This window comes from Mytilus galloprovincialis, chromosome 3 (genome assembly GCF_965363235.1).
Source record: "Mytilus galloprovincialis chromosome 3, xbMytGall1.hap1.1, whole genome shotgun sequence".
NCBI lineage: Eukaryota > Metazoa > Mollusca > Bivalvia > Mytilida > Mytilidae > Mytilus > Mytilus galloprovincialis.
Window position 1 is genome coordinate 81693949 of NC_134840.1, and position 113205 is coordinate 81807153.

The 113205-nt window shown below is 31.4% G+C and overlaps 1 protein-coding gene across 7 annotated transcripts; it reads left to right on the plus strand.

The window, feature by feature from the left end:
* The first annotated feature begins 57542 nt into the window (after positions 1 to 57542).
* Positions 57543 to 109180, plus strand: LOC143069116 (sodium/calcium exchanger 3-like). 7 transcript variants are annotated; one of them, XM_076243584.1, is made up of 11 exons: positions 57548 to 57649; positions 58207 to 58284; positions 62469 to 64274; positions 84251 to 84351; positions 86606 to 86647; positions 91582 to 91697; positions 96136 to 96235; positions 98424 to 98441; positions 101801 to 101911; positions 103298 to 103456; positions 104348 to 109180. In XM_076243584.1, the coding sequence occupies exons 3-11, from the start codon at positions 62515 to 62517 to the stop codon at positions 104713 to 104715; spliced, it is 2775 nt and encodes a 924-aa protein (XP_076099699.1). In that variant the 5' UTR covers positions 57548 to 57649; positions 58207 to 58284; positions 62469 to 62514; the 3' UTR covers positions 104716 to 109180. The 7 variants fall into 7 exon arrangements, with proteins under 7 accessions (XP_076099698.1, XP_076099704.1, XP_076099705.1 ...); XM_076243583.1 differs by lacking the exon at positions 58207 to 58284 and having other exon boundaries at positions 57543 to 57649; XM_076243586.1 differs by lacking the exons at positions 57548 to 57649; positions 58207 to 58284 and adding an exon at positions 57700 to 57897.
* Positions 109181 to 113205: the final 4025 nt, after the last annotated feature.

Below are 113205 nucleotides of genomic sequence, written 5' to 3' on the forward strand. Positions count from 1 at the left end.
AACAAACAAACAACAGCACACACGACACAACATAGAAAACCAAAGAATAAACAACACGAACCCCACCAAAAAACTAGGGGTGATCTCAGGTGCTCCGGAAGGGTAAGCAGATCCTGCTCCACATGTGGCACCCGTCGTGTTGCTTATGTGATAACAAATCCGGTAAATAGTCTAATTCGGTAGGTCACATTCATGAAAGGGAATGGGGATTGTAGTTACGACGTAAGGAACATGTCCGATATCATTTGTGAAACGGTTATTCCATAACGGTCAACCAACTCGTGATGGCGTCCGTAAAATTTACGAAGGGATGATTTCAACTTCACCATTTGGAACTCTTGGTTTAATAGCTTCCTTGTGAGCAACAACCCTCTATCAAGAAAATCATGATAGGAAATGCAAACACGGGAATATCGTATCAATTGGGAGATATATACCCCGTATGCAGGTGCTACTGGAATGTTGTTACTTAGAAATGGAAAGTTCACAATTGGAAAGCTGAAATCATCTGTAACTCACGTCACTAACTTTACTTTTTATTTCCGTAACGTAACGCCTTCTTACGTATTGTTGCCTTCTGCGCAACGACTTATTACTTGGATTCAATTTGTAAGAACACAAGTCTTATCATTTCAAGCAAAGTACTAGCCGCAAAATTAATACCTTTATAAGTAGTTGGTGCGACTAAAACAAGTCACGAAATGTGTTAAAATTCTTTACACAGCCATGTAAAATTGAAACCCCTACCATGGAAAACTGAAACCTCTACTATAGACCTTAGATTTTAAAATAGTCATAGCTATTTCAGCCATTTTATATTGTAATTATACACTAATAAAAAGTACTTGGTAGGAATAAAACATGTTAGGAAATATTTTTAATCACCCATATTGTATTGAAATTGTATGTTCGATGAAGTTCAAGAGTAAGGCTCAAAATTCAAAATTTCCTTTGATATACAAAAAAAGAAGAATGTGGGTTGGTTACCAATGAAACAAGGACAATGATGAAAATAACCAAAGAGTACGAGACAATCTGAACAAATTAGCAAATCCAGACAACAACTGTATGACAAGCTAATAAGGCCCAGGTATGGATCAGACTGGAACTATTAAAAAGAGAAGCCAATTTTTAAGGTTAAATTTTAATAAAACAATTCCTTATTGCATGGGAATATATGAAAGCGAAAACTCCTCTATTTCTATTATAAGAAGCTATGCAAATGCAATAATTCAAATGTAGTTTTACTTTAACGCACCACTGTATATATGATTGATGACTGTATTGGTTATGAAAAAATGAGGATTTTTGTCTGCATAGGTAAAATTCTTATTTAACACTGTGCCAAATGTTAAAAAAAAGAGTAAATGGGATGGACATGATCATATCCCATTATTGGTTTTATCAATTAATACTACAGGTTGAATGACTAGTAAATACTGGTCATTTCCATATGACATATTATAAGTTTGTTCAGATTGTCTAGTACCCTATATATGCAACTTAACTTTTAATGCACCACTGTAAATAGCATTGATGAAAATAATGATTCGGAGAAAAAGACGATTTTGTCTGCGTAGGTAAAATTCTTATTTAACAGCTGTGCCAAATGTTCAATAAAAAAAGTCACTGGACTGGACATGATCATATCCCATTATTGTTTTATCAATTAATACTACAGGTTGAATGACTAGTAAACACTGGTCATTTCAATATGACATATTATAAGTTTGTTCAGATTGTCTAATACCCTATAAATGCAACTTAACTTTTAATGCACCACTGTAAATAGCATTGATGAAAATAATGATTATGAGAAAAAGACGATTTTGTCTGCGTAGGTAAAATTCTTATTTAACAGATGTGCCAAATGTTAAAAAAAAGAGTAAATGGACTGGACATGATCATATCCCATTATTGTTTTTATCAATTAATACTATCGGTTGAATGACCAGTAAACACTGATTTAATGGTATGTTATGTGTCAATATAAGTTTGCAATTTCTATATTCCTAAACATTATTATTTTTTACTATGATAAAGTGACATTTCATCAATCTTCGTCATATCTAAACTACATCAGAAGTTAAAACACATGAGATTGATTCATTAGTTCTCTAGGTAATTTTCTGCAGAAAAATATAATTCCCTAGTTTGAAATCTCAGCTGACCACTATATAGAATACTATAAATTGGTCTAAAGGTGATCTCAGGTAACTTTATATGTATTTATTATGAAGCAATGAGCCTGATTTGTATATAACCTGAGTATAAATATAATTCTACCTCAATTTACCCGTGAATAACATTTTGCCCAAATTTCCATATCTGTTCAGTTGTACACCTAGATATAATAATGAATAAAGTAATGCTTCACAAGAAATACAACAGAATTATTATACACATGGTCTTTTATATGAAAAAAAAAAACATTTAAAGAAAGGCGGGAGTTACCAAAGGGATGATTAAACTCATGTTAAAGTTGAACTGATAATGCCATAGCAAAAACCGAATAAAGACCTAAAAAGCATCAAACCAGAAGACTGAGCACATGAAATCACACCAAAAGACGAGGGAGAAGCCGAATGATCCAGAAAGGAAGACAGATATTTCTCATCTGATTAAAAAGGTATGTAATTATAAACGTTCATTGTTTTGCAAAGAAAATAAAAGTGATACTTTTCTCATTAATGACGGTAATATACTTGATTACACCTTCAAATGTGTATGTGTTCGTGTTATTTTACATAACTTCTGTTATCTTGAGAAACAAGAATGTGTCCATAGTACACGAATGCCCCACTCGCACTATCATTTTCTATGTTCAGTGGACCGTGAGATTGGGGTCAAAACTTTAATTTGGAATTAAAATTAGAAAGATCATAGCATAGGGAACATGTGTACTAAGTTTCAAGTTGATGTAACTTTAACTTCATCAAAAACTACCTTGACCAAAAACTTTAACCTGAACTTCGCACTATCATTTTTTATGTTCAGTGGACCATGAAATTGGGGTCAAAACTATAATTTGGCATTAAAATTAGAAAGATCATATCATGGGGAACAAGTGTACTAGGTTTCAAGTTGATTGGACTTCAACTTCTTCAAAAACTACCTTGACCAAAAACTTTAACCTGAAGCGGACGGACGAACGGAGGCACAGACCAGAAAAACATAATGCCCCTCTACTATCGTAGGTGGGGCATAAAAATTGTAAGCCGATCACCTTTGAGTTTGATCTGACGGACATTGTACAGAATGAATATTTGACGATCAGACAAGATGATCATACTGACTGATGATATGTTTCGAATTAATACATTATATAGCCGTACGTAAAGTGTGTGCATCAATAATTGCATTATATATCAACTGCCATTATACCATAAAATGAGCAAATTTATTATTTCGATGTTGATTCATGAAGAAAAAGATTTTTGTAGAAAGTCATCAAATATACAAGTCTTATAATCCTGTACACCAAACTCACCGTAATAATTAAGGATTTTATATATTAATGTTGTCAATGTTCGCTTGATGAGCTTTTGTTTGTGTCGATATGAACATACAAGACTTTCTCAATCCAGTTTTGATGAATTTATTGTTTTTCCTTTGATACTAAATGGTTAATTTTGTCATCAATAAATATATTATTCTAGGAAAAAGTAATTTAATTACTTTTAAAATCAAAGACAAGTGTCTCATACTTTCCTGTTGTTGTCTTATTTCTCTGCTTATTCTTTGTAGCATATGATTTGATAAAATTAATTAAATTGACAAAAATTGATTTCAATTTTCTTCTTCTCGTGATCTAGTTACATGACAATTGTTTGGATATGTCCTGGCTGTCAGCGACAAATTTGATCATCCATGAGGAAGTCAAAGTGGTAGTCTCAATTCCTGTATTTTTATGACATATTTAAGTTACTTTTTGTCTCTTGGATAAGAATCCTTGAATTTGGAATTCGTGATGAATTAAAATTGTCAATTGTTAACTTCTCATTATTCAATAGTAATACACCATCTGCTCCATATATGGCTTTTCCATATATCAGCATATACGTTACGCTCGGGCATATGCACACCATGCTCACTAGTGACATGTCTGTAATTTACCGATTGTGTCCTATTCTCGATGTGACATTTTTACAGAATGTGAAATTGCATGGCAGTTGATGCATACATGGCAGAATATGCTTGACTTGTCGAAGCACATGAAATCGCTTCTTTGGAGTTCATACGATTTCTCATTTTCTATTTGTCAAAGTGAGAGGGTTAGCGCTATAAAATCTGGTTTAATCCACCATTTTCTACATTTGAAAATGCCTGTACCAAGTCAGGAATATGACAGTTCTTGTCCATTCGTTTTTGATGCGTTTTATTATTTGATTTTGCCATGTGATTATGGACTTTCCGAATTGATTTTTTTCTAAGTTCAGTATTTTTGTGATTTTACTTTTAACCTTGATTTGTTTCTTCCTAATCGATTTAATCGATTTAAGCATTAGTAAAGTATCGTCGCGTTAATCTTTATTTGACCTCCTTGATATTTCCAAAAAATAATAACTTTATAAATTGCATGTTTGTAATCAAACAGTTCATTATAAAATGTTTTAATCTTATAACATATAATCAAGAGGTCAACACTTTATAACTATCCGTTTTTATAATCAACTAAATTCAGGCTAGCTCAGGTAGATAAAATTAAGCTTTTTTATGACTCTGTTTAAAAATCAGTTGCAAAAAGTTGCGAATTTCGCGCCACTCTTAGCTGTAACTATGGGGACACCATAGGGATAGCTAAATTTTAGCAATTGCTATAGCTACATAGCATCGTCATATAAAAACAATAACAATTATGGCCCGTTGAAGAGGTGAATATCCAAAATTGTCAACACGAGAAGGTTATTTCATTGAGGGCGCAGCCCGAAGTGAAATAACTTTTAAGGGTTGACAATTTTAGATATTCATCGACTCTAAGGGGCCACAATTGTTTTATTATACCAAACTAACATTGGAAAGGCCTTTCGAACACTTCTTTGGACTTTACACAACAGTCAACACAAACACACAAGCTGAAAATACCTTTAACGGCTTTGTGTTCTAGAATTTCTCGAATGTACAACAAAGGTAGAATCTTTTTGTAAAATATTGATGGCCCTGAAAAGGACCGTTTATAAGAGACACGGCTGCTGGCACTCTTTTCATGACCACTGCCTTATTTCCATTTCTCTCGGTGGGCTTCCTGTGTAACGTGAACGCTGCCATTTTGTTTATTTACGTCTGTGACGTCATTTTCATGGGAGGTAACTCAAGTACAAATCAACAAACTGAAAAGGTTATTCACCGGTGAATAATAGGGTTATTCACCGCTGGTGCAAATTTTTAGGGTTATTCGTCCTTCCTTGCAATTGAATGAAAAACAACTGAATTATTCCATGTCACGTGATAAAGTTTCACCCAATAGAATTGCTTAAAATATATGTAAGGTATAATAATAGCGTTTGTCTTATTCGGGGGTTTTGGGATTCGACAGTCAAAGAGGAAAGGACATACGAAAAAAAAATACAGATATTCACAAAAAGAAAAGGTACAGAGAACATTTATTCTATTTAATATAAAAGCAAGATACATATATATTTTATAGCTTATTTAAGCTTTACAATTACTTTACTGAGGTGATTCTCACAATTTGTTGCAAATATTAAGGAGAAACAAGCTATTCAGGACGAAATATTTATAATTTCAACATTAAAGTGAGTTTTAGTCGGACATAATTCCGAAAAGAGAACAATTGCGTATATCCAAATACGGGGTTAATCCCGATATATTGATTTGGTATAAGGCTCGAATATTTGGTACAAGGCTCGAATATTTGGTACAAGGCAGAGTAACCCGTTTGAAAAGATTGGTTTATGATGTTAAAGTAGAGAAAAGACAACTAATGAACAAATTAACTTTATTGTAACTCTTGGAAATCCTGTCATAAAAAATAGCATTAGAAGTTCAATAAATCATTTATTGTATACATGTATTACATTATTCCTCGATTTGATTAACGTATATTTTTCCCATCCCATGAACAAAAACCTCATTTTTATTAGTAGAGTTAAATGTGTCACGTACACGCTACCCAAACCCGTGACAAATAAAGTGGTGGCCGGCGGTGCGATATAGCTCCGTTTATTAAACTTGCGAGTTATTTCGTGAGATCGAACTATACAGCCTGATGAATAAAATTTAGTGAAATATAATAAATTTTCAAGAAATTTTGAACGTTTTAGATTCTACACTTTTGGGAGTAAAATTGTTAGTTTACGTGTACGGGATTTTCTAAAGTTAATTTAAATATACGACCCGTTTTTTAAGAAGAGATCTAAAAGAAATTCTTTGTTAAACGTGCATGAATTATGAAACATGGGAAGACGAAAGCCAGCAAGGTCACAAGAAGACAAAGATAAAGATTACATTTCGGAAATAGAGATGTGTGAATCACAAGACGAGTATTACAATGATGAAGAAATCAATCAACCTACGGCAAATATCCTGGAAAGAAGGAATGAGGGTCACGAAGAAAATGCCGATAAAGAGAAAACCGGCAACTTAAAAATCTTCACAGCAAGTTCGGACAACGCTATTTTTAGACGTGAAATATCAACACCTATAAACGGAACTGTCATGACAGCACTAGAGGAATTAGGCAACAGTTCAAGAGCGGCAGAAGATCTCCAAACAATTACAGAAGAATTTGCATGTATGGACCAACATAGTACTGAGAGGCTCAAGACAAGAACACCTTTAGAAGAAGCAGAGGGTCAACAACTATTACATGAGAGATTTGTAAGTAGGTGTAATGAAGATATCCGGGCTAGGCCATTAATGAATGCACACAGTCGCATGGACGAAAAAGGAAACGACAGACAAAGAACAAGGCAACACAATGAACCCGGGAAAGACATTTTTAGAAGACCAGAAAGAAATATAGAAAACATGCATTACCAAAACACAAGATTTCAAGATTTTCAAGATTACTCAGGCCAAGGAGACCGTGTTCCCAACAGGGAAACAAACAGACAAATAAGCCCAGAATTAAGGACAGCAAACCAACACAGACAAGAGAACGTGAATGCTGCACCAAGGCAAGAAGTAAGACATAATGGAATTACAGGCTTTCAAGAATATTACATACCAAGACCTACTGAGTACAGACCATTATAACGGCAGCCATCTTTGGTGACAGATAGACAGACACACACAATAAGTGACAGGACAGTAAATAGTTCAAATCCGAAGTTACTTGCATTTAATGGAAAGGTCGAATGGAAAGTTTGATAAACAGATTTGAGGCAATAGCAAGAAGGAGGAGCTGGACAGATGAAGAGAAGCTTGATGAGATACTGCCTAGAATTCAAGGAGAAGCAGGAGACTTAGTATTCACACAACAACCGATAGGAGTGTTAGAGAGATACACTGATCTAGTAAGAGAACTAAACTACAGATATAGAGTAATTGAAAATACAAAATCATTTATAGTCAGATTTTCTAGCAGAAACCAGAAACCAAGAGAAAAGGCTGAGGAGTATGCCGTTGAATTGAAGAGATTGCATCACAAAGCTTATCCCAACAGAGACAGACAACAAAGAAAGGAAGATCTGCTTGAGAGGTTCATGAGGGGTATATTAGATGAAGAAGTTAGATTTTTTGTGAATTATATAAAGAAATCAGACGACATAGATGAAGCTGTATATTTAGTAGTTGAATGCTTGTGTGAGAGAAGATCCAATAAATTTAAGGAGCCAAATGAGAGGAGAATTCAGGAAAATATAAGGAGAGCAAGTTCACTTTATGAGTGTAGTGATAGTGAAAAAGAGATTGAAGAAGAGGAAGAAGAAACATGTGATACAGCATATAGGCTAAAGGGAGCACACAATCAGAAACAAAATGGTCTTAGTTCTTCAAGCAATAAAGAGATTGACCAAAAGTTTTAAATACATGTACTAGTAATAAAACAGAAGTTTATGTGTTTATATATTCCTGGATTATACCGTTAAACAGTTTATTTTTGGATTTAATGTGTTTGAACTAGTTGTGCATGTTATTATGTAATAATTATTGTGCTATTTATTGAAATTGTAAAAGTTTATACTTTTGCAAAAGTTATATGTTTGATTTATTGGAAGTTGAGGAAATAAAGGTTCAACATATGTTGTTTTGACTGACGTTAAAAATAATAGACATGGATTTTCAAGAAGACAGTAAAATAACTAGTCCCTTTTAATTGGTGACCTTAAAGATATGCTACCGTTAATAGTTTGAGTATAAATAGGAAAATTATTCAAGATAAATTGAATGCTGATTTCTGAATGACTAAAGTGAAATTTAGTTACCGGTAATTGATGAGTAAAAATAGTTCAGAGGGGCTCTTAATTTTTTTTGTTTTTGGTTGCTGTGAGGGACCTGGATGTTAATTCCCACTTGCCCAAACAAAACCATGCGTTGAAGATGTTTTATATCAGTTATAGATGGAGTTTTATAGAAGTTCAAGTTGTGAATTTGTGGTTACTGTGAGGGTACCTGGATGTTAATTCCTACTTGCCAAAACAAAAACCATGTGTTGAAGATGTGTTTTTATATGAGTTATAGACGGAGTTTTATAGAAATTCAATTTGTGAATTTGGTTACTGCAAAGGATTTGGATGTTAATTCCCACTTGCCCAAGCAAAAACCATGTGTTGAAGATGCGTTTTATGAGTTACAGATGGAGGATTATAGGATTTTGATTTGTGATTTTATTTTCGGTTACTGTGAGGGACCTGGACGTTAATTCCTACTTGCCCAAACAAAAACCATGTGTTGAAGATGTCTAGTGATATGTTTTTATACGTTTTAATGGTAAGAAGAGATTTTCTTACTGTGAATATTTTGAGAATTTGGTTACCGGTATTAATAATTTGAATATTGCAAAGGACTTGGATGTTAATTCCCATTTGCCTGAGCTTTAAGAGTACCCAAATGATAGGGGTGAATGAAAATGAGGAACTTTTGTCATTCAGAGATCAGACCCAAATTCAGAGATTAGACCCAATTTCAGAGATCCGACCCAAATTCAGAGATCAGACCCAATTTCAGTTCAGACCCAAATTTAGAGATCAGTCCTAGTTTCAGAAGTTTTGTCTTGTTCCCGGTTGTATGTAGCGGTATAAGGTATAAATCATATCAAGGTCTTATATGGCACTTTAGTATATATTTTAAAAGTTTTTAGTGTATTAGAGAAAGGGAATTTTACTTAATGTAAACTTCTTATGTTTTTTCAGATGGCTTCAAATATCCTAAATGCAAAAGCACCAGTTTCAAAGAGGGGGAACGCCTATGAGTGTGTTAGGTGCCAAACAACCAAACCAGTAATAAACTCCTAAAAATATGTGGTCAACCACATAAGGAAACAACATTTACTAGCCACACAGTGCCCATATTGGTGCACCCTGTGTGACTACAGGTGTGACACACAAGAGGAGTTGGCCAAGCATGTTGACACATATCTGTAAAGCAAAATTATATCCGGGTGAAATTTGATCCGGAGGAAAAAATGTCACAGTAGTTGTTGTTATTTTTTTATCCGGAGGATGATATTTCCCTGGGATATTTTTTCCTTTGCCGTGAAATTCTATCTGGGTAGTTAACTTATTGAATAGTTATTAGAAAAAATTTATCCTTTAAAAATACTATGAAATAATAATAGTGTATTTGAAATAAAGCGAAATTGTTAAAAAAAAATTTATTATAATGGGAAATAATTTCAAAAATTATCCTTGAAAAAATGTTCTGAAATATTCAAGTCAATATCATCCTTTTAAAAAGAAAATTATCATGAACATAGGGAAGAAAACCAGAAGTAATTTCAAAGATCGTAATTGTGAAAATAATATCATGATTAAATAAGGTTAGTGAAATACATGTAAAAGTGAGTTGTTCTCAGATCTCAGTACAAATATAAATTTAAAAGTAAGGTAGAAATATAGTTGCATTACTTCTGTTAACAGTAATAGAAGAATTTGATTATGATGATATTTTTAACTATATAAATAGTTTTGTCTGGGGACAGAGATGTAGTTGTTGATTATATGGAAATCAGATAAATCATAGCAGAACAATATATTGGAACAAAAGTATGTTTAACAGCTGGATAGTTTTTACCTGTTAAATGTTATCTGTCTTATTAAATCAAGTTGTAAGTCATCTTTTTATATAAATGAATATATAAAAAATAAGATTCAATGAAAAATTTCACTATAAAATAGATTCAGAAATATATTATATTAATATCTTTAAAATATAAATTGCTCATAATTACCTCCCTTTGATTAATTATGCAAATTTGGTCTACCTTTGTGAAACATTTTATAATTATTGTCAGGTATATATTGATTGTGAGTAATTTACATAGTAGTTAATGGGACTCTATTTCACACGGTTCTGTGAAATAAAGTACGGCAAATATATACCGGTACATACTATCCGCATAACACAGATAGATTTTCACTCCTCTGGAAAAAATCAACCTGTGAAATACCATGCCTGGAAAAAAATTACCGGGACAAATTATCCTCAGGATAAAATATCACAGAGGAAGAAATAAACCGTTACATATCCAGTGCATAAGAAAATAGTAGGTATACAGAAGACGTCAGGAATTACCATCAACCCTGATAGTTTCTTTGGACATTCTAAAATGCCATACTTCATTTCCAGTGATGATATTGTTGCATTCAACAAAGAGAAGAGCCAAGAACATTACAACAAGAAAAGAAGGGAAAACGGAAGGACAGCGGCACAGACTGTGAAAGAGTGTCTTCAAGTCCTAGAAGCGAGTACCCTAAGTCAACAAATACTAGCAGTTCTGCCTTCTTCTCAAGAAAGAGATGAGATGGGGGAATATGATGCCTTACTGTTGCGTCAGGTGATTTGGATAATACGGAGGTGGTGAATGTAACTACAGTGGTTGAAACACCAAGATTAGAATCAAAAACTTCTTCAACGACAACTACTTCAACATCATCATCCAAATCATCATCCAAAGAGGAAATTAACAAGCAAACTGCAAAACTTCACTTCACAGTTGAACAAAAACTTAAAAGAAGCATCCAAATTCATTAATAAGAGTTTTAAACTAGGGGAAGAAAATGTGAAACAACTAACCTCAATGGTCGGGGAGCAAACTAAGGCATTCAATAAGATGGCTAATGAACTAAAAGGGTTGAACCAGTGGTTAAGGAACAACTGTTGATAAAGACAATAGAGAAATTAGAGAAAATAAGGATAATAGGGACAATCATAGAGACAGCAGGGAATACCGAGATTATAGGGACAGAAGATATCATCCATATAAATAGATGCTCAAACAGTAGTCAGTGATTTGACTTCAATTGTGACAAGTTGTTTTATGACAGTGACATTTTTCGAATCATATATATATTTAACATAAATGAAATCAACAGTCTTAATGTTTTATGCCTTTATCTAAATTTGAAGTTCGGAGGACCTCACTTAAAACAGAGGGTATTGTAACGATCTACAAACTGACCCCCCTTTTATTACAAGAGGTTGTGCAAGTTATTAAATTTGCACATTACTTATATAAAAGTAACATATGTTACAGTTAATGGTATAGTTCATTTACATAAATATTTGGTATATGAGATTGGTAAATGTAAGCACATGTAGAGGAGTCAACATACAATTTTTGTGTACGAAGTGGGACGTCTGGTTTTAGAGGATTTCTTTCGTTTTAGCACAGCTGTTTCAGAGGTTATACGTAGGTTGGACTTCTTCTGGTCTTACCTTTTTAGCATGGCAACATTTCATTTTGTTTCAAATTGTTGTCTTATCGGTCAATGTTTACAAACTCCTGATGTACAAAATTCCATAGAGGATGTGTATTTAAAAGTTGACTTTGCGCATGTGCGTACTTGGATGAAAATAGAAGGAAACTTTCAGAGTCTCGATATGGGTAAATTTATCCTGATTCTATATTTGGTAATAGTTTTCAATGAAATAAAGTTTATTTGAGGTTTATTTAACGGAAGCTGAAATATATTGATAGTACAAAGAAGTAACATGTTGTTGGGATGAAAATACGAGATTCTAATCGTTACCTAAGAGATGGCGAATTTCGCGCCACTCTTAGCTGTAACTATGGGGACACCATAGAGATAGCTAAATTTCAGCAATTACTATAGCTACATAGCATCGTCATATAAAAACAAGAGCGTTTGTCTTATTCGGGGTTTCTGGGATTCGACAAAGAGGAAAGGACATACGGAAAAAAATTACAGATATTCACAAAAAGAAAAGGTACAGAGAACATTTATTTTATTTAATATAAAAGCAGGATACATATATATTTTATAGCTTATTTAAGCTTTACAATTACTTTACTGAGGTGATTTTCACTATTTGTTGCAAATATTAAGGAGAAACAAGCTATTCAGGACGAAATATTTATAATTTCAACATTAAAGTGAGTTTTAGTCGGACATAATTCCGAAAAGAGAACAATTGCGTATATCCAAATACGGGGTTAATCCCGATATATTGATTTGGTATTAGGCTCGAATATTTGGTACAAGGCTCGAATATTTGGTACAAGGCAGAGTAACCCGTTTGAAAAGATTGGTTTATGATGTTAAAGTAGAGAAAAGACAACTAAAGAACAAATTAACTTTATTGTAACTCTTGGGAATCCTGTCATAAAAAAGTAGCATTTGAAGTTCAATAAATCATTTATTGTATACATGTATTACATTATTCCTCGATTTGATTAACGTATATTTTCCCCATCCCATGAACAAAAACCTCATTTTTCTTAGTAAAGTTAAATGTGTCACGTACACGCTACCCAAACCCGTGACAGTATATTTATGAATTATTTCGTGTATGCTGGTAAGATGTTGATTAATATAAAACGACATAAACATAACATATTTGTAGTCATCAGCGATATAAGATTTATAATTTGATACACCGGAGGGTTCGTTTTGTTTACTTTTCAAAATCAGTTGTGCTAGAAGGTAGGTAACAACATCTTTAGATGATCAGGTGCAGAACTTTTTATTAATCTGTAATTTGAAGTATTGTTTTTGATTCTAATATCCTCACCACTGTTATTCCTAAGGATATGGTAATGTTGTAAACGTTCGCTTGCTGAGTTTCTGTTTTGTGTCGATCTGACATTTATCTTGAAATTTTCAATCAAGTTTTGATGAATTTATCTGGCATTTGTCTGCTCTTTTTCGAAATCTACAATGGTGTCTTTAACGTGCAAGAGATATTGCTCTCTCTTAACACGGGTCAGCCATTTATCGTCCCCTTCCGACGGACTATCATCGTTTCCTCGAGACCATACTCGCAAATGGTGTCAAGGGAGAGCCGAAAATTCAGTTCCTGAAATTTTCATCCCACACGGGAATCGAACTAGGAACCTTTGTGTTAGTAGTCCGATGCACTAACCACTATGCCACAGATCTCTTATTTGAGTTATGTGTCATGGAACTAGGCATTTTTTTACTTCACAAATATTTCAATGTTTTTTTTTCACTAAAATGTCAAGATTCTCTCAATTTCATCAGTCATAATTGTAATACTTTTTACCATTTATTTGATTTAATACCAGCGTAACACATCAGCGTATAGCTTCGACGTACTCTGGCGTGTTAAAAAATCATGTACGCTGCTAATACGCTAGTAATTTTGATGCAATCAACCTGTCAATCATATTTGTAACGTGTGCACAAGAAGCTTTAAGCGTGTATTTGGCGTACGAGAAGCGTACCGAAACGTTTATCGGACGTTCAAGTAGCGTATGTTGGCGTATGCCTGGCGTTTGTCTAACGTAGATGGAATACACATTACGAAGGAAAAAAGTTTCTTAAACGTATTTGAGATGCGTCCCGGTCGTGATTTGGGCGTTCTATTATGGGGTGTTTGTTACAAAAAAGTAAAATCACAAAAATATTGAACTTAGAGGAAAATCAATTCGGAAAGTCCATAATCACACGGCAAAATCAAATAACAATACGCATCAAAAACGAATGGACAAGAACTGTCATATTCCTGACTTGGTACAGGCATTTTCAAATGTAGAAAATGGTGGATTAAACCTGGTTTTATAGCGCTAACCCTCTCACTTTGATGACAGTCTCATCAAATATCGTTATATTTACATTGATGCGTTAACTAAACAGTCACAATAAATAAATAAAGGCAACAGTAGTATACCGCTGTTCAAAACTCATAAATCCATGGACAAAAAACAAAATCGGGGTAACAAACTAAAACCGAAGGAAACGCATTAAATATAAGAGGAGAACAACGACATAACACTAAAATGTAACACACAGACAAAATCCCACGAGAATAACAAATATAACATATATATATATAACATCAAAACCAAATACATGAATTTGGGATAGACAAGTACCGTGACACGTCTTATCGCAATGTGAATTTACACTCAAAAATAAGAGAAAACAAACGACACAACGTTATAATGTAATACACACAGAAACGAACTATATTATAACAATGGCCATATTCCTGACTTGGTACAGGGCATTTTTAAAGGAAAAAATGGTGGGTAAAATAGTCAAAATATGGATACATCAGTCATCATCGTATAACAATTTTAAAAGGAACAATTTAACAGAACACAAAAATATCTATCTACAAACACATTCATTGATTTGTGTGTCTGACGTCAGAAAATTTTATACGTCACATAGATTTGTCGTTCAATGTGCATACAAACAATTTTAAAATTTACATGGGCAATATTAGCATATACGGTTAAAAAATCAAAAGTATGTAAGAATAAATTTCAGAAATAGACCGAGATTGAAAATAGTCCAAAAGTTATATATAGAATTTATTAGAATCCACAAATAGTTAATTCCACTACGCGATTGAATGATTTTGACCTTTATGGTTCAACGTATTTTGTAATTCATAATAGAAATATATCATAATGACGTAATAATTGAATATTTATCATACTGACGGGATCGGAGTCACGTTATAAGAACCAAAGAAATACAAAAAGTCGCATATACAAAACACGCCACCAAAAAAATGAAAGACAATACAAACACATTGACGAGATGTATAAGTACCGAGCCACGTCAAACGGATATCACATAAAACCATTAAACAGTAAAAGTAATATTAATAATAGAACAAAGACAACCCGTGTATGTTTTAGTTAAAAACGAACGAGCTTGAGGCGTATACAACGTGCCTTTATCGTGTCTCAAACTTATCCGTAGCGCGTTAAACGTGTTTGTACCATATGTATAACGTGCGTGTAGCGTACAGGTATACGCTAGACATACGCTTGAGCTGGATGGAAATTTTTAATGCTGCATAAAAATTTCTTCGAGTTGAAGCGTTCACCAAGCGTATGCCTTTATATTTCGACGTACTTCAAACTTATGCAACGCGCGTTTCACGATTGCTTAGCGTTCCTCTGGCGTGCAACTAGCGTATACCGACTTTGTCAATTTTCTCTGTATATTTGGTGCACGCCGGTCTATACGCCAATGTGTGACGCCGGCATAATTCGCCGTGTTTTAAAGTACCATTGCTTCTGTTTGTTTATGTCGATCTTAATATCCATACAAAAATGTCCGTTGAAATATAGATGTATGTCCCATTTACGCATATCAAGCAATATTCAAACGGAACCTACACTAAAAAAAAGTCTTCCTCTTTCAGATATGTGGATGAGTTTCTGTTACTCAACAATCCATCTTGCAATGAGGGTCTACAGCTCATGTATTCATATGAATTTGAATTGAGTGATACTACCGAAAGTAGATGAGCTGCTATACAAATTATAATATTTTCCAATAATTTAATTTTGGATGTAACGCGTCTTCTGATTGGCTGACGTTATTTTGTGCACACTGTTAAATAACCCGCTACTACGTGCGTTATTCAGTGTGCACCAAATTTTTTATGTTATTTCTTCATAGACAGAAAAAATATTATAGTCTTTCCTTAATGATATTAATACTCATGGACGACATCAAACACAATCGTTATGATTTCAAATTTTCAATTGTTAACTTCTCATTTCTTAGCTGTAACATATCATCTGCTCTATCGTTGATGTGTAAGTATCTTAACTCACTAGCGACATGTTTTGTGGTCTTATATCTAGATACAAGTATAGTGGTCTGATCAGTATTTTGTCGATTTTGTGACAGTGTGACATATTTACTGCGGCGGGAAAATACATGACGGTTGATGCATACATAGCGGAAGACACTTGACTTGTCAAAGCACATGACATCGCTTCTTAGGAGGTCATGTGATCCACCCAGATTCAATTTGTTACCTTGATTTGTTTCTCCTGTATCGATGTAAGATATTTGAATATCAGTAAAGTCCTGTCGCCTTAATCTTTATTCGACCTTTATCTTTATTTCCAAGAAATGCTGTCTTTATTAAATGCGTGTTAGAAAACCAACAGTTCATTATGAAATATTGTACTCTCATAACATATAATCAAGATGTCAACACCTTATTAGTATATGGAAACATCCATTCTTTATAATCAAGAAATATGAACTAAATTCAGGCTAGCTCAGGTAGATATGATTCGTGTACTGTATGAAAACTAGTTTTTCGCGTTCCAAAGATAAAAAGAAGCTGTATTGTATAAGGCAACCAGATTTAATGCTTCCGCTTTCCATGCTAAAGAATGTGTTAGACAATAAAGATTACTTAAGATCGTTTCTTTTTACGCTTTCATGACGTTACATTGTGAATAGATGAATACAGTTTCATCGGTGTGATGTAAAAGTTGATAGGAAAACTTCCTCCTGTTGAAAGGAATTTCAAAACTGTTGCTCAAATCCTTTATCCCTCCTTGGTTTTTTTTTTATTATTTCAAAAGAAGATTGATTCGAAGGAACAATGCCCGACGTAGATCAAGGTATACCGTAAACTTTTAAATCACCATTCCATGTAAACTGTCAACATCAAAGTAGATGACTTATCATATAGGATCAAGACAGAGCAGACAAATACACATGTGCGATGTATGTGTACACTATCAAGGTATATACCACTCGTTTAAACATCAACCCAACAATGTTAGATCTGTAAATTTGCTTTCGCAAATTTTTTGTTCTTCCCTCGCCGGGATTCGAACCCATGCTACTGAGATATCGTGACACCAAATCGCCTGCACTGTAGCCGTCCCGCTAGACCACACGACCACCTGGGCTTCACAAATAATAAAGCTTTCGGTGGCCGTGTGTTACCTTTCCTCGTCATTTTTAATCTGGCGGCGTACTACAGTACATGATATATAAGACATGGAGATGTTTTGATGAATTTATTATTTTTCCTCTGAATTCTGAAAAGGAACATTTTGACATTTATATGATATTATTCTAAGAGAACTAATACAATTACGTTCAAAATCAATGGAACAACCTAAGACAAATAAATTCCATTTTCCGTTGTTGTCTTAATTGTTTTTTTTTTAATTTCAAATAACATATAATTTTAGATTTATTGATAGAGAGAAAACCAATGCATTAATGGAATATGCTAAAATTGAACAACAATTAAAGAGTTTTGTTTCAACTGAGATATTAGGAAAAAAACGAAGGATATTGACACTAAATAAGTTTCATGGTCGCGTCAAAAGTTGGTTGTCGGTTCCGATGTGATGGTATCTCAGTTCACTAACGACATGTTTGTGTGGTCTTTAGATACAAGAAAGGTGATTTGATCTTTAATTTTACCTATTGTGTCCTATTCTCGATGTGACAGTAATACTGAATGTGAAATTGCATGGCGGTTGATTCATTCATAGCAGGAGACGCTTAACCTTTCGACACAGACACTATCGTTTCTTTGGAGTTCAAACGATTGCCCCAGTTTATTTTTGTTACCACGATTTGTTTCTTATCTATCGATGCAAGAGATTTGAACGTCAGTATAGTACTGTGACCTGAATTTTTATTTGACCTCCATCGTTATTTCCAAGAAACATTGTCTTTATAAATGACGTGTTCGTAATCAAACAGTTCATTATGAAATATTATACACTCATAACATATAACCAAGAGGTCAACACTTCATAACTATCCATTTTTATACCCAAGAAATGTGAGCTAAATTCCGGCTAGCTTAGGTAGATGTAATGAACGTACTACCGGTATATGACTTTGTTTCTAAATCAATTGCAAAATGGATACTCTCTTGTTTTATATCAATGATCCAAATTAAATGTTGCCGTTTTTAATACATGTTTAAGAAAGTGTTTGGTATAGAATATTACGTAAGATAGGTAGATATTTAATGAACGTACTAAATGACTCTGAATCGAATTGTACTAGTTTTATCGCGTTCCAAAAATAAAAAGTAGTTCTTTTGTATTATATAAGGGAACCAGGTGTAATGCTTCCGCTTTCCGTTTTTAAGAATGTTCTAGATTATTTCAGATCGATTCTTTTTACACTTTCAAGGCGTTACAGTGTAAATAAATGAATACAGTTTAAGTATAATGTAAAAGTAGACGGGAAACCTTCCTGTTAAAAGGAAGTTTTAAACTGTTGCTCAAAACCTATATTCCTCCTTTGCTTTTTGTTTAAATTTCAAAAGAAGGTTAATATCAATCAATATTCTATAGAGCAATGCACAAGGTACATCAAGGTATACCATAAACTTTGAAATCACCACTCCATGTAAAAGAGGGACGAAAGATACTAGAGGGACAATCAAACTCATTAATTTGAAAATAAACAGACAACGCCATGGCTAAAAATGAAAAAAAGACAAACAGACCAAACAATAGTACACACGACACAACAAAGAAAAATAAAGAATAAGCAATACGAACCCTACCAAAAACTAGAGGTGCTCTCAGGTGTCTCCGGAAGGGTGAACAGATCCTTCTCCACATGTGGCATCCGTCATATTGCCCATATTATGTAAACTGTCAACATCAAATTAGCTGTCTTATCATATATGATCAAGACTATATTACTAATATACTAAGATTGATACCATGAAAGACTGAATGTAAATTTTTCAATGTATCAAACTCACGAAAGGTGTAAAAAAAGATCAGATGTGTATATAAAAAGCACATTCATATAAACACACACGTGCGATAAAAACTACACTATCAAGGTATATTAATGTGTGTAAGGCCAAGCTTTTCAATTTTTATTTCAAGTTAATGTCAGTGTTACAATTTCAAGAGGAAGTTTCAAATTAAAAATATTCCTTGTAAAAGACCCACTTAAGTTTTTAGTTTTAAAACTTACAGATATCAGAATGGTAATTTGGTACGATGGACGCACATTTAGTCTACAAAAGAAGTAAAGAGCATTGAAATTCAAAAACCCAGGAATATTGTTTGTCCTTTGACTTTGATCTCGTAGACCTTGCACAGTCTGAATATTTGACGTCAAGTCAAAAAGCATGATCATGCTGACTGATGTTGTGCTTTGGAATGCCGTATGTAAGGTGGTTACATCGTTTATTGAATTATATGCATTATGCATTCCACTACACAATGAATATTTCTATTTTTTTTTGTATGTTGGTAAGATGTTGATTCATCAAAACAGCATTAATATTCGATATTGATAGAAAGTCAGCAGCGATACAAGATTGATAATTTAATACATCAAACGTGCGTTTTGTCTAAATTTTAATCATCAGTGGCGCAAAAATGAAGGTAACAACATTTGTTGATTTTCAAATGCAGAATTTCTAATTAAAATCACGTGAGTTATTGTTTACTCATCTAATACTCACTACTGCTGTATGATATGATAATGTTGTCAATGTTTGCTTACAAGAGTTTTTCTGTTATGCGTCGATATGACATTGACCTTCAACATATCTCCAAGATTTTCTTGACCTCCGTCCATTTTTTATGAAGTTATAATACTTCCTTTTAATATTGAATCGGATTTTAACATTAATAATGATATGATTCTAAAGAAAAATGATTTTAGAACCATCTAAGACAAGTGCATCTCATGTTCCAACATTGTTTCTGTTTATTCTTAATAACACATTTTTTTTAGATTTAGATTTTTTTTTGTGCTCACACATATGTTCTGGTGACATGTTAATTGTAATGAGGTGTTCTGAATTTAAAGAAGCAAAATATTTGAAATTTCTAGAGTTGTTTTAGTTCTTGTATTTTTATGGCACCTTAAGAGATTCCTTTTTTTCTCCTTATTTGTTGTAATTTTGTAAATTTGTAGTTTTTACCTTAACTATATTTCGGTACTTAGGTTTAAAGTTTCGATGCACATTTTATTTCAACGACCAAACACTACTTTAATGAATGAAGTTAATTGAATCAAAATATTAATATACATAATGTATATCGGTGTCCGTTGAAATATTCATCATTGTTCCATGTACTCATATGGAGCAAAATTTAAACAAAACATTCACAAATACAAAAAGGAAAAAGCTTTTCCACTTTCAGATATATGGATGATGTTCTGTCCCTCTATAATCCATCTTGCAATGAAGGCCTACATCTCACATATCCCAATGAACTTGAATCAAAGGATACTACTGAGAGAAGACGTTCTGCTTCATATCTTGCTATTTTTCTTGATATTGGCACGAATGGAAAACCATAATCTTTATTTTTTCAAATTTCCAATTGTTAAGTTCTCATTTCTCAGTAGTAGCATACCATCTGCTCCGTCGTATGGCATTTCAATTTTTTCAGTTAATACGTTACTTATATTTACACAATACGGACTTCATGAAAGGAGTTGTGCTTCAACAGAGTTATGAGAGAAATCGGCGGAAATCAACACTCAATAAGTTTAACCTATATATTAGAAATTAATGGGCTATTTCGATGAGTAGGTATCTCAACTCACCAGCGATATGATTTTGTGGTCTTAGATCTTTAGAAAAAAGTAAAGTGTTCCGATATATTGCCTGATTTTTATTTGGCCTTCTTTTTAATTTCCAAGAAATACAGTCTTTATAAACTACGTGTAAGTATTGAAACAGTTCATTATAAAATATTCTACTCTCATAACATATAATCAAGAGTTCGATACTTTATAACTATCCAAAACATTTTTAAATCAAGAAATGTGAACTAAATCAAAATCAATTGCAAATTTCCAAAGATAAATAAAAAGTTCTTTTGTATAGTGTAAGGGTATTTAATGTAATGCTTCCGCTTTCCGTGTTTTAGAATGTGTTAGACATTTCGGATTACGTAAGATAGTTTCTTTTTACGCTTTCATTGCGTTACATTGTGATTACATGAATAAAGTTTTGTCGGTGAGATAAGTAGACAAGAAAACTTCCTCCTGTTAAAAGCAACTTCAAATCTTATATCCCTCCTTTATTGTTTTTTTTTTTTTTTTTTTTTTTTTTTTCAAAAGAAGAGTAATATCAATCAATATTCGAAGGAACAATAGGCGAGGTAGATCAAGGTATACCATAAACTTTTTTATGTGGTTAAGGCCAAATGTTGAAATTATCATTTCAAGTTAATGTGAATGTTAAACAGTGCTCAATAAAGTTCAAGAGGATGTTTTTGTTTAACATTAAAAAAATATTGTAAATAGAAAAACTTGTAAAAACTCAGCAAATTACCAGGCTTGTAACTTGGTATGCAAAACGCATATTTCGTCAGCACTTCATTAAAATATATGCTCAAATAAAAACAGTAAAAAACATTCAAATCCAAAAACTCACAGGAAATCGTCTGTCCTAGACCTTTGTCTTTATAACACACAAACATTACACGGTATGAATATTTGAAGACTAGTCAAAATGATTATACTGACTGATGCTTTGCTTGGAATGCTATATGATAAAGTCGAATGTGAGGTGGATGCATCAATGGTTGCATTATATATGTCATTCTAATATGAAGTGAATATATTTATTATTTCGTGTATGCTAGTAAGATGTTGATTCATAAAAAACGACATAAACATGATATATTGTAGTCATCAGAGAAACAAGACTTATAATTTGGTACAGGGAACGTGAGTTTTGTATACATTTTAATAATCAGTTGTGCTAGAAGGTAGGTAACAAAATCCGTCGATGTTCAGGTGCAGTATTTCTGATTAATATGTAACTTGAAGTATTGTTTTTTTTCAACTTATATCATCACCACTCTTGTTTTCAAGGATATGGTAATGTTGTCAACGTTCGCTTGTAAAATTTCTGTTTTTGTCGATCTAACCTTGAACATTTCAACAAGATATCTAGATTTCAATACAGTTTTAATGAATTCATCTTTTTTACTTTGAAAATTGAAAAGTACATTTTGACATTAGTAATTATATTATATTTTGGAGAGAACTAATATAATTACTTTCAAAATTAATGGAATAATCTAGGACAAATAAATCTCTCTTTTTGAATAACATATAATTTGAGATTAAACTTATCATAGATACCAGGATTTATTGACAAAGAGAAAACTAATGGAATTTGCTAAAATTGCACATTATTAAAATTACGCCATAGCAAATTGCATTGTATTTATTTATGTGCTGTTCCATGTGTTTTGATGGCACGTCAATTGTATAAAAATGTCACTTTTTTTTTCTCCTCCTTCGATGTCTGATTTCTTGTTGGAGTTGATTTTTTAATAAAGAGTTTACCTCCACAAGTGAAACTGCAATTATCAGAACATGATCCGGTACATCATATTAATCGAAATTAGTATTTTTCGTGTATTGTTTAAATTGCATATAACTATCGTCGACAATGGAACGTCGATAAAAACTGAAATCATCGAGTATGCCATTGCTCCTGGTTTTATTCGTTCATTAGCGGCTGAACCATAAAAGCAGGAGGTTTGGCTAGCAGCCATAAAACCAGGTTCAACCCACGATTTTACTTAAATGTCCTAATATGGCAGTTGTTAATAAGCAGTCCGTTTCTGTATATGTTGCCGTTTGTGTTTGTATCACTTCGGTGTTTCTGTTCCATTTTTGTCATCTTATAGTTAATGTGTTTCCCTCTGGTTTAGTTTGTTACCAGGATTTCTTTAGTATTCACTTCATTGATTTATGAATTTTGAACGGCTGTATACTACTGTTGCCTAATTTGACATAAGGGCAAAAAAGAGGGACGAAAGATGCCAAAGGGACAGTCAAACTCATAAATCTAAAATAAACTGACAACGCCATGGCTTAAAATGAAAAAGACAAACAGACAAACAATAGTACACATGACACAACATAGAAAACTAAAGAATAAACAACACGAACCCCACCAAAAGCTAGGGGTGATCTCAGGTGCTCCGGAAGGGTATAAGGGAAAAATATGAAGCAGACCATATTCTTCCCGTTGCATCCTTCGTTTCAAATTCATTTAGATGTATGAGATGGAAGAACGAACTGTTGTTATGATGGCTGAATGACATTTTTTCAGTATAGAATGGAAATAGGGAATGTGTCAAAGAGACAACAACACGACCAAAAGATAGAGCAGCCACATCACATTGATGACTAGTATACAGAATAAAATTTTTCAATGAAAGGCAATACAGTGGAATCCTGCTGTTCTGTGGTTAGCTTAATTTCTTGTTCGTCTAACGAGAAGCAGCAAATTTTATTATTACATTTCGTCATCATCTGATCACGTGTGCGAAAAACGACGACAAAAAGGAAATGGGGAGGAGGTTTTTGATATATATGTAAATTCATAATCCCTCTTATTTGATTACTTATTTATGCGCTATTTATATTGCTATTTACTCTCTAATTGATTTCAATGAAATGTCGGCTTTTGTTTCCTTAGTTTTCATTGGTACAATTGTTGTTTATTAATGAGTGAAAGTTACTTTTGTCTTTCACAATTTACAGCTATTCTAACAATTCTATTCCAGCCAATATACTATAAACAGTACTTTAAACGCAATATATGTGTATTGTAGGGAACGTGCCATGTTCGCCGAGCTGTATCTTTCTGCATAGCAAATAGGCATATTACAACTGAAATAGTTTCCGACAATTTTGATACCCGGTATATTGCATTTTATTTATGTTGTAGTGATTAGCATAAAATTTTCTAAAACTTTGAGTTCTACTTTTACATTACTGAGAAGCGGACGACGAAGAAGACATCAAACTCAATTGAAATATAACCTATCTCAAAATAGAAACAAGAAATAAAACAGAATCTAGAAAATGGTTGTTTGTAGAATTCAGACAAATCTATCGTCTCTGTTTACATGAAGTTTTAAAAGACCAACAAATTAAACATTTCAATCCTTTTACTTTCATGTTAACATTTAGTGTCGATGTCTTAATTTGTTTTGTCAGTATTCTGAGTGTTATTTTCCGTTTCTGGGGAAAAGAAAGAAATAATTCATTGTTTTGTTAAACTTGTTTGCTTCGACTTTTTCCAACTTTCCAGTCAATTTCAATTAAAATCTACACTTTAGTCAGATAGACCACGCTTCTCCTATAGTTTGATTGAAACCTTGCAAGTTAATCTATTTAAAAAGGAAATGAAAATGAAATGAAAAATACAAATCATTGCTGAAAACATCGATTTTTTTATGATTAAAAGAATTGCCTATCCTATTTGACTGAAAGAACAAATTTCTACTCTCAGGATGACACGAGTGACCTGCCGTAAAGTTTGTCTATATAATTACGAATATCAGTTCTACGACTCCAATAGTCGTTCATTTCTTAAAAACCAATTCAGCACGAGACATGATTATCAAGTTTGAAGGTTTAACTATAGAAAAGATTTAATTTGTCTCCGAAACTAATTCGATAAAGCGTAGGGATACAATTAGAAAGAGAGAACAATAACATGGCGAAATAACACTACATTTGCTTAAATTAGACCCTATATAATGGTTATTACTGATAAAATACGTCACATATTAGATTCGGACGAATAATCAACGTTAACATAGGTACACTCAGATAGATTAAACCAGTTTTAATTGATATATAGATACCACAAATTCTTGTAATTATTTATACCAGATGCCTATATCTATATATTGAGTTGTAGTCTCATTACATTGAAACGCCACTTCAACTATAACTCATAAATGTCCCAACGTGCAATATCTGGAAGAATGAAAACCACACAAATTAGTTGCATTGTGAGACAACCTGGTATGACGGACATCAATTCATACAGCAAAAGGAAATGAAGTATGATTCCCAAATGAGACAACAATCATTTTAAGATCCAGGATGTAAACAACAACAGGTCACCAAAAGGTCGTGAACAATCAACGAAACACATACCTTATAGCCTATAAAATGACCCGGGATAGCAAACTTTTAAGTAATTCAAAAAAGAGTTTTACATTTTGTATTGTGGTGGCCTTTCGTAGTTAACTATCTATCTTCGTTACAGCAAAATAATTGTTCTGTATTTCTCAACAAACCTAATGAATAGAGCTAGTCTGATACCTTAATCTCATTTTCGCTAAAAACAAATGATGTACTTTTACTTAGTTACAGATTCAAAGTTTGGTGCATATTTTGAAGTATCTAGTATTATTGCAATACAACTCGAAACGGCCATTAAAGATACTTAAGATCTATTTTGTGCAGTGATCACATAAAATAGGTTGCGAGATAGAAACGGATAGAAATATCCACTTTCTAATCATATGTATCTAGCATCAACATTTCAACATCTGTATATACATAGAATTCCTATATTTCAATTGGTACAGTTTTAGGTCCTCAATGCTCTTCAACTTCGTACTTTATTTGGCCTTTTTAACTTTCTTGGATTCGAGCGTCACTGATGATATTACCAGGATTATAATTTAGTACGACAGACGCGCGTTTCGTCTACATAAGACTCATCAGTGACGCTCATATCAAAATATTTATAAAACCAAACAAGTACAAAGTTGAAGAGCACTGATGAGTCTTTTGTAGACGAAACACGCGTCGGCGTATATACAAAATTTAGTCCTGGTATCTATGATGATTTTATTTACAACCACTGGGTCGATGCCACTGCTGGTTGAGATTTATTTCCCCGAGGGTATCACCATCCCAGTAGTCAGCACTTTTGTGCTGACATGAATTATCATTGATATGGTTATATTTATAAATTAACTGTTTACAAATTTTAGAATTTTAGAAATACTAAGGCTTTTCTACCATAGCTGTATTTGGCAAAACTTTAAGGAATTTTGGTCCTCAATGCTCTTTAACTTCGTACTTTATTTGGCCTTTTAACTTTTTTGGATTCGAGCGTCACTGATGAGTCTTTTGTAGACGAAACGCGCGTCGGCGTATATACAAAATTTAGTCCTGGTATCTATGATGAGTTTATTTACTGTTTTTATTGATGAGCTATTCATATCACGAATATCTAATTCATCACCAATATTGGGAGTTAATAAGTTGAAATTATGAAGAAATTAATTGTAAACTGCATTTCACCACAGGCTCTTATGGTTTAAATAATAAAGCAAACAAATTGAAAATATTTTCTTTTTATCTTTCTTTTTGACAAATGATATTTATGCCACTTATTGCAGAATCACAACAAGCCCTTTAATGTTTTTGTTTACTTAAAAACGAAATCACTGATTAATATATCGAACATTTTTTTGTTTTTCGAAAATTGACTGTATATAATGATACCCTAATTATTTAACCTTTGTGATTGAAAGGACAAGGTTCATGAAGAGTTAAAATTGGCCCTAAATTTTTTATGTTTTTTAAATCGGACAAAAAAATATAAATTTCACATAGAAATACGTGTGATAATCCTATTAAGACAAAAATATAGTTTTCTGGCACTTTTCGTTACAATTTATTCACGATCCAAAAAGTCTTTATATTTATAAATTCTTTTTACAAATTTGAATCTTTGGGTAACAACACATTTTGGATCGTAGGTGGCGGGCAAGGTGTTTCTAAAGCTTTTAGGTCTGAAAATTGCACAAAGTCATCATATTATGACAAAATGTCCAAAAAAGGTTTATTTTGAAGAATATTATGTACTTTTATGAAAAGAACTGATGTAATTAGCATTTAGACTTTTGAAATAGACCCATTTACGACCTTTTTGGTGTTTTATGATCAAGTTGATATAAAAGGCCATTTTGTGCCATAAGTGAACCTCTCCTATGACGATGGCATATAAGGTCTTGTGATACTACATAATTGATGACGTTAAAATTTCAAATGAAGATCACTGTCAATTTGGGCGAATGTTAAGAGTTACATGTATCATGCAGAAATGTCTGTCTGGTTGTACACCTTTATTTGCCCGAATTGGTCTATTCTCAAAAGTTCTCGCAAACAAACAAAACAAAGGAAAATGAAAGCTTTTGGAATGCGACAAACACATTCGAAAATTTTCGACTACCATATTTATTTATCACTGCACTCAAAATGAGATGTGTTTAATGCAAATATATCTGTTATCCATTGTCAACGATTTCAGTGTGAGGTATTGTTTAATTGTATATAACTATTTTAAAAAAAATGATCAAACAGTTGTGATATTACAGGGACGAAAATGAGTATTAAGTAATTGTCGGAATTGCAAGTCAGTGGCAAACGTTTAATTAGTTGAAAGATATTTTCGAATGAAATATCTTTGTATAATGCGTTATTATATTTTGTTATCTATGAATAATATTCATTTATGTCAGCATTATAAACAATTGTTTACTCTCCGTTTTACAAACCTAACAACCTTTATTTACCGAATTAATAAAACTAGAATTATTCAAAGAAATATTAATAAAGCTAGATTTCTCACCTCATTTACATTCACTGTTTTAGATTTGATTTTTGTTATTGAACTCAATAGCCTAAAGCTGCTAGATTGAAAGAATCTTTTACAAATTACAACAATTGATTTTTTTGTAGAAAATCTGAACATGTGAAAAAAATAATGTTGCATTGCAACGATAATAGTATGTTCACTGAGTTCATATAAACTCTTTGAAAATATTAAATGGCTAAATCTTTGCAAATTGTTTGTCAAAAAAAAAAAATATATACATGTTGTAAAAATAAATATACGGTCATAGTTTTGCATTAAATAAAGTTGACGAACTTTCTTTATTCAGATTTTGCTATGTTTTCAAAATTTGAAGATAGACGAAGTATTTCAACAGTCCTCTTTTCAAAAGCACAAAATATCAACCCAATTTACGTAATTTGACGGTGTTTACATACTTGTTCGGGTTTGTTTTTTAAATCCATCATTTCAGTAATCACCAAAATATCTGAAGAGTATGTGGCAAAACTTCGCTCATGTTATATTTTAAAATAATAACATTGAAGTTATAACAAAAGAACTTAAATAAAGCCTATTACACTGGAGAGGTCCAAATTACATCTTCCTCTGATTCATTTGTCAAGGAATATAATTGAGAATTTCTACATAAATGAATTTAAAAGCTAAATATGAAATCTGTTATCGTTTGTGATTTTGCCACCGTGTCCGCTATGTTACTATGCCAGTTCATAATACTTGATTTTAAGTTGGATGATCGATCTTCGCAAGCGAATAATTTACCATAATCCTACTTTTGATATTTGGGAAAAAGCAAACGCATGTTAAGCTAAAGAAAATCTCTTCATCAAAACCTGAAAACCCTCCCTTAATTCTGTTTAGCATGTTTTCTACGGAAGATACTGCTGTTTGATTATAATTTAATTTTGGATGTAAAGCGTCTTCTGATTGGCTGACGTTATTTTGTTATGAGCCCATAGACATAATTTAGTCATGTGACCGTAACGTCATCAACGTTTTTTCATGGTTTTCTACGGTTTAAAATGGAATTTAGAATTAAATTATAAGAAATGACTGTAATATTTTTTCTGTCTATTCGAAATAACATAAAAAAAAAATGTGGTGCACACTGTTAAATAACCCGCTACGCGCGTTATTCAGTGTGCACCAAATTTTTTATGTTATTTCTTCATAGACAGAAAAAATATTACAGTCATTCCTAATTTGTTTTCTCATTCAATGTTTGCATTGTCTACATAGATAAAATCATCGCTCTATGTTGAAAGCTGTACATAAGTTAAGATGTCATGACTGTCATTCAAAGAAAAATAGCTGAAACCTGGAGGAGTGAACATCAACAGACAATGAATGGATAACTTGGAAGTGATTTAACTAGGTATTTTTATAACATTCTACGTGAAACATGTATAATTTGTTGCAGTTTTTATTTATCGTTGGTAGCGCTAACTTTTGATATCCAGTTTTAGTTGCTTGCTTTATGACGGATTTAGCTGCGCTTGGATAACGTATTTCAGTTCACAGACTTATTTAAATCGTATGATAGCATAATCTTCTGATTTCGAGGGTTAATACCTTATCTTGAACTTTCCCTTTTTCGAGATGGTTTGCCACCTCGATCATATTCTACGATCATCATAGAATACTTTCAAAGACACGTGTGTGTTTCAATCAGTGAATTTGAGTTCATATCACAAATTTCATTTCATATAATTGTACATCATATCTGTTACTAAATGCTGTGGTCATTGTTATTTTTCTAATGAGCATCTTAGATAAATAAGAACAATGACAGGAGCACAAACAAATGACGTTTTACGCTTAAATTGTGATTTTCCGTCAGAGGAACACGCAAGACACTGCAAGAGTTCTACTGACATATTGCCCTTCGAAATACACTAGTTGCATGCAATCTACCATTAATCACTCGACATCCATACCCTAGAGTCGACGGAAGTGCGTTTTATACAGTTATAGTGCAATTTAAGTCTGTAAATTTGCACTTTATCACTTAAGTCTGAGCAACGTTATCTGACTTCAATCTTTAGAAAAAAGTAGTACATCTTGACAGGGCTTATCATATACAAAATGCTGAAATCATGTAACCGTTTCCTGCAATATCCTGTGCATTTATTTCTTTCCCATTCAAAACATAGATGTTGTTGTTTCGTATCATATTGTTTGGCTTTGAGCGTTCCTGATGAAGTTAAATCCAGAAAAGCGCTTCGGACGCAAGAAATTATTTAACGTGTTGTTTTCAATTTTTTACACCACTGGGTCGATTTTTTTTTCTATACGAAGTTTTTGACGCAATTTAACCAAAAAAATGAGACGAAAGACATATGATTTTCATTGGATTAACTGAAAGTTATATTTAAACAGCTTCAGGAAATGTATTGCTTCAAGCGATTGAAATTCTACTTTTAGCCAAATTTTGGGGAAATATGTGATATCTTTCCGCCCCTTTTTGCAATACTTTTAGCAAATAAATGCAGATTGTTGCCATGGACACACACAACAGAAACTACATTTTACCATTTTATATACTGGATAAAAAATCTATGGAAGATTCTGATTACATACATATGCACATGTAAGCTTAATATTGCAAGAAACCATAGAAAATCGGATTGTAAAATTTATGAGGGCAAATTTTGAAATTTTTTCTTAACTGTTGAGAAAAACGCTTCGGACGCAAGAAATTATTAAAGTGTTGTTTTAAAATTGTTTCTTTTTAAATTGCCGAACGACAGACGATTTATAAGTAAACAATGTTCCCCGTCATTTACACCATTGCTGTTTCCCTTTAACAACAAAAACTAGTATTTTTCATCTGCTATAAGCGGTGCACATTTATAAAAATCATATCTGTGTCAGCAGGTCAGAGCTCCGTAATATTATCCTATTTTTTTTTTTTTTTTTTTTTTATTTGTTAAAGATTTAGTTAAGTGTCCGAGGATAGAATATAAAGCATAATACGAAGATCATGTCGAACAATTCATGACAGTCGTTAACGGTATGTTGCAACCCAAAATACTTTTATGCCGTGTTACCTTTCACTTCAATACATTGTACCAATGTCATTCTATCTCTTATTCAAGTTCTAAGAAATGAGCAACGAACAGATAAAAGGGAGAGAAGATTCCTTTATTTAAAATTTCTTTACCAAATCAGACTTGTAGGATTTTCTCATCATTTGCTGTGAGACGCCTTCACATTCACTAATTATAAGTGATGTCAGCTACGCAAGCCTCACGTCGCTTTGATATGTTCGTCTAATTATCAAGTGGTTTGAACGCGAGATATACTTGTGTGACGTCTGCATAACAGTGATAACACATAGTAAGTCGTTTACATATTACGCCAATTGGTTTTGAAAAACATGCAATAAAGTTCTGTAACGGTTATCCCACAAGAGTATTCCATCCGTTTTATTAGAATAGGATGATCGATAACATCAAAAGCTGCCGGCCGATAGGTCTAGCATTAGTTAATCGGCACAACAGTCGTTCTCAAGAGCAACAGTGATGTCATGATACCCAAGAGGTAATATTGTCTCAGTCGAATGACACGCACGGTAGGCTGATTGTACATTGCCGTGAAGAGAGTTTGACACATAATAGCATTCAAGGCGAGTTTCAACTACCTTTTCGACCACTTAGGATACAAACGGAAGACTAGAGACTGGTCGAAATTTTTTTCAACACCACTTTGTCTAGACCAGACTTTTTCAAGACTGGTTGAACAACTGTCTCCTTGAAAGATGATGGTACACAACACTGCTTCAGTGACAAGTTCACTATCTTTGTGATGAAAAAAGTGTAGCTAAAGTGTTCAAACACGGTTTTGATATCTTTGTTGGAAGTTGATCTAATTCACATGATTTGGTTTGAGCTTTCGAAATAATTTTACGTGGCAATTTTAATTGTCGCCCTTTACCTGTGTTATACAGTTCTACATATTAGTTCTCGTCCCATGCATGCAAGAAATATATAGCATACCAAATATACAATCCAAAGAAGAAAATTTAAAAGGTACATTTTTATAGGAAGTGGAAGTAGATGCACAACTTTCTTTAAGTCATATAATGGAATTTAATCTTGAACAGACTCCCATTTTCTTTGTTAACATGTCGTTCTGTGTCTCTCATTTTGGATAATTATCAAACCTAATGAATAGAGCTAGCGTCTTGTACCTTAATCTCATTTTCGACAAGCAAATGATGTACTTTTATTATGTAACAAGTTCAAAGTTTGGTGCATATTTTTGAAGCATCTATCATGGAAATAAAACTGGAAACGGCAATAACAGATACATTAGATCAGTTTTGTGCAGTGAACACATAAAATATATTGCGACCTTTTTTCTTTAATAAGATATTCGTATCATGAATACTTCATTCTTCACCAATATAGGGAGTTAATATATAGAAATTATGAAGAAATTAATTATAAACTGCATTTCACCACAGGCTCTTATGGTTTTATAAATAAAGCAAACAAATTGGAAAAAAGAAATCCTTTTATCTTTTTTTTTTTGACAAATGAGATTTATGCCACTTATTGCAGAATCTCAACAAGAACTTTATTGATGTTTACTTAAAAACATTATTACTGATTAATGTATCGAATCGCTTTTCATTTTTCGAAAATTGACTATAATGATATCCTATTTACTTATAACCTTTGGGATTGAAATTTGTGCACACGTCATCTATAACGATGGCATTTGAGGTCATGTGATACTACAAAATTGGTGACGTTTAGGGTTTTTCTCGGAAAAAGAGTAGGTCCGGTAAAAGCCGATTTTGGCCTCAAATTCCTGGTTCATCTGACGTAAGATTTGGACACTTTTTATACACTTAAGTGTCTATTCCGGTTCATTCAATTAGTTTATGTGAAAAAAACGCTCCGATTCAAACTTAGATATAATAATCTATCAAATATGCAAAAAATTACACTTTTCAGATTGTTTTTGTCAAAAATGAAAGTGGTCTCATGAGGGTTCATCCTCAACCTTTATGTTATGTATGATTATCAAATACAGCTTACATCTCAATATTAAGAATGAACACAAAATTAAGACGGAAACTTGAGGAATCGATTCAATTTTCAAAAGTAATTAGTATTGATTGAAACTGTCCCATTTTTATATGACATTGAACTTAGTGACGAAAATGAGTATCAAGTAATTGTCGGAATTGCAGGTCAGTGGCAAATGTTTAATACGTTGGAAGATGTCTATAAATAAAACTTTTTTGTAATGCATTTTGAGATTGTGTCTACGAGGACTAACATTCACCTATGCCAGCTTTATTAACAATTTGGTGTTACTCTTCGTTTTACAAACGAAACAACCTTTATTTACTGAATTAATAAAACTAGAATTATTCAAAGAAATATTATTAAAGCTAGTTTTCTCCCCTCATTTACATTCATGGATTTTGAATTGATTCATGATATTGAAATAAATAGCATAAAGCAGCGAAATTAAAACAATCTTTTTCAAACTACAACAATCTAGTTTTTGAAGAAATAAGGTCGAAGATCAAGCACTTTCATTTTCAGATTTTGCTATAAATCATAGGATTGAAATTTTATATTTGCGCCAGACGCAGTCTACAAAAGACTCATCATTGACGCTCGAATAAAAAAAAAAAAAAAAAAGGCCAAATAAAGTACGAAGATGGAGAGCATTGAGGATCAAAAGGTTCTTAAAGTTTTGCCAAATACAGTTATGGTAAACTATTCCTTAGGGAGAAAAATTAAAGCCTTATTATTTCAAAAATTCAAAGTTTTGTAAAGTCAGTTAATAATTATGACCGTATCAATGATGTTTTTAAAATGAGAAGATAAAGGAAGCATTTCAACAGTCCCTCTTTTCGAAAACATTAAATATATTCCCAGAAATGGATTCTCTTTTTACATGCTTGTTCTGTTTTTTCCGAAATCTACCATTTCAGCAACGACCTAGACAAAACAAATCCAAAATATTAAAAACTATAATTAATAAATGTGTATTCTTACATGAAGCGTATTACTATAATTGTTATTCGGCAAAACGTCATTCATGTATTACTAAAAAAAAAACAAATCACTGAATTTCTTGCAAAACAACTAAAATCAAGCCTATTACTCTGAAGAGGTCCAAACTACAGCTTCCTCTGTTTCATTGGTCAAGTTCTATTTGGGAATTTCTACATAACTAAGAACAAGGACAGAAACACAAACACATGAGTTTTACATTGCGATTTTTCTTTAGATGAACACAGAAGATTCTGAAAGAATTCGATGTACATATGCCAATCAAAATACACTAGTTGCATGCAATTTGCCACTAATCGCTCGCCATCCATATACTCTTTGTGACGGAAGTGAGTTTTATCTAGGTATCATGCAATCTGAATTTGTATCTGGACTGCTGCACTACAGAGGGAGCAACGTGGTCAGACTTGCACACTTACTGGTGGCAAGTTTTACAATAATTTATTCATGTTAAGATGTAAAAAGTAAAATCACAAAATACTGAACTCCGCGGAAAATTCTAAACGGAATTCCCTAATCATCTGGTAAAATCAAAAGCTGAAACACATCAAACGGATCGATAATAACTTTTATATAATCTTGACTTGGTGCAGGCTTTTCTTGTGCAGAAAAAGGCTGAATTAAACCAGGTTTTATAGCTAACTTAAACATCTCACTTGTATGATAGTCTCATCAATTTTCATTCAATTGACAACGATGTGTAAAAAAACTAACAGGCATAATAAATGTCACAAATAGGGGTACAGCAGTCAACATTGGGGTATAATCTTAATCATTATAAAAACAAGCATATATGTAACAAAGAAGCAAAAATTGGCAAATAAAGACAAGAATACATGAAAATTACAATTGCAAAATAACACGATAACAGAATTAATAATTACAGAGCCACGACAAATGAATATCACAAAAAAAAAGACAAACAGTAAAAGTAAAATTCAGCAAGACAAGTCTTGGTACCTTCCGGTGAACTTTTTTTTTTAAAAAAGGACGAGACATTTTTTGAAATACCACTGGTTTAGCAACTTTCTGCTCAGGCACACTTGACGTTTTACAAAGTCTGAGTAGGAGCGAGGTGCAGAAACCGTGTCTGTTGTTTGTTTGAATTCTAGTTCTGGGGGATATATTGATGGAACCCAATTAGAAATTTCATGACTATAAATGGCAAGAACATCGATATATCTGAATGAGTAAATCAAATGACCTGGCTTTTTTATCTTCTTGTTTTTGACAAATGTCTGGAGGAACTCAGAAACATATGAAAATGAGAAGAGGTCGGAAAGGAGAGGCGCACAGTTCGTTCCAATAGGAATGTCGACAATTTGTTGAAAAGTCTACCTCCAAATTCAACAAACAGGTTGTCAATAAAAAAACTCAGGCATTCTGATCACTTGTTCCAAAGTGGTTTCTCTTTTCATAAAACTTATCGACGAACTCTCTATCGAAAGAAGTAGCACATCTTGACAGGGCTTGTCAGGCAGAAATCATTGGCCGTTTCCAGCAATACTCTGTGCACTTATTTTCTTTCCAATTCAGAACACAAATGGTGTTGCGTCGCATATTTTATGTGTAGCAGCCAAAACTTGACAAATAATTGCCGCATAAAACAGGCGTATATCTGATAAATAAGTAAAAAAAAAACCTTCTCAATCATTTACACAATTGGTGTTTCCCATTTCCAAACACAGCTAACTAGAATTGGTCATCTGCTTGAAGCAGTGCAAACAAAGAACAAACACATCTGCGCCATGACTACTATCCTACTGTTTTTTTTGTGTTTTTTTTTTTTTTTAACTTAAAAGATTCAATATAGAAAATAAAAAGAAGCATAATTCGTAACCTCTAAAAAAATATGACTTTTATGTACGGTTTGTTGTTACCCAAAATATTTTTGTGCAGCGTTCCGTTTCAGCAGAGGAATGTTTAGAGTTTATTATGTTGTAGCGTTCAAGAACGTCTGATGCTGTTGCAAAACAGTGAAATATTGAGAAATATGTTTATAAATAATAACAGTCAGCGACAAGATCACTTAAATTTTGATGTGGTTTCTTAGCATCCATAAACTTGTAGTAATACCACATTATCTGTGATGTTTGTTTCAGATTGCTTAACCAAATCACACTTGCAAGATGTTCTCATCTTTTGCTGTGACGCATTCCTAGGAAGACGTCATAATTATATGGACTAGGTACACTAAAGAGATAGATGAATTGTATTATTTAATTTTCTTGTAGCCATTATGAATTCGATTTTGATTAATGCTTCCATTAATTGATATACTTTTCACGTTTCACGTCTGTTATCCATAAATACTTTATATGTATTCTCATAGGTGTATAGTTTTGTCACAAGTAAAATTAGAACGATCCAATATCATTTAAAACAATCAGTTTATGAAAATTACGTCATGTTCCATTGGCTCTTTCGTATCAAGGGTACATTTGAATATTGTTCAGTAGATTCGACAAACGTGCATGCATGTTTGCTTTGACGTAACAGACTTTAATAAACGTAATATTTTAGTAACAACACATATATATATATATCTTATATTTGTCACAATTTAACAAATTTGTGTTTGCAATCAAATTCTAGCGACAGATAAAGATAGGCAATGGTATTCCACAGTAAGTTTTTTTCATATTAGGCCTAATATAATATTTATAAAACTTGTATATTTCTCTTTTTAATTTGATATAAAGAAATGAAATAAATTCTTCTACTGTTAAAATTGGTGGTGGTATTTTTAAGGTATCATATTATTTAGTATAATATCGAAATTTGAAAACTCATCTACATTATATTAAGAAATTTTGCAGTCGCCAACGGTGCTCTGTTTTCTTAAACATCCCTCCTCAGGTTTCTGAGTCGCAGATTTGGAGCCATAAAATTCAAGTTATAGGATAAAAACTACTTTTTGACGACATATTTCCGTGTTTTTTTTTTTTTATATTGAAATAATTACATTGGATGCAGGTTTCATTATAATACGTTATTCTGATTGGCCAACTGCACATCACGTGTTATTCCTTAAGCAATTGCATTACACAATAAAACTTATCATTCATGATAATACGAGGTCCGACAGTAAAGTGCACAGGTGAATTAAATAAAAAAAAAAAAAAAAAAAAAAATGATTGTATTCGTGTTTTCATGAGCCTAGCTAAGAAATGTAATTATAAGTATTGAATGCTTCTTTTTGTAACTTCATAGGGGTGTAAAAGTGTTGACGGCCGTGCGCACATTTGTAGAATGAAACGCTTCCGCGCTTCATACAAAATGTACTTCAGTCTGCGCTTTTACTTAAAAATGCTTTAAAAAATCTTAAATGAACTCATATCATTGAATAAAACGTTTTAATTTTTTCTCTCCAAAACGTGAAGTGTCGTAGGAGTTTCAGATTTTGCATCTAACAGGATGAGTCATTCATTAAACAGGAATAATTTTGCCTTCAAGTTAATTATACGGTATTTTTTTCTGCACCTATATATATATCCAAAATCAGGAACCTGATATTCAGTGGTTGTCGTCTTTTGACGTAATTCATTGTAGTGTTTCTCGTTTTTTATACAGACCGTTGGCTTTCCTGTTATTTGAATGGTATTACTATGCATTTTTGTGCCCTCTACAGCTTGCTGTTCGGAGTGAGCCAAGGCTCCGTGTTGAAAACCGTACTTTGACCTATAATGGTTCACTCTTTTCAAGTGTGACTTGGATGGACAGTTGTCTTATTGGAAATCACCCACATCTTCTAATAACTTTCAACACAACGAATGTAGCGTTTTATACGGTGATGGAATGGTTTCAATCAAATCTTTGTTTTCTATATACACATGTTTGTTTTTATACTAATCATATGCATGTTTTGTGTATATGCTGGTCAAGATTGGATAATATACCTGCGCAATTGGAATTGTCGTGCAAGACGAAGTTTAGTGAATTAATTCTTATGTGTGTATTTGTGTGCTTATTCAGTAATTTATATTCATTTGAGCTTGTGATAAATATGAATATAACTAGAGGCTCTCAAGAGCCTGTATCGCTCACCTGATTCTACTTGAGTTTTTGAAATCATATAAAAAAATATAAAATTTGGCTCAAAGTAACAACACTAGGCCAGCACCTCATAAGGAAAGGAACATTCATGCTATGTTTGATTTCATTCCATTCAGTGGTTCTTTAGATGAAGACTTTTGTATGCATTTCCCATAGGGTCCTATGTTAAACTAAGTCCCCTCACTGGCAGCCATCTTGGATGTTGCAATGACAACAAAGTAACAACACTTGGTCAGCATCTCATAAGGAACATTTATGCTATGTTTGGTTTCATTCCATTCAGTGGTTCTCTATAAAAAGAAACTTGTATTTATTTCCCATAGGGTCCTATGTTAAACTAAGTCCCCCACTGGCAGCCATCTTGGACGTTGGAATGACGACAAAGTAACAACACTTGGTCAGTATCTCATTAGGAACATTCATGCTATGTTTGGTTTCATTCCATTCAGTGGTTCACTAAAAGAAGACATTTGCATGTATTTCCCGTAGGGTCCTATGTTAAACTAAGTCCCCCGCTGGCGGCCATCTTGGATGATGGATCGGCTACAAAGTAACAACACTTGGTCAGCACCTCATAAGGAACATTCATGTCATGTTTTGTATTATTCCATTCAGTGGTTCTCTAAAAGAAGTCATTTGTATGCATTACCCATAGGGTCCTATGTTAAACTAAGTCCCCCCTGCTGGCGGTCATCTTGGATGTTTGATCGGCTACAAAGTAACAATACTTGGTCAGCACCTCATAAGGAACATTCATACCATGTTTGGTTTCGTTCCATTCAGTGGTTCTCTAAAAGAAGACATTTGTATATATTTCCCATAGGGTCCTATGTTAAACTAAGTCCCCCGCTGGCGGCCATCTTGGATGATGGATCGGCTACAAAGTAACAACACTTGGTCAGCACCTCATAAGGAACATTCATGCCATGTTTGGTTTCATTCCATTCAGTGGTTCTCTAGAAGTTCAAAATGTAAAAAGTTAACGACGACGGACGACGACAGACGACGGACGACGGACACCAAGTGATGAGAAAAGCTCACTTGGCCTTTCGGGCCAGGTGAGCTAAAAATGAAAAGCTTTTAATACCCATCTGTACCCTCGTGTATAAGTTGTTAGCAATCTGAGCGCTATAGTATCGCAACAGATTTTTTTAAATTTCATTTTCATTTATTTTTGCAACGCATTTTTTTCTGGCGAAGTCCCGAACATAGTAACATGTTTATGCCTAATTTTAAACTCTACTGCGCAAAGAATTTGTTTTATGGTCATAATCTTATCTAGCGCAATCTACATAACTGGTAAAAGCTAGACTGAACATAATCGCTAATTTGTTTAACATTTAGTTTTGTGCAATAGGTGATTAGCAGCATTCCTGTAATTATCTTTTAGAATGTCTCAATAGAAAAGATTGATAAAGTACATGTACTCGTAGCTAAATGATATAGATTTTTGTGATTTATTTTTGTTAAAAATCGGTGATTTGAGTTATCTAGTCTCGCCGATACCATTATAATATTGTTCATAACTGAAAAACTAATAACCACCCATGCATTTAAGTTTTTATGGGATTTAGTATTTTGCTAGTTCTACAAATTAAGTCGCCTTGATATTAATTACTACTATAATTGCTGGATTTTACTATTGCTCAGTGATGCATCGTGGTAGATAATCAGAGATCTTACCAATAGTGCTATATGGAAAATACAATATTAATCAAACAAACAAATTCATAAACAACAACATACAAGAGTGTTAGCGACGGGAAAATTCAGACCTTCTTATGGTAATCTTGAACCAAAGTTCATGATAAACGCGACGACTTTTTTGTTAATTTTCCTTTCTTTGGTGGATATATGTTTATATGGAGTGTACATGTACATTTATTATATGGTTGGTCTTCGCAGTCTTTGCTTTCAATTAGTGTTCACATTGTAAAAGATATTACGACATGAATATAACTATTATTGGACAAGATTTCAAATTATTTTTTGCACAAGTATAGTTTTTTTAGGAAACCATCGTCATGCTGGCATTTATACAAGTGTTGTTTCACATCTAGGTTTTTGCGAAAATATTATTTATAAAGCTAAGAAGTTCATGAATTGACCTTTGAACCTTTTCTCTTGGCTAGATTAACATATTGATGAAGCGCTGTTTCTTTGCTTTTTTGTGTGTTTCTTTGTTGAACATGTACTAATTTTCGCCATATATCGTATTGGATACCCTTATTTTTATAATATATTACATTTGTACATAGGGTATGGTGTGATTTTAGAAGAATATCAATTTTCTTAACAGATCTGTATCAATTCAATAGTTATTCTTTATATATCATGTACTATGTCACAGCGCTAGATTAAACTTTCTTAACTTATACAGGTTTGTAGGTTTAAAGCAATATCATAATTTTTCTTTTGTTTTCTGCTTTACATTTCTGTTGAAGTTTGTTTCAGGCACTGTGCATGCTCAAGATCTTCTCTTTGTATATGACGTTGATATATGAAATCTCAGAGAAATTTAGAGCTTGACAGTGACACATTATAATAAGACTTATACTGCACTCGTTCTATTTGAGCAGTCAAAATGCGTTGACTGTATATTTCTATGTCATATACAGTCACTGACCCGATATCACTTTTCCTCATGAATATTTAAATAGAAATTGCCAATATAGTATTGAATTATTCATACAACCTCTTCAACCTGTTCTTGTTTCAAATGCATACAACGATGCGTGGAACGACTCAACATTGTTTCTTTTGCAATTATTGGAAAAACATATTTAATTTGTTAATATTTTTTGTTTGCAACCTATAAATCATTATAAATAAATGTTTTATGCTTATGGTTGATATTTAAGTCCATACTCAAACGATTTCGTTCACCATCGAGTGTTGGTTTTAGCAGGTAAATGTAAATTTCATTGTGTTGTATATTTCTCCGCGAGCATGATGTGAGGCCTTTTTAAAGGGTATTTTCCCCAATATTTAAATCAAATAAATAACCTTACAATTGAAAATGGTTTTTTTAGATTGCAGTATAAAGACAATAATAGTTATTGACTTGACATATCAACGATATAAGGATTCGGCCCGAAACGGGGAAATAGCTCGGCACAGCCTCGCATTTCCCCGTTTCTAAGCCTCACCCTTATATCGTTGATATGTCAAGTCAATGCACTATTATTGTCTATATGTTTTACTATTATTGCTGGAAACCTTTTATTGAATAACGGATTTGAGTTCATCTGTATCATTGATATAATTGTGGTCAGGTGTTTTTCTCAAATCCACAGTAAAACCAACTATAATATTAAAGAAACAGTTATGTAAACAAATGATAATCTCTAGATTGCTGTCTCGAGTCAGGTTAAAAAAAATTTAATCCATATCTTTAACCATGTTTTAACAGAAACTCAGAATAGCTTGTCGTTTATACTTTTTGCTTCAAATTTTTTTGTCTAGTACTAGTGTGAGTGTAAAATTAATTGCAAAAAAAATTCGTTTGAACGCGCAGCAAATTCGATAGAATTGCTTTTATCGGCAAAATGACAGGGTATATGATTGTTCATTGCTAAATGCCAATTTTTACCGACAAAGATCCAAACTAACCTCAAATATTTAAAATTCTTTACAGGGAGGTAACGTTTGCATACAACTTGGTTCAGAAAGCGAGTGCACAATCTCAAACGAGAACTGTCGAATCTCTTTCAAAGCACAATTAGCCTAAATTTGTTAAAATAAAAAAAAAAACATCTTTGTTACCTATATTATTAACTCTATAATCAGCAATATAATTTAGTTTTTTAAAACAAATATCTTCAATATATATATATATTTACGATTCTAAATTGAAAACTACGTTCAAACCTATGATTGCGTTGGATAAAAACCGCAATTTTTATACGTGTGCATGTAAAACAAATTTCGTTGTAGAAGGGTCTAAAAACATCACAAACAACATTTTCCAAAAGACCAAAAAAGTGAAAAAGTATATTTAAACAAAACGCATTTGACTAACAGGTCGAACAACTGATGTGCTTTAACCCTGCTGACTGCCATTGGCGATTGCCAAATAAAATTGATCACAAGATGTAACAAAATGGATCTTAATATAAATTTAATACTAAACAGAAAAAAATTAACTTGTGGCCACGATGTTATGCCACAAACATACGGTGTCATTATTTAGTACACCAGATCCGGATTTTGATAATAAATGTCTCTTCAGTGATGTTAGGGATCGAAACGGTATTTGGAAGGCCATATAAAAAGTACCCTCATTTTTAGATAGACTCTTGAATTTTAAGAGTCAATATAGGATGAACGGATCATATAAACTGGAGGGAAAATATGATACAAGCCCAAACGAAAAAATATAAACGAGTCTAAATTGAAAACTACGTTCAAACCTATGATTGCGTTGGATAAAAACCGCAATATATATATATATCCATGACTGGTATCTTATAAGAGCAAGCGGTGTGAAATAGCACGTTAACAATCCGACTCAGCGTGTCGGTCTTGTAAAAAAAAATGTCATTTCGGGACCTATTATTGCTTCCTTTGCAGCATATTGTCTCATTGGCAGCCATACCATATCTTCTTATTTTTATAAAGCAGGGTTAATATTTATATAACATTTACATGTTCTTGTCGTGCATATGGGTTTAATTTGCCACTGGACGTTAAGCAGCAATCCATCGATCATCCTCCACTTATCGGTGTTCGATGATTGGTTAACCTCCACATTGTCATTACTCGGTGGTTCGATTTAGAACTTACAAATTGTCTGTTATGGAATTTGGTATACTTGACATCTAGATGGTTTTTTTTTAGTTCTTATATATATGTTAGCATAGGGTGATGTCTCATTTACCTACACCCCTCTCGTTTTAGCCATGTTAATACGTCACACTTTAGTAATTGTAACATGTTCTTGACAGTACAGCAAAACATTCAATTCTAAAAATATTTTTGTGTATTCAATATAGATCACATGATGAAGTACACGTGGTGAAAGAAATTCCCAGAAGGCCTATGATATATTGTTATTGCCCATATGTCTATCGAGCTGATATAATACAGCACCATCTAGGGGGTATTTCATATGCTCTTTTTATTTATATGAGTTATTTCGTCAGATTATCATAGCTCTGAAGTCATGGATAATTAATATAAGAATAAAATGCTCATAAAGTGCGGATATTTTATTTTAGAAATAGCATTTATTTCTTTTTTATTTAAAATAAGCATTTGAAAGTGTGTGGGACGCAAATTCTTTTTGCATTAAACATTGATTTGTTCATGTTTTTGCATTCGTCTAACATTATGGATTAATTTGTATTCAGGAATAACACGTCAAACTAATACCAAAGTAGTTCGTAGTTAAATCTACTGAATAAAATTAAGTGCATGCACGTGTCAAATTAAAAGAATGATTCAGGTTAAGAGATTCAAGATTAACTTTTGTCAAACATTTTGCTACAACTCTGAAGTGTTTTTTTTCTTTTTACGTATATGTTATGTTCTTTATTCCGCCAAGCTTCAAACTGCATCAAAAAGTGCGAGATGAAAAAGAGGCTAAAAATACCAAAGAAACATTCGAACTCATATTAAGATAAGTCGAAAATAAACCGACACCACCATGGCAAAAAATAATTAAAAGACCTCAAGACGAACAACAACAAACATAACACTATATAGATATTAAAAGCGGCGATCTACTGATATTAACGGTGCACGTTAAAATTCAAACGAGAGGTAAAGGGATTTGTTGTCGTCGAGAGTACTATATAATTGGTCGCTTATATATATATATATATATATATCCGGTGTATTGATTCTTTTTGGTGCGTTTAATAATATAGGCAAACGCACCATTAGGGCGAATGAATTCTGGTACAATTTAACGACAAACTGGCGAAAACGTAAAATGCCAGAAAAGTCTCAGAAAGTCTCCCATCAAATGACAAAGTCTAAAGCTCAAAACACATCAAACGAATGGAAAACAACTGTCCCATTCCTGACTTGGTACAGGAATTTCCTTTTGTAGAAAATGGGGGATTAATCCTGGTTTAATAGCTCATGCTAAACCTCTCCCTTACATGACAGTCGCATAAAATTCCATTATATTGACAACACTGCGTGAACAAAACAAACAGACATAACAGGTAAATATTTCAAAAATAGGGGTACAATAGTTAACATTGTGGTATATTCTTAATAACTATAAAACAAACAAATGTGCCAACAGAGAAAACGAAACGGCAAACAAGCAAAATAAAAGACAAAAATACAAAAAAAAATCACATCACAACAGCACATTGGAGTGCATAAGCACCGAGCCACACCGAAAGGATATTACAAAAAATGGACTAAACAGTAAAGGTTAATGATTCACAAAGACTAATAAAAAGAACACTATAACACGTAATTAAGACGATAAACAACATCAGTGCCTACAATCTATACTGCAAGACCATCTCGGCTGACTACTACACTTTGTTCATAGAGTGTAGCATAATACAAGCGGATTATAGTTTAGTCAATATGAGCTGATAGACAAAAAACTGTCAGATAATCAGAAAACGCGTTACATCCAAAAGTAAATTAGTATTAAAAAAGCAAGCTCTAACTGAAATCATTATTTTTGTTTTCTGTGAGAATTATGAAAACATGAACACTTGATAATCGCATATTATCACCGGAAATCGGACTTTCATTGATCAAAACTTATTTCTCATGAGAATAAAAAGATTAACAATCGCACATTTTAGATTTTTTAAAGATTAAATGGATAAAATCCGGTATATTGAGTTCATAATGCGTTGGTTTATGTGACCGCATTCATGTGGTCAATCTTGCATAAGGATCATTCCATGTCTGGTATTGGATAAGACAATTTATCAGGGGCCATTTATTGCAACTTAGGCACACGTATGATGCTACAAGAGGATAACAATTATACATTAACAATTACATAATAATACATTTGCAAGCAAATTGGACAACAACAGTTATAATTCGTTGGACACTTCAAATCCATCCACGAAAACCACGAAAATTGGAACCCCACGAATAAAGGTACGTTCACAGTATTTGTGAAGTTGATACGGAATATTCATCAAGGTTTTCTGATGAATTTGTTTTAGAAAAGAGACGAGATGTTCTTTGATATAACCCTGGCTATCAGATTTCTGCGCAGATACTGGTGACGTTTATAACGTATGAGTAGCAGCTGCACGCTCTTGAATATCTTATGAGCTGGGAAGTGTATATCCCATATGCAGCGTAGTTGGTACAGAGCTAATAAGGTGGGGGAAATTGATACTGCCAACGTCTTGTTTGTCATAGATTCTGGTATTGAGATGACCTCTTATGTCAAATTCGAAGTACAAGTCCAAAATTTTGGTGGAGGAAGCCGTTTCTGTTGTTTCTGTAGTTTTTAGTTCTGCGTTCTAGGGATATATTAACGGAACCCAATCAGAAAAGTTTGGATTGTTAAATGGAAAGAAAATCATCAATATATATCTGAATGTAAAATTTAATGATCTGGCTGCTTTGATCTTCTTGTTTTTGACAAGTGTTTGGAGGAACTCCGACTCTATGAAAAGAAGAGGTCAGAAAGAAGAGGTGCACATTTCGTTCCCATAGGTATGCCGACTATGTGTTTTAAGTCTACCTCCAAATTCAACAAACATTTTAACCATAAGAAACTACAGAATATTGATCACTTGTTCATCTGTGTAACATGTTTTACCTTATAGTGCACTATTGCCAAAATATGCCGTTTGGTATCGTCTATCAAATTTGAAAATTTTCAATTAGATCTTTTTTTTTTTTTTTTTTTTTTATCAAAATGTATGTTGCTCAACTCATTTCATCTCGGTAAATTAATTATAGTTCATATCAAGTGTAGTTCATTAATTTCCCACCTGAGATGATCCCCAATTTTTTATCATTGAGATACGTGGAACGCAAGGCTTTTGTTTTAATATGATATAATAGTTTTGTGAGAAATCAGGGTACTGTCAGTTTCTCTTCGACTTATGTGGGGGGTCTCATTGGGGGGTTCCGATCCAGGACCCTGCTTACTGTTTTGTCAGATTCCCGTATCCCGCTTACACTATGTACGTAAGCAATTCTCATTTTTTTGTCATTTCCAGGGTCCCGCTAGACCTCATTAGGCCGTTTTCACGACACAATAATTTGACTTTCACGTGTCCCGCTTACAAAAAATCGGCAATCCCGCGTCACGCTTAGACCCCAATGAGACCCAAATATGTATTTTAATTGCCTCCTTAGTAGCGTCTTCTTCAAGTACAAGCTAAATATGGAAATGACTGTTTTGGGTTAAGAATGTCCATGTGCTCCTAGGCAAATGACAGTTTTACACTGTCAATTTGTATAGTTTAATGATGCACTGCATATGTCATTGCTATTAATATTAATTGTCATGGAAATAAAATGTCTTGCAACTGATGATAAATATTATCAAGAGATACTCATGACGTAGAAGTTCCACCTTAAACATTTATAGAAGACAGATTTTATATCCCGTTAGCAAAGCGGGATGTATAGTGATCATCATATCCGTCTGTACGTCCGTTCACACTTTATACCAGTAACTCCTACACTTCTGAACATATTTTGGATTTTCTTGCAAAGTACATTAAATCTTCAGTACCTTATTTGTTGAAAAAAGGAAATATGAGTACGTAAAAAAGAATACCAAAAAAAAAAAAAAAAAAAAAAAAAAAATCAACATCAGGTCTTCCACGATAGATAGATAAGTCAATGACTATACAACATACAATGTCTCAACCTTTGGCACAACGAGTCAATTCAACTGAGACCACAAAAGAAATATATATAAACAATACCACAGTACTTTTAAGTATAAATCAACATCATAAACAGAAGAGGAAGTCACAATTTAGATACGATCTAGCACAGTGTGCAGTATACAAGCCTGTAGCGAATTTAAGGGAGCTACCATATGTTTTTAATTCGTTTTTAATTCGAATTAGTTAATGCGAATCGAATTCGAATTACGTGTGAACTCAGCATTACTTATCTATTAGACCATCCTGTTATTTTCAAAAAAATGTATATCACAAAACGCATATTACACTTCAATTTTGTTTGTCGGTTTGTTTACTATAGATTTTTTTTATAAACTGCTCTCATCGTTTTTCTTCTTCAATAAAATAGAAAAATAAAGGATAATGGGTATCAATTCAAGAAAAAAAATCAGAAAATGCATACAAAAAGCAAACCAAAGGAACAGCGAATCTTTTGTCTGTATTCAAATGTTGTAGATTGAATTCTCTGATTCTCTGATTTTCTGATTACAAAGTTGTAAGTGCATTCAGAACAAATATGATTATCAACATTCAATAACAGGCTGAAAAGTGTGTATAAAGCAGGGCTGCGTTCAATATCGTAGCGACTACATAGGGCTACGTAAATTTATGAATTTTGAACGTGTAGCTAGCATAGCTGCTATCAATTGTTACGGCCAGAAATTACCTTTAAATTGTAGCCAACAAAAGACACAAATCAATAATAAAATTTAACAATATTTATTATACCAAAGTTTACAAGAAGTATTACACAAATATTACTGTCAACTTAACTGTCAAAATATGAGTCCAATCTTTTATCTTTATCTGTATCCGGATATCTTTCGGAATCCAATCTGAATATTACGTTCACTACTACGGTGGTCACAATCCAGTATGATGTTGTTTGTAGAATAAAAGTGTCAATCCAAATGCTATGAATATTAATGTCTATCGATGTCTAAGTCTAAGTGTGAGAGTTTAACTTTAGTGTCTGTATATATGATAGTTGTCACGGAAAATTCTAGAACACTCTAGAATTTAACGTCTTGAAAGTTAGAACTGAAGTTTCTAGTAAAATGTAGAAGTTTATATAACGCATTTTTTATTAGGATCATTCTGGAATCATTATGTTAGTCAAATGGAAAGTTCCAATCATTCTGTGATTGTTCCAGTGATTTCTAAACTGCACAGTTATAAGATTATTCTGTAAACAACTATCAGGCCACACAACACAAATCAGGCCAACATAAATAATACAATAATTACAATATCATAACACAATTTCCTTGTAGCATAGTTTTATAAATGAAATAGTTATTCGAATCAAAAACTAGAGGTGGAAATATATTTAACACAATAAAAATATAATATTTCTTTTTTAAATCAATACATTGTTCTTAAAATATATTTCTGTAAATCAAATCTTTACTTCTGTCTCGAATTACAGTTTTAAATCTGCTTTGTTGACTTATTAAGGACACTATCTATACCAGTCAGTTTTACAATGTAAATTATTTAGTTATCAAGAAACATTTTTAATAAATCATGAAAAACTTCAAAGCGGTCTGTTCTTCACAATTGAACTTTTAGGTTAAGAACTCTTTAAAGTGCACTTTTTATTGCTTGGTTAGATGGGATTTTTTTTTTATATAAAAAGAAATTGCAAGTCACTACCCGAAGCATTGTTCTGATCAGATATAATTTTTTTCTGAGACAATTTAATGCGTGGATGATAAATTAATGACGGGATATTGAACCTCATTGTAATGACTATTATATTGTAGTGATACATACTCTGGTTTATTGTTACATATTATTTTTAAACTTGTATATTACAGTTACATGCATATATAATTTTCATGCATTTGTATATCATTCTATTCTAAAATGCGAATATAGTGAATGCAAATGTATGGTGGACACTCTTCTGTATTAATTCGAGTTTTTTTTTTTTACTTATATGTATGTATATATGTATTAATATTATTAATTTATCTACTTTTAAAAGTATTTGATGAGTATTCGTTGAAGAAATGAATTTATAACAAGCGATAAGGAATGTTAGTTTGCACTTGATGATGTCTACGTATATTCACCATGTTTATAGATCGGTTAAAAACCCAAAACGAAAGTTACGTAATAGAAATCTAGGCGATAGCAATACACCGAAATGCCCTCACGGCCATCCGTTGTATCAAAAGCAGTACAAAGTGTATTTACGAAGATTTTGGTAATATAAAAGATTTTCTTTGCTAGAAAGTTCATTTAATAGTTTTTATAGTAAAACGTAGCCATTCTAGTTGATAAAGTATTCCAAGTTTTATATGACTTTAAGCAAACAACAAGTGATTGAATACGATTCTATAAATACAATTCTTTTAAATAATTTACTAATATTTCTGAAAATAACGAAATTTACCTATTATTGCATTTAAATAAACGATTTGTCTCCGGTTTTGAAAATGGGCATGACAATTGCTGTTTTCTACTGCACGGTATATCAAATTATAATGATAAAAATACACAGTATTATATGTTTTTTCCACATTTGATGACTTATTGAGTTAATAGTTATTCCTTACGCTTTCTATTGTTTCAAAATCTTTAGTATATCACGTATTTGACCTGGGGTTATATGAAAAATATTAATAAACAATATTAGGTCAATGTCAGAAATCTCAGCTATTGTATAAGGCTTAGAAACTAGGAAGATGATATATATTCAAATGTTTCGTTTCGTGTCGAATAACCGAATCCATTTTTTTCTGCCTTGACCTCTTACTGCAGCTAAAAACCGCTGCAATTTAAATTATGAAAAAGTTCCAACAAAAATATTTCCGATACCTCAAAGAGCACAAAATTTTAAAGAAAAATTACGTGACAGATATTGACATTGAACGAAATACCTCTTTTTTACCATATATGGCAATTAAAGAAACAGAAAGTGTTATATAGCTGCAGAAGCATAAATAGTTGTAGTTGATCAAGTCGATATTTCTGGAGAACTCTGTGCAAAGGAGTTGTAAAATTAACATGTTTTAGCATTGCATTAAAATTGTCAGTTACTTTATTTCTTTTTAGATTGAGTGTTAAGAAGTACATTGCCCTCGTAAAAAGTAAAATCACAAAAATACTGAACTTCGAGGAAAATTTAAAATGGAAAGTCCCTTATCAAACGGCAAAATTAAATGATAAAACACATCAAACGGACGGCAAACAACTGTCATATTCCTGACTTGGTACAGGCATTTTCAAATGTAGTTATGGGTGGAGTGGGATCCCGTTAACATGTTTAACCCCGCCACATTCTGTATGTATGTGCCTGTCCCAAGCCAGGAGCCTGTAATTCAGTAGTTGTCGTTTGTTTATGTGTTACACTAAGGATTTGTATAGTTATACAAATCCTTGAACTATACAAATCCTTGGTTACACGTTTGTTTTTCGTTAATTTTTTGTACAATGAAAATTAAACCGTTGGTTTCGTTTGAATTGTTATTGTCATTTTAGCGCCTAATATAGCTGACCATGCGGTATCGGCTTTGCCCATTGATGAAGGCCGTTCGGTGACCTTTAGACTTTAGTTGTTAATATCTGTGTCATTTGGTCTCTTGTGGAGAGTTGTTTCATTGGCAATCATACTACATCTTCTCTTTTGTATTCGGTAATATGGATGTTGGTACCCCTTACCTTCATCCCTCCGGCCTTCCCCCAAAAAACAAATAAGGTTATCAGTGGGTTTGTATAAATGTGACATTTCATTAGTGAAAAAACTAAAACCAAAGATTAACAATGTCATGAAAAAAAATAAGTAAAAAATTGACTTCACTCAAGATGACACAATATCATATGATGGTGATGACAGATATTCAATAGCCATCACAACTTTTTTAAACTCGGGACGACTACGAGCTTGTGATGTTTTAAATATACACCTGGCTGATATCCATAGTTGCTTGCGTTGTTGGGTTTCTGTCTTGTTGATGTATATCTTCCTTTTATTTACATACTAGAACACACCCGTGATATCGCGGGTCCATGACTGAATTAAAGTATATAACTATGCGCAAGCCTTATTTTAGTATTAGTACTGTCATCTGATAAAGTCATGCCGATTATAAGATACACAAAGTTTCTCTGCTTTCAAATCTTTCTGTTTGAACCCGTCGAACTGGAACTTATCAATTATTGGTAATATTAATTATTTGGAAAACAAAAGGTCCTGGAATGGAGTATTTTTTAATCAACAGCATTGTCCTATATTAGTTATAAATAAAGTTGAATTCATTGATTCGCTGTTTTACGTCATGCCCGCTAACAAATTGAAACTTATTTTTAGTCCAGATTTTTAGTATTCGTATTGTTATCTTAGAAAGTCTTACGGATTAACATACTACAATAGGTAATTTGACAATTTAGTAGTGTCAACCCTGTGATTATGACCCGTGTAAATAGCATATTAATCCTGAATACACCGTTTGGTGGTGCGCCTGTCAGATGCGGAACGTACAGATAAGGTAATAGGAAACAGGTGATTATACTATTGGTATCGGTATCGGACTCGACCCGGAACTTCTTAATTATTGGCAATATTAATTACGTGGAAAACAAAAGGGCCTGGAGTGGTGTAATTTTTAATCTACACCTGTGTACTATATTAGTTGTATATAAAGTTGAATTCTTTGATTCGTCGTTTTTACGTGATGACGGCTGACAAATTGGACCTCGTAATTTTAGTATTATAGATACCCGTCACTATTAACGTCAATGTATTGCGTTTCTGAAAAACAAAATGAAGAATAAAAATGTATGGATGCGGTCTTTTAAATTATTTCTTTTCTCTTTTCATATTTTCGCCCATCAAGCTCCAAATATTTTGTTATCTATAAGCTGCCTGTTATTCTTTATTATTATTTTTTGGATCCCCTTTTCTGTAAAAACGTCACATTCTTGCATATAGCTATATATAGTAAATCACAATAATATGTTTAATGACAATGTTGATATATATCGAGCGAATATATGACAGATTTCTATTGCATACATGCAAGTTTCCTTTGGTTTCGGAATTTCCGACTGTGAGACTTTCTGGTCAGTAATAAACTAAATGTAGGCGGAAGAAATTTCTGATGATGATTCTACTGCGTCAAACGCAATTATTTCCTTTCTAGATTTTTAATAGCGATCAATTTTAAAAGCTTCATAAGAAAAGAAAATCAGACGCCGGTTTATAACGAGTTCATAAGTCTAAAATTGCGACCAAAATGTATTGGTTTATATGCCTACTCAAGTTTTAACTTTAATTAGAAAAAAATGATGGAAAATGCAATTCGTTTAACCAATATGATTAACATTAAGTATTAATTTTTCTATGCAGGAACATATATATTATACACTGTTCCAAAGGTCTATGGTATCAGTTTTCAGCAATTACCATTTAAGTAATATTCCTTTTATCAAATTGACTTTTTTAATATATTTTTTTTAGCTTCATGATCATTTATACTTAGTATACTTTTACTATGTTGCCTTTCGAGACAAAAAAATGATCTTTGTGTCACATTTTTAGCTCAACTGACTCAGGCGAATGGTCAAGAGTTATTCATATCACTAAGAGTCCTTCGTCCGTTAACTTTTACTCACACGAGCAACACGACGGGTGCCACGTGTGGAGCAGGATCTGCGCACTCTTCCAGAGCACGTTAGAGCACCTACAGTTTTTTGGTGGGGTTTGTGTTGCTTATTCTTTAGTTTTAGTATGTTGTGTTTTGTGTACTATTGTTTGTCAGTTTGTCTTTTTTTTTAGCCATGACATTGTCGATATTTTCTATTTATAAATCTGAATGTCCCTCTAGTATCTTTCACCCATCTTTTACAAAAATCGTTTCCTCTAAAACCAATGATTCAATAGCAAACTTGACCACATTCAACATTCGGGTTTTGAGTTTGGAAAAAAATGTTAGAGGACTCTACCTACCGACCATCATGGCCGACATGACAAAATTACAACAGAGGGGTAACATGCAATTTTTGTCTACAATATTGAAAACCACTATAATTAAAGAAAGTCTGTCTGAGGCCAAAAATGTTCAATATGTTGAGATCTATACCTTTACCACCTGTCTATTTACATCATCACTTCCAGACTACTTCTGATAGGAGTTACTGTCCTTAAATAACAAGTTTTACAATTTTTTTCATCATTACCATTTATCTTGAAAACTAAACTAACCAGTATATATTTGTTTAGGGGCCAGCTGAGGGACGCCTCCGGGTGCGAGAGTTTCTCGTTACATTGAAGACCTGTTGGTGACCTTCTGTTGTTGTCTGCTCTGTGGTCGGGTTGTTGTCTCTTTGGCACATCCCCCATTTCCATTCTCAATTTTATAGAGAGAAACTTCTTGAGAAATTTTTTTTTAGCAGAACACGATTTACATATTTATCGACATTATCAAAATCGACAGACAACTCCTTAAAGAAGTTTTAATTTTTTTTACCATTTATTGCAATTTTGTCTATTATAATTGTCTTGAAAACAATGATTAGAATTCAATATCTACAAATAAGTTTAATGACGGAATTCGTCAAACGACTCTTCATATTATGAGTTAATTATACCCTAAAATGATGAGGTTTCTATTTGAATTTAACATTTTAACTTGAAGACGATATAATTCTCAAATTTCGTCTTCTTTTTTTCTTAACTATGAAGTAATTTTTCTTGTCTTTAGAGATAAATTGTGATTGCCATTTCTCGTGACCTACCACCACACTATAACCACCAATCGTAGACATTCGATAGTAACTTAGGAGTTTATAGATATGAAAAGGAGATGTGGTCCGAGACCACAATTATTTCATAGTGCATTTCTTTTAGAACATAAATGAAAATTAAAAAAATCCCACCTGCGCTTTCTCAATGAAATTTTTACAGTGTGTTGTACTACATTTGGGACAAATTATATCAAAATTATAGAAAACTTCATCAGGTCTAACTCAAAATATGGACAATTTCATGTTTAGGGCGTCTTCAAATCTTTTGACAGCTTCCGAAGTGCTAATTTTTAACCTTTTTCAGCTGGACCAAATCTCTACTTTCCTTTAAAATTCTGGACCCAAATTGTTTTACAGTGTAATTTCACCCCTATCAAGGGACGACAATTATGGTCCCGGACCATGTGCTGGTATGATTGTCAATACGACAACTCTTCACAAGAGACCAAATGACACAGAAACTATAGATCAACGTACAGCCTCTAAGAGCAAAGCTTATATACCGCATAGTCAGTTATAATAGGCCACGAAATGACAAAAATTCAAACAATTCAAACGAGAAAACAAACGGTCTAATTTATGTACAAAAAATGAATACTTAATCAAATTCTACTAGTGTGAATGAAAAGTGGATCATTTCAATATCTGATCATCAAAAGGGTTCAAATTCCATTGTGACATTTTTCTCAGCTTTGCCATCAATTAGTCGTAATTAACTATAGCATGGCATGCTATCACACTGGGTACTTATGTATCCCATACAATCTCATTGGTACTTATCAACTGATAAAGCCATGTGAGGGTCTACATGGGGTGTACAGAATAGGAAATAATGGACAGAAAAGTGCAGAATAAAAACAAAAAACAAAAAACAAAAAGAATAGTCTAAGAAACTAAAGAATAGAGAAGTTCAATAATAGGCAAAATAAATAAAGAAATTAGGGACTCGTTGCAATAACGTATTTTTACGATTCATCACATATTCTAAAAACTTATGTTTAATTTAATTTAAAGCCTTCCTTTAAATGGGCCTATTGTAACCCGAATAATTCAGTCGTTATATTCCGCTGATCTACGAAGGCTACATTACAGTGCTTGGTCAAAGACATATATTATCCCCTCTATACAATATACATAAAGCTAATTGTTCGTCGAAAAGTATAAATATATCATAATTTGTTTTTGCAATGATTAATATACAGTCCTTAATAAAGTACATGTATATTACAATTATAATAGTATAATGATATAATAATATATTCTCTGTTAGCTGCAACTTGACATAATGGGCACACTATTTTTATATATCAATGTATATGCCTCTTCATACAAAGCACACAATTTAATTCAATTGGACAGCTGTGCTGAGGGATTCGATTCCTGTGAAAACGATGATTGAAGCCCAACTTTGGGTGAAACAGTAACACTCTGAATATACAGTCATGTTTATAAGACGAAACTAGCATGCACATGTGCATCTTCCGATGTCAAAATGCTTATGTTATTAGACAACAACAATTTAAGGAGCGTTTAGTAAGCTTGCTTGCTTTGTTTTTATATTGTACAATCATTAGGATAACACCCAATTAAATTCAGATATTATATATACAGGTTAAACTATGCATGCCTATATATATTGTTTAAAGATGTCTATCTTATTTACAAAGCTTGTATAAACAATTATACAAACAAAGCAAGCAAGCTAACCAAAGTTTTGCTTTACATGCAGTAGGAAATGAGCTGTAACATTCTTAAACTTTTTCACAAACTTTAGATGAATATTATATGAACTTTTACAAACGTTAATTCTTAATCTATAATTATTGTATTTAAATTTAAATTGGCAATTGACACATGATATTAGAACATTTATATTGAACTGAAAGTAAAAAGTGACTTATTGGACCATTGGGCCGGGTGTATTATATATGTAAAGATATTTTGTACACATTTATATATTTATGTTGATTTACACATGTCACTATAATAAACAATTTACTTACTTACTTACTATTTTACAATTCAATATATATATAAGAGTACGTGGTATGAGACAACTCTTCATCCAAGTCACAATATGTAAAAGTAAATCATTTTAGTTCTTCAACCCGGAGCCTTGGCTCACATCAAACAGCAAGCTATAAAGAGTCCAAAAAATGAAGTGTAAAACCATTCGAACAGAAAAACCAACGGCTTAATCAATAACAAAAAAGAAAATGAGAAACGAGAAACACTTATTAACACTTCAACAAACGACAAACACTGAGCATGAGGTTCCGCTTACTTAGGAAAGGTGCAATCAAATGCAGCGGGTTTAAACTTTTTTTTTTAAATAGGTACCAACTTTCACCCTTACCTGAAACAATAGTGTTACATCACAACAATCGAAAGACACACTATTAAATATCAATTAAAATGGCTTAACTAAATCAAAAGACATGCATATATAACGTATTAATAAGAGCATCCATAAATTAAATCTTATGTCAATATTTATAATTGGACAGAAAATGAGGAAAAAAAAGACTGATTTTTTTTCAGAAGAAAAAGCAGGCTCCACCGGCTGAGTTCTGTATATCCCCCTTAGGTTGCAAGTCCAGACACGTTTAAAGATAATGATTGCCTCGGGCATCAAGGTAAGCAAATTTGAAAACTTAAGATGATGTCTAACAATTAACATGTAGTTTCCTAGGGTCACCGGTCTTTTTTTAATTAGACATCTTATCGAAAGGATTCCGGACAATTATGACACTGCCCAAATATTGCACAGGTCGGATTTGACCATGCTGAAACCACAAAACGAAAATAAGAACAAACAAAAATCTTATTTAGCTACACGACGATGCGTATCAGTGTGGTTATGTATTACTATCTGACGATTAAAGAACTTTTTTGCAGTTACAGTTTAAAAAAGTTGAATTTTCAAATATGCCGATTCATTGTATCTCTCCTTTTAAGCCGTTTCCCGACAAAGGTTCTTTCTAATATACCTGTTAAAAAAACTTTTTAAAATATATTTAAAAAAAAAACTGGTTACTAGCAACTTGAAGAAGTATTTATGTTTATGTCTTCGATATAGGATAATGTAAAGAGGGGAGGGGTGTAGTAATGCCTCAAGTTGTACCGTCAGTCGTCAAACGGTATTTTTCGGCTATCATTAGCGTCAAATTGGTTTATCATGGTTTTACCGTGAATCGTCAAAATATCCATATCGTGATTCGTCAGACTCAGGTCTCAAATTATAGTTAGCGTCATTTTTGGAAACAATTTTAAGTTATGCGTCAAAAATCAGTCGAATTTTTTATTGTCTATAAAAGAAAGTGTACATTTTACCGTCATGACCAACTATTACCGCTATATTTATTTACGTCATTTGGCAAGAACTTTTCATGCCGTTAATTCGCCATGAAGGTATCATGGCCCATTATTTGGACATAACTACCCTCATGTAGGATATGTATATACGTAGGCATTGTCCCTGTTGAGTGAATGGGTGAAAATGTTTGATGGTAAACTGCACTGAAACTGAGACTACTAGAAAATCGGGAAATGAAAATCTTATAAGTTTTTCATCCTCCATTCAGTCGTCAATTGAGATTTTAAAGTAGCTACGGAAAATATAAAATTAAATCAATTCTAATAGACCCTGCAGAATGACGATCATGAAAATACATGAAATAGTGCATGGATACAGGCACTGGTAAATGACGTCACACGGGCGTGCGTAGTTGATAATATCCTGGATATATCCCGGTGAAAGACATGTATTCCATTTTCAGTCAAAAAAGGTCTTTTAAAAACATATGGGATTAATATAAATGATTTCGTTTATTTGTTTCAGTTGAATGTTTTTATATATTTTACCCACAACAAAGTCATGACATCAGCAATATTGCGATTGCATTCGCAGATAGAGAACCGGTAAAAACACCGGCGTAATAAATTAAAAAATACTCTTGAGACGTGCCCTCGTAACAATAGAATTATCTCCCCTTAGTTCACTGCACTCGCACTGTCGTACCCACAATGCCATATATAGCGTAACTGACGACCATGAAGTAATGATCCCTTGTAGCGATATGTAATGATGCTGAATGGCAGCCGGTCAGTGGATAGAACGGGGTATATACTTTGTAAAATTATACAAATACGTCACAACATAAAAAAAAAATGTAATACTATGGCGATTTAAAATTAACACGGATTATGCATTTCATAAAATTTACATGTTTCTCGTCTGCTAACGATTTTCATCATATTTTTCACAACACGATTCGTTCAGCATTGTGAAGCTCATGATATGTAATATATTGTTTCTATGGATTTTATTTTAATGCATGTTTATACATCAGCATTTTGTTTCTTCAAAGGTAGGAAAGTGATAACTATTATTTATTTGTAAGATTTTTTTTATCCTAATCCTACAGGCACCAGCAGTGTAATCATTGATTGATCACTGATCAAATGAGATGCTGATGAAAAGCTGTTGGCATTGACTGATTCTACTCAAAGTCATGCTTATGATTGACCAATAATAAAATTGTAGTAATTTATAGATTGAACAGGATAAAATTGCATTGACATTCAAAATATGTGTTGAGGATTATCTTTCCTTTTTACCAGTTTAACAAATTGAAAGTAAACACTTGAGTTTAAAAAAACAATTATTTTAACCGCAGATGGAAGCAGGAAGATAAAATATCAGATCTGATAATGTGACAGTTCAAACAAAGCATGTGATATCTACATTTTTATAGGTAAATTATTTTTTGATGACTTTCTTGTAAATTGAATGTAACTTAATTTCAAATTTTTCATGGAGGTGGACCTACAAATATGTACTTTTTGTAAGTTCTTACTTGAAATTACATTTGGAATATAACCAATTTTGGTAAGTGACTTCAGATGTTTCTGTTGTGAGGATCTAAAATATGAGTATTGAAATGACTTCAATGTGCCTGCAATGGCAAACAGTTTTTTTTCTAGTAATTAAGTCTAAGCTACTCATAGACGTCAAGTTGAATCGACAGTGTTTACGAATAACTTTTCAAATTTGCTGCTTTGGTGGTGCTTACCCTTTATACCTATTTATTTGTTTTCAAAGTAAAATAATGCTCTGACAGCAAAAACATTATAGCCTAATTGTCACAGGCCCAACATTAAATAAAATTGAGAATGGAAATGGGGAATGTGAGTAAGACCAAAAAGAAGAAAACAAAACCTTTTTGTAAAGATTTAATTGGTATAGCAAAAATTCTTACAGGCCAAATACATGTAGCGATTATACAAGCCTGTCCTGGTTAGCCTGTTACTATTACTAAGGATTGAGAGTATTTTCTGTGTGTTCTCATTGAAATTGAGCTTAGTTCTAATAACATATTTTAATGCATACTTGGTATAAAAATATTTACATTTTATTACAATACTAAAATTTGTCTCATTTGTCCATGTTTGTCAATAATTTATAAATACATTTAGGTTAATCAAGTTGTGACTGTGTTATATTACAACTTATATTGACCAATATACTTATTGATGCAATATTACCAACTCATCTCTTTAATATTAGACACCAAAATTAATACAATGCCTTTGGTCTTCATTATGTTCTTAGTGTTTTTAATTTTCTTTAACAACCTCAAAACTTGTACTAAGGTTCTCACAAGCATAGGTGCTTCAGGACAGGATCCTGTTATGAGCCCCGATAGTCCCTCCCCCTTATTATCATAAATCTCAGATTTTTTAATATATATCACTTATTTGTACCATATACTAGTATACCATAATTTTACTCTAAATATGCATGTTTACTATCAACGTGAATCTCAGATTCGACTTTCACTCTATTGTCGAGATTCACGTTGATAGTAAACATGCATATTTAGAGTAAAAATATGGTATATAATACTAGTATATATATGGTACAAATAAGTGACATATTAAAAAATCTGAGATTAATGATAATATGGGGGAGGGACTATGGAGGGCTTATAACAGGATCCTGTCCTCAAGCACCTATGCTCACAAGCACATGAAGTATATTGACTGTTCCAAAAATAAATACAACGTACATTGTACGTACATGTATTATAATTGAGGATGTTTTTTTTGTCGAAATTTGATGTTCATCTTGCTCAAAAATCCATTCATTATTTTTTCACCAAGGCCATTTAGAATTAATTATATGGGTGACCCAGGATCTGTTATTCTGTAAACATTTAATTTTCACCCCTTTTTTCTCTATTCTTCAAAAAATTGACACTTTTTTTCTCTAATCTTCATTTTTTTTTGCCCATTATTCTCTAATCTTCATTTTTTAAGGGTATTATTCTTTGATCATTTAACCCCATCCAAACCCTCTTTCCTCCATTATGACACCTTTTGACGCCACCCCCATTACTCAATAATGACGCCTGTGTAGTACCTCAGTTGAAACGCTTTGACTACAAAGTATCTGCATCAGACTTAATAAAATTTGTATGGAAAATGAAAAAGATACTGATAAGAATATCCGACTAAAATTTATTTGATGGAATATTTGTTTTTTGCAATGCATTAATTAATTTCAAAATTTTGTTGAAAAATTCTATGCGAATGAAGCATGCAAACGAAAATTTCAACGGAGGAAAGGGTTAAGTTAAAACTTACTGATCCTAGAATTTTTTTTTGCATTTATTTGATTTATATCAAAAATTATTTTGACTTGTTTTGATTTCATTTTGGCTCTAAAATTTAACAAATGTGATCAAACACTTCTGTTAAGTGTTTTACAATGTACCTGACATTTGGACCAGTTACGTGTACATGTGAATGTCATGTGTAGTGGTCAACATGGTAATTATTTACTAGTAGAGCTTATTCCTAATATTAATGTAACTTTGTACATGTTTGTATATAAACATCTTTTTTATAATTACTGGTTAATTTTTCTTCAGAAGGCTGTTCATTATATAATGTTTCATTACAGCCAACAATAAACAAAAGAAAATCTGTCCTTATGCAGTACATGCACAAATGTAGTACAAGTCTTGAGCCTGTGGTTCAGTGGTTTATGTTGGTTCATGTTTGTCATATTTGTTTTTCGCATATTGTTTTGTTCTAAATTAGGCCACAATTTTTCTCAATTAAAATAAAGTCTTTCATATTTTTCATGTCGGGGTCTTTTATACAAATGTAGCTCTCTATGGTATGTTTCCTCATTGTTGAAGGCTGTATATGGATAAAACTTGACATAAAAAATATTTTATTTTGCCATGGCTCATCTAAGATTTTAATTTATCAACAAATACAATTTTGGAATAAACACACCAGTGTAAAGAAAAATACACCAGGACATTTTATATATAGAGAATATCATATGGCTTTTTCAATATTGCATCCATATCAACCCGAGACACCAATATAATCCCAAGAGCTCTGCTCGAGGGATTATATTGGTTGAGGGTTGATACAGTGTATGATATTGAAAAAGCCATACCATATACACTTTATTATATACATATACCTCACGTAGATGTTTTTTTATGTGACATGACGTCATACAGATAAGGAGGTTTGAAATGATGTCATACAGATTATAGGTTTGACATGAAGTCATACAGATTAGGGATTTGATAAAGCCTTTGCAACAGTGACTGCAATCGATGACGTGACGTCATACAGATTAATGGTGTGATAAAGCTTTTGCAACCGTGCTTATATTGAAATCATCACGGGTGGCTGATACAGCATGCTTGCCAATGATTGTATTACACATACAATTTATCTGTATTTACTACTAAGTATATATAATAAATATTCATCATTCTAAATTTGATGTATTCAAAAAGACAAGAGTTTTTATTGAAGCATAATATTTAAGAATTTGCACAAATTCTGCTCTAGATCTTAGACTGGAGTCAGTCAACTATGAAAATTTTTATATAACTATTTTACTTTTTTTTTTTTAAATTTAAGAGATCAGAGATCATCATTTTTATTATAATTATTTTTTTAAAAATTGCTGTAAAAAACTGTTTAGGATAACTGAGTAGACTAGCAGGCCAGGGGTAAAACTCATTAGGAGAGAAATTGAAATGTATTTAATTATTCTCAGCTAAATTTGAATTTGAATACATGAATAGTTCAGACCTGTGAAAAACACATCCTTGTTAATTCTTTTCTTATATGTCATACATGTACATGTGTCACTGTACTGTATTGCACCTATGTTTTTCTTCTTCCAAACAAATTCTATTCTTTCGTCATACATGTGCATATGTCACTGTACTGTATTGCACCTATGTTTTTCTTCTTCCAAACAAATTCTATTCTTTCGTCATACAATATGCTCAGTATAGTATTGCACCTATATATCTTTTTATCTTCTAAAACAGTCGTCATACTTGTTTGTGATGTCATAAACTGCATATAAGCATTGATAAGTCATACAATATATACATATCAACACAACAGATAAAGATCCTTTAAATAGTAAACCGTGTAAATTGATCTTGATTAGATATAGTTCATGGGTGCTACAACATAATGGTTCCAGTTGGTGGTCTAAGCCTTATCACTAAAGCTAATCAATAACAAAAAATAGAAGGCAGACAAAAATCATTAAAGGCTATACCCATCAGATAGATATTAGATTTGTGATGTATTTATATTGGGTTAAACACTAAGTATTTTATACAAAGATCCAAATAAGGATCAGCTTACCGCATTTAAAGGTACACCATTATTTATATAGCTGAATGGTCAACATAAAACAGTGAAATAAATGTAGGTTATTGTAAAAGTCAACTGTTATATTGACTTCTTCATAACGTCTAGTAAACATTCGTGGGAGAAGTGTTTCTTCAATAGAAATAGCTGTTTAATAGACGTATTCTCGTTTAAGTCTTTAATTTTTAACAAATGTTGATGTGTTTTCAATGTATTGAATTCTTCATTACAGGAGCTACATGACAGATTGTTGCAGATTGTAAAGAAAAAATATCAAAATGAAGAGGCTCCACTTAAAAATGACCAAAGAAGCTAAAATGGCATCAATACTTTTAGGAGTATTCTGTATTATAGAATATCTTCCGGTAACTTCAGCTACTAATATAACAACCACAACAGAAGTGTGTTCCAGAAATTCTACACCCTGTCAGGATGGGACTTTATTCAAAGCCTGGTCACCAATTCATAATCTCAGCGTAGGGGATCAGGTGGCAAGGGCTATCGTATACTTTGTTTCTATGATTTATTTGTTTCTTGGTGTGTCAATCGTAGCTGATCGCTTTATGGCTGCTATTGAGGTAATTACTTCAAAAGAAAAAGAAATCGTTGTTAAACGTTCTGATGGAACTTCAACTACAGTTAATGTTCGTGTCTGGAATGAAACAGTTTCAAATCTGACCTTAATGGCTTTGGGATCTTCAGCTCCTGAAATTCTTTTATCTGTTATTGAAATTTGTTTGAAAAACAATTTTATGGCGGGAGAGTTAGGCCCAAGTACAATTGTAGGTAGTGCTGCTTTTAATTTGTTTGTTATTATTGCAATATGTGTGTATTGTATTCCAAATGGAGAGTCCCGCACTATAAAACATTTACGAGTGTTTCTCCTGACAGCAACATGGAGTATATTTGCTTATTTATGGTTGTATTTTATTCTTGTGGTGATATCACCTGGAGTCATACAAATATGGGAAGCTATTTTAACTCTTGCGTTTTTTCCGATAACAGTTTTGACTGCTTATATTGCTGACAAAAAATTATTCCCTTACCGATTTCTAACAAAGCGGTATAGGTCCGGTAAACATAAACCTGTTATGATTAGTAGTGAAGGTGACGGCCATGAAATGCAAGGTGGAAAGATGAATAATGTTGACGAGATTGTTTTCAAAGGTTTGGATGGTAGTGAGTCCGATATGAAAGAAATCAAAGAATTTGAACAGCATAGAAAAGATTATATGGATATAATCAGAGAACTTCGTAAAAAGCATCCTAATGCTGATATGAAACAACTAGAAGAAATGGCGGAATTAGAAGCTATTAATAGAGGTCCAAAAAGTCGGGCTTTTTATAGAATTCAGGCCACACGAAAACTTACAGGAGGAGGTAATGTCATTAAAAAAGCAAAAATAGAAAGACGAGCCAGTGTAGAAGATGTGAAAGTGGAAATTGCCGACGACAATATCACGAGGGTATTCTTTGATCCTGGACATTATACAGTGATGGAAAATGTAGGGTCTTTTGCTCTAACCGTGACAAGAGCTGGTGGGGATCTAAACAAAACACTCTATGTAGACTTCAAAACTGAAGACGGAACAGCCAATGCTGGTTCTGACTACGAACATTCTGAAGGAACCATTGTGTTTTATCCTCTAGAAACTCATAAACAATGTGAAGTCACCATTATAGATGATGAGCTTTTTGAAGAAGACGAACACTTCTATGTTCGTTTGAGTAATCTTAGATTAGGGGATTCCCAAGGAATGTTTGAAAGCGGACAAAATACCAACGAGGCTAAGCTTGGGACCCCGCATGTTGCAACAGTGATGATTTTAGATGATGATCATCCAGGAATCTTCCATTTTGAAGAAAAAGAAATGTCAGTCCCAGAAGCAATTGGAGAAATGGAAGTTAAAGTTACAAGATCATCTGGTGCTAGAGGCATGGTGAAGATTCCATACCACACAATAGATGCATCTGCCAAATGTGGAAAAGACTTTGAGTTGGTTGAACATGAGATTGTTTTTGAAAATAATGAGACTGAGTGAGTATTAACTTTAACTTATATGCTTCATTTTTTCTGCTCAAATATAACTTTGAACATGATTCTGACTACAGTCTGAATCGAAATCAAACTTTTTTTCTTTTTTTCAAGGAATAATAAATACATGTACATCTGTATTGCTTTGACAACAAAATCATTACATATTGCCAAAATAATTTCAATAGCAAAGAAAGAAAAAAAAGGGAAAAATACTAGATGCACCACTAACATCGTGCATTCAAAAGAGGGATGAACGATACCAGAGGGACAGTCAAACTCATAGATTGAAAATAAAATGACAATAATGTCTTCTGTACTATTATTTTCGTGTCTGTGTCTTTTTATTTTTAGCCATGGCGTTCAATTGAATACTATTATTTTCGTGTCTGTTTGTCTTTTTATTTTTAGCCATGACGTTGAATTGAACGCCATGGCTAAAAATAAAAAGATAAACAGAAACGAAAGTAATAGTACAGAAGACACAACATAGAAAACTAAAGACTAAGCAACACAAACCCCGCCAGTGTAACAATGCACCAGATACATACATTCAAAAAGGCTACACTCTTCACAATAGCCTTTTGAACCTAAAGGCCAAAAGCTGAATTTTAAGAAAATGTAAGTGAGATTAAAATGTATATTGGCCTGTGGAGATGATTTTTACAGGTTGTACATTAGTTTAACAAGCCTGAGCTGGTGGGCCAGTGGTTGACTGCCAAGATTAATGACAGAACAAATTCTTAACTGGTTTTGACTGATTGAATTTTTGCTATGATTGTTTTTCAACAAAAATGCTAAATCTAGTGAATTACTTTTGTGAAACTCTAAGGGTATGGTTAAACACAATTTTTCATCACTTTGACTGTCAATGCATGAAATAAAATCAAAAATATATATTATAAAATGTAACAGGAGGAAAACCCATTGATTCCAACCTGCCTGCTTGAACCATCTGTGTTTATACTAGAGATGTACTTGACTGGGCAAATTATATGATATATATTACTACTATATCGTGTACAAGTTTGAATGATTTGAACTCCATAAATTATTCTGATTGGCTGACAACAATCATATGGATGGCTTTATATTTAACTATATGAAACCATCCATGTGATGGTACGTATACATGTACATGTAGTAACGTTACAACATACACAACTACATGTGATCTCAATGAACATTATATTACAACAATGTGCAGACCACATGCATTATATTATATTAAGGGTTGTGAAAGTGTTGAACATCTTAAGTATTTCTGCATTTTCATACAAAATGTATTTTGTTCAACGGTTTAACACCCACATAAACCCTACACAAAGAAGCATTCAATTCTTAAATTAAGATTTCAAGGCGTATATACATTGTAAACAACTTCTGTCAGTGTTGTCCTTAATTCATCCATTTGTATACAATATTGATTTTCCATTTATTATAAGAGGAATAGAGTAAATAAATATAATTGCTGATATTCTAGCTCCAATATCCAAGTACAGTATTTTAGTTTTCTATAGACTCGTGTAAACAACTTAAACTAATTTATTTCATTGACCAAATTAAGTAAGCATGCAATTATTGTGTCAATATTAAAAAATATATATTGAAAGATCCTGTATCAGTGTTGAAGTTCTGTTCAATTAATGATTCAATCTGATAATTTTTATGCTTTTTTCTTAAATTTTGCTTTGATGTTTTTTAGTGAAAATTTTCGATATACTACTCAATTAACATGGATTTGCTCAGTTGAGTAGATAGAGAAATTAGAGTTTAGAGAATGTACATGTATCTTCAAAAATGTAATATCATTGATGTCATGAGCCTACGTCATTGAAATTGCTTAGGAAAGGATTGATAATCTGGTCATCAATGGTCTGTCAGACTAGGTTCTTTAGTAGCTACATGTACATCTCATCTCAGAGCTGTGGCCCTTCAGGTCATAGAATAAAAACACCTTTTTTGGAGGAAGATTTAAATGAAATAAAATTTTTGGAGTTAAACAGTCAGGTAAAGTACAGGCCTATGCATTTGCCCACATTTGTAAGTAGCCCGCAAATTGGTCAGTCAACTTTCGATATATATATACATTGGAAGGATGCATTGTATCCTTGCAGGCCTCTTTCACACGAAAACAGTGAACTGAAACAGCTTACTTGTAATTTAATCATTAATGGCTGGCACACAACACAAGTACTGCACCGCCTTTATACAGAATAGAATTTGTTCTCTCATCTGGAAGTACTTAAATAACACTACATCTGGTTAATATTAGTAATTGCCTGTGTGAAGCTTTTTTTGGATCATGTTGATTTTTTTTTTGCAGTGATTTTTTTCTGGAAAATGTGTCCATTTACGTCAAGCTGTAATACATACCCATTATAAAAATCTATTAATGGTTCGCTTCAGTTTTTTTGTTTTGATTCTTGCCTTTCCCAACCAATTTACTCATAACAAGTAGCAAGTGTTTAATATTTATAAACCTGTCTTCACACTTAAAAGCTTTGCATGAATTTTTTATTAATTGTTGCAGTTTGATGGGTTTGAAATGAAGTTATTACATGTGTAAACTGGAATTGATTGAACTGTTGAAATTCATTCAGCATGGCAATTGGCCAAATATTTTGATCAGTCCTGACACCTTTTATTAGAGTTAAGTATCGATTGTCTCTGTATTGTTCTGCAAGATCAATTATAGCCCTCTTATGAGAGCTGAGAATATGAACAATCATTGAAGAGAAAACAGTGATCTATCGAGGCTAGACATTCCACCTTGAACCATTAATATATATCAAAACTGGTTCTTTGAAAGCTGAGTATGAAAGCTACACTGTATCTAATATAATTTTATGACATTATCATTTTAAGTACTGGACATTCCACCTTGAACCATTAATATCAAACCTGATTCTATGAAAGCTATTTCATAATTATATGGCATTATGGTCATTTTAATAAGTGCTGGACATTCCGCCTTGAACCATTAATATCATAACTGATTCTATGAAGGCTATCTCATAATTATATGGCATTATCATTTTAATAAGTGCTGGACATCATATATCTATTATATATAATATGTGGAGTCTTCAGTTGACCCAAAGGCCACTTGGACAGAAATGATAAACGATTGAGACTTCCAATATGAAATTATAGATCACATTTGACTGATCCAATAACTCATAAGTTTCTATGGTCACCGATTGGTGTCTAATTGTTTGTTTGAGTTCTGAAGAATTGGTCTTTTCATGTATGTATTTGACTAGTCTGGAAGGCATACTCTTGCTTTTGACCTTGTAGTTAGTATCAGATAATATTGTATTAGTGTTTACCATTATTATTTAAAGCAATATTCAACAATGAATATTGTTCTGACTACTCAGAATAACTTATTGCAGCTGAGCTTGCAAAAAATATTTTCTCTGTGTGATTTTCAATTTTAAATGGTAATGTTTATAAATTTAAGATTTTCAAAATGTAATCTGACTGAGCATGTCCAAGTTGTGAAAATATTAAGATATGAAATAATTTCAACAGTGGTTCAAAAAAATCAACTGGATCATACTCTTGGGATGCATTTTTGTTTGTACACATGATTTGGACAACATAGAAACTTTTCCTGGTGATCGATTGGTCCAGTAATGCATATCACTTTACCAGGACCAAATCAATTCTAACGGACTAAATATCCAATGCCAGGGGACCTTTAATAGGAATGACTGGTATCAATATACATGTATATAGAGATATAAAATTCTATATACATGTCAAACAAACTTTTGATTTTTTGAAAGCCTGTTACTTGTATTAATAGGCATTTTATAGTTCTTGCATGTATTTTATTATTGCAAAATGTCCTGGCATTGATTCAGATTGAAAATATACATTGAAATAGACTTGATGTTTTGGTTTTCATGGATGTATGACTCAACATGCTGAAATTGATGGCAAAACATTATATGATAACTATACTATTGAGATCTTCCAAATGACAAAAATCCATTACATGAATCGAGCTTTGAAGAGTAGACAGTAGGGTTTCCGAATCTTTTTCGCATTAAATACATCTTAAAAGGCTTCTAAACTCTTACAAGAATCGTTTATTTTAAACAACTGAAGGATCAGGTTCTGTTTTCTGTAGGTTTCTTTCCACTATCCCATTTACTGGCTTTCTCACCAACTAAGTACAACTAAAGTACAAATTAAATTCTTATTGCATAATGGTGATGCAGCCATCATGCTCAGCTGGTTGGTAATTCTGTTCCTCCTTTAAATCTTGTTTGTTTCATGTTACATCAACAAAATGCAAGAACTTCCTGCGGTGTCTGGACAAATTAAAATTACAACAAGATTACACACTGAGATGTTGAAAAAATTAGTAGAGGTCTGGCTAATGAAACAAGACTCATAAGACGTGTAAGACATTTACTTCATATTGCACTTGTCCTTTTATTAGTCTTGTTTTAATTTTCATTGTATGTGTATATAATTTTTTGGGGCCCTTTAAAGCTTGCTGTACGGTGTGAGCCAAGGCTCTTCGTTGACTACTGTACCTTGACCTACATTGTATAATGGTTTACTTTCATAAACTGTGACTTGGATGGAGAGTTTTCTCATTGGCACTCATACTACATCTTCCTATATCTATATAATTTTTTATATGAAAAAAATACGCAATTTCAGACAAATTAATTTCCTAGTTTGTATGTATTTTACTGTCAATCAGAGTCCTATATGAATAGCTGGTTCAAAGAGGCCTGCCTAAATTACATAGTTGTTCAACTTATTGGCAGTTTAGGATACTGTCTGTCACACTTTTAGTCAGACAAATTGCTAAAGGCTGACTAAATCATTCAGTCAGAATGAACAAGATGTCAGAGGGTCAGACTGATTTCAAGAATTTCAGGAATTTTTTTATGTCTTTTTTTTTCTGATATAATGTAAAACCATGAACTGAGAAAAAAACGAAAAACCAATTCTACATGATTGATAGGCAGATTCTAGTTGAATTCTTTTCAAAAATTATGTCTGTAGGAATTTCGAAGTTTGAGAATGTATGGAGAATATTTAAACAAATAGAAAAGAGTTAAGTCACAAAAATTGAAATCTCTTAATTATTTCTACTGTTATTTTCAAATTAGAAGTGGTGCAAATGTTTTTAAAGAAAAACTGAATCCAACTAGGTCAAATTGTATGTTTCAAAAATGAATTAGGTTTACTTATAATAAGAACCTATACCTATGGACAATTTCATATTATTGTAAAATAAATTTCACAGAATTAACCAGACAGTTTTACCTTAAACAATTTTAAACATAAACAGATTATATTTTTTCTGAATAGCTCTTGACTAAATTTAAAGCAATGGTTGCAAAGAAAATAAGGTTTAATATTTAAGTTAAGCCTTTTTTACAAAAATATTTGCACTTTCCCTTCTGTTCGCCATTTGATAAACAAAAATAATCTTTATACAAATATTGTCTTAATTGGTTCTTGTTCTGGCTGAGATAGAATATAATTAATTTTATAAAGCTTCAGAGGTGCTCAATCTCATCTTATTGTTAGGGTTTCTATTTTTACATAACAGTATAGATTGTTTTTATTGTACTTGTAACATTGGATTAAAAATAAAATCCATTAGACAATCGGAAAACACCAAACACTTCTACCTTTCGGTAGCGGCCTTTTATTTATATCTATTAATGGGATGCATATTTTGAATAATCGTTTTCTGTAACAATCGTATAAAGATTTTTGTGTTAATGTAGGATTAAGAGCTTTGGTTTTTTATTCGATCACTCTGAAGTTTTTGTTATTGATATTTATATGAGCTGAAATGACAGAAACCAGAGTTTTTCAATCAATAGATTTCCCATTATAAGTTTAATCAATGAAAACAATATTGCTACCAGTGTGTTTGATTTTTGTTTACTTCTAGTGACATACAGGAAGACTTGGCAGGGAGGGGTGTGGTGAATTGATTTTATATCTGGGGTTATTTTGATTGATTGTGGCATCTCTTATTGCTTGAATTAATTAACACCAGGCAGTCTGTGGGAGGATAATAGGTAAAATGGAGCTCTATTTGATGTCAATATTTTTCACACTTATTAACTTAATAACGAATTATGGTTGTCATATTTCACGTTTGGAAATACTATGACAGCACTAAATATGTATATGACCATGAGGCTGTTTGTGTTTTTCTGTATTCCATATAAGGCCAAAAAAATATAAAGTATAGATACATTTTATAGTATTGATCAAGATAAAGACCAGTCAATATAAGTCAAACACTGATCTTAAGTTGATAATGGAGCTCTACATTGCGTTTACTTCAATCTTGTAGGTCTTGGGTTTGTTGCCATAGGAACAGTATCCACCAAAAGTATCCCTTTTCATTTGAGAAATTTGGCAAAAAGCATAAAATTAATTCAATTGCAACAAGTAAAATTTTGAAAAAAGAATACATGTGTAGGTACTAGTATTTTAAGTTTTTCAAATTTCATTTGTATATCAGAAACTTGCCTCTATTTGTTTCAAATTGATGTGATGTATTGCCAAGGAAGGGTACTTTTCATCCCTTGTTGAAGGATATTATATATGTCAGACTGTAATAAAATTGAGAATGGAAATGGGGGAATGTGTCAAAGAGACAACAACCTGAATAAAGAGCAGAAAACAACCCAAGGCCACCAATGGGTCTTTGTAAGTTGTCTTTTTGGTGGTATATCTCCTTGTAAATTGTATCATTGTTGACATTCATTTTCAAATATAAATAGAATATGAGATCAAAAATAAATATGAGTGTCAAATTTATGATACAATGAAGGTAGTATTTCAATTCAAAAATTGTTTAATAATACCTGTTATAGGCAATTATATCTTAAATGTGATCTGCATTTTGTAAAATAAGACTTTTCAGTGATACTCAAGAATAGGAACGTTTTACTTCAATCTTCAAACTCAAAGCGGGTTAATGGTAACACAAATCTTTTCTGAACTTTTAATACAAATGATTTTTCCTTACTTGACTTTATAAGACATGTAAGAGGAAAGTCCTGGGTAATAGGAGGATTGAGAGCTCCCAAACATGTTAACACCACAACATTCATTCAAAGTCTGTATGTGCTTGTCTGAAGTTGGGAAACTAAAATTCAGTGGATCTGGTTGATTGGAGTAATTGCTCATTGTTTTGATCAATTATAAATCTGACCAGTGGTATTTTTTTTTAATTGTTTCAGATTTTGTTATGCTTTAGTCTTTAGACTCGTAAAAAGGAAGATTTTTGAACCCAGCAGTTAATAAAAATTGTCCAAATTATTAATAATATTTGTATGCAGATCCATAAGGTGTAACACCACTAATTCGGGCCGGCCAGAAAGCACATACCAGAAAGTAGTACATTTATTTAACGCAAAATAGTTCCTACGCATGAGTGTAATTTTCAAAATATTTAGGATATTTAGGTATTTTTGGCATCAAATGAAAGCTGAAGGACTGGTGATCATTGTAGAACACTTTCGGACTTTTAATTTTAAATATTAAAAAAACTGCACCAAATTTTAAAAAGAGGGTTCATTTTGTCTGTTTGTCAGATCTGAAGTACCTGTTTTGGGACATCTGAAGTTTCGAGAACCAGTTCTTTCTTATATAATATGCCATTAAAGGTATGTTGATTTTTTCAGTAGAAGACACCATAAAGTGTTGCTTTGACATGCAATGATTGCCACTTTATTTGAACTTAAAATGAAAGAGGTGTGCCTGCTTGAAATGGAGGAATTTAACATAGAAAGCAATGGGACATGAATTAGTGGTGTACTTCCATAAGATGAATTTTGCATATATACCTTCTTGGCAAGCCAAGGGTAAGATCTGGTCACCTCTTCTCTTTAGGATCTTAACCCTTGATGCTAGTGAAGATGCATGCAAATTGCCAGACCAGTAAACTTTCTCAATTCTCTGGATTCTTTAGCCTGTAATTACTTTCAGTGCATATAGGCACCTACTTTTCAAAAGTGTTAATTATAGCTACTGTATAATTGCATATGTATGCAATGAGTTTAATTGCCATGTGCAATGTTCATCCTAATTGTGACAATCACATGTGCATGAAATTAGGAGGTCTTTTAGGGTTCTTATATTAATCTGATGCACACATATTGCTGGTTATTTAAAAAAAAATGAATTGCAACCTGAGTTTGTTTAAAGACTACAAGACTATTTGTTCCACAAGTTACAAAATCTGAACTAAGATCACATTAGAAGGTCTTTTCAAGGAGAAAAGCATTAATTTTCCTGTTTTGGCAATTTGGTGTTACACCATTAATATTAATTTTGTTATTGAAAGATATTTGGGAGTGCAGAAGTCCTGTGTTATTACAATGCTTGTGAAAACAAATACATTATGCAAAGTTGGATAGCTTGTCGTGGTTTCTGGCATCTTTTCATGATAGAGAATATGATGTTAAGATGTAGTGATTGATGCTAATTAGGGTGATTAGACATGGAAGTCAACCTATATTTATACATATTGGAATGACTTGTATTAATTAGTACCAGGTTTCTATCATGGTTTTGAGAGCTATTATTTTGAATCTATTCTCTCCAGACGTTTGATTAGGTTTTTTTGGTTAGATGCCTCTTAGGAGTATCATCATTTAGTGTTATGTCTCTCACAGTTATATAGAAAAAGATTCCAGACTGATTTTATAGTCAACATGATGCATTCATCATATTAAAGTACATACTAACATAGTATACACTTTTATTCAAATATTTATTTATTGCATTTTTCTACAGTTATTTAATTTGTTGGGATTAAAATTATTGATATTTTCCTCTCAAGGTGAAGTCTGTAAGGTGAACAGTGGTGAACTTGACTAGTTCAAAAGTCCCATTCATGTTCTAACTGCCTAACTGAACATTTTTATTTTAAGTCTTCAGTGAACATAATTCATATTGATCTTTTGACCTCAAGTCTTTAAGGTGTACTTGACTAGTAAAAGTCAAATTCATCTACTACTGTATTTCGTTTCTTGGAACAAATATAAGTCAAGACCCTTTCTACAGTCTGTGCCAAACTGTTTTAGAATTTCTCTGACCGAAAAAAAGAAATTTGAAATTTTCTGCTATATATATCCACCCAAAAATTCCTAAAAATTCTGTCTGACCAAAAGATTTCTTGTCTGACATTTTGTTGGACATACAGAGTTAAGCATACACTGCTTTCTAGGCACTTTATAACCTTAAATGTATGGTTGTTTGCAATAACCGACTTGGCTTTCAGATTGAGAAAAGACTTAGCTTAAGACTGGTCTCTTGAATTTCAAATTAATTAGAAAATAGGCTTTTGATTTAAATACAAATAAATTTGAAATGAACAAAGATATTAAATTGTACATTGCAAGGTACCAGATAAAGTAAGAGTCACAGCAATATGACTGAAGTACGTATACCTCCAGTAGAGGTCACCATGATACTTTGACTTTCAACAATTGGCAAGCTCTGAATTGCTCAGAGCCAAGTCACATGCATATGTTAATAAATTCAACTAAGACAATGAAATTGTTTGTTGACTAACAATGGCATTCCTTACTCAGGGACAGGCACATATAACAAGAATGTAATCATGGACTGAACTCCATGGTAATCTGTAAATAATTTGATCTGATTATCATGATTATGTGGTGATAATTTTGTCTTCACTTTCCCCATTAATATTGTATAGTCTGTTCATTAATACATTTGCATAAATTATATATACAGTCTGCATTCTTACAGATTCTGCAGAAAATTACTTATAATTCAGGATGATCATATAGCTAGAAAAAGTGCCATTAAATAAAAAGAATATCTATAAATAGAAACTGCATTCTTTCAGAATTTGCAGAAAAAAAACCTTATAGTTCAGAGGGATCAGATAGCTAGAATTAGAAGTGCTATAGTATAAATTAAAAAGAAAGACTATAGATAGTAACTGCATTCTATCAGATTCTGAAGAAAAATATTTATAGTTTACGCATGATCTGAGATAGCTAGAAAAGAAGTGCTATGAATTAAAAAGAAATTCTATAAATAATAACTGCATTTTTCAGATTCTGCTGAAAAATACTTATAATTCAGAATTATCAGATAACTAGAAAAAACAGTGCTATAAATAAAAAAGAAAGTCTATAGGTAGTAACTGCATTCTTTCAGATTCTGCAGAAAAAATACTTATAGTTCAGCATGATCAGACAGCTAGAATAAGAAGTGCTATAAATTAAAAAGAAAGTCTCTAAATAAATACTAACTGCATTATTTCAGATTCTGCTGAAAAAAACTTATAATTCAGAACTAGCAGATAACTAGAAAAACAGTGCTATAAATTAAAAAGAAAGTCTATAGGTAGTAACTGCATTCTTTCAGATTCTGCAGAAAAAATACTTATAGTTCAGCATGATCAGACAGCTAGAATAAGAAGTGCTATAAATTAAAAAGAAAGTCTCTTAATAAATACTAACTGCATTATTTCAGATGCTGCAGAAAAATACTTATAATTCAGAATTATCAGATAACTAGAAAAAACAGTGCTATAAATTAAAAAGAAAGTCTATAGGTAGTAACTGCATTCTTTCAGATTCTGCAGAAAAATACTTATAGTAAGTTCAGCATGATCAGACAGCTAGAATAAGAAGTGCTATAAATTAAAAAGAAAGTCTCTAAATAAATACTAACTGCATTATTTCAGATTCTGCTGAAAAATACTTATAATTCAGAATTATCAGATAACTAGAAAAAACAGTGCTATAAATTAAAAAGAAAGTCTATAGGTAGCAACTGCATTATTTCAGATGCTGCAGAAAAATATGTATAGTTCAGAATGATAAGATATCTAGAAAAAGAAGTGCTATAAATTAAAAAGAAAGTCTATAAATAGAAACTGCATTCATTCAGATTCTGCAGAAATATACTTATAGTTCAGGATAATCAGATATCTAGAAAAAGAAGTGCTATAAATTAAAAAGAAAGTCTATTAATAGTAACCGTCTGAACCAAAGTGTTTTATTATTCTTGTAAATCTTGAGTCTTGATCAGATTAATTGAGAAACAGTAGTTATGCATATGTTTAATGAGGTATCTAGTGTAAATGTAAGAATTGCGATGGCATTTGGCAAGATCACAAACACTGCAACATCATCATTGTCATTCTGATGAAACATCTAAAGCAGTTTGTAATCTTCTTCAACATATGGTCTTCATTCTTTGACTTGGTAAATTTACAAAGGGGTGCACATGATGATCATTATAAATTTGCAATATGTCATATGTCGACACTTTTGAGATGAATAGTTGCAAAATTACACAATGATTTATAATGTAAATATTAACACATTTGGTATGATTGCCATTGAGGCTTTTTTTCCACCAGAGACAAAAATGAGGTAGAAGGTTAGCAATTAAAGGTCATGGTACAGCCTTGAACTATGTTTTTTTTGTAGTTAAGGAGGTAGACCTAGGTTAAGGGAAATAACTCTTAAAATCATCAGTACGTTTGTGTCAACCATTTTCATAAATATATTCTAAGCTTCTAGGTTACATAGATTATTTTTAATCTGTTTCAGGTAAATGCTTAAAATACATTGATGAACTTGACTTTTACAAACGCTGAACTGATTTAAAGAGTTATCTCCCTGAACCAAGGTCTACCACCTTAAGAGTGTCAAGTAGTGAACTAATAAGCTAAATAATAATATCGGTTAAATTTGTTACAGTTTGTTATTTATTTCAAAAGGGGAGGTATTACTGCCTTTTTGATTACAAAAACTCCCAAAAGGATATTTAGAGGGGAAAAATTTTGTTTAATATTTAGGGAACCACTGAAGTATGATGGGAGCATACCCCCTCTTAGGTAGTCAGTGGGCTCCCACTTATGAATTTCTGTGTCCGCCAATGACTCCTACCCTTTTTAACACCTACTCTATGTGTACTATAACTATTTCAATAATTGAGACGGGTAGTTGTTTTTTCATACATTCAAACCTACATAGATGAGATTAAATCTAGTCATGCAAAGTAACAATCCGTTTTATTGAAAACTTCCCAATTTGTATGAATAATGAATATTGTAATTAACGGCTTTCAATCAAAATAGCTTTAGAAGTCAAGTGGGTATTTTTAGAATCCTTTCCAAATTAAGTATGATTATAACCTAGAGAATGCTACAACGATGTCAGTCTCTATTATGTTGAACAGTAGCTTATAGCATTTGTTGGGTTTAAAAATAGTCATTGTAATTTGTATAGAAATGTTATGTAAATAGAGGTTTAAATTATTGAAGATCTATTCTTTGCACTTTATAATCTACTTAAAGTGTCTTTGAAAAGAACTCTGCTTTTTAGCTGTACCTTATTAGATTTTACTTATGATATCTAAATACATTGAAAAGATGTCTGCTTGATTGAATATAATGTAGAAAAAATAGTCATATATTATAAACTACCTACATAAATTTATGTATGAGTTTTCACTTTTGTAGATATTGAATATAATGTTGTCTTAAGTATCAATCAGCCGATTGCAGCCAATTTCTAGTAATGGTATGTCTTGGGAATACTTAAGTTTACTCTGGCTTAATGTTATTTTACATAATATTTATTGATGTTCTCAATGGATCTACCATTCATTCTACATACATGTATCTCATTACGATTTATACACTCAGTACATAGACATATAGTATACTGTGAAATCGTGTTAATGGAATTAATGAATTAGATCAGATTGTCCAGTTGGCCTGTCCAGCTCATGAATTTTTAAATAGGGAGTGATCTATAGTTCATTTATTTAACAATAACACGCAATGTTAGAAAGTAGGGACCCAAGGTTAATATAATGGAGCCTCAACTAGATAAGTCAGTAATAGAATTAATGGTACCAATTACTGCATTAGATGCACATTTCAACAATGTTTCTTTACTGATGTTCGTAGCCAAAATATTTGTAAATCCCAAACATCACACAATGTATAACGAAAGCCTGGCATCTTAGGAACTCTAGCTTTGCTTGAGAGAGATTATTTTCTTGATTTAGATAGTTTCCAAAATTTGAACTTGAATAGTGATACCCTTAAGGACTTGCAGTCCATCAGCAGAGGTATTGACCAGTAGACAAACATCAGTTCTGGTACCAAAAAAAAAACTACCAATTTTACTGGATGCCCATTTCACAATCTGTCAATTATCTATTGGTCATAAAGGTACCAAATGTTTTTATTTGGCCACTTAAGCTTTTGGTTATACATTGCCTCTCTCAAAACCACCAATGTCAACTGGGCAATGTTAAATTCAACACCAGGCTTGATTTAATACTGAATTATAATCCTTGCATGGCATAAACAAGAAGAGATGATCTCCCATCCCAATCTCTTAGTATGAATAATTATAATGACAATCATGTTTATACCTGTGTAATTAGCAGGTGAAGTAAACTTTAACCTAATTAATTGCCAGGTGATGTAAATTTTATTTGTAACTCATTTAATTGATCCTTGACATGTATTTTCTACATCAGGCTAAGATTAATAAATGTACAATAAAATATTACTTAAAGTTTCCAGTTTCATTAACCATTTTTCTTGTTGATACTTTTTCTACATTATTGTAATTTTCCATTTGAACAGAAACCATTTGAGAATTATAAATGACAGGAAATATAGTTTATAGTTCTATACACAGTCCTGTTGTCATAAGTTTTCCTATGACATTTTCAATGAATTCAATTCCCAGCAGTGAACCTATAAATAATTGAAGATGAAAAATTCATGATCGCTCTGTTAGGCTATTGTACATAAAGTTATTCTGGTGGACTTATAATAAAAAAATTAATATGTACTGAAGTTAAACTGCTTTATTGGGTTTATATACTTTTTGTTGTAATCTTTCATGTAATTTGTTTACTCTTCAGTTTATATCTGACTCATTTTGTTATCTTACGATTTACATGGAATGAAGAAATTAGCAATAAATAAAGTTTATGTTTGGGATGAGTGTGCCAGGCATAAACGATTTACTAAATAGGTTGTTAATTAGCTTTATGTAACATCTTAGCGTGTGTCTGAGGTGGTCCTGATGGGATATCCCACAATTTTGGGATCGCAAAGTCTTGAGCCTGACATCACATCAAATACTGAGTACATGTATCTGTGTACAGAATTATTCCAGTTAATTATCCTTTATATAACATTTTAACAGCTTGTCTGAGGTGGTAAATCACACAATTTGGGGATCTCAAAAGTCTGACAGGGCAGGATCCAGCCATTTTAAAAGGGAGGGGTCCAACTATATGTCCCCATTCAAATGCTTTGATTGTCCAAAAAAAGGGGTACTTCTATAAGAAATCGTCCCAACATTTATGGTGCCGTGACCAGGTCACTGTCTGAACCTGACATTTATACATCAAGTACTCAGTACATGTATATGTGTCCAGGAAGTTTCATAGAATTATTCCAGTTTAGAGGAATTCAGATTTGGCTGTCAATATAATATACTGTTCATAATGAGGCCTTTAAAAGCTTGCTATGAGGTATTGGATAAGCTCATATTTGAAGGCTGTACTGTTGACCTACAGTTGACAACCTCTACATGGTTTGATCTATGAAAGAAAGTTGCCTCATTGACAATCATACCATATCTTCTTCTTCATACTTAGGGCCTTGTAGGCCAAGTGGTCTAAGTAGTTATACTGTAATCACTAGGCAACATTGAGGTTGTGAGTTCAAACCCACTTGCACAGGTGCACTTGACTCCAATCTTAAGTGACTAGGAATTTCAGTTTTCCTATTGAAGGTCTGGTCATGATTTTTTCAGGGCACTTTGGCTTCCTCCATTTATAAAATCTGACTGCCACGAAATAGCCTAAAAGTGGTGTTAAAACAACAACAATCAAACAATCAATCTCCTTTATGATATTATTGTATTCTTGTCGAACAACAAAAATAGTTGAATTAAGTTAAAAGTTTTATTCACAATTGTGAAATAAACTTTAAAATTTTTAAAAATAAGTTGATCTTTTAAAAGAAATATTTCATTTCACATCCCCAATGCAATTACAATTTTCAAATTTTACATTTATTGTGTAATTTAATTTTGCTGAAGGGATAGATACTTTGACTCTTGTATTTGATAACTATAATTGCATGTCAAGAACTATTGATTTTTGATAGCTGCTAGATTTTCAACAATTTGAAATGAGGTCGGAAAATCTTTATATAAACTTGTTACGCATAAAATTTTGTTTTTCAGTGAAAAAGATATAAATAAGGCCTTCGTTTTTGAATTTGTAATATATACATTTGTTGATTTTGTGCCTGTCACTTCTAAAATTAAATAAATGGTTGTCTTTTAGGTTTTTTAGAGAACTTTTCCTTAATTAGGTTGCATTCCAAGTCTAGTAGAAAATTCTATAAAAGATTTTTGTTTGTTTTAGAAAAGTCAACTGCACTTCATAACAGTTCTTTGTACTTTACAATACATAGACAGATTACCATTTTAATGTGTTATTATGATACCTCTGGAACCAAACATGCATGCAGAATAATGCACTTTATTTGAAAATAAAGGAATTTATTGAGGATTTTATGATGTTCAAAGGTTAATTCTTTAAGATTTAACGTAAGCATCGTGATTTTTAAGACACGACTTTGATTTTGCAGGGCATATTGCGTAAACAGTTATTTCCGCTTGCCTAACAATAGCACAATATTTTTTTATTTTCACTTCTGGTAATAATTTGTTGTATGCAGATGGCTATATGCATGTACAATTATAAAATTTTATAAATCTGTGAAATTTGTAGTTTTTACTAAACTTCCATTCCAACTCTTAATAGCAAGTAAAGTTAGTGGCATTGCCTATTTTCTTTTTTTATTATGTGGATTTTTTTGTTTTACTGTTCTCAATGAACTAGAATCATAACTTATTAGTGCTCAAGGGAGCTTTTTTTATGGATTTCAAAAGATACAGATTTTCACCTACATGTTTAAAAGATTTCTTTCGGACACAAAATCAACCTACATGGCAGCATGTATCAACAAAAGTACAATTGTTCCTCAATCTACAAATCCTACATGGGGGGGGGGGGGGGGGGGGGGGGGGGGGCCCAAAATCAACTGCATGGCAGCATGTATCAACAAAAGTACCATTGTTCCTCAATCTACAAATCATGTCATCCTAAAAATAAAAGAGTCTACTGTTATTATGCATCTGATTTCGTCTTTGACTCTTAATAAACTAAGGAAATGAATTTAATATGTAGACTTCAATCCAGGAAAGACTTTTCTATGGCTTTAAATTTAATTATGCTTTGAAGTAAAAACAAGATATATTTTTCTTTCTTGGCGCCCACTAAGACATATTTTACTAAAAAAAAATTTCCTTGTAAACAAATATTCTTAAATGAGCCATTTATATCTTTCGAAAGTATTTGGGTTGTATGCTTATCTTATTAGTTTCTTTTCCTGTCTATTATATTGTTAATTTTTGTCATTTTTTTTAACAAGACATATTTACCCAAAATCATTTGTACAAAGACAAAGTATATGGTATGCATTAAAAGTATTAAATGTTGACTTCTTGTATACATTTAATTTAAATATATTTATAATACTAGTCTACTTGGATGTTTTCCAAATTTAAAGGGCAGAGGTGGTTTTTAAAAAATGATAACAAAAATGCAATCTTTAAATGGGCTTCTTTGTTGAAGGTTAATAAGGTATAAACATTGTCTATCTTTTTCTGCATCCTTTTAGCATTCTCATTAGATCTGATATCCACCTACTTGTATAATTAAACATGTGTAAACAATTCTCGTTTGTTCATAGATACCTCATAATCATTATAGCCTTAGGCCCCAAAAAATATAAGTGTGGTTCCCGTTACCCTATCTACCCTACTTTTTAGTCTAAATAATAGCCTACCCTAAAGATTTTTTTGTCATTTTTCATTAAGCCCTGTTAAGGTCAGAATGCTGCTCCCATAAACAAATTAACGAAAGACTCAATGAAAAAAAAAAACCCAATAAAATTTAAAAAAATCCCTACCCTTACTTTTTGTTGGATGTAGCTGGAACCACACATACTATTTTATTTGGCCTTATGTATATTACTTGCTCAGATTTGCTTTTGTTTGTCCTTGCTCTTGATATATAATACATGTAATACCCTTGGGTGGCTGACATGATTGATTTCACAGCTGACGATGTGATTATTCCTTCGATCATTGTATACATTTACTACAAAGACTGTTTTCCTTAATGATGACTCCATTTGAAATATCTATCTGAGGTCAGGTTAGTGACTGAGGATAGATGAGAAAGCCAATGTAGTCAGATTGCCAAAGAAGTAATAATTAATTATCATTTTCATCTTTTCTTTGGTAATGAAATATTTCAAACCAAAAGGTCAGACAGAAACAGTGTCATTTACGTAAACTGTTGTAAAGTGTAGTTTGTGATATGGAAACCAGACACTATTATGTCACATTTTTGGGAAAATGAGTTATTGATAATATACTAGAAATGCATAATTTCACTATTAAAAAAGAAGATTTCTACCATTTGTACTTATAAATGTACTTATATATATAAAAGAATGAGAATGGAAATGGGGAATGTGTCAAAGTGACAAAAATATATATATTATGACTTTGTATTTAAAAAATAGTCAGTCAGTTGACAAAAGCAAGTTCCCACTCACAAAATGTTGTATTGCTTCAACTAAAATCGGTATTTGTCAAAAAATAATACCAAGTAACTGGATGACTGATTTTTTGATCTGTTTTTTAATCAGTTTGAGGACTTCTGAACAATCAAATACATCATGTACATTGACTCTGAAAAAATACTTGACACAAAATTTGATATTGAAACTATTGATAAATTATTGAAGACTAATTAATATTGTAACTTAAACTGTAATGTATAAGATTATGGTAGTTGATAATCAGATAAAAAAACCTCCCTCTACACACCCTTGTTAATGATTATCAGGCTGCTGTCTGCTTGGGTTTCTTTCCAAGTCTGAAGACAACTCAAACATTACCCTTAAATACATCAAGGCATTGATTCGGTAGTGGAATGTGCACACAATGTATTCATTGCCAAGGATAAGTAGTCTTTTATCACATGACCTTCATCCTGGTAGTTAAAACATAGATTCCGACAGCGTTTTAGTTTCTGCAGGCATATGTTTTTGTTCTGACAGTAATGATGTTTTATCTTAATTTGTCAATTATTATGCATGTAGTTGATATACAGATTGACGGTGTGGCTATTAATTCGATACTGGTAACATTTTGGACAAGAGTTTGGATCTTGTTCAAAATTCGGCTTTATAGAAATGTCCTCAGTTAAATAGGTTTTCTGTTGTATTATGTCTGAAAAGTTTTGAGATAAGAAACTGATGAGTAGTTCCATTGGTGAGCCATGCTAAATAACAGTGAAGAAAGAAAGATCTGATTAAAATCAGATTGGCTAGTACATGTTTTGTATTGTAATCCCTGAATTGGCAGACACTGTCTTTTCATTAGTGTTGCAGACACAGACGGTTGAAATAACTTGTATCATTTTATGGAAGAAAAATTGTACAATGACAAGATAGAGAAGAATACAAATCACTAAAAGCAATTTTAAATAACTTGCTGATTTTACAAAGCTGTCTCAAAGTCAAGTTAAAAATTTGCCCAAGTTTCATGAAGAAAGAATTTTTTTCAAGACTGATAATTAAACACAATGAGTCTACATTTGTTACAGAGATGAGATACAAATTGACTTTTGTAATTCATTGTGATGTACATAAAGACTGTCTGTCTTTTAATTTTTAGCAGCTAAAGAAAAAAAAATCTCACTCAAATTTAATTCTCAGACTCAAATTCCTTTTCAAATCAAGAAATAGATTTGTTTTACACGTTTTGGGAGACAGGTGTTTCATTAAATTCTTTGTAATTTAAAAACTGAAACAAGAAACAAAGGGGAAGTATTTTTTTTTATTAAAACAAAGGAGATAACAATTTGTTTGCATGTATGTCAACAAAGACATTAATATTAAATCTAAGTTACATGTGCATAGAAGTGTGAACAAATTTCCTGGCAACTGGTTTATTCAATTATAATTTTTAAACATTAGATTAGTATTGAAATTAATTATAAGATTCAGATGGAACAGCTTGCTGCTGATGACTCTACAACAGATTAACCTTAGTTCCCACCTGAGTAATTTTGGTTTTAATAAAAAAAAAAAAAAAAAAAAATCTTATAATTAGATCTGAGCTCCATGTCATGAAACTTGGTACTTGTAATACAAAATTTGTGCATGAAACGCAAAATTCTAATTTATGATTGGTTAGTTTCTAAGTCTGAGTGAGACAATCATATATCCGCGCATGCTTAAAATTTTTATAACCTCAAGACCTGACCACTCACAAAACAATTGCCGATTGTAGGAATTAGGTGGAAAGAAGTAATTTCATAAAGGACAATTAGTATGAATTCTTACAGTGATTTAGCGAGATTCCTAATTCATGCTAGATTATGTTTATTAAACTAATTCAAGTTATCCAACTATAAGAAGTGGTCTCAATATGATCTTATTGTGAACATTTACTTGCATTGTTATCAGCAGACATATAAGTTTCTTCATGAGAAAATACTTCAGCTTCCTAGTCCTAGAGGCATAGAATGTTATATCTTATCAATATATATTTTAAAAAAAATAAAAAAATGACTGAACCAACCTTCAATTTCTTTGGCAAATATGTGTCTTACTTTTTAGTACAGTCCAAACGTGTTCTTCATGACAAAAAATGATCGTAAGACCAACAACAGTATTCAAAACACAACATAGAAAGATACAACCAAAAACCCGGTATGACACATCTAACATTTTTTTTTACGTCTTTGCTGGATGCATTGTTTCATGAAGCTCTTTGTTTTTATTTTTTTAGGAAACTTATCAACATCAAAATATTTGATGATGAAGAATACGAAAAGAATGAAGAGTTCTATTTAGTGCTTGATGAACCATGTCTTTTGAGAAAAGGATCAGGTACTTATATATTTATATATATATGTGTTTTTAAGTCGTAAGATTTATACTCAGAACTTCTTGTTTTAGTGTTGAATTTATATATCTCCCAGAGGATGCAATTATATATTGCTGATGTCTGCAATCCAGCTTCTATGGAATTGGAAATTAATACAACCTTTTCCACTCCTAACACTTTATGTCAGATTAATGGAAATGTGTTTTTGTGAAATGAAAAACAAATATGCAGATGTTGTTCTATAAATGAAATGTTAAGTCGATTGGAACTGTGAAATCTGGTTTCAGGAATAATTTGCAAATTGTTCAAACTGATTTCTGGTACCTGGAATTGCAAAACATTAAGCTAATTTCTGGTATCAGGAATTGCAAAACATTAAACTAATAATTTGAATTTGAAGGTTGAATAACTTTTCAAACCCATGATTACTTTTAGGTCATGAGCTTAAGGTTTAAAATTGCTTCTGCTTGATTTTAAAATGTCGAATTAATTTGACATTTTAAAACTGTCAATTTGAATTAAACTACACTGTAATAATTGGTATTCGTTAGTATAATAGTTTTCTGCAAAAGTTATCAATGATGAACCATTTTGAATGAACCCTGAGTTAGTTAAAATTGCAGCAATGCTGTAAAGGAAAAGATTGAAAAAACAGCACACATGTGATACATTTTAAATGAACCCAGTTAGAAAAAATTGCTGTAAACATGGTAAAGGAAAAGATTGAAAAAACAGCATATGATACATAAGAAATGAACCCTGAGTTAGTTAAATCAGCTGAAATGGAAAAGAATAGGGGGGAAAAACTAAGATACATACTAAATGAACCTAGTTAGTTAAAACTGCTGCAACAGAAAAGAATGAAAAAAAGTTTATGATTCAGTTTGAGTGAACCTAGTTAGTTAAAACTGCTGTAACTTTAAAAGAATGAAAAAAAAAACCAAACATAAGATACATACTAAATGAACCCAGTTAGTTAAAACTGCTGCAGCAGAAAAGAATGAAAAAAAAAAAAATCAAGAAAGATACAAATTAGATGAAGCCAGTTAAATAAAAGCTGCTGTATAGAAAAGAATGAAAAAAAGCATATCACCATATGATTCATTTCGAATGAACCCAGTTAGTTAAAACTGCTGCAACGGAAAACAATGAAAAAAAAAACCCACATATGATTTATTTTGATTGAACCCAGGTAGTTAAAACTGCTGTAATTGAAAAAGAATTAAAAAAAAAGAAAAAAACATAAGATACAAAGTAACGTTCTAAATGAACCCAATCAATTAAAACTGCTGCAACAGAAAAGAATGAAAAAAAGCATATGATTCATTTTGAGTGAACCTAGTTAGTTAAAACTGCCGTTACGGAAAGGAATGAAAAAAAACAACATAAGATATTTTTTACAGATCAGTTAATACACATTAATGAATCACCAGATGAGATATAATGAGTTATTATAATTACAAATACTTTCAATTAATACTGGTGTACATGTATTTAGAACATCTGGTGTCTGGTTATGATAAATCGGTTAAAGATTAACAGATGTAAATCAGCATTTCTTATGTAACTAACATGTTATTGAAGCAGTGTTTTAATTAAAGCTGATTAGAAAAAAGATCTTGACTTCTTGAACGTAAGCTGTGTTGCAACAGTTTTTAACAAATTTAATCTCCTTGATGTTGGTTTATGAAAAATTCATGGAATGTAAATTTGAAGCCATTTGGTATTTTTAACTTCTGAATTTCAAAAAAAATAAAAAATTAGTGAGCAAAATGTATGATATGATGTGGGATGTAGGAAGCCAAAACAGAGACATTGCAATATAATACAACATTTGAGTGGCCTGCAGTTAGTTTTTTTCAAGTCAAAATGAAAATATTGACTTCTGTGTGTTTCTTTTACTTTTAGTCTTTTTTAATTTATTAAAAAAAAAACCCACTTATTTGGTTCTAACATAATAGTTGCTTATGAGACGGCATATCTTTCTTTAGCAAGTATTAAAATCTTGAATTTTTTATTAGGTTTAGATCCGATTAATAATTAATATATATAATTGAATAAATTATGGACAAAAAAAAACCCAACCTTACTAACATTAGTAATTCTATATTCTCTGAAAACACAAATCTAAAGAACAAATTACTTTTATGCAAATTCCCCCCAAAATTGCTATTCAGCCTTTCATGATCTAAAGAAGTGTGATTATAAATGTAGTGTTGTGAAAAACTTTTAAAACTTGCATGGTAATTTTTCTAGACTCCGAGACAGAGGAGGGTGAGGAAGATAAGTATATTGAAAGTAAATTGACTCTTTTTACATTTGCTTATAGATGTAGTGATATGGTGTTTATTGTTGATATTAAAAGTTACATAAAAAATTCAGTTTAGCTTTAGGAACATTGGTCTGAAGTGAAGATATTGCATGATGGTTAAATTATTTTTCCCAAACTAATTTGTTGTTTATCATTTTTATACCTTAGTCTATGTGGTATGATGTACTCTGGGGGTATAATGTAATAAAAATCAGACCACTTATATGTATTTTTCCCCAACTAATTTGTTGTTTATCATTTTTATACCTTAGTCTATGTGGTATTATGTACTCTGGGGGAATATTATGTAATATAAATCAGACCACTTATTTTCTCCAGAACTAATTTGTTGTTTATCATTTTTATACCCTCGTTATTGACTGAGATACTATGTATTGGGGGTATAAATGTACAATTTTTTATATTATTTTTCCAAGACTAATTGGTTATGTTGTTAAATGTTTATCATTTTTATTACCTATCCATTCAAATCTCAATGAGGTATAATGATGTAATCAAAGGTTATGAATGTTATATAAATCAAAGCAAGTTTGTTGTTTTTCATTTTTAGACCCTAGCCTATATATAAGCTTAGAGGTACAATGTATTCAGAGAAAGGGCATGTTTAATGAGATCTATATAGTTTTCAACATATTATCATACTTAAATTCTTTACGGTAAACATTAGTAATTTTCATCCAGACATTTTACAGTTGGGATACCAATTTTTAAATGGAGACTTAAGGATCCACTCTTGGAAAGTAAGCGATGTGATGGCTAATTTGATCTTGCTCCTTAGGTTTCTTTTAATTTCTGATGTATTACCGGTATATATAACATATAACGCACTTGTATTTAAATTCCACAGAAAAAAGGAAAAGAAAAGGTAATTAGTTTCATACGTACCTGTTGGTATTATATGAATATTTACTTACCAAACTTGTTAGCTTATTATGCTTATTCTAATTACGGAATAAATTGATATGACCTCCAAGGGTTTTTATATGAATCAATAATTTTATCGTCTTTCTACGAAATTCGTATGAAATCTTTAATATTTATCGGTAGAAGAGTTGATTGAGTTTTAAGATAAATCAAATAAAGAATGGATATCAAATGTACAAATTTACAAAGCAGCGTTTTTTTGGAGTTCAGTTTCATGGAAAAACATTTAAATCACTTCTGTACAAAGAAAACAATAATATATGCATAATGAAATATTTTCTTTAAAATGGTTGTATCCGGGTTGGATATCTAAAAAAACAAAACAATTTTGTAATACTATACACAGGATGATTTTCTTTGTTTGTTAAGCTTTTCATTTAAATAAAAATTTTGCCGGGATCAATGCATTGTGAGAAGAATAAATATTTAACCTCCAAATTTTTTTACCCATACCAAAATAAACACTGTCATCGGTGTCATAAATGTAGGTATAAAAAGATATTTAAAGCTGAGTTATCATATTCAATCAGATCTAGACAAAAATAGTGGGCGTAAGTTTATATTTAACCTTGGAATTTACAGTGACTTGACTGATAGTGTTGCTATCCAACAATTGCAATTCATTCAAAATTTTGACCAAATTGCAATTTGTTTTATTAAACCAAATTGTTCAACTGGTCAGAAATTTGAACAAATTGTTCAGTCAAAATGTGAAAGTGCAAGGTGATAAAATAAATCATACTTACAATCCTATAAGACTTTAACTCCACTGTGTTGATGTTATTTATAAATTAGTTTATCAATCTGTATAGGTATATATAGCTATTACCATACTAAAGGTGAACTGTTTTATTTGTAATTGCTATAAAAATGTCCAAACTAAGCTTTTATATAGTTTTTCTTTCAAAATGTATTCTATATTCATAAGAATCACACAGTATATGAATAAAAACATCATATTCAGTAAAATAATTTGTAAAATTGCAATATATTTGTAGGAAGGGGAGATAATCTTTTTTGGTTTCAAAAAGTCTTTATTCAAAAGAATAGTATTTTAGGTTATTTCCCCAAGGAAACTTATCAATAGCATATTGTTATTTCACATATAGTTTACTGAATATATGATGTATTATTTTAAATGATATATGATTCTTATAAATATAAAATCCTTTTCGAAAGAAAAACTATATAAAAGCTTAGGTTGGACATTTTTATAGCAATTCAAAATAAAATAGTTGACCTTTAGTATGGTAATGGCTATAATATAACATATATGATATAATATATCAATACAGTGGAGTTAAAGGCTTATAGGATTGTAAGTATATTTTATTTTATCACCTTGCACTTTCACATTTTGACTGAACAATTTGTTCAAATTTTTGACCAGCTGAACAATTTGGATTAATAAAACAAATTGCAATTTGGTCAAAATTTTGAATGAGTTGCAATTGGTATAATTATATTATATCATATATGTTATATTATAGCCATTACCATACTAAAGGTCAACTATTTTATTTTGAATTGCTATAAAAATGTCCAAACTAAGCTTTTATATAGTTTTTCTTTCGAAAAGGATTTTATATTTATAAGAATCATATATCATTTAAAATAATACATCATATATTCAGTAAACTATATGTGAAATAACAATATGCTATTGATAAGTTTCCTTTGGGAAATAACCTAAAATACTATTCTTTTGAATAAAGACTTTTTGAAACCAAAAAAGATTATCTCCCCTTCCTACAAATATATTGCAATTTTACAAATTATTTTACTGAATATGATGTTTTTATTCATATACTGTGTGATTCTTATGAATATAGAATACATTTTGAAAGAAAAACTATATAAAAGCTTAGTTTGGACATTTTTATAGCAATTACAAATAAAACAGTTCACCTTTAGTATGGTAATAGCTATATATAACTATACAGATTGATAAACTATTTTAAAAATAACATCAACACAGTGGAGTTAAAGTCTTATAGGATTGTAAGTATGATTTATTTTATCACCTTGCACATTCACATTTTGACTGAACAATTTGTTCAAATTTCTGACCAGTTGAACAATTTGGTTTAATAACACAAATTGCAATTTGGTCAAAATTTTGAATGAATTGCAATTGTTGGATAGCAACACTATCAGTCAAGTCACTGTAAAAGGACATTGAAATTTCAGTGTTGTTTATTATAATATAAGGTCATCCTGTGATTTCGATAAAATCTTCCTGAACTATTTACATTTTATAACTGTGAAATTAATAGGTTCCTGTTGATTGTTTATAATGTCAAAACATGTTTTTCACTAGATTTCTTATTCAAGGAGGCTTTTAAAACTTCCATCAGGAATAAAATAAAATTTGGGTGCAAAGTTGCTGTTTTGCAAATGACTGGCTCATTCCCTGTTTTTAAGCATGAAACATCACATTCATAATAAACACATCCAAGTCCCTTACTGACTGATGCTGCAATCAGTTTTGCAGCTTTTTAAAAAATCAAACTTGTATTGCAAGTCAAAACCTGTGTATGAATTCATCTATAAGGCATATTGTTTTCTTTCAATCCATACTGCGTTGTTATACCCCACTTCTTAAATGGGTATAGTCTGTTTGTTCGTTCCTTCATTCATGTGTCTTTAATTTAGTTGTAACTACAACAGTTCTGAAACATTAGTGACTGGATTTTAATCCTACATTTATAGAATTTTTAATATTCGATGGGTTGTAGAATTTATTTGTTTTTCATTCCAACTGATTTTTGAGATTTCGTATAACTGAAGTTCAGAACAAGACTTCACCATATATCTGACGACTGTGGGGATAGGGTTACGACTGTGTGAGGTCTAATGTTACATTTTTGGGGTGTTTGTTTTATGATTGATTCTTTATTGCCTTTTATTTACAATATTTTACTGTTTAATTTTTGAATATCATCTGTATCGTCTTTCCTCCTTTTCAAATTTTCCAGATTTTTTGCTTGTTTTCCAACATTATACCAATTTATGTATGTCCAACTTGTCTGAATGTTTCTCAAATCCATCATATGTATTTTTTTCTTGTATTGTTGTATAGTATAATGTATAAATGTCCGTTACTCCCTATGTAAAACCTTTCACACTGTTATATCAAAATCTACCAGACCTTTTGTATATTTTCCCCGTCATGTTGTAATCATCGTCCATTTTCATGTTCATCCATTGGAAGCATGGGAATCTTTTGCATGAGATCACATGTTGTTGACCCTTTTTTGTTGGTGTTATGATGTATGTATAATTTGTGGAAATCCTATTTTTGATCTGGGCAGCGGAAATCAATCACTGTTCTGGATGTAACTTTGTTAATGTGTGCTAACGAGATAAATATATTATTTCTGATGTAATCTCTTCTTATTGAGCATGAAATAAATGGTTTTGTCTTTGTTGTCACAGTTAGATGTAATTTATTAAATATCGGTGATAATTGTTGATAAGAGTTTCAGCAAGGCAATTGGTTTCGACACAATAGTATTGACAAAATATTCTAGAAGTATTTGTGAAATACAAGACCCACAGTACACATGGTACAGCTTTTGACAATTTGAAAATTGTCAAATTGTTAGTGAAGCAATAAATTACGGGAAAATTTATCAGTTCTGAAATTTCTGAATAGTTGTGATTTATTAAATAACCTAGTGTACAAATGGATTTCAATAATAAAAAAAAGTTTAATTTTTTTACCTTTTTGTTCTTTTTGCCCTTATTTAAAGAAAAAATCGGATACATTCTCTTTATATATTTTTTGATGATTCAATATATATCTTGCTTTAATTAAAAAGATTGCTACTGTAATACAAACATTCAGTTTTTAGATGTGACTCAATAATGGGATTTTGGTCTGTCTGGTTATGTAATTGTCTGATGCAAGAAAAAGTCAGAATTATTAGAGAAAATGTAATAAGAAATTATATCAATATTATCTATTTAATAGGAAATACAGAACCTCTGCCAAATGAAGAAAACGAAGAACTAATGGAGATGGGAAAGCCTCGACTTGGAGATACGACAAAGATTAATATACATATTATAGAAAGCTATGAATTTAAGGTTTGATATGCATATCAATTTTGAACAAACAACACTCCACCACCCCCTTCCTACACATACAAACAAAACCTCATGTGCATTTTCAACTTATAAAATGTTAATATGATAATTTTTTTATACAACAATAATCTAGGCACCTGTCAGTTCATTTACCAATTTTTCATTTTAAGTCTGCACCTTCTGAACACAATTAAGACTTGAACATATTCAGTCTGCAACTTGACAGTGTTTAGTTCCATTTCAGGTCCGTCAGAAACCTACATCATCTTTTCTGATGCTTCAATTTGCTAGTTGGTATTATGTTTAGCCGAATCACAATTCATTGTGTTTATATACCGGTATACAGAAATATGTTAGCTACATTAATATCTACTACTGTTTGAAATGTGAGATTGCTTGAAGAAATGTAGCTATTTGCAGTAAAAAACCCACATCCAGCAATTTATTTTGTTTGTTTAATGTTTGTGAGTTTCATTGAGCAGGAATCCATGGATAATATTAAATTATCAGTTGGCTTCACAGTTACTAGTTAACGGAATAATTTTTATTAAAAAATGTGTGTTTTTTATGTTCTTCCATCTAGAAAACTAAATATTTATGTTAGATAAAGTTTCATTGATATGGAAATCCCTCACAACGCGAGCAAGAAATCGGCTAATGGAACCAAACTTTGAAAGAAATCTCCGATAATGACATTAGCTGATTGATACGGAATCCAACCGAAAAAGACAGCTCATGTCCACTTTTGTAAACAATCTTTATCGACAGCACTGTTCTCTTGTATCGTGTTTCTGAATACAGATAAGGGTCTTTAGTTCACTATCGTTTAATAGAAAAAGTCTCTCAGACTTAATGAATTATGTACTGATTCAGTTAAAAGATAGGCCTTTCGTACTAGCAGTATTCCCGCATTTTGGGTAAATGTAATGAGAAAGAATAACAAAAGAAATCTCTTGATGTTAAAGATTACTCTACACAAAAACTTTATTGGAAATTTGACTTGGGATAGAATAACAACAAGTTTTAACGCCGTGGATCCATCTTGATTGCTTGTGTGAGAATTAAACCTGTTAAATAGAAGCTTTCCAACATTGAACAATTACGTTAGATGATCAAAACCGAGTTTTTGTTCGGTTTCTTTGAGAAACATGTTATATTGATAAAATGAAAGCAATTAACATTTGATATAGTGGATAGAAATCAATAGGAAAATGATGGCATTATGATAAATGAAATATTTGTAATGACCTATATAACGAAAATTGATCACAATTATAAATGATTTTCACTAGTCAGATATATAATGCAGATAATTAATGATAATTGTAGCAGTTTAATATGGAGGCTTGAACACGAGTCATGAAAACCTGATCTTTTGAACCTTACTTTCAATTTTTTTGCACCAATTTTCACTAGTCAGATATATAGTGTAGATAATTAGATTAATGATAATTGTAGCAGTTTAATATGGCTGCTTGAACACAAGTAAAAAACACCTGATCTTTTGAACCTTTCGAAATTTCTTTACCATATGTTTTATGATGGTATTTGGAAAACAAAACCGTAAACCTCTATGATTTCTATATTAAACTAGATATCATCTTGTTCTATGATTTTTTTTGTGTATGGGTTGAAAGTACTGACTGGATTTTTTAGCCTCTTGATAAATTTCCAATTCAGGGGGTTGGGGTATACGCTTCTTTTTGAAAACATTTTTCTTCTTGAATAATAAGCCATCACTGTAATTAACTTACCTTCATCTTAATGAATACAAAATGAGAAAAAAATGGTATTTTAGATTAAATACATGAAAGTGGAGATCATTAATTCTCTTCAACTTGCTGCAAAACCTAATGTGTCTGATTTCTTTATCATCTTCTTTCATTTCAATATTGAATAGATGCAGCCTTGCATTGTCTATGTCTATAATTGTAAGTTGACTAGCCGTACATAGAATCTGCTCATTTCAGTCTGTCACATTTGTTAAATCCTTTTCACGTATGAATTCATTTTTCTGTAAGTTTAAAAGCATAAATTGAAAATGGTTTATCGGAAGAAAAAATTGTTAGTCATTGACAATCTGCTGGCTTAGAGATTATTCATTCTCACCTGAATTAGTTTCCTTGTAATTTTCCCGTGCCTTTTCATGAGGAAAAAGTCACTTTAGTGAGTCATTTTGAAGTCTTGGGAGTCTAATTGTATAGATATATGAAGAGTTTTTTCTAAATCATGTTCCTGAAAGGGAAGTTCTATGGATTCAATTAATTGCTTTTTGAAATGTTCATGTACCATTACATTAATTTATGTTAGATTAACCTTTGCAAACTCCAGGTATTAATAGAAAGCTCTTCAGAATTAATAGTTCAATTTGAACTCTTTGATCTTGTAAAAAAAACAAATTGATTTTTTTACAAATGCATCTTTTTATATATTAGTATGTACTTTTACGTCATAAAATTGGGTGTTAGCTTTTAATAAGTACGTGAAGAATACTAGTTCGCATACCCGTGTATTATAAATTGGTATTTAAATATTTGAAGTTACTTTATCAAATATTGATATGATATTTGTACTCTGTCCACAGTGACAGCTTGTCGCTAATCATAATTTCTGAATAAAATCAATTCCATTGATTATATAACTTAATTCAGGCTGTATTAATCAATTGTACAGTGAGAAACGGATAAAAAGAAATCATTTTCACCATTCTTAGTTGACACAAACTATATATGAGAAATGATTGTACCTGCTATCATGGCTATCAACATATTTTCTCAATGATATTTTAATAAAATGGTCACATCTGCTTTGTTACATAAATTACTTATTTTATTGCCTTTTTGTAAGATTTGAATCTAATTAATTATATTGAAGTTTATGATAGATTTCTAAGATTTTCATTGTTGAGTTCCTGCAGGATTCTATTTCCGTTGTTCAATCCCTGCAGGATTCTATTTCTGTCGTCAAATTTATGTCTACATGTATGTAGTGTACATCAAATTTGCAGAAAAAAGTGCATAAATTTTGCAAATTAATGCACTGTAAGCTATCTTTTAGTGAACAAATCATACTTAAATTTGTTGTATTATATCTAAAGGTTATTTTTTATGACTTTGGTATCATGTTATACATGTAATAAAATAAGTTGCAATACAATGAAACTTCTACGTAAAGTAAGGGCTTTATGTAATCCTTGTTATTGTAATAGAAAGTTATAGATATGAATATTTATAATAAAACTTTATTAAATACATTTACTACTTATGGCTGAATTTAATATTAGATATATATGACTAAAGAAGATTTAGTTCACTTTGACACAGAATTGTGGAGTGAGCAATGGTGTTTCAAATACTGAAACTTGACTGTTACCTTTTGTTTATTATGCCCCATTTAGGGGCATTATGTTTTCTGGTCTGTGCGTCCGTCCGTCCGTCTGTTCGTTCGTCCGTCCGTCCGTCCGTCTGTCCCGCTTCAGGTTAAAGTTTTTGGTCGAGGTAGTTTTTGATGAAGTTGAAGTCTAATCAACTTGAAACTTAGTATATATGTTCAGTATGATATGATCTTTCTAATTTTAATTCCAAATTAGAGCTGAACATAGAAAATGATAGTGCGGATGGGGCATCCATGTACTGGGGACACATTCTTGTTTTATTCTCAGACTTAAAGATATAGGAAGATGTAGTATGAGTGCCAATCAGACAACTCTCCATCTAAGTAACAATTTATAAAAGTAAACCATTATAGGTCAAGGTACGGCCTTCAACAAGGAGCCTTGGCTCACACTGAACAGCAAGCTACAAAGGGCCACAAAAATTACTAGTGCAAAACCATTCAAACAGGAAAACCAACATTCTAATCTATATAAAATGAGAAACGAGATATACTTATGAACCACATAAACAGATGACAATCACTGAACATCAGATGTCTGCTATACAACACTGAAATTTGACTGTCACCATCTGTTTTCTTCCTTCTGTCAGCTATATAACAATATGAAAATGTTGGTGTCACATTTTTCTTTTCCCATTTTCTGTAATATTCAGGATCACAGATGACAATTGCTGTGTTGAAAGTTAGCTCCTTTTGGTGGTGTTGCTGTCTCTTTGACAATTTTTCTGTTTCCATTTTCAATTTTATTTTCAATCTTTGAAATGTGCAAATATTTATAGATATAGGAAGATGTGGTATGAGTGTCAATGAGACAACTCTTCATCCAAGTAATTTATAAAAGTAAACCATTAAAGGTCAAGGTACGGCCTTCATATATACACATTAAAATTACTCAAAATCTAATTGGTAATGAATGTACCATAAGTTAAAATAATGAGTTCTTTATACATTTATTGTAGTGAAAGCACTTGATAAATATTATACAAATGTTTTGTATATTACGAGTTTAAAGTAATATGTTTTTATCATTATTCTTTTGTAGAATGTAGTTGACAAGCTTCTTAAGAAAGCCAATGTTTCATTGGTTGTTGGTACATCGTCATGGAGAGAACAGTTCACTGATGCCATAACAGTTAGTGCAGGTAGGTTATCATAATAGAAGATCTGTTATTGTGATGTTGTTTATTTTTCTACACCTCGTTTCAGATAGTTGTTTATCAATTGCAGAGGGATGTAGATTTAAGAAATTTGTAAATAGAAACTTCAGTTTTGATAAAATAATGTGTTTGTACAAAAAAACAGCCTTGCTGGTGACCTACAGATGTTAATTCCTGTGTCATTTAGTCTCTTGTGGAAAGTTGTCTCATTGGCAATCATGCCACATCTTCTTTTTTATATTGCCAAATGTACTGATGATAAATTATAAGAATGTCCATTTATTATAAAAAAAAGTTTATATATTATAGATGTATCATTTTATAAATTGGTCATTTCTATAGTTAATATATTTGTAACCATTCACATTTTTTCTATTGGCTACAATAATCCATTATCCTTTCTACATTCAGAAATGAGTTTTTTTTGTTCAATATTTCCTTGGGGTGGAAAAATTAATGTTCAATTCATTGGTGTCAAAGTATTGAAATGGTGTTACTTTTATCTCTATTAAAGAGGCCTCAGAGGAGTGACCAAATAATCAATGCTTGGCTTTTTTCATGGATTATCACATATATTTTTTGTCTGTATGTCCATGAGTACATTCTAAATTGGTTAAATTTTTTGCAAGTAGTTCCTTTTCTCATAATCTTATGTTTTTCATTGAAATGATCTTGTTTGGTTATGTGTTTAAGTAAAACATCTCAGAAATCTATGTTGATCCATCAGTGAAAATTCTCTGTATCATGACTTGTTGGAAAAAAATCTTCAGCAACATTTTGGATATAAAACCTGAAGATTTCATGCATACAGATTTGGTAAAGGTTTGGTTTTCAGAAACCTATGTATTATTGATATTGACAATACAGGTTATTCTTTGTACATTTGAGTCATACATAATATAATGACCTATTTTTCATGCTTGAGAGACTTCAGATATGTTTGATTTACATTTATTGGAAACTAAAATCATTCAAGTGAAAATTGACAATAAAATGTTGCAATTTGTTAACAGTTTAATTAATATTTCAATAATTTAGATACAATTCATTAAAACACAATGTCACAGTTTTATTGAAAACATTTTAAATGGAATTTGTTTGCTTAAACAGAAGAAGGTAAAGATGATTCGAAAAGCTTAATTATATTGCCGATTTGGTGCAGTCTGTTTGTTTACTTACTTAGCAATTGCATGACAAATGCAGAGCAAGATATTTAGATTATTTGAACAATTTTATTTTCATATGAATGATCAGTGGCTCTTAGGAATACATGGTTTAACCCAATTTAGTAACAAATTACAAAATTTTGCAACATCATCATTTGAGACACAGATTTATTGACATCAGTTAATCTACATTGTAATAATAATGCTTATTGAATTGTTTGACATTGAAAAGATTCAGATATATGAGATGTTAGCTTACAATATAGGCCTTGTTATTCACCTTGTAAAGGTCAATAACTAATGGCATTCAACCAGAATTTACTTTGCCAAGATTTTCTGTTGAATTTGATAAATAAATAGATCTTTACATATTTTGTCAAGTATTTGTTGATGTTGACATTTATCAATCATGAAATGACATGGTGATCTCCCTTTCTTAAGTCATTCCTTCAATGGATTTGAATTGAGAATTACAAAATTTTTTAAGAATTGAATGCTTCTTTTTATAACATTATTGGGATGTTAAAGCATTGTCAGAAGTACATTTTATCACTTCATACTCAAGATGTATTCATGACCAATGCTATTATTGCTATTACAATACTATAAAAAATAAAAAGAAGCATTCAATTCGAATAAGATTCTTAACATACAACCAAAAAATAACGAGTTAAATCAAGCTTTTCGTTAGTATTTTATGCATTGTTTTAAAATTGTCAAAAATAGTATGTGCAGTACAAGTCATAGATGTTGCAGTTTATAGGAAAATAAAATATGATATTGGATTGCCTTATAAATTTTTCAGCCAAACAAAATTACGAATTCTGATGAAACATATAATGTAACTTGTTATCATAGCTGTTCCAATTTATCATGTTTATAGGAAAATAAAATATAATAATCTTAAGCATTTTGTCAGCCAAACCAAATTACGAATTCTGATGAAACCTATATTTAATTGTAATCATATATGGATGATACCTGTTATTGCGTTTACAATGTTTCAGATTCAGATTCATCCAAAGGTAAAATGATATTCAGTTATTTGTCATAGTAGATTTAACTTTGTTTAAATCGATCAGAGAAATCACAGTTTTTTATTTGTCATAATTCCGTTTCTATAGTTACCTGGCATAGTGTTTATTTTATACTTACTGGGGAAGGATTAAACATCTAAAATTTCTATAAATCCATGTTAATCTTGCAATATAGATATATTAGTCATAGTGAAATCAGTAATTAAAAATGTGAATTTGAAATTCAAAATTTTTGTTAATCTTGCAATATAGAATATAAGTTATAGTGAAATCAGTAATTGAAAATCAAAATTTGTTATGAATAATTTATGATTTGTTTATTTGGTGGGAGGATAATTATCAGTACTATAAAATTTAAGTACCTACTTTAAATGCTTTTAAACTGCTTGATATTTATTTATAGATAGGAGAAGGCTTATTAGTATTCAAGCTATATTTGTTTTTATACCCTATTAAAGGCTACCAAAATTATTTTATTCGCCACGCTTTAAAGAATCTGCATTAATTACTAATATTTAGGTTACAATTTTTATTTTTATAAACATAGTGAAACTTAGAGATGTTTAATGAAGAAATTGATGAGAAATATAATAGGCTTTTAGGAGGTTGTGATACTTTAACTTTAACATTATAAAGATTTGATAATCTGCTTCTGTGTTTTAAAATATAAAAAATGATTTTTATCTGCATTTCTTAATTTCTTTTAAAGAAATATCTTAATAGGTTAGAGAATAATAAAAAAAAAAAAAAAGGGCTTTTATTAATAACTTCTACCGGTAAATATGATGCTTCTCTTCATTGTTTTTAAAAACCTGCAATATTATATATATGCTTAGGGATTAACACACTCAAATTTCACATTTGATTGAAAAACACATGACATTACAATATTCACATTTACAGTTTGGAACATCAATGAGTTACACTTTCTCACATTCACACTTGTTATGGCAAGAATATCATGTTCACAAATGATCATAACACTTCTATTGACAATTGAGAAATGAAGACCATTTATCACTATATACAGCTATCAATAAATGAGGTTTATTCTGATATTATTATGTTGAAAATAGATGGAAGAAGTACATTTCTATTCAACTAAAATGGAGGTCTCCGAGGTTAGAAAGAGAACTTCCAAAATATCTCCATCATCAATATTAACATCATTCATAAATTACCAATAATCAATGTCCAAAAATAAAACATTCCTTCCAATGACTCCAAAATTCATATAAATTCAATAGTCAGAATAGATATTGGTCTTATTAAAAATTTTAACTACGATTTTGAACTACTGTTTATTTCGGCCTAATGAAATGTTTTTCGTAATTACATATGATCTATATATATAGATGATTATAGATGCTCCCTTTCATTTATTTAATTCCTTTTGAAATGTGATAATTTAAAGAAGCATGTAAGGGAAGAAGAATAATAATAGCTGCTTTTATACCTACCGCAAAAATTGAAAATTTTTTGGTCATATATTGTTTGTTTTATTGGCAATTTAAGACATCATTGCTTGTTATTTTCTTACTGATATCATTGTCAAGATAAGAATATGTCAAGATCAATGTTTTTAATGAGAGTAAATAACCTTTCAAAAGATTTAACCTTTTCTCTTAGGCCAAATAAAAATATATGTGTGGTTCCAGTAACCCTACTGTCCCTACTTTTTCTGCTTAAAAATAGCCTACCCTAAAGATTTTATTGTCATTTTTCATTAAGCACTCTTAAAGTCAGAATGTTGCTCCCATAGACTCAATGTAAACAAAAATCCCTACCTACCTACCCTAACTTTTTTTCAGATGTAACTGGAACCACACATTCTTTTTTATTTGGCTTTAGTAAACTTATCAGTATAACCAAAGATTGAACTTGTTTTCGTATCCCTACTCCATAAATCAAAAGTGCTACTAACATTTACACAAGAAATCTTTTTTTAGACTATGTTTATTTTCATTATGAGTAATATAAAGATTTTTAGAAAAATCTTTACTTTTAGAGAAAACAATTATTCTGTGTAAATATCTGCAATCTTAATTAGCATCTCCATCATATAGAATATAAGTGCATTATCAATAAAGTTTATAATGTTTTTATTTTAAAATCGAAATCTGTTGTATTCTTATAAAATAAACCCATTTGTCCCAAAATAAACATTTACTTGATTGCCGTGAATAACTTGGTTTACGTAAAAAAATAATGGAAGATAGTTTTAATGTATGATAACAATCATTTATTTAATGTTTACTTTTGCTTTATAGAAAAAAAAGGTAGGCAACAATTAAAAATTTTGTATGCTTGCTTTTTATGAGTCAATAATGCAGTGTTAAGAGCAGGAAGGTTTATATAATGGAAAACAAAAGGGTTATACATTTGTTCTTGCAGTATTTACTAATCCATGTAATACTAGTACTATAGTACAACTATTAGTTTGATTTGAGTGCAATTATAATACCAGTAAAATACACAGAACTGCAATATACCAGAACAAACACATGGTTCCAAAAATGTTCTTTATCGGTACCTTAAATTTCAAAACATTTACATGTAAAAGTTTTAATTATGTGGCTGTTTTCATTTTCATTAAAATGCAATATAAAATTTAAAAAAAAATCATGGTTGAATATTACTTAAAAAGGAATAAATAGTATCATGGCATAGAAATAAATAAATTAAAGAGCTTTTCAGAATCAAATTTAATGCTTTTATACAATTGGCATCTTTTGCATTTAACTGATTGCTTCAAACTTAAGTTATAATAATGCTTTTTTTAGTGGTAATTGGGTTTATACCATAACTGGAAGGATTGTTTTGAATTTTGTAATATAACTCAATAAAAAAGATATTAAAGTTTGTCATTTCTTTTTTTAATTGTTCATATGGCTATAGTAAATATTGCCACAGGTAAAACAGTTGTAATGATGTGGCCGAGATTTATCTAAGGGAGATAATTTTTCAAATCTTATTGACCCATATTCAAAGATTGATTGCAGACAATATCCTGTTTTGACTGTTTGGTATTTTATGTTTAGTGCTTAAATTGTTCTTAAAAGTTTGAAATAAATCATTATCTATTTTAGAGAATAATTAAAAGATTTAAAAATGTATAATAGAAAAAGAGTTGAACTCAGATGTTAAGCATCCTTAAAGTAAAATTGCTTGAATGATGTTCCAAAATAAACTGAAGGCATCCAGTGAGTGCTTTTACCACATATGAAAATTTTATAGGTTTGTATGAACAATTTTAGATTTTTTTTTAACATTTTCCATTATATTATAGATACCAAATATATATAACTATTGAAAGACTGATATTCTAATGGACTATATTTTTGTAGGTGATGAGGAGGATGAAGAAAGTGAAGAGAAACTGCCATCATGTATGGATTATGTCATGCACTTCCTTACTCTCTTCTGGAAAGTTATGTTCGCTTTTATTCCACCAACTGGTAAGTGATGAAGTAGAAATAAAAAAAAAAAAGATGTGCTGTGATTGCCAATGAGACAACTCTTCACAAAAGACCAAATATCACAAAAAATAATAGGTCACTGTATGGCCTTCAACAATTAGTAAAGCTCCTTACCGCATAGTCAGCTTTAAAAGAATGTTTTTCATTATTTTACAAATGTATATAAAACATCACATGATTGAGGTCATAAGATCAAAATGATTGAGTCATTGTTTAACATTTTTGGAATGTTATTGAAAAATTTCAGCTCATTCAACTCTGTGTTTGATTATCAAATACATGAGAAATGTGGAACCCCTTTTGTGAAATGTATTGATATGAAATTTTTGGGTATTTATCAGGAATGTGTACTGATTTTGCAGATAGAGAGACGAAAAATACCAAAGGCAAATAGAAAACAAACTGAAAATGCCATTGCAAGTTTAAAAAGAAACAAACTTCAGTACACAAAACACAATATAGAAAACTTATAACTGAGCAATATAAACCCCACCAAAAATCTGGGGTGATCTCAGAGCTCAAGAAGCTTTAAAAGATCCTGATCCACATGTGGCAACAGTCTTGTTGCTGATGTAAGTAGAAACCCAGTGATCAGCCCAATTTGGTTTGTCACACTCAAGGAAAAGAGGGGGGATTATGGTAAGACAAATGGAACTTAACTGTTTTTATCTCTAAAAACAGATATTACCTAAAGGGCAATTAACTCTGATGTTGTCTGTAAAATTTTGATTTGATTTCACCACTTGGCTCCATAGCTTTCTTGTAAGTAGCAACCCTCTATCAAGGAATACAAGCTCTGGAATCTCCTATCAACCAGGAGATATATACTCCATTTGCAGGGGCTACTGGACCGTTGCTACATAGAAATGGAAAGCTCACATAGAAATTGATATAAGTATTTAGCACAAAAAAATCTTTTTAGTGTATATAAAATTACCTTAAGCAGTTTGAAAGTTGACAAACTATAAATTATCAATCTCAAATATCACCACTATCATTAAAAAATAGATAAAGGACTGAGGACTGTTCTATTAAAACATACATGATACCCAGGGAAGGCACTTTGAAAACAGAGTGACCACCCATAGAAGTGATTTAGAGTCTTGCATAATTGTTAACCTGTTCAACACAATATTTTGCATCCACCCATAGTGGCAAATCAAAGATGCATTCCCTGGGTCCCATGTATGTTTTTAACAGCCCTAAGAAAGATACACACAAAAAAACATAGAATAACACCAAAACCAACATTTGTAAAAATGCCACATCTTAAAAATGTAATCCATTTTAGTATATTTAATCATGATTAATGTTTTTTTTTTTTTTACCAATTCTCCATGATTATGATTATGTTTGAATTTACAGATTACTTTGGAGGCTGGGCATGTTTTACTGTCTCCATCATTATGGTAGGAGTACTGACTGCTGTTATTGGAGATTTGGCTTCAGGATTTGGTTGTACCATTGGTCTAAAAGATTCTGTAACTGCTATATCCTTTGTAGCTTTGGGTACCAGTGTTCCAGGTAAACAATGAAAAAAGTACTTTAAATCCAGAAATTATCGCGAAAATTGTGAAAAATATCAAAAAGGTCGACCTATGGTTCTTAAGTGGATCTTTTTTAAATGATTAAATGTTATGTACTGAAAATCATTTCTTTGGAGTACGATTTAGGTTCGAAAGTCCTCATATTTTTGAAGATGTGAAAAAATATGAAAATTTCATAATTTCCATGCCTGTATCTTTCTATATACTAACATAAACTCATCATCGATACTAGGATTGAAATTTTATATTAACGCCAGAGGCACGTTTTGTCTACAAAAGACTCATCAGTGACACTCGATCAAAACATGTTTAAAAGGCCATATAAAGTACAAAGTTGAAGAGCATTAAGGACCAAAAATTCCTAAAAGTTTTTATTTGATACTTGGGTTTTGTATTTAGGAATGGTTTTCTTTTGATCTGAAACCATTTAATGTTGAGTTGTATCTGATATGCAATTTAATGTTGAGTTGTATCTGATATGCAATTTAATGTTGAGTTGTATCTGATATGCAATTTTCATACTTCTTAGCAGGCACTTCAATTTTGAAAATACTCCAAATTTTTATTGTACCCTCTGAGCAATAGGCTTGTATGGAATGTAGTGATTTTATATTTTGCCTGATGCTTATTATTGTTTAATTATATTTTGTCACCAATATCCAGCTGTACTGTTAGTGAGTGAAGATGTTCTTTGCTCAACTCTTCTATATATAGAAATCAGTATTATTCAAAGGTCATTGGTTTTCTCCAGGCACTCCAGCTTCCTCAGCCAAAAAAAGATGGCCTCCAAGAAAAAACAACCAAAAGTAGTGCCTATAAAATGGCATTAAAACGCCAAAAACTCTAATTAGTATTATTTTTATTACAGATACCTTTGCCAGTAAAGTAGCAGCTATAAATGATCAGTATGCTGATTCCTCGATAGGAAATGTGACCGGGAGCAATGCTGTAAATGTATTCCTAGGTATTGGTATAGCCTGGACTATCGCTGCCATTTACCATGCTGCCAATGGGGGTATATTTGAAGTACCGCCAGGAGACTTAGCCTTGTCTGTTACAGTATTCTGCGTAGAAGCAGCTCTTGTTGTTATTGTTATGCTGGTTAGACGACGTTATGGCGGAGAGTTGGGAGGACCTCCAAAAACTAAAATAGCCACAACTGTATTTTTCGTTATGTTATGGGTTATCTACCTTGTATTGTCATCTATGAGGTCATACTGTTACATTGATTTCTAATGAGATTATCCCCTCTTTTTAAAAATTTAAAATCAATTAAATGTCAAAATGCAAATCTATTTTATCTCTGAATTTATTTATCTGATTTTTTTTTTATTGATTTATAATATTTGTTTAGTTTCAGAGGCCAGTCTTTCAACTAATCATGAAGATTTGTTGTGGTTAGAATATCTGTACAAAAATAACACTAAAATTTCCATGTTCTCTACGTAATTAATGTTGATTTGCTTGTTGTTTTGTTTGTTTTTGTCTCACTGATTTAAATGACCAACTCATGTTTAACCGACTCATGTTTATTTTGATTTTTTTTTCTCCCTTGAATATTTATGTTTAAAAAAAGAGCATTTTCCCTCTATTCATACATTGCAGCAATTATTGACTTTCAAATAGCTTAAGGTGGTACCTAACACTACAGGGAGATAACTCTGTAAAATCTGCCAAACGTTTTAATAACGTTGTGTTGTAAAGGGAAAATTAAGCTTTTCAATGATAAAAATTGGTGTTTGTCAATCTGCTATATAACCAGTGTAATTTTTCTGATAAAATGGTTGGTTCAAAATTTTTGAAATTTATATATTTTTGTTAAAGGGTCAAAGTAAATACTTTGTCAAAATTTTATGAAAATTAAACGAGCCAAATTAATTTTAGTGAAAGTGTTGGGTACCACCTTAACAGAGTACAATTATTACGAAAAGATGTAATAAATAATACAAGTGAAAAAAGGTAAAGTTTCAGGAGAGTAAAACCCATGACTATATATAGACAAAGTGTTGTTAGTAGCCATAAAGGTTTATTACTCCCAGTCTCCCTTTGTCGGTAAGAAACAATTATTGTATTCTGTTGAATTACTAAACAAGATTTGTCTTGAGTATTTTAATCTGCAAGAATGAAATGAGTGTTAATTGTAAGTCTATTAATAACATAAATTTGTACCTTAATTTGCAGTATTTTTTGCTTTTTTAACTGTATGAATCCTTTCTCCATTCCAGTCATGAAATCATGCAACTTGTAAATACCATAAAGTATTCAGAATTAACTCTATATTATTCATCACTGAAATGGCTCAAAAAACATTGTGTTTCATGGTTGTTGAATCTCTTTTATTGTATTAATTTAGAATTTACAATTTGAATATACATATTGTTAAAAAAGCACTATTTTTTTTCTTGATTTATATATTTCTTGTATATGTGAATATGTAAAATTTTGAAAATCGCTGCTATTTACTCGATATGGATTCAGTAATTCACTGGGGTCATATATAGCAAAGATCTTAAAGGAGTAAGTCAAATTATGAGCTGTCAAAATGCATCTTTTTAGTTAATAGAACAATAACAAGGGACTTTGAATTGATTTATCTATTTAAGGTCTTTTTAAATGTGAAGTTTATATTTAAAAATTTGTATTTGGGTCAAGTATTTAAGTTCAGAGTTTTCCTTTACTAATACAATGAAATCCATTAAAATTGTAGTTACCCCACAATTATTAAGAAATCCACATTTTAGAAATTTTTGAAGAGACCAATTTATTGGTTGTTTGTTTACCTTTCTCTGCATTTTAAAAAGCTAGAAGAAACTAAATGCCTATAATTTTTGCTTGACATAGGTCAACAAATGTTTTTTACCATGTTTGTTAGAATAACCATTGTCTCATATAATTATGAAGAATCTCCAAATGAATAAACAACATTTAAATTGTTAAAAAGGAAGTGGAGAATCTCATAAAGACATAATAGAACAAAAAGTGTGTCAAAGTTAAATGTAATTTATGTAAATGTTGTTAAATTATGTTGAAATGTTAATTATTATGCAAGAAAAGAATGAAAGTTACTGTTGATGAATTATTTATTGTCTCGCATATTAGAAATCCAAGATAATTTGCATATTTTAAAGAAAATTGAATGTTTATTGATAAAACTTTTGTAGTTGTCTGAGAAATCCATGGTTGTTATATTTACATATGGGATAAATTGTTGTTCTCAGCTGTTTTTTTTTTGGTTACGATTCATGTCAGTGTGTAGAGATCTGTAATGGAACACACACAATGTATCCATAGTTAACAAATTTCGAAATATACAACAATGTTTGAATACAATATGCAGTATTGTTGTGTATTACATGTGTAAAAAATACAAAACTTTTTTAATCTCATCCTAAGCATTATTGGATCTTACAGGCATTTTATCTTATAAAATGTATATTGTTTGTCAACAGTAGAAAATTTGTAAAGGATAATGAACATACTTTTTGAACGCAGATTGATTCTATTTACATTTTTTTCTCCCAAATATTAGGTTGTTTGCTCTTTAAATTCAAAGCTTTATTAGACTAACAATATATCTTTTGTTGGACAATTTCAAAGCTGGAAGGTATTAAATCAGAACCGTTATTTCTGTTGCAATGTAAATTGTAAGTTTTTGATATCAAGATATTGTATCATTATGTAGACTATGCAATTTATAAGACCTTTTCTTTTTGAAGTAAAGTCTTCTATTTTGTTTACATATTTAATGTTTGTCCTCCATTATGGTCATACTGTCCTTCTGTAAGAAAAGGTAACTTCATGTGTAGTCAGTATAATCTTTGGCGTAAAGTGATTTTTATTTATGTACAATGCTCCGTTGGATGTAGGCTTTGATTTATGTTTTATTCAGTTGCAATTTGTTTATTTCTGTCCTTGTTAATATTCAGCATTTTTATGCCCCACCAATGATAGTAGAAGGGAATTATGTTTTCTGGTCTGTGGAAAATGATAGTGCGAGTGGGGCATCCGTGTACTGGGGACACATTCTTGTTTATACCTAAAACATTCATACCATCACTTTGCAAAATTACATACTTGTTATTCATTATTTGTGTCCAAGCAATTTTTTGTCAATTGTTCTAAGACATATTATACACAAATGCCTTTAATTTGTGTATTCGTGACAGTGTTCTGATGATACTACTAGACATACAATTACTTTCAAAAATTCTTGTTTTAAGTATTTCATTTTTTAAAAGTGCATAGCGAAATCCTGCTTAAATTTGCCAAGAGATCTTTCTTTAATTTTTTGTTTTATTAAAAAAATGAATTTAATAATTAAAATTGGATCATTTTACCATTGTAATGTATTGTAAGAAACTATTGTGTTTGGACATTCTAATCGGTGGATATGTCATTTTAAAGGATGATGCATAAGCTGGCCAGCATACTTTATTAGAAATGGAAGATTAAATTGCTCTTCTGTTGAAACAGAAAAACATTAATGCGTTTTTATAAATGTAAATTTTGTGGAATTTGGATGAATCTAAATTTCTGCTTATTATTATTCTTTCTAAATCTTCTAGGAACTTGCGTTTTTTCAAACATTAGATATATGATTAGAGTAAAAAGCAAGTTCTTGAAGATAAAGGTTGTATATTTGCAGATGTAGGGATATATGGATAGAAGTAAAGCTGATCAAATAGCAAGGCATAGTAAAGTATTTCTTATACTTATCTTTCTACAAATCTAATAAATATTTTTTTCCCCGACTAGTGGACTTCTTTCAGTATATTAATCGGACATTTTTTTCTTTTAAGACTTTAAATTTAAATTCAATCATGCCCAAGTTTAATCAACATTGAAACATATTTTCATTTTCATTAGAATAAACCCAAGACAAAATCATGGATCCATTTTTAACATTATTTAAATCAAAATGATGTCTGTAGAAAAATACAGAATTAAAGGATTTTTTTCTGTCTTTATAAGTATAATGATGATATGACATGTTTTTTCTCTTTTATATTGAAAAACCTTTATTATTTCTATTTATTTATTTCATATTTTGGAGCATTTTACATTAAATGAAATAAAAAAAAAAAAAAAATCAAATGCATTGAAGCTACCTCTACATGAACAAATATTTGCAGCTAAAATTTTTATTAGTTTATAAGCATCAGAAAAGATTTACAAACTTGTCGGTCTAAATGCTTTGTCTGATATATTATGTAGGTTTAAATAATGGGAGAAAATTATTAAAAAGTAATACTCTTTTTTTTTTTTTAATTCTTTTATATTATTACACACTTGTTAAAAACAGTTCAAGTGAAAATGGCTCAGTACTATGTGCAATCATATTTACAATTCATTATGATCTCATTTTTCTGCAGTGATGAATTTTCCCTACATTGTTGTGCAGATTTTGTCTATTCATCAACAGTTTATGTCATAGACAATGAATTTGGGGGCCTATCTTGAATTTGCTTGACTTGAGTTGGTTGCCATATCTATGTATGTAAATGATTTTCTGAACATTCCCTTTGACATCCCTTGGTACCAGTTTAAGAGAGAACATGTGTATATTTATTTTTTTGTGTGAATGATATAATGATAGTTCTATTACATTGCTTTTTCTTTTGAATCTCAAGATAGGTCCTATTATAATAGCTATGCAGAAAATGTACTGGTCAGTGTGTAGATAAGTAATTTATTTCAGAGACTTTATTTCAGAGACCTAATACCTAATAATAGTAGCATTCAAAGAAAAATTAGATTTTTTAATTTGCTATTACTTCTTTACCTGCAATTTTGCTTGTAGATTTTTGGAAACAAATTTATATTTACCTATTAATGCAGATCTGTCACCCTGATAAACAAATTGTAATTCAAGTTAATATTTGTGAGATTGCTTATAACTTTTAGTAAAGTTTATTGATAGAGCCTTAGAATGTATAGATGTTTATATCTGTTAATGGATTTTTCCAAAAGTCAAATGTGTAATAGGGTAGAAAGGCACTTTAAGAAGCATTTGAATTGTGATGGAAAATGGCTTTTCATAATGTTAGCCATATAAAAACATTTTTTTTTAAATTTTTAGATGAAATAAAAAGTGCCAACAGACCCCTGTCATACATTATTTGGAAATTTCATAGCAAATCAAAATATCCTGCTCCAGTAGGCTATCGCAAAACTACAAATAAGTAATTCCTGATCAGCTTTTCCATTAAGATAATTTGTGGACAGTTAAAAGGGAAGTTTTATAATGGAATTTGATGGAGGGCTTTCTATTGTTTTGGTGAAAATAACATCAACACAATTTCCTTTCTACTTTCGGACACATTATATAGGAATATTATTCACTCAGCATATGTGTAAGTAAACAAGTTCTTTCTAAATTTTGATCAGTGTCTTCTAATCTCCATTGTAAAGTTCTAATAATAAGAATTCTTAGTTTCAAGCAAACTTGGCTATAGGCTGTTTTCTGCACTTTGGTTGCTTACTTTATAGATTCTAATACTACAAAGTGAATTAACTGACTTTCGTTGAGAAGTTAACTAATTAATTTTCGCTGCTGTTGTATTTTTCACAATACCACTGTTGCAGGATATTTTGAATTCTTGTTGAAATAGTATTCAGGGAGTATTTTGTGATTATTTTCTGTCCCTTTGTAGCAGCAGTAATACATTATGACCAGTATATTTACAGTTATAAGGGTATTGCAGTGTAAAATATAATGGTTTACAAGTTGTTAATTTATTTTTTAAGTTATTTCATCTGTGATTTATATTTATTACATTTGTTATATGACCAGTAGTTTGGCATTATATAAATAACCCAAGCTTTTCCTAGATGATTACACCATAGTTTTAATGTATATTTCGGTTGTAAATTAACATCATGTGTTGTGCTGGTAGGTTTTTCATTGTAAAATCATATCATTTAGATAGAAATGATTGTTTGAAATGCACAGAAGTATTACATAATTTTCAACTGTTGTTAAAATGTCATAAAATTGGACTAATTTAAATTTTTCTTCTGAAAATTAAACTTTTAAGGTGGTTTTCAGTTGATATTGTTAGGATATTTCCTTCTTGAAAGATTTTTTACATTGCTATGTGATTATAAATTTTCGTTACATATTGAATTTTCTGTTTTTAATCCTTTAAAATTAGAATCAATAAGTTATTAAATGTCTTTAGATATCATGTATATAAATTTTAATTTTTATTAATTGCTCTCAAGTAACCACGTTTTATGGTGTGCATAGTTCTGTAAATGTATTCTAGGAAACATAACAAAATGCTTGAAACAAGTATCAATTGTCTAGGGTTGATTTCATTTAAGCATACATGGTACACAAGGAAGGCACAACGAATGCTTAAATTTATGTTGAAGATGAAATACACAAACAAAGATATTTGTTAAATTTATTTCTTAAGGCCTAGTGAAAATTGAAAAAATAGAGAAGAAAGTAAAAAAAAAATGTTTTTAAAAATCTGGATGTCCTGATCGTTTCAATTATTTTCTCAGCAGATAAAGTAATGACAAATTTTTTTGCAAACCTTTAAAACCTTTAAAACTGCTTAATATTGCAATTGATATTAAATGGATAAAAACAGATTTACAATTGTAAGTTATTTCAAGGTGGTTAGGATAATAATGATAATAGTGGGTTAAAAATGAGATAATAAACATCCATGCAAACTTCTTCTTAAAAAACAATTTTCAATGTGCCTTCACTTAGTAACTTGTATATTTTATTGAAATTTTCCTTATCTTTGTTATTTGTTTCTTTTAATAACATCATGTAACATATGCATGGAATGACTGTGAGGCGATTGGTTTCATGTTTATATCATTCTGTAAATTATTCCAGTACAGAGAAGTGTTAACTACCTGTTGTGTGTTGATACCTACCAAATTCCATTCCACCATGTCATTTAGGTTAATCCATGAACAAAATTTAATTGTTGTTTTCAGTTTGTCATTAAAGGGTTGAAGTCATTATTAAATGTTTTATTTTTTTTATTTCAAAACAACAAACTCTGAAGTTTCTAAGGAGTTCACGGATAGAAAACCACATGACTTATAGAACAAAACACAAAGACCAGTCCACAGTTTGACAAATTCCACATTAAACCTGAATTGGTCCTAGATCAGTAATGAATATATGCCCCACTACAGTTGAGTCTGGTTGATTTAGTCCACAAAATACTTCTAATCATGTCATTACTGTCCCTAGTCTAAAATGTTGTTTACCATATAAAAAAGAGAAGATTTGGTATGATTGCCCAAGAGACAAATCTGCACAAGAGAGACACTATGGCTTCAAACAATGAGAAAAACAACCTATACCAGATAGTCGGCTATAAAAGACTGCCCCAAAATGAAAATGCAATTGATAAATCTAACAGCCTGATTTATGTACAAAATAATAAATGTAAAACAAATATAATATTCAGCAACAATCAACAACCACTGAACTACAGGAACAGGCACATACAAAATGTGGCAGGGTTTAACATGTTTGATGGCGCCAACCCTCAAGCTAACCTAGGACAGTGGTGTAACAGTACAACTTAAGAAACAACTTAAAAATTCGGTTGAAAAGGATTTGACTCTTGAGATGGATACAAAGCAGAAACACATTTTACAAAAACACAGTGGACATGACAACAAAAAGACACGTAGGACAGATCTGAGAGTGGTTATAGTTACTGACAGCTAGTTCAAAACCAATAACAATAAATTTCTCTGTTTGCACTATAAAGGTAATAAAATTAAAATTAAAACATATTTCATGGAGTTAAATCTTATACTAAACAATGAGCTAGCCGGAAATAAGGGACGACATCAAATGTTCAATGTAGGATAAACAAAAAAAATCACAGTTTTTTTTCACGGAAGGGTTTGCAGATCCTGCATCAAAAGAGACATCTACTTATATATACGCCTATGAAATACGTTGATAAGTTGTATATTAAGTGATAAAAACCACACACTAGGAAATTGGTAATTGACTGTCATCTAACCCTAAGACATTACCAAACTCGTAAACCATCAGTTGAGTCATCAAACTAGACCAAAGTGTGACATTTTGCAATTGAAAACTTTATCATGGAAAGGTAATAAACGACAGACATTGAACAAACAAAGAGCACAAATAACAACACTTGAAACTAGAGCAAAACCACATTAAAACTAAACTATGAGTGATTTTAGGTGATCCGGAGGGGAATGGTGGCGACCGTCGTGATGTTATGAAGTACAAGCCCGGTGATAAAGTATAATTCGTTAGGTCATGGTTGAGAGGGCGGAATTGGTTTTACTAAAATTGGAATATATATCGTCGTCAACTGTAAAACAGATATTCCATAACGGTCATCCAACTGGCACTATCGTCACCAAAATTTTGATGAACTCAGTTTCACCATTTAGAAATCTTATTTTAATAGCGTCCTTGTAATCAGTCACCCTCTATCAATAAACTCATCATAGATACCAGGACTAAATTTTGTATATACGCCAGACGTGCGTTTCGTCTACGAAAGACTCATCAGTGACGCTCGAATCCAAAAAAATTAAAAAGGCAAAATAAAGTATGAAGTTGAAGAGCATTGAGGACCAAAATTCCTAAAAGTTTTGCCAAATTCAGCTAAGGTAATCTATGCCTGAGGTAGAAAAGCCTTAGTATTTCAAGAATTCAATATTTTGTAAACAGTTTATTTATAAATGTAACCATAT

Excerpts from the sequence above, each read along its gene's own strand:
- LOC143069116 (XM_076243583.1), top strand. The coding sequence starts at position 62,515 with ATGAAGAGGCTCCACTTAAAAATGACCAAAGAAGCTAAAATGGCATCA. Across the intron at positions 86,648-91,581 it reads GGAAGATAAGTATATTGAAA|GAAATACAGAACCTCTGCCA; the intron begins GTAAATTGACTC and ends TCTATTTAATAG. Across the intron at positions 103,457-104,347 it reads TTTGGGTACCAGTGTTCCAG|ATACCTTTGCCAGTAAAGTA; the intron begins GTAAACAATGAA and ends TTTTTATTACAG.